At 37.9% G+C, this 144,179-nt stretch overlaps 4 protein-coding genes and 3 long non-coding RNA genes across 15 annotated transcripts in view; 3 read left to right on the top strand and 4 right to left on the bottom strand.

Annotated features, from left to right (window-relative positions):
* The first annotated feature begins 24,932 nt into the window (after positions 1-24,932).
* On the top strand, positions 24,933-91,763 carry LOC126814718 (uncharacterized). 3 transcript variants are annotated; one of them, XM_056099637.1, is made up of 6 exons: positions 24,933-25,893; positions 26,688-26,817; positions 78,894-78,964; positions 79,204-79,257; positions 79,483-79,578; positions 91,561-91,763. In XM_056099637.1, the coding sequence occupies exons 1-3, from the start codon at positions 25,103-25,105 to the stop codon at positions 78,930-78,932; spliced, it is 960 nt and encodes a 319-aa protein (XP_055955612.1). In that variant the 5' UTR covers positions 24,933-25,102; the 3' UTR covers positions 78,933-78,964; positions 79,204-79,257; positions 79,483-79,578; positions 91,561-91,763. The 3 variants fall into 3 exon arrangements, with proteins under 3 accessions (XP_055955612.1, XP_055955610.1, XP_055955611.1); XM_056099635.1 differs by lacking the exons at positions 78,894-78,964; positions 79,204-79,257; positions 79,483-79,578; positions 91,561-91,763 and adding an exon at positions 29,177-29,859 and having other exon boundaries at positions 25,233-25,893; XM_056099636.1 differs by lacking the exons at positions 78,894-78,964; positions 79,204-79,257; positions 79,483-79,578; positions 91,561-91,763 and adding an exon at positions 29,262-29,859 and having other exon boundaries at positions 25,233-25,893; positions 26,688-26,821.
* On the bottom strand, positions 30,745-33,417 carry LOC126814715 (uncharacterized). Of its 5 annotated transcripts, none has more exons than XR_007677714.2 (4): positions 33,164-33,417; positions 32,089-32,249; positions 31,272-31,311; positions 30,745-31,090 (listed from the first exon to the last, which is right to left on the bottom strand). It is a non-coding gene; the product is annotated as an uncharacterized LOC126814715 (long non-coding RNA). The 5 variants fall into 5 exon arrangements; XR_007677715.2 differs by having other exon boundaries at positions 33,169-33,417; XR_007677716.2 differs by lacking the exon at positions 33,164-33,417 and adding an exon at positions 33,037-33,060.
* On the top strand, positions 34,291-38,479 carry LOC130012233 (uncharacterized). 2 transcript variants are annotated; one of them, XR_008787620.1, is made up of 4 exons: positions 34,293-34,430; positions 34,604-34,806; positions 35,028-35,150; positions 36,399-38,479. It is a non-coding gene; the product is annotated as an uncharacterized LOC130012233 (long non-coding RNA). The 2 variants fall into 2 exon arrangements; XR_008787619.1 differs by having other exon boundaries at positions 34,291-34,806.
* On the bottom strand, positions 38,620-40,591 carry LOC130010438 (uncharacterized). The gene is made up of 2 exons (XM_050540043.2): positions 39,795-40,591; positions 38,620-39,499 (listed from the first exon to the last, which is right to left on the bottom strand). Exons 1-2 carry the CDS (start codon positions 40,143-40,145, stop codon positions 38,627-38,629), a joined length of 1,224 nt encoding a protein of 407 aa, XP_050396000.2. The 5' UTR covers positions 40,146-40,591; the 3' UTR covers positions 38,620-38,626.
* Positions 42,101-55,957, bottom strand: LOC126814693 (putative zinc finger protein 840). Its single transcript, XM_056099638.1, has 7 exons — positions 55,842-55,957; positions 52,301-52,612; positions 48,837-49,558; positions 46,925-47,074; positions 45,575-45,630; positions 44,735-44,951; positions 42,101-43,290 (listed from the first exon to the last, which is right to left on the bottom strand). Exons 2-4 carry the CDS (start codon positions 52,568-52,570, stop codon positions 47,038-47,040), a joined length of 1,029 nt encoding a protein of 342 aa, XP_055955613.1. The 5' UTR covers positions 52,571-52,612; positions 55,842-55,957; the 3' UTR covers positions 42,101-43,290; positions 44,735-44,951; positions 45,575-45,630; positions 46,925-47,037.
* A 17,470-nt stretch (positions 91,764-109,233) lies between the features above and the next one.
* LOC130012315 (zinc finger protein 667-like) lies at positions 109,234-116,172 on the bottom strand. Its single transcript, XM_056099927.1, has 3 exons — positions 116,064-116,172; positions 112,548-112,889; positions 109,234-110,019 (listed from the first exon to the last, which is right to left on the bottom strand). Exons 2-3 carry the CDS (start codon positions 112,845-112,847, stop codon positions 109,234-109,236), a joined length of 1,086 nt encoding a protein of 361 aa, XP_055955902.1. The 5' UTR covers positions 112,848-112,889; positions 116,064-116,172.
* Positions 116,173-137,978: 21,806 nt separating this feature from the next.
* Positions 137,979-144,179, top strand: part of LOC130012234 (uncharacterized) — a 7,039-nt gene continuing 838 nt past the window's right edge. The window contains exons 1-4 of one of the 2 annotated variants that reach the window (XR_008787621.1): positions 137,979-138,145; positions 143,541-143,611; positions 143,851-143,904; positions 144,130-144,179. The exon at positions 144,130-144,179 is cut by the window's right edge and continues 838 nt beyond it. This is a non-coding gene — a long non-coding RNA (uncharacterized LOC130012234). Of the gene's footprint in view, positions 138,146-143,142; positions 143,287-143,540; positions 143,612-143,850; positions 143,905-144,129 lie in introns of those variants that run through there. The other variant, XR_008787622.1, reaches the window with a different exon arrangement.

The following is a 144,179-nucleotide window of genomic DNA, read 5'->3' as shown; positions in this document are numbered from 1 at the left end:
GTATGATGTACTATTAATATTATATGAACTATAATAGATGGCCAATTAATACTAAACACAGCATATCATTGGTTTATAGTGGAGAATAATTAACATCAAAGTTTACTGTATTACAAGATATGATGGGAATTATTAATGTCTATAATCAGTATATTTCAAGTGAAATGAAATGAAATGGATTTTAACGTCCTACTGTTCAGCTCCGACTGGGCTAATGCAGTGTGCTATGAGATAAATTTTGTTCGGACAGAGGCTCTACGGCCTACTCTTATTTCCAATTCCAACTCTCAAGGGTTCTTTTATGTGCATGCCAATATGTACAATGGACCTCACCTTGGTGTTTCATCCCATCCAAAGGACTATACGTTGTCCTACATCACTGACAGGTTAGCGAGTTAACGTCTTACTCACTGAGCCACCGTGGCTCCCATGTGGAATGAATCAGAATTGTAACAAAGGTTAACCTAAGCTATATTGTACAAGTGATGTAATTATTTATAATGGGTATAACGAACATCTATTCAAGTGAAATGAATCAACATTAAAACAACTGCTATCATTAGACGAGTAATATAGTATTTTATGACTAAACGAAGTATCATAACATATAATTGATTGATCAATAGTAGAGGTCTAATAATATTGTAATGATATCATTCAGGTATATAATACATGATATACTAATGATATTGTAATGATATCAGTCAGGTATATAATACATGATATACTAATGATATTTATTTTAGCTTGTAATATATTTATTCACAGAATATAATTATACATTATAATATTTACAGTATTTTATAATTTCCACACCTTTAATTTATTTTTTTACTTATTCCCTGTTACTATATAAGACACACACAGGCAAAGTATTCGCTGTTACTATATAAGACACACACGGGCAAAGTATTCCCTGTTACTACATGTATATATGACACACAGGCAAAGTAAAATACAATAATATACAATAATTAAAACAAATATTTTTGATTATTTATAATATGTATAGTCTAATAGTTGAGTAGATATAAAAGAGTGAACAGTAAAATTATTTATAATGTGTATAGTGTAAGAGTTGAGTATGTATAAAAGAGTAAAAAGTAAAATATGATATATATAAATAAAATCATTGCCTGTATTTTGCACACCTATATACAATAGAGCGATACAGATTTTAAGTACATTTAGTGTCAATGAGAAAACCTGGTTTTAAATACTAATTATAAATTTCCATGTTTCAATTATTGCAATATTTGATGACTTTATAATTCAGAGGTGGCTGAGAATATCTTGTGAAAAGGTTTACAATAACCAATTTCCATGGTAATTTTTTGAGATGACTGGATGAGCACGACTAATATGATTTGTATAGTTTAGAAAGAGCTGCATAGTAGGGGCTTGTATCACTGACAAACATTGGGTGTTTATGTTAGGGGTTAAAAGAATATCTTGTGAAAAGGTTTACAATAGCCAATTTCAATGTTAATTTTTTGAGATGACTTGATGAGCAAGACTAAAATGATTTGTATAGTTTAGATAGTGCTGGATAATAGGGACTTGTATCACTGGTGTTTATGTTGGGGGTTAAAAGATGGGTCGAATGCTGGCAGACGGCAATTCGTCTGCTATTCTAGAGAGATATTTTCATAAACGATTTAAGTTGTCAATTATATCATCATTAAGGGTATCTAATTTAGTAACTTTAGATGTTATATTTAGGATTGAGTTTGTTTATTGTGATTTCTAAGTATGACAATTATCTTTTAGGCTTATTTCAAATCTAAAGTTATTTCTTAAACAAAGTAGATTTGTTCTATATTTGATTGAAATAGATGAATGACTTCGAAGCTCTTCGAAGGGGATCACGGTGGCTAGGTGGGTAAGACGCTGGCTCGCTAGTCTGGAGGTCGGTTTTCGATCCCTGCATTGGTAGAGAAAGTTCATCCAGATTGTCCGGTGTGGTTCTCCTTTGAGAGTGATGCAGGACAGAGGGCCTGACAAGCACAGCTGTCTAGTCATTGGCGTGCACGTAAAAGATCCCTTGACAGTTGGAATTCTATATGAAAAAAGACCGTAGTGCCGCTGTCTGGGCAATATTTTCCTCATATCACACTGTATGGCGCATGCCCGTCTTCATTAGTCAAGTTCGGATTTATGTCCACTCGAAACAAACTTGGTCATTTCGGGACTAACATATGATTCAATTTTATTTCCATAATCTCCATAAAGGGGTCTTTAGCTGTGGGAGGAACGTATCTTACGATATGATAAATGAAATGGGGTTTAACGCCCTACTGCTTCGACTGAGCAAATGAAAACGGCCATACGCCATGCAGAGTGCTATGAGGGAAATGTAACCTGGACAGCAGCGCTACGGCCTATTCTAATATCGAATTCCAACTGCCAAGGGATCTTTAAAGAGCATGCCAATTTGTACATGGGACTCGTTTTTTTCGTCCCATCCGAACGACTATACGTTGATGTCCGTGATTTGTTAAGAGCTCTATCTAATATTTATCAATGGAAAGCCTCGTGTTTACCGAGAGTCTGATAAAAAAAATAAGCTTCCTATGGACAAGGAACTGAATCACCATATCCATGAAGCTACCTCGTTATTCGTTACTCAACTTTATATTCGGGATCCCAATATGCAACTAGCCGTGACTAGAATGGATGGGTGCCAAGTATCCCCCAGTAGTATAAAACTGGGCCTTAGGGTTCTTCGAAGAGCGCCACCCCAGTTACTGGTCCAAGTTCTCATAAAAACGTCCAGTCGTTCGCAAATTCTTGAAATTTGGACTTGATGAAGAGTCCGTGCAAAAATTCAATCATGGCTTATGCCCGTCGCCATTAAATCGATTACTGCCGAAAAGAAGGGAGCTAACTGTTCTATTTAATTTTTGCATTTGAAGGAAAGTGAACTAACTATATCATAAATTTACCACCCATACAGGGTTCGATATCACATTTGTACCTGACAAAGGTTTACCTGTTCAATCTTTTGGGTTTCATCCGGAAATGAAATCGGGTTTAAAGAGACCATCCCGATTTTAACAAAGTCTCCGAAATAAAAGTCTGTGTTTGTATGCAATGTATGTACCGTGTCTCGCGATATTGAGTCGTTTGGACGTGAACGTCAAAACCGCTTATCCGGACGCGTCCTACTGTTCTGCTACAACTGGACTAATGACGACGGGCATACGCCATTTGGTGCTACGGCCTACTCTAGTATCGATCGAATTCCAACTGCCAAGGGTCTTTTACGTGCACGCCAATGAGTTCACGGGACATTGGACAACACCGGGATCAAACCCGCTACATCCATGCGAGCCAGCGTCATTCTCACTTAGCCACTGTGGCTCCCCGGTTTTCATACGAATCTTCCGTTTCTAGTTTCCCCCCCCAAAAAATCCAAAACAAACTGGCAACTAAATTTTTGAATTAAATCAGACACATTACATGTTAGCTCTGTCTGTCTTTCTGTTGGCATTGCCAGGTTTAGATGAAGCCCCCCTCCCCACCCCCACCCTCACGACAACAGGAAGATCAAAGTGTCTGTTAAACACTATTGAGGATAGTGTCGAATGTTTAAGACTAGAGTTAAAATATTATACACCATGGCCCGATGCCCCGCCCCCCGTCCAACCTCTTGGCCCGATGACCCCCGACCCCTATCATGGCCCGATGAGCCTTCCCACCCTCCACTCACCCATATCGAGCCGATGACCCTCATATCTTGAGACCCTCGTAGGTTTCAGCCTGCCAAGCCCACATGTGAATCTAGCACTGTCTGTTTGTTAACGAGAGAGAGAGAGAGAGAGAGAGAGAGAGAGAGAGTATATTCCCATGCTCCTGTACACTATGTGTTGATGTGTTGATGCAATGTCGAGAGATTTACCACAATTTAATTTATATGACATTTTCAGCTCTTAAGAAACATTCCTTTCGGAGATAAAGCTCAAGTACCACACTTAACATTTAAAATAAAAAAATATAACAACTCTTCCAGATCCTAGTGTAGTAAAGACAAGTAAAACAAAATTTTGAACTATAAAAAATGAAACGAAATAGGATCTGTCTTTTAAGTGGATTGTGTGTGACACTTTCAGATATCCACCATTTTGTTTATTATCAAGTTTTCGGGAATCCAAATTATTTAAAATTGATCTATGGGTACAAATCTTAAATCAGTAAAATACACAGTGTTTAAAGCCATTGTAGACTTGTCACTCTGCTTTATGCGCCACATTTTATTGGGCATGAGCTTTGTTTCCCGGGATGTGAAATTTCTGGTGTCAGGTCAATGCCAACGTCTGATTGATTGGTTGATTGGAATTCAGGTGGAAATAACATGGGATTTCGGTTGCAAAACCAAAGGATTTTTTTTTTTCGGGTTCATCATTTCTGCCCCTCCCACTCATCCGGCTCATAAACCTACACAAAATGTCGCGTTTCGTTTTATTTTGGAATGAGTCATAAAGTAAGAGGGGACTGGTTGACTGAGGGTATAGTATAGTCTCGATTTACCGGTGGAAAAACTCAAAAAAAGTCGCGATCAAAATCTCCAGCTCAATATTTAGAAAAGAAATGAAATGAAATGGGGTTTAACGTCCTACTTTTCTTCTCCGACTGGGCTGATAAAGACGGGCATGCGCCATACAGTGTACTATGAGGGACATTTTGCAGTCTTCACGTTGTCGGGCACGTAAAAGAATCCATGGCAACTGGAATTCGAAATAAAAGTAGGCCCCTCATTGCAGTCGGTGGTGATAAGTAAGACGTTAAATTTCATTTCATTTCACTTTGTCAAGTTTCAAAAGGACACCACGGTTGTTCAGTTGGTAGGACGTTGTCTTGGTTACCTGGAGGTCTCATTATTGTTGACCGAGAAAGTTCATCGTTTTTTTCCGACGTATTTCCTCCTTGTCAGTGGTACAGACAAGTGGCAACGTATAGTCGTTCTGATTGGACGACTATCCGAGGACCCGTGTACACATTGGCGGGGACCTTAAAGAAACCTTGACAATTGGAATTCGAAATAAGTGTCAACTCCGCTGTACTGGCAAAATTTCACTTATAACACACTGTTTGTCGTATATCCCCATCTTCATTATCCCAGTCGGTGCAGAACAGTAGGACGTTAAACCTTATTTCATATCATTTCACTTGTCTACCTTCAACTTCACCACCCCTGCATTGGCCGAGAACATTCATCCAGATTTTCCGGTGTGGTTTCCCCTTGTCAGTGGCGCAGGACGGGGGGAGGGGGGGGGGAGTGCTGACAAGGACAGCTGTCTAGTCGTTCGGATGGGACGAAAAACCGAGGTGCCGTGTACAAATTGGCGTGCACGTAAAAGATCCCCTGGCAGTTGGAATTCGATATAAGAGTAGGCTGTAGCGCCGCTGTCTGGGCACAATTTCCCTCATATCACACTGTATGACGTATGCCCGTCTTCATTAGCTCAGTTAAGGAGCAAAACAGTAGCACGTTAAACCCCATTTCATTTCATTGTTTTTCCTGATCAAACTTGTTCAATTTGTTTTATCTGAAATAGAGAAAAAATATTTCTAAACGTTCGAAACGAAATCAAGATTAATGTCCTACTGTTCTGTTCCGACTGGGCTAATTAAAATGGGCATATGTCATACGGTGTGCTATGCAGGAAATTATGTCCGGACAGCGGCCTACTCTGATTTGGAATCAAACTGACAAGTGTTCTTTTATAGGCTCCCCCCGTCCCCATTCTGCACCAGTGACTAGGGGAAACCCTGTGGAAAATCCATGTGAACTTTCTCGGCCAGTGTAAATCGACTGGTCTTGTCCAATATCTGCTACTGCACCACACACAAGACACAGAAATCACAATTTACAACAAATGTACACAGGCCTGCCTGGAAATAACGGTTTTACGTGTACCTGACAAAATGTCTTGCACTAATGAAAGAGTATATGTACCTGACATTTTCAACTTACCGCCGGACATGTATTAATAATATCAATAAAAAAGACAAATCAGTGCCAGACAAAATGACAGGCATCAGAGGTTTAGTGTCTGACAAAGCCTGAATCGGTGCCTGATATTGTCAGTGACAGGTGCCTTATAGTCCAGGAGCTAATGACAAAATAATATGGTCATCAGTTACAAAAGGTTTGAACACCCAAATTCGTAGCAGGTGTCCGTACGAGTAAAAATCAGTTGGTCAGATCGGGCACTGGTGGGGCGTATAGCCGCAGCAGCACCTTAAAGTAGGCCTAAAATTAAGTCATAAGTTACATGGCTGAAACTTTGTAGGGACAATGGTATCCATAGTCGAAGTAAATATTTCACAAATCTAACCAAAATTTCCAGGGCTTTCCCCAAATCAGACCACACCCAATATCGCCTCGTGGGGCTAATAATATGGTCATCAGTTACATGGCTGAAACTTACCAGAAACAAAGATCCACACTTGGTAAATACAATTTTCAAAAATCTAACCAAAAATTTGGGGGCTTTCCCCAAGTCAGATCGCTCTAAAGTATGTCCGACCACACCCTAAAAATGGGGCTTTTTATATGGTCACAAGTTACATGGCTGAAACTTACTGGAAACAAAGATCCATACTTGGAAAACATATTTTTCAAAAATCTAACCAAAAATGTTGGGGCTTTCCTCAAGTCAGATGGTCCTAAAGCCCACCTGGCCACGCCCTAAAAATGTGACTTTTTATATGGTCATCAGTTAAATGGCTGCAACTTACCAGAAATATTGTTCCATGCATGGAAAATGTATTTTTCGAAAATCTAACCAATTATGTGGGGCTTTCCCCAAGTCAGAAGGGCCTTAAAATTGCAGCTCCACCCACCCCCTCTATATAAATCATCTAAACATATTTACATTTAAAATTAAAAAACAGTGTAGTTTTATGGTTTATAACTTGGATCTGGCAGTTCCCATGGTAATCATTAGAACAGTTTATCTCTGTGCCACCAACAATGAACTTTTTTATCTCATAATATAAATGAGAGAGAGACAGAAGAGAGAGAGAGAAATGAGGTTTAACATCCACTCGACACAAACTAGGTAATTTCGGGACAAACATATATGGTTTAATTTTATGTCAATAATTCGCTTGCGCGTAGGGGTCTTTAGTAGTGGGAGGAAATCTGAGGACCCGGAGAAAACCCACGAGGTTGGCGAGCGACCCTACTCCTTGTCACGTACAACTGGGGACTCGAAACCACGCCAGTTGACTCAATGACAGACCTTATGATACAACATGCACACGTTAACTGTTCGGCCATCCAGCTCCCCTGTACAGTCCCTGGACTGTAGTGATGCAGACAACAGATTTACTCAAAATGAAAAAGATAGGTTACCAGGCAACGAAAGATACGCCCACAGCAGCTAAATCATCCGGGCAGTCACATATTTTTACTTTTTTTAGTAATGAAACAATTATAATACACTAATATCCGATTAAGAGTAACAACTCATCAATTAATTATTAGAAAATCATTAAAATTTGTTTGGTTTGAATGAAGTTCTGCCCCATGCTAACGATTAGTATCCGAAACATTTAATATCATGGATTTAGCTGTTCAAGTTATCAAAATTCATTGAAAATCAATATACTTGTTCATCTCAAGACCTTAAACTGAAGCCAATCCGATGATAACTTTAGCCTCTAGAAAGTCACAAGATTTTTCAAAGTGATCAAGGGTCATAACTTTGGCAGTAATTATCAGAAATGTTGAAAATCAATAGGATTCTTCGTCTCATGACCTCAAATAATGCGCGTAAATTTGAAGTCAATCCGATATCATCTTTAGCTTCTAGAGCATCTACAAGATATTTTGAAGTGATCAAGGGCCATAACTCTGGCAATAATTATCAGAAATTGCTGAAAATCAATAGGCTTCTTTGTCTCATGACCTTAAACAATGTGTATAAATTTAATGTCAATCGGATATTTACTTTGGCCTCTAGAGCGTTCATAAGCAATTGTGGACGCCGGACCGACGAATGGGCGGACGGACGGGGTGACACAATTGAATATATGACCACATTTCAATGTAGGCGTTTAAAAAACAAACTAAGAATAAGGGGGAATATTTCCCAAAAGTTATATAAAGCCAGTACGAGTCATGATCGACTATATGCTACATGAAATATTTAGGCACATTGAAGGTATTAACGGCTCTTTATAAATCATATTTCGTTTCATGTTTTTTAATAGTACAAAATTTTGTTTTCTTTTCTTTACTACACTGGAAGAGTTGTTATGTAACAGGCGTTCTAGTTGATGTGAGAAATTAGCTAATGAAACGGTCTGTTACGGCGAGTTCTTGGCGTGATCTTCACGGAACTGTGGGTAAACCCCTAGAAAGGTTAAAGCTGATTGATTAATCAATGTCTTTCATAGGGTCAAAAGCCGTTTGTATGACACCTGACATGACCTCCCAGTACAACTGGTCAGATCTTCATGTAGTGTAAGCCGATTCCTCTGCCCCCTCTCCAAAAAATCCATACGCGCATGTGAATTATTGAAATATAATTGAACCAAGTGTTAGTCCCGAAATGAACAATTATGTGAAATTTACAAAGAGCCAAATTAAATCTAAAAGGCGTATGTAGTAGTCATTTTTGGTGTATTTAAGGAAATTCATTATTAATATTAATTATGCAAAATATATGTAAACAGGGAAGGGATTGCGGGCGAATTCTGATATTTTGAAAGTGAATTCCGGTGTTTATATGTTTTTAAAAGTAAATTCCGGTGATCATCGGTGTTTTTAAGTTATTTATTATTAATATTAATGCAAAATATATGTACAGAGGTAGGCCTTGGGGTCAAATTTTGATATTTGCAAAGTGAATTCCGGTGATTTAGTATCCGCTCAAAATCTAAACAAAACAACTCGACGCAGCCAAATGTTGACAACTGCTTTGCTTCTTTCAGCTGACGGCAAAATTCGTAATTTTCAGTTACCTGCACTAGTAACACGTTAAACTTACATATCATATTTATTTTTTTTTTCTCAAAATATTTTTTTACTGTTGATTTTTTATTAACGAAATTTCCAAAAACTATACTGCAAACTGATAAACAGAAATTGACCTTTTGAACTCTAGCAAATTCAAATTTGAAACACAGAATTTCACACGAAACGAAATTTATCTATTTTTCAGTTATTTTCAATATTAAGTCATTGTAGTTATCTAATGTTGGCCTACCATGCCCAAAAATATTCACATTTGGTTAAATGTGCCGGAAGGACATATTGCCGAAAACACTGCAACATTAAGTATATAAAATTATATTTCGTTTCGAGTAAAATTTATAGGAAGATAGGCACAAAGGGTTAAATCTAATTAATAAGGACAACTTCAAGTTTGGCCAAAGGTCACGAGATGTAAACAGGGTTAACGCTAATCTCAACCCTAACCCTTACCCTGGACCTAGCCCTAATACTTAATCTAACCCTAACCAACAATCACACGCTCTACTTATTACATCTCAGCGACATCGACGAGAATTGAGTTGACCTTAAGAATAAGATCTAGCCATGGCAAATCTAGTTTCATTTTGTTAGCACAGTTTTATTTATTTGGTCACAGACCACTAAAGATTTCCACATTCACAATGTTAATTCTTGTATCTTAGACAGATGGAGCAAAATGTGGAAACCCCTTGATTTACTTCATTCTCAGCCAAATTATCATTGTTTGTCCATAGGCCTACGACCTGGGGGGAGGGGGGGGCGCCCCCCCCCCCCCATTTTGGGCACCAAATGCTGGGAAAATTTGGGCACACAATTGTACTTTGTAAAAGTTGTATAAAAAATAGTGTGTTCTTGAATGTGTCCAATTTAACATCGAATTTAAATTCAGAGTGTCTATAGTTAGGCAATTAAATAGAAATCTGAAGACTCATACCCTCTATTGTTTGGAGTACAGTAAGCCACGAGTTACAGTTACATAAACAACTGTTTTTAGTTGTGTATATTACAAGTTAATAAAATTTAGTTCTCTTTTATTGATGATTTAGAAATTAAGAACTTATTCATCGCAAAAGAGATATTATTATTATTATGTAACATACTAAGAACCTAACTACATTTTGGGGGCACGCACCACCACCGCCCCCCCCCCCCAGTCAAAAATTTCCCCGTACGCCTATGGTTTTGACAAGATGTATGCACAGTGATAACCAGGGCACTGATATAATCGGGGCTTAGCCTCGCTTTCCCATTTTTAAATTAAATTGTTAAATGGCGAACCGTTTTAATCAAGTTAAAATCTCGAGTATCCGATGCCATCGAGAGTCGATTATGCTCTTGATTTGTTAATAATGTCTATTCAATAGTTTATATATAATATATAACATTTCAGGCCTATGACATCATTATTAATGTGACGTCATAATGTATGTTTAGTTTAACAAATGTACTGTTTTTAAAACAATGCGAACATTTATTCTACATTATTGCTATCTCAAAGCTGTTCAAAAATGAAATGAAATGAAATGGGGTTTAACGTCCTTCTGTTTTGCTCCGAACTGGGCTAATGAAGACGGGCATACGCCATACAGTGTGCTATGAGGGAAATTTTGCCCGGACAGCGGCACTACGGCCTACTCTTATATCGAATTCCAACTGTCAAGGGATCTTTTACGTGCACGCCAATGTGTACACGGGACCTCGGTTTTCCGTCCCATCCGAACGACTAGACAGCTGTCCTTGTCAGCCCCTCCGTCCTGCATCACTGACAAGGGAGAACCACGCCGGAAAATCTGGATGAACTTTCTCGGCCAATGCAGTGATCGAACACCCGACCTCCAGGCTAGCAAGCCAGCGCCTTACCCACTTAGCCACCGTGATCCTCTCAAAGCGGTCCAATATTTAATCAAAAAACATACATGGTTCGAATGTGTTAGACATTACGTTTATAGATTACAAACATCTCACCCCGATCCGATTAAAATACAGATCTATATTTCGTTTCGTTTTTTGTACTTTTGACGGCCTCTACCACACGAAGATCTGACTGTAGTGCGAGTTCGTTTCAGGAGTCATACGAGCGTCTTTTCACCCTATGACGTCAGGCATTGATTAATCAACCAGCGTTGACGTTTCTAGTGGTTTAACAACAGTTCCATGCACGGCGCGCCAAGAAGTCACCGTAACAGGCCGGTTCATTGACTAATTCCTCACATCAGACAGAACGCCTGTTATATAACAACTCTTCCAGATTCTAGTGCTGTGAAGACAAGTAAAACGAAATTTTGAACTATAAAAAAACGGAACGAATAGGATCTGTGTTTTATCAGATTTAAAAGTACGTGTCTGGGTCCTTTTACATCAAAGTCGTCCATGGAAACAATCCCATCTTAATGTTTATAAGCCCCACCATGTGTCATATTATTTGGGTTTGGACGACCCATCAAACATTGACGTATACATTTATTCATGAACTTTTCAATACTAATAACCAATTTGTTCGCCACCGCGATTAACCAAATAAAATGTTCTGCTCTGACTGGGCTAATGAAAACGGGCATACGTCATGCAATATGCTATAAGCAATTTTGCCCGGACAGCGGCGCTACGGTCTATTTTTATATCGAATTCAAACTGCCATGGGATCTTTTACGTCCTGCAATGACAAGGGGAAACCCCACCGGAAAATCTCGACGAACGTTCTCGACCAACACCGGGAGCGAGTCTTCTTTGTCACACTATCCATGCTACACCACTTATAAATCCTACATGGAAATTTCTCACCCAACACCGGGATCGAACCCGGACCTGCTGGTTAATGAGTCAGCGACTTAATCACCGAGCCCCTGTGGCCCCGGTTTATAAATGGTCTGTACAAAATATAATTTCGATGATTTCCATTTTTAAATACTTACTACAAGCAGACTCCTCTCGTTTAGATTCCTCTTCCGATTCGTCCGATTCAACTGAAATCTCATCGCGGAAAGGTGCACACTTCATTATCAGCCGGAATGCTTAAAAATCAGAGGAACATTAGATCATCAATTGTATTTTCTGTAGAAAGTTACTTCAATGATTTCAAATTAAATGTGAAATTTATGTTAAATTTAGATGATTTAGACCATACCTCCATTTAATTCAGGTGCTATATTGCCGTTTCTTTAAGCAACAGGTTTAATTATGTTACGCTACCTAAAATAGATAATCCAGATTCATTACCAGTGTGCTATGAGGGACATTTAGACCGGACAGTGGCGCTACGGCTTACTATCATGGGATCGTTAACGTATACGCCACATACACGGGACCTCGGTTTTTCGTCCCACCCGAGCCAGTATACGTTGTCCCTTGTCAGGTCTGCAGTCCTGCACCACTGACAAGGAGGAACTACATTGGGGTACTTTCTCTGTCAACACAGAGATAGAACACGGGACCACTAGGTCAGTGAGTCAACGTCTTACCCACTCAGCCACCGTGGCTCGCTGGTGGAAGACAAATATCTAATTGTAATATCAGTTATAAGTTGGTTCAATTTTGCCCAGTATTTATAAAGATATATACAATATAGAAACCCCATCGATCTATGTTACTCGCTATGAAGTACGCCTGCGGCCATTTTGTTGTCGCGACAATTTAATGACAAACCCGTTTTAAATCCGACTGAATCCAGTCAGGGAGATTATCCAGCGTTTGTATTATGATTTTGTTTTCTTAATTATGTGTCAAATAACGAATCTGGGTATATATCAACGTGGCTTAAACAGACATTATACAAGAGCTAAATCGGATTATTGCTGGTCTTTCTTTAGGCCTGAAATGTTATATAAATTATTAATTAGACATTAATTAACTTGTCCAGACCATAATCAACTCTCGATATCATCGCTAGCCTGCGATATTTAGCGGATTGGGATACAATTTTTGAAAACTAATTAAATGCAAAAATGAATAACCGAGACTCTAATTTCAAATCAGTTATGTTCGGGGAAGTCTCAATTGAATGGCAATCTCTAGTGTCTGGTTCTTCCAGTCTACATAGTATTTATGGCGCATGCTCTCCAGATAAGAATATGGGTCCCCGTTTGATATGACTTGTGGAATATGTCTAGCCTCGTTCGTCGAGTCCTTTGTCAATCTGGGGAATAGTTAAAGATACATTAGTTAAGAGTTTAATAAAGAGTTGGTCATTCTTGCTATAATAATTCAAAATTAGATGATGAAAAAAGAAAAAATTGAAAATTTCATTCAAATTATTTCATTCTCAGCCAAATTATCATTGGTCCTATGAAGACGGGCATACGCCATACAGTGTAGTAGGGAGGGAGAGAGATAGAGAGAGGGAGGGGAGATAGAGAGTGTGTTTAACACCACTCGACACAAACCAAGTTTTTCGGGACTAACATGGTTCAATCTTCAATCGTCTTTACTTGACGTGTTTACATGTAATGACCAATATTTAAAATAGGAGCGAGAGAGAGAGAGAGGGAGAGAGGGAGAGAGAGAGATAGAGAGGGGGAGAGAGAGAGAGAGAGGGAGGGAGAGAGAGAAAGAGAGAGAGAGAGGGAGAGAGAGAGATAGAGAGAGAGAGGGAGAGAGATAGAGAGAGAGAGAGGGAGATATGGAGGGAGAGAGAGAGAGAGATGGAGAGAGATAGAGAGAGGGGGGAGATAGAGAGTGTGTTTAACGACCACTCGACACAAACCAAGTTATTCGGGACTAACATGGTTCAATCTTATTTCAATAATTCGCTTGCGCGTAGGGCTCTTTAGCAGTGGGAGGAAACCGGAGGACCCGTAGAAAATCAACGAGGTTGGACAGGCGATCCTATTCCTTGTCACGAACAGCCGGGGAATCGAAACTACACTAGTTGACCTTATGATACAACGCACACGCGCTAACAATTCGGCCACCCAAGACCATCGATGTGTGCTATGGGGGGGGGGGGCAGCTTTGTCAGACAGGCCGCGATACCATCTGCTCTTAACCAATTCCAATAGTGGTGGATTCTTTTACGTGCACAATGTCCTCGTTTTTTAGACCTATCCGATCGACTATACACTGTTCTGGAGCCACGTTGGCTTATTGAGTAGGACTTTGGAAGACGTTGGAAACGTACATTCTTATTTGCCAGTGGTGTATCCGACGGACCCTATTCATTGTCACGTCCGTTAAAAGATACAGATTTGAGGTTTTTTTATCTTTTTTTCAAAGTAAGGAGCCAGGGTAGCTAAGTGGGCGAGACGCTGGCTCGCTATCCTGTATGTCGCGTGTTCGATCCCTGCACTGGCCGAGAAAGTATGTCGGGATTTTCCTTCGTGCTTTCGCCTTGTCAGTGGTTGCAGGACCAGGGCTTGACAAGGAAAACTGTCTAATCATTCGGGTGTACACATTGTCGTGTACGTAAAAGGTCCTTTTGCAGTTGGAATTCGATATAAGAGTAGGCCATAGTGCCGCAGCCCGGGCAAACATTCTCTTTTAGCACACTGTATGCCCGTCTTCATTATCCCGGTCGGACTGGAACAGTAGGACCTTAAACACCATTTCATTTCATTTTTTCAAAGTATGTAAATATAAATGTGCCAGAAAATTATTTAAATATTTGAAAATAGAAATGAACGTGCGTTTCAGTGATACCTAACATGATATCTAGAATTCGTATTAAGATCATACGAGACGAAGGATCGAGACTTATCGAGTAGAGCCTAGCATTACGACGGCTGTATTAACATATTCTATATCTATCTTAACACATCACTGGTTTGAACGAATCAAATAAATAGTCAGACCTTTAATTTAAAGCTATATGTAAATTTCGAAATCCAAAATGGCAGCATTATAAAACGGTCGATTTTAAGTTAATCAACATTTTTAGGCCGATTGTCAAATGAATATGAATTGCACGATATGTTAATCCCAAAATGACATATTGTTAACGCGCTTTAAAAATCTGGATGCAGTAGACTAGATGAATCATTTACATAAAATTAAACAATATGTTAGTCAGTCTCTCTCTCTCTCTCTCTAATTATACTAATGAACCGTTACATTTAACGATTGACTATAATCATTTATTTTATGATCAGTAGTGGAATACCGCGTTTTATCAGTAAAATAAAAGTGTTATTCCACTGGCTAGCAGTAGTCCATGTTGTTTTTACCTAAAATGATTGTAAAATCATAAAATAAATAGAACATTTGTCGTTTTGTCGTGAATAACATATTTTATTTCATCTCTAAGCAAGAAAACATTTATATTTTCACTCATGCTACGCATTCGTGAAAATATAAGTTTTCTTGCTTCTCGATGAAATAAAATATGTTATTCACGACAAAACGACAAATATCCTCTATGTATTATTGATATTTGAACTTTATTAAAGTCAATAATTACTGTACATGTTAACTATTACCTACATCCTATATTATTAATATTATATGAACTATAATAGATGGCCAATTAATACTAAACCAAGCATATCATAGTATAATGTACTATTAATGTTATATGAACTATAATAGATAACCAATTAATACTAAACCAAGCATATCATAGTATGATGTACTATTAATATTATATGAACTATAATAGATGGCCAATTAATACTAAACCCAGCATATCATAGTATGATGTACTATTAATATTATATTAACTATGATAGATGGCCAATTAATACTAAACCCAGCATATCATAGTATGATGTACTATTAATATTATATTAACTATAATAGATGGCCAATTAATACTAAACCAAGCATGTCATAGTATAATGTACTATTAATGTTATATGAACTATAATAGATAACCAATTAATACTAAACCAAGCATATCATAGTATGATGTACTATTAATATTATATGAACTATAATAGATAACCACGCTAGCCTGGAGGTCGGGTGTTCGATCCCTGCATTGGCCGAGAAAGTTCATCCAGATTTTCCGGCGTGGTTCTACCTTGTCAGTGATGCATGACGGAGTGGCTGACAAGGAAAGCTGTCTAGTCATTCGGATGGGCTAATGAAGACGGACATACGCCATACAGTGTGCTATGAGGGACATTTTGCACGGACAGTGACTCTACGGCCTACTCTTATTTCCAATTCCAACTGTCAAGGGTTCTTTTACGTACACGCCACTGTGTTCGCGGAACCTCACCTCGGTTTTTCGTCCCATCCATAAGACTTTACGGTGTCCATTGCTAGGCCCTCCGTCTTACACCACTGACATGGGCGGACTTTCTCGATCAACGCATTGGTTAAACACAGGACCTCCAGGTTAGCGAGTTAATGTCTTACTCACTGATCCAACGTGGCTCCCATGTGGAATGAATCAGAATTGTAACAAATGTTAATCTAAGCTATAATGTACTAGTGATGTAATTATTTATAATGGGTATAATGAACTTCTATTCAAGTGAAATGAATCAACATTAAAACACCTGCTATCATAAGACGAGTAATATAGTATTTTATGACTAAACGAGGTATCATAACATATAATTTGATTGATTAGTAGTAGAGGTCTAATGATATTGTAATGATATCAGTCAGGTATATAATACATGATTTATTAATATTTATTTTAGCTTGTAATATATTTATTCACAGAATATAATTATACATTATAATATTTATAGTATTTTATAATTTCCACACCTTTAATTTATTTTTTACTTATTCAATGTTACTATATAAGACACACAGGCAAAGTAAAATACAGTAATATACAATAATAAAAACAGGTATTTTTGATTATTTATAATATGTATAGGATAAGAGTTGAGTATGTATAAAAGATTAAAAAGTAAAATATAATATATACAAATAAAATCATTGCCTGTATCTTGCACACCTATATACAATAAAGCGATACAGATTTTAAGTACATTAAGTGTCAATAAGAAAATCTGATTTTAAATACTAATTATAAATTTCAATGTTTCAATTATTGCAATATTTGATGACTTTACGTCTAAATGAAGATTATATAGAGAAAAAGAATTACATTAAATAAATAATTTGCAGATATTTTCTAATTAAACAGGTTGGCAGTGGGATTTTGGAGTGTAGAGGTTTTTGGCTGTTGAGTACATAGTGTCTATCTGAAAATATGCTTCAAATTTTAAAATATGGCTCTTAATGTTTCAAAAGTTACTATATTTGGTGACTTCAATAGCAAATAAAGATAATGTAAGCAAGAAAATTGTATATAATTCAGAGTTGGCTGAGAATATCTTGTGAAAAGGTTTACAATAACCAATTTCCATGGTAATTTTTTGAGATGACTTGATGAGCAAGACTAATATGATTTGTATAGTTTAGATAGAGCTGGATAATAGGGACTTGTATCACTGGTGTTTATGTTAGGGTAAGAAGATGGGTCGAATGCTGGCAGACGTCAATTCGTCTGCTATTCTAGAGAGATATTTTCATAAAGGATTTAAGTTGTCAGTTATATCATCTATAAGGGTATCTAATTTAGTAACTTTAGATGTTATATTTAGGATTGAGTTTTTTTATTGTGATTTCTAAGTATGACAATTACCCTTTAGGCTTATTTCATATCTAAAGTTATTTCTTAAACAAAGTAGATTTGTTCTATATTTGATTGAAATAGATGAAAGACTTCGAAGCTCTTCGAAGGGGATTACGGTGGCTAGGTGGGTAAGACCCTGGCTCGCTAGCCTGGAGGTCGGTTTTCGATCCCTGCATTGGTAGAGAAAGTTCATCCAGATTGTCCGGCGTGGTTCTCCCTTGAGAGTGATGCAGGACGGAGGGCCTGACAAGCACAGCTGTCTAGTCATTGGCGTGCATGTAAAAGATCCCTTGACAGTTGGAATTCTATATGAAAAAAAGGCCGTAGTGCCGCTGTCTGGGCAATATTTTCCTCATATCACACTGTATGGCGCATGCCCGTCTTCATTAGTCGAGTTCGGAGCAGAACAGTAGGACCATTTCTTTTCATTTCATTTCATTTCGAAGCTCTTCGGAGAAGGTGTTAGAAGGAATAATTAGGGATGTTCTGGAATATTCGAGCATTCTCAACAATAAATTTTTCAACCTTAAAGAAATCAAATACGGATGTTTGAAGCTTTTGACCTTGTTATATAATATTTAACAATATAACATTTAATTAAAAGTTCTTCGGAAGAAGTGTTCAAGAATCATTGAATAGTTATTTCGGGACTAACATATGGTTCAATTTTATTTCCATAATTTCCATAAAGGGGTCTTTAGCTGTGGGAGGAACGTATCTTACGATATGATAAATGAAATGGAGTTAAACGCCCTACTTCTTTGACTGGGCAAATGAAAACGGACATACGCCAAGCAGAGTGCTATGAGGGAAATGTAACCTGGACAGCAGCGCTACTGCCTATTCTAATATCGAATTCCAACTGCCAAGGGATCTTTAAAGAGCATGCCAATTTGAACATGGGACTCGTTTTTTCGTCGTTGATGTCCGTGATTTGTTAAGAGCTCTATCTAATATTTATCAATGGAAAGCCTCGTGTTTACCGAGAGTCTGATAAAAAAAATAAGCTTCCTATGGACAAGGAACTGAATCACCATATCCATGAAGCTACCTCGTTATTCGTTATTCAACTTTATATCCGGGATCCCAATATGCAGCTAGCCGTGACTAGAATGGATGGGTACCAAGTATCCCCCAGTAGTATAAAACTGGGCCTTAGGGTTCTTCGAAGAGCGCCACCCCAGTTACTGGTCCAAGTTCTCGTAAAATACCCGTCGCCATTAAATCGATTACTGCCGAAAAGAAGGGAGCTAACTGTTCTATTTAATTTTTGAATTTGAAGGAAAGTGAACATACTATATCATAACTTTACCACCGATATAGGGTTCGATATCACATTTGTACCTGACAAAGGTTTAATAAGGTTACCTGTTCAATCTGTTGGGTTTCATCCGGAAATGAAATCGGGTTTAAAGAGACCATCCCGATTTTAACAAAGTCTCCGAAATAAAAGTCCGTGTTTGTATGCAATGTATGTACCGTGTCTCGCGATATTTAGTCGTTTGGACGTGAACGTCAAAACCGCTTATCCGGACGCGTCCTACTGTTCTGCTACAACTGGACTAATGACGACGGGCATACGCCATTTGGTGCTACGGTCTACTCTAGTATCGATCGAATTCCAACTGCCAAGGGTCTTTTACGTCCACGCCAATGTGTTCACGGAACATTGGACAACACCGGGATCAAACCCGCTACATCCATGCGAGCCAGCGTCTTTCTCACTTAGCCACTGTGGCTCCCCAGTTTTCATACGAATCTTCCGTTTCTAGTTCCCCCCCCCCCAAAAAAAAATCCAAAACAAACTGGCAACTAATTTTTAAATTAAATCAGACACATTGCATGTTAGCTCTGTCTGTCTTTCTGTTGGCATTGCTGGATTTAGATGAAGCCCCTCCCCACCCCACCGTCACGACAACAGGAAGATCAAAATGTCCGTTAAACACTGTCGAGGATAGTGACGAATGTTTAAGACTACAGTCAAAATATTATACACCATGGTCCGATGACCCCCCACCCCCGTCTTGGCCGGATGACCCCCCCACCCCTATCATGGCCCGATGAGCCTCCCCACCCTCCACTCACCCATATCTTGGCCCGATGACCCTCATATCTTGAGACCCTCCTAGGTTTCGGCCTGCCAAGCCCACATGTGAATCTAGCACTGTCTGTTTGTTATATGATGAATGAATATAAGAGAGAGAGAGAGAGAGAGGGTGAGAGAGTGAGGGAGAGAGAGAGAGAGAGAGAGAGAGGGAGTGTACATTGTGTATATTCCCATGCTCCTGTACAGGATGTGTTGATGCAATGTCGAGATTTACGACAATTTAATTTATATGTCATTTTCAGCTCTTAAGAAACATTCCTTTCGGAGATAAAGCTCAAGTACCACACTTAACATTTAACATAAAAAAATATAACAACTCTTCCAGATCCTAGTGTAATAAAGACAAGTAAAACGAAATTTTGAACTATAAAAAACGAAACGAAATAGGATCTGTCTTTTAATTGGATTGTGTGTGATACTTTTCAGATATCCACCATTTTGTTTATTATCAAGTTTTCGGGAATCCAAATTATTTAAAATTGATCTGTGGGTACAAATCTTAAATCAGTAAAATACACAGTGTTTAAAGCCATTGTAGACTTGTCACTCTGCTTTATGCGCCACATTTTATTGGGCATGAGCTTTGTTTCCCGGGATGTGAAATTTCTGGTGTCAGGTCAATGCCAACGTCTGATTGATTGGTTGATTGGAATTCGGGTGGAAATAACATGGGATTTCGGTTGCAAAACCAAAGGATTTTTTTTTCTGGCTCATCATTTCTGCCCCTCCCACTCATCCGGCTCATAAACCTACACAAAATGTCGCGTTTCGTTTTATTTTGGAATGAGTCATAAAGTAAGAGGGGACTGGTTGACTGAGGGTATAGTATAGTCTCGATTTACCGGTGGAAAAACTCAAAAAAAGTTGCGATCAAAATCTCCAGCTCAATATTTAGAAAAGAAATGAAATGAAATGGGGTTTAACGTCCTACTGTTCTGCTCCGACTGGGCTAATGAAGACGGACATGCGCCATACAGTGTACTATGAGGGCAATTGTACAGTCTTCACGTTGTCGGGCACGTAAAAGAAGCCATGACAACTGGAATTCGAAATAAAAGTAGGCCCCTCATTGCAGTCGGTGGTGATAAGTAAGACGTTAAATTTCATTTCATTTCACTTTGTCAAGTTTCAAAAGGACACCACGGTTGTTCAGTTGGTAGGACGTTGTCTTGCTCACCTGGAGGTCTCATTATCGTTGACCGAGAAAGTTCATCGTTTTTTTCCGACGTATTTCCCCCTTGTCAGTGGTACAGACAAGTGGCAACATATAGTCGTTCTGATTGGACGACTATCCGAGGACCCTTGTACACATTGGCGGGGACCTTAAAGAAACCTTGACAATTGGAATTCGAAATAAGTGTCAACTCCGCTGTACGGGCAAAATTTCACTTATAACACACTGTTTGTCGTATATCCCCATCTTCATTAGCCCAGTCGGTGCAGAACAGTAGGACGTTAAACCTTATTTCATATCATTTCACTTGTCTACCTTGAACTTCACCACCCCTGCATTGGCCGAGAACGTTCATCCAGATTTTCCGGCGTGGTTTCCCCTTGTCAGTGGCACAGGACGGGGGGGGGGGGGTGCTGACAAGGACAGCTGTCTAGTCGTTCGGATGGGACGAAAAACCGAGGTGCCGTGTACAAATTGGCGTGCACGTAAAAGATCCCCTGGCAGTTGGAATTCGATATAAGAGTAGGCTGTAGCGCCGCTGTCTGGGCACAATTTCCCTCATATCACACTGTATGACGTATGCCCGTCTTCATTAGCTCAGTTAAGGAGCAAAACAGTAGCACGTTAAACCCCATTTCATTTCATTGTTTTTCCTGATCAAACTTGTTCAATTTGTTTTATCTGAAATAGAGAAAAAATATTTCTAAATGTTTGAAACGAAATCAAGATTAATGTCCTACTGTTCTGTTCTGTCTGGGCTAATTAAAATGGGCATATGTCATACGGTGTGCTATGTAGGAAATTATGTCCGGACAGCGGCCTACTCTGATTTGGAATCAAACTGACAAGTGTTCTTTTATAGGCTAATGAAACGGTCTGTTACGGCGAGTTCTTGGCGTGATCTTCACGGAACTGTGGGTAAACCCCTAGAAAGGTTAAAGCTGATTGATTAATCAATGTCTTTCATAGGGTCAAAAGCCGTTTGTATGACACCTGACATGACCTCCCAGTACAACTGGTCAGATCTTCATGTAGTGTAAGCCGATTCCTCTGCCCCCTCTCCAAAAAATCCATACGCGCATGTGAATTATTGAAATATAATTGAACCAAGTGTTAGTCCCGAAATGAACAATTATGTGAAATTTACAAAGAGCCAAATTAAATCTAAAAGGCGTATGTAGTAGTCATTTTTGGTGTATTTAAGGATATTCATTATTAATATTAATTATGCAAAATATATGTAAACAGGGAAGGGATTGCGGGCGAATTCTGATATTTTGAAAGTGAATTCCGGTGTTTATATGTTTTTAAAAGTAAATTCCGGTGATCATCGGTGTTTTTAAGTTATTTATTATTAATATTAATGCAATATATATGTACAGAGGTAGGCCTTGGGGTCAAATTTTGATATTTGCAAAGTGAATTCCGGTGATTTAGTATCCGCTCAAAATCTAAACAAAACAACTCGACGCAGCCAAATGTTGACAACTGGTTTGCTTCTTCCAGCTGCACAATACTGGATCTTCAATGAGTTACTTTCTATTTTTCACTCGGCAACCGGCTGCAGATTTCACTCGGCCAACTTCGGTTACTCCTCTACACCAAACCATGTTTCCAAACAGAGTTATCTTTCCGTGACCCGCAAATTATATTTTTAACAATGAGTTGAATTCTATAGGAGGTGTTGGAACTCCCGCAAACAGTGCCGGTGGTGCAAGTAAGTTATAAAAATAAATACAACTGACAAAAGGTTAAGGACCACCTTAAAGTAAAACAAGACAGGAATATTTGGTCATTTAAGTAATAGATATTTTTTAATTGAGGATTTCGAAAAATATAGGAGTCCATTAGATGATCTGGTCAGGAAAAGGATGAGGATTACAGACAAGAGTAGTGATAAACATCGTCATGTGTATCCCTCTCTCACTTGGAGAGAGAGAGAGAAATGGGGTTTAACGTCCACTCGACTAACATATGGTTCAATTTTATTTCCATAATTCGCTTGCGCGTAGGGATCTTTAGCTGTGGGAGGAAACCGGAGGACCCGGAGGAAACCCACGAGGTTGGACAGGTGACCCTACTCCTTGTCACGTACAACCGGGGATTCGAAACCACGCCAGTTGACTCAATGACAGACTTTATGATACAGCGCGCGCACGCTAACCATTCAGCCATCCAACCCCCCCCCCTCTCTCACTTGGATCACGTCCTCAACACCTCTTGTTTGATTAGTACCATGGTACCAAAGGAACCTGACACTATTCTTCTTGGAGTGGCAAGACTTATGCTGGAAGTATTTTGTGATGGATATTACATGGTTCCAAATAAAAACCATCTGAATTTATTGTTGATGGTTAAATATCAAACAGACCTCATTTTAAACGGTGGTGCTTATCTTTTTGACACACATAATTTTTACCGTACTACTGCTCAAAAGCTTTTAATTTTGTTTTAAAATTCTGTTAATTCGTTGATAAATCACGTTATTCTATTCTCTAGTCATGGTAGTCAGTTAAACTTGAAACCTGTATGTTTAAGTTGTAACCACTGTAAAAAGGATGGCTGTAGAAGAATCATGTTCGTTCTGAATCTAAATGTAAAACCTATTCCCCCCCCCCCCCTCCCCAGCCGCTGATCAACAGAAATAAGCAAAGTGAACCTGGGCACTAAACAATATTCAGAATACAAGTTATTTAGAAGTTTATTTTGTTTGTGGCTTGATAAATACAAGAGAACACTTTTCAAGACGTCGTCAGAAATGAACTGTGAAAAAACTTGTATTTAATACACCGGTATATTAGTCATGGTTTATTCAATACAGTTACTAAATGAAGCTTTAACAAACTACATTTTTTAATGGTTTATTTACAGAGAAGAAATGGGAAACATTACCAGGCTGCCAGACACGCCCCATTGATAACAAAGGTCTGCCTGCTGCCGCTGTACACAAAACACCCAACCCAGAACCAATCGATGCCACAAAATTGCCGCTAGCAGAAAAAATTCGACGACTTTCAATGTTTTTACAAAGTGAAAAAAAAGTAATCAATGAAATTATGGTGAGGTTTTATTTATTAAAGATACATTATGGGAGATGGAGATAAGATAACGAGTTAGCAGTTCTCACTATAATAGTTAAAAACTACATAATGTAAAGGGAATTTGCTGAAAATGTCAGTCAAATTGGTCCACTATGAACCGAAAACTAAGCGGATGAAAGTTTCGCCTAGCCTCGAAACTAATAGTCTCGATTGTCTATTGTTGTGATTTAATTATCAATGAGCGATAGCAGCATATAGAATTGTAATCCAGTCGACATCGAAGGCTAGCCTTGACATCGGGAGTTTATTATGGTCTGGATAAGTTAATTAATGTCTAATTAATAATTTAGATAAGATTTCAGGCCTAAAGAAAGACCTGAAATTGACAGGTTTAGCTCTTGCATAATGCATGTTTAATATTTTTCACAATAATCTCATTAAAAACACAGATTCTGCTTTATTTTTATTTTTATTCAAGCATGTATTACGTATAAAATTCTTTTATTTGCCCATCTACATAAGACCAGTGGGGCGAGTTTGGGTGGTCGAAGCGTTAATGCGTCATTACCCGCTTGTACGTGACAAGGAGTAGGGTCGTCTGTTCAACCTCGTGCGTTTTCTCCATGTCCTCAGGGTTTCCTTCCACTGCTAAAGACCCCTAATGAAATAAAATGAACTATATGTTAGTCCCGAAATGACCTAGTGTCGAGTGAACAATAAAGCCCATTTTCCTCTCTTTCCCATTAAACCCTATTTTATTTCATTTTAGTTGTTTGAGAATTCTCTGATGAGTTGTAAAGTTGGAATTAGACCAGATTTTTTGATCGATGGCATGGTACAAGGAAAGAACGGATCCTTTTTCACTGGCCGACTTAATATGGGTGGTGTGTTCCTAGCCAGAGCTATCGGCATCAACAAGAAAGAAATCAAACTGTCATGTTTCAAGAAGGCGGTGGAACTTTATCGTACCCTTCCTGTCACCTAAATTTTGAACCAGGATGATATGACCCTAAAAGTTATCAAGGAGAAACTGGAGAATTTTAACTCGACCGTTGCTAAGATGGAGAAAGAAACAATTGCAAAGTTACCCCCACCATCTATTTTGAAACAGATCCAAGATATTCTAACCAATCCTAAATATGCTTCAACCAATTCAATCAGCAAAATGGAGTTGGCGGCCTCTGTGGCTAAATGTCGAGTCCGTTGTCGATATGATGTAGAGAGTTGTAAAGCTGAATCAGGGAAAGTTTATCATTAGGGCATGTACTTTATTGACAACATACTACAAGGTGCAGGTGTTTCAGTTTCCAAAAAAACTGCTAAGTCATTGTGTTATAATATGGTGGTTGAACGACTGACCACCATGAATGTTGAACATGGCAACATCTTAGATGGTGTCGAAAAGTCTGTCATAACAGAAGCAGAAGCACAGGTTCAGAGCACTTTGGTAAAGGCAGCACCAAATCCTAGGGCATTTGATCTCCGTGAACAGTTTGTCAAAATGAACGAACTTAGCAGTGCCACGCATCCTGCATCCATCATTACTGTCTTGGATGGAATTTTCAACGATGTAAAATTGACGCCCATTTGTCTGTACCGTCGTAGCATGAACACAGAAATAGAAAAGGAGAAAATTTTCTGTAACCTCTATCTAGCTGGTCATCTCATCATGATTGGTGAAGCAGAGAACCGAACAGATGCCCAAGCAGACGCTTACTCTAAAGCCCGAGAGGTTTTGACGAACTGTGACCCCGAGTTCATCCTCCCCCAACACAGTAAACTTCAACCACACGACCAAGCAGCAACAGATGTTATCGACTTTCGTGTCAAGGGCAACTGCATTTTGGAAGATAACTGTTCGAATCTTCATCGCTTACAATGGACCCGAAAACCTATATCAACACTACCAGCCAAGGATATCGTTGTCTTTGAGGACGTCAGTTGGATAGTAGATCGTAAAGTTCAAGGTTTCTATATTTTACAACATTCATGTTTTGTCAACAATATGTTGTTGGAATGGGAGTTTTTTGACAATGATGATCGTGTATTCAGGTAAGTTGCCTTAAGGCCTAGTCTGGTCTCCCGGCCATAATCTTAAGGCCTAGTCTTGTGTCTTCCGGTCTCAACTGTAAGGCTTAGTCTTGTATCTTCTGGCCTCAACTGTAAGGCCTAGTCTTGTGTCTCTTAAGACCTAGTCTTGAATCTCTTAAGACCTACTGTAGTCTTGCGTCTTCCGGCCTTAACTGTAAGACCTAGGCTGTGTTTCCTGGCCTTAGCCTTCAAGCCAGAATTTCATATTTTCTATGAAAGTCAAAACATAATTATTTCTATGTCTTTTGCTCAATAGGTTATCAACTCACTATTATACGACTATGGGCATTATTTCCCACCCTTAAAAATCATTGACACAGGAAATAATAACACAATTACCTCCCTTGTTTTCCTATTGCCTCCATGCATTAGCTATCTTCAAATGTTGGAATTCGAAAATGATAATTTTGCCAATTTCGCAGCTGGCAATAGTGAATTATAGGATTAATAGGATTATTCTTTAACAAGGTAGGACTGTGTATGGATACCATCTATTTTAAGGCTTTATTTTAATAAATTTTAAAAATATAACTTAACAAATATGAAATTGTAGCTTTAAGATCTAGTCTTGTCCCATTGATCAAAATTTTGAAATGTTCAGTTTGCTTGTTACTCTTCTTTTGTTTTTAGGGGTGGTTGAGTGGTCCAAGCTCATAAGGTCTTTCATTGAGTCAAACCTCCTGGGTGTCAGTCCAAAAATGTTGGTTTGTTTTGTGTGAGTGTTAATCCCGATTTCTCTCTTTTTTTACTTTAAGATGTCAGATGAAGATACAGAAGGAAGATGTTGGAACCGAACCTGCAGTGTCTCTTAGTAAGATAGGCTCTAGAAATTTTGCAGCAGCTGATATCTTGTTTAAGCTCTACGAAACACAACCAGTCATAGAGGTAAGTTATTCTATTGAATACTTGAATTAGCTTTAGGGCTATGTATTCCTGAGCTAAATAGGGCCTACATTATATAAAGATAGGTTGCCAGGCAACTAAACATACGCCCACAGCAGCTAAATCGTCCGAGCGGTCGACAAGAGTTGTCGTATATTTGTTCTTTTGTAGGTAATTAGGGGGCATTTAATAGACAACTTCATACAGATGACATTATAATTTTCGTCGTTTGAGGGTTCACAAGGTTCTAAAAACTAAAACAAGGGCTGTAACTCAGGAAGTAATCTACAGAAATTATTGAAATTCGACAGACTTTTTCGTTTTACTAATTCAAATAATACATATCAATTTCATACAGATCGGATGATAACTTTTGTCGTTCGAACGTTCACAAGATTCAACAAAGTAGAACAAGGGCGATAACTCTAGAAGTAATTGACAGAAATTGCTGACATTCAATAGGCTTCTTCATTTCACTAATTTAAATGATGCATATGAATTTCATACAGATTGGGTGATAACTTTTGTCGTTCAAGCGTTCACAAGATTCAACAATGTGAAACAAGGGCCATAACTCTAGATGTAATTAACGGAAATTTGCTGAAACTCAATAGGCTTGTTCGTTTTACTAATTTAAACGATACCTTTAAATTTCATACAGATCGTATAATAACTTTTGTCGTTAAAGCAACCACAAGGTACAACAAAGTGAAACAAGGGCCATAACTCATGGCGTAATTAAAGGAAATTGCTGAACTTCAATAGGATTCTTCGTTTCATTAATTTAAATCATGCATATCAATTTCAAACAGATCGGATGATAACTGTTGTCATTAGAGCATTCACAAGATTCAACAAAGTGAAACAAGGGCCATAACTCTAGATGATTAACGGAAATTGCTGAAATTCAATAGGCTTCTTTGTTTTACTAATTTAAATGATGCATATAAATTTCATACAGATCGGTTGATAACTTTTGTCGTTTGAGCGTTCACAAGGTTCAATAACATGAAACAAGGGCCATTTACTCTAGACGTAATAAACGGAAATTGCTAAAATTCAATAGGCTTCTTCGTTTCACTAATTTAAATAATGCATGTAAATTTCAGAAAGATCGGATGATAACTGTTGGAGTTAGAGCGTTCACAAGGTTCAATAAAGTGAAACAAGAGCCATAACTCTAGACGTAAAAAAACGGAAATCGCCGAAATTCAATAGGCTTCTTTGTTTCACTAATTTAAATAATGCATGTAAATTTCAGAAAGATCGGATGATAACTTTTGGAGTTAGAGCGTTCACAAGGTTCAATAAAGTGAAACAAGGGCCATAACTCTAGACGTAATAAACAGAAATTGTTGAAATTCAATAGGCTTCTTCGTTTCACTAACATAAATATTGCATATAAATTTCACAAAGATCGTATGTTAACTTTTGGCATTAGAGCGTTCACAAGGTTCAACAAAGTGAAACAAGGGCCATAACTCTAGACGTAATAAACGGAAGTTATTGAAATTAAATAGGCTTCTTCATCTCACTAATGAAAACAACATATATCAATTTTAAAACAATTGGATGATAACTTTTGGCGTTAGAGCGTTCATAAGAAATTGTGGACGATGGACGGACGGACCGACAGACGGACGGACGGGGGCGACGGCAATATACGTCCACATTTCAGTGTGGGCGTATAAAAACCAATTTAGCCAAGCATTGCATTTCTACACCCTTTCACTGAAGCAACGTTCCTGTCCCTTGAGCAGGGTTATCCTGTGACAACACCAGAAGATTGATATATGGGTGGGCTGGTCTAGTGGTCTAATGCATGCCCTTTAGATCATAAGATATGTCCTTGAATCAATTTGAGCCAAGCTTGTATGTGACAAGGAGTAGAATCTCATGTCCAGTATCGTGCATTTTTTTCCCGTTCCGTCAACATGCTGCCAATGGCTATACAAGGGACCTTTTTTCTTGTCCAGTCCATCTTGCCCTTGCAACAAGACGAAAAAAGGCTGGAAAAACCTGAGGAACTTCATTGGCCAGATTAAAAATAGATTCTTATCAATGAGCCAGTGTCCTACACACCGAGTCAGAACCCACCGAGCCAGCGGTTTACCCACAGAGGTGGGTCTTTACCCACTGAGACATTGTCTTACCAACTGAGCTGGTGGCTTAACCCCTGAGCCGATGGCTTATCCACAGAGCTGGCACCTCATGTACTGAGCCACCTTGGTTTTCGTTCTGCTCTTGTATTGCACATAAAAATGCCTTCCTGGCTAGGCACAGATTTGACCTTTAATTGATGAATGCCATTATTTAAAGTTAACCTAGATATCATGTCTTAGTAAATCGTTTTTCATTCCAGGTTTCTGCTTACACTAAACCTGATCAAGTGATAGAATCTGTCAGTTTTGATACGTTGCTTAAAGAAGCGGAGGTGTTGAAGAAAGCTGCCGAGGATGCAGGAGAAAACGTTACAGCTACTACAGCTGAGGGAACTGATTCAGAAACTGAGACCAGTGACACGGATGTTGAAATGAAGGAAGAAGTAACAGATTCACAGGCTAAGAAGAAATATCCTAGAAAACCACATTACCGTCATGCTGATAGATTTATTTTAAAAGCTGCCCAGGCACGACTAGACGAATTCATAAAAGTTAAAATGCTAAAAGATCTACTGTTTGGACCTGCTTTCCCTCATCATATCACACGCCAGATTAACGGCTTACTGTATAACCTCCCCGTTCCAGTTCGCTTTATAAATCATTCCACTAGAAATCAGATGTACACCATTGTAACGCAAAGTATGTCACCGATCAAAATTGTCGCATTTCTCAAAGCCAACGGTGGACAGTCTGGTCGCTTTCGTTTAGTCGACAAATCAGAACTTCCGACACATAAGGACATTTTACCAGAACTTAAAAGTAGGGAAATTTTAACTAAGATCAAATCCAAATTTTAGTAGAAATTTCAATTTTGATTGGCTAAGCACTAAAACCAATCAAATTGTTGGCTTTTTTTTGCTAATAAATATAAGTGCTAGTCTAATGTCTTGTCTCAATTACATCTTCAACAGTATGGTTTTGTTTCTAATTTAAAATCCAAATATTTGTCTAAAGTCTTTACCAGTTGTGTGGTTGAGTGGTCTGATGTATGCTTTAGATCATAAGGTCTGTCATTGATTCAAGTGCCATGGTTTGTTTTGAAGGTACTTCCAACCTTATTTGTCTTATTTTCGCCAGTCATGTTTGGCCGTTTTGACTGACTTGCAGTGAAATTGACCAACTGGAGAATACTAGTAGATCATAAGGTCTGTCTAAAGTTTAGACAAATATTTGGATTTTAAACTAGATTTATAAGGGGCATTTTAAAGGGGCATTGGCGCCATTGGGTAAGATTAGATAAGAGCTGACAGTTCTCGCTATAATAGTTCAACAATAAATAATAGAAACAGAAAATGCTGAAATTTCAGTCAGATTGCTTTGCTCTGAACCGAGATATAGGCGATTCAGTTTTAGGCTACAGAGCCAATTTTCTGAAAGGTAACCTTTTCTGTGGTTCAAGTATCTGATGTGAGAATCTGGACCCTGTTTCTCGAAATCTTAACAGTGGGAATGCAGTCGACCCTACTCTTGGAAACGAAGCTAAGCCTCTTCACTAAATGACAGACCTTATTATCCAACACGAATGCATTATCATTTGACTCCACCCCCTCCCCTGCAGTGACACATGAATGTTGTGACCAATAACCACTTTCCTGTCTTAAGGCCTTTGAAAACAGTATTCCTCATTATTAATTTGTCCCAACTAATCATGGTTCATGAATGCGTGTTCTCGATATGTTGACACTTCTACGATGGTGGGTGACTACGAGTCATGAGTGAAATAATCTTATTTCGTTTAATCTGTTATACTAATATAGAGAAAATACAATTTACATTTTATGGATATAACTTTTATGGATATAACTGTTACAACAAATAACACATCTACACAAATTTTTAAGTTGACCTCATTTCAATCAAAGTAAATACATGTACCCGTAAGTATTGTTTATATTCGCGTTACGTTTGGTAGTGGAACCGTGACACTGACATATTGTACATCGTTGACTTCAGGGTTAGGCTTGTTGTCTACCAAAGTTAGGTTAACATCTTCCACTACACTGCAAAGTCAGTAACATCATCAAGCTAACCTTTGCTAAAAGGTTAATGTTAATAACATCCACCAATTAGTCTATACACTAAACACAAGACCTGCAGCATTCAATCTCTGTGATCTGTAAATAATTAATAAAAAAACATATGAACTTACTTCAAATTTACACACTATAACTTATTACATAAACTTTATGTAGATAAGGAAAGTGAATTTTGAGATGCACTCCAATGACAAGTAGTTGATTTACATAAAAATTTACAAAAATAAGAACTGTTAATGAAAATAATAAACTGATTTACCTCAAGATAGATAATTGGAAATATTTTCTATACTTTTCTTCTGAAAACTGAAAGGGCGTAGTTTTATTATAAAACAAGGAACATGTACTACAAAAACATATAATTATTAATGTACCCCCTCGCCAACACGTACATTTGGAATTCATTTAATATAGTTAACTAAAAAAAATGTTAAAATCACAATTAATTATGATACCACAATTACAGGCTGGTAAAATCAACACAAAGTTCATACATTAGATTATAATAACCAGAATCGACTTTAAACTGATGTCTCTCACATATCAATGCCATAACTCTTGCAGTAATCATCAGATCTCGCTGAAAATCAATAGGCGTCTTGTCTCATGACCTTAAACACTGTGTATAAATTTAAAGTCAATTGGATTTTAACTTTAGCCTCTAGAGTGTTCACAAGATTTTTCAAAGTGATCAAGGGCCATAACTCTGGTAGTAATTATCGGTTGCCAATTCAAAACATATTTGTTTTCATTTTCCAACTCTTGTCTTACTCTTTTTGCAATGTAAAAATCACGAAAACGTTTTATTTCTCCCAAAGTGAAATTGCCATATGGCAAATCTATATAAAAGTCTTTGTCATTTTTTATAGACCCAATAATCTGATCCAAATCTTTAATTGGAGGCATGTATTTTGACTCTTCACATCTAGAGAATTTAATATTTGTTATGTTTCGTTTAATAATATAGCTTCTACATATAACAACAGGCAGAATTTTGTTAGGCAATGAGAGATTAATTCTACTAGTACTATTAGTATTTTGTAAAGCCATATTTGAGTACAATGTAACTTGCTCACCTGTTTTAATTTCCTTAGATTATACTGAATACCGTGGCGTACTGGAAAGGTCTTTGAAACCAATTTACGCTGAACAATCTAACACAGTACAGTAGTATAGTATTGTATGGTACCTTCTTCCACCAATCCAAGTGAAAAATCAAAACCACTATTGATGAACACTGAAATAGAAACATAATGTAACTACCCTAAATTCACATATTAGATAGTAAAAGCTTAATTGATTCTATTAGTTAAGTATAATATTTGAAATTAGATCTATAATATATAATTATGATTTTAATAAATCTTAGCTGACAATAACGTGCGGATTTCATTCAGTTTTAAAATTGGTACTATAGGGCCTAGCCAGTATAGCGATTCTGAAGGGAAAATACCGCTTATGACTCATGACGTCACTCAAATATGACAGAAAAGCACTTATTTTGGTGCCATCCCACGCATTGACTGGTATATAGAGCGTTTTGATCATTTGAAACTTTGAGTTTGACCTGAAACCCTATTAATTAATAAATAGGTAATATTAATAAAACAATACTACTAGGCCTATTTATTAGTATTTAGAATATATATCATATGTAGGCCTACATACACTGTCATACAGTGCCTTTATTTACAAGTTACATCTGATTTATTAACTGATTATCAGACTTATCCATTTGTGTGTATCTCATTGATCATTCTCAGGCTCAAGTTATACTCCTGACAAGTCCACGAGTCACGATACTGTGACCCCCTGTTGGTTGCTGTTGTACTTACTTGTAGTTAAAACTGTCACTACTACAACTTAAGGGGTATAAATAAAATGCTTGAAATGAAGTCGGACTAGGTAGATATCTAGGCCTAATTATAATGTAGACTTGTTTTCATATCGATTACCCGACGCCAAGACCACTTCTACTGTACTAGCACTAATTTCAATGTAGGCTACTTAGTTAGTAGTCTTACCCCAAAAGTTAGAAAAGACTTCGTCAGCAAAAAAAATTATTTACAATCGGTACATCTATGATTAAGATTTGATTTATGCAGTTTTAGTAAAATACTAGCCTACTATAAAGTAACAAACTTCATTTACATTACCCAGGTCAGAAAATCTCCTCAGAAAATAAAAGACAACTGTTTAGTGTTTGTAGCCCAATAAATATAAGAAGCTGACGCCGTTAAAAACAGTGTTAGCCTAAACATCAGAATATTGCGCCAAAAGCAAACCAGTTAAAAATATAATTTGCGGGTCACGGAAAGATAACTCTGTTTGGAAACATGGTTTGGTGTAGAGGAGTAACCGAAGTTGGCCGAGTGAAATCTGCAGCCGGTTGACGAGTGAAAAATAGAAAGTAACTCATTGAAGATCCAGTATTGTGCCTTTCAGCTGACGGCAAAATTCGTAATTTTCAGTTACCTGCACTAGTAACACGTTAAACTTACATATCATATTAATTTTTTTTTTCTCAAAATATTTTTTTACTGTTGATTTTTTATTAATGAAATTTCCAAAAACTCTACTGCAAACTGATAAACAGAAATTGACCTTTTGAACTCTAGCAAATTCAAATTTGAAACACAGAATTTCACACGAAACGAAATTTATCTATTTTTCAGTTATTTTCAATATTAAGTCATTGTAGTTATCTAATGTTGGCCTACCATGCCCAAAAATATTCACATTTGGTTAAATGTGCCGGAAGGACATATTGCCGAAAACACTGCAACATTAAGTATATAAAATTATATTTCGTTTCGAGAAAAATTTATAGGAAGATAGGCACAAAGGGTTAAATCTAATTAATAAGGACAACTTCAAGTTTGGCAAAAGGTCACGAGATGTAAACAGGGTTAACGCTAATCTCAACCCTAACCCTTACCCTGGACCTAGCCCTAATACTTAATCTAACCCTAACCAACAATCACACGCTCTACTTATTACATCTCAGCGACATCGACGAGAATTGAGTTGACCTTAAGAATAAGATCTAGCCATGGCAAATCTAGTTTCATTTTGTTAGCACAGTTTTATTTTTTTGGTCACAGACCACTAAAGTTTTCCCCATTCACAATGTTAGACAGATGGAGCAAAATGTGGAAACCCCTTGATTTACTTCATTCTCAGCCAAGTTATCATTGTTTGTCCATAGGCGTACGACCTGGGGGGGGGGGGGCCCCCCCATTTTGGGCACCAAATGCTGGGAAAATTTTTGCACACAATTGTACTTTGTAAAAGTTGTATAAAAAATAGTGTGTTCTTGAATGTGTCCAATTTAACAGCGAATTTAAATTCAGAGTGTCTATAGTTAGGCAATTAAATAGAAATCTGAAGACTCATACCCTCTATTGTTTGGAGTACAGTAAGCCACGAGTTACAGTTACATAAACAACTGTTTTTAGTTGTGTATATTACAAGTTAATAAAATTTAGTTCTCTTTTAGTAATACTATTTATAACAGCGTAAGCATTTTTCATAAATCCCGGTTTTCTCATATTCTAGTAGTAAATTTATTTTATATTTTCTATCTATCAGGAAAATGGGTACAGAAAATCTGCAGACGCCTGCAAGAATCGCATAAAGAATATGAAGCATTCTTATAAAAAAAATAAAGGACCACAACAATAAAAGTGGGAGTGGCAAGAAAACTAGCAAGTTTTTTGACGCTATGGATAAAATATTAGGAACCAGACCCGCTACCCGTCCAACACATATTCTGGAGACAAGTATTAATTCAGGTAAGCGAACATGTTATTGTTATTATATTGTCAGGAGCAAGACTAAATCGATGCGATAGTTGGCAGGCAATATAAGCCTACAAACATGGGATCAAACTCACATATACACACAAAACAAATTAAATCAAATTTTTTTGCATAATAACCATTGGAGAATTAGTGTTTTAAAATCAAAACTTATGGAAATTATATAATGGTATTTTTTCTTTCTTTTTTTATAGAAACACAAGATTTGGATGATTTTGATGATGATGATAATGATGAGGAACCAACAAGAGTCAATTTGGAAAATGAAGAAAATGAGCCTACAGAAACCGTCCTCCGTAAACAGCCAGAAAAAAAAGGTTCAGTTGCTATTTATTCTAAATGGTTATCAATATTTGAAAAGAGTACAACACTGGAGCTGCTTTCTGTCTAAGAACGTGGTAAACCGGTCACTAATTCCTTCTGTGATTCAATATAAATTTTAAAAAATGCTAGAATAACATCCCACTGAAAACTAGCTGTACGTATAGATGAGTGTTGTGCAGGACAAATGGTATGTTTACTGGTTATAAAGTACACGGAACATTTGATTTTGTATCCCAATCAAATTAGAAAATGAAATGAAATGGGGTTTAACGTCCTACTCTTCTGCACCTAACCTGGGCTAATTGAAGACGGGCATACGCCATACAGTGTGCTATGAGGGAAATTTTGCCCGGGCAGCGGCGCTACGGCCTACTCTTATATCGAATTCCAACTGCCAAGGGATCTTTTAAGTGCACGCCAATGTGTACACTGGACCTCGGTTTTTCGTCCCATCCGAATGACTAGGCAGCTGTCCTTGTCAGGCCCTCCGTTCTGCATCACTGACAAAGGGAAACCACGCCGGAAAATCGAGATGAACTTTCTCGGCCAATGCAGGGATCGAACACCCGACCTCCAGGCTAGCGAGCCAGCGTCTTACCCACTTAGCCACGTGATCCCCCCAATCAAATTAGAAATTATAGGTGTTCAAAAAAGTCATACCTGTGACAACGCCTTTAACTACTTTATATAGCTATTATTTACCTAAAGAATTTTGTTTATGATTTTAATACATAATAAGATCGGATTCAAAATAGTGTAGCCATGAATAGGTAAAACAAAACAGAAGAGTGACTTAATAAGGTGTATACCTATATGGAAATGAAATGCAGGACTTGAAATGTTCTCTGACAGGTCTGACAGGTAGTAAGTAGGTGGACTAAATTTACTAATGTTCAGGAAATTGACTCCAGACCACAATAGGCCTACTCATTATGATGTCACATTTATTTAATTATTCCTTTACAATATGGTTTCTTTTGGTACATGCCTGACCTCCAGGGACAGAACCACGCCCAATTATTGTATAAGAACTTTAACACACCATCCACACAAGTTTTCATCTATAGCATTTTGAAGTATCTACACAGAAGTACATGTGTAACGGCACCATGGTAAATATTGTGGTTGTTTTTGGATAATTAAGAGTGACAGGTTAGTTACTGAAGGGATATTTCGAGGCCCGAATTGTCAATCATTGTTCATTTATTTAAACATTAAAGAGTTATTTTATTTACTTACAGGACCAGAAAAGAAAAAAAGAAACAGAGAGGATATAATTCAACGTGTTCTGAATGAGACAACAACCAGCTTTATAAATTATCAAAGAGAACAAGAAAGATCATATTTTGAATTCGAAGAAAAAAGAATGAGAATGGAGGCAGATTCATAGAGACTTAGAAAAGAGCAGAGACGGGAGGATCGACTTAGAGCTGAGGAACAACGACGCGAGGATAGGGAAAGAGATAGGCAACATGAATTAAAATTATGGAGTTTGTTTGCCAATCAGGGATTTCAGCAGCATCAATTTTCTCAACAACAAAATGGACATGTTCCGCAGCCACAATTTTTACAAGGAGCTAATGGACACACATATACAAATTTATAAAACCATATTATTTTCAAGACCTATCATTTTGTGCCAAAAGTTCTGCTATGTAGAGCATTTATTTTCATTGATAACAGTTAATTTTTGTTTGTAGAAATACATAGTTTTATTTATCATTCCATTGTGCCAAGGCTAGAGTTTTAATAAATTAATTTTCATGTTTTAATTATTAATATCCATATCATTTAACTTAATGTATCATGAAGCTGAATCATATTATTTTCAAGATATACCATTTTGTGCCAAAATATCTGACATGTAGCGCAATTATTGTCATTGATAACAGTTTATTTTTGTTTCTACAAATACATGAATTTTATTTGTCATTCCATTTTACCATGGCTCAAGTTTTAATAAATTTATTTCCATGTTTTAATTATTAATATCCATATCATTATCAAATGTGTCATGAAGCTGATATATGTACTTGGTTGTGAAAGTTAACTGTAGTTGTAACACGTTTTATGTGATTTCAGTTTTTATGAATTTAAATTACCAGTATGAGATTAATTGTTTCAATGGCATTTAGCAATTGAACTGGGAATACACAGGACAATCCTTGTTTATATCTAAAGCAAAGTTTTGACTTGGCTTCTTATCGTTATCAAATAATGCGAAACGGTATGAGGTGGGTGTTTTCTTCTTTGTAAGTCAATTGATAAGCCCCTAATAAGAACAAAACAGTCTGTTATGTTTTCAAAAATGGTAAATTCTCTTTTATTTAATACATTAATTGAAAGACATAAATTAAAAATTGATCAATAACTTTATAGTGTAGGCTTGTACAGTGGACTCGGAATATTCCGAATTATTAGACCAATCTGGGGACCCCCGTTAAACGATTTCTGTTGAATTAACATTGGATAATCCGGCCTTCAATCAGTGGGTGTTAACCGACAAGCAATCAATTATCGGTGAGCTTAAAGTATGTGTCAGTCTTTGTTAATAAAACCTTGATAATTTTATAATTTCTTGTAAGAGAGTGCTTGGTATTTCATTTGATTTTTTCACGTCAAATACAGCAACATTAAATATAAATTGCTGAGATGAAGAATCACTATCATTATAATATTTTGTTCATAACGACGCACAAGTGTTTTGTACGCACCCAAAGTAAAAACATAATAATTTTATATAATAAAGTTTCAAATGTACAGAAAGGTTTATCATATTTTTAAGTTCTGGGTATTCGAAGGTGCATTAAAATAATACTTTGGTATTCGAGGTACAATAATACTTGCAGTTTTGAGACAATTAAGTATTCCGTCATGGTGTATAATCCGGCATTGTATCGGTCCTGTACAATGTTGAAAGTGAAAGAGTCCACTGTATATTTTTAATTACATACACTTCTTCAGTGATGGACAACAAAGATGACAATTGGACCTCTTATTATATAATCCAACTCTGGCTTAATGAGATGCATGGATCAAAAATCAAGATGCCAAAAGGTGTCAATTTAAATTCTGTATCCAAATACCTTTAAATTAGTATGTGACTTAGAAATATGCTTGGAATATTTAAATTTGAATGTACCATAATATTACTTTTAAGAAAGAAGATATTGAAAATTTTGGAAACAAATTGAACTCCATAGCAACCATTTGGCCAGAGCTGATCACATATATAGTTATAATAGACCCACTGTGTTATAAGATTATCAGTTATTTTTCTGTTGTATGATTTTTATTATGAAAATAAACCAATTTAGTTTGACCATTTTTTAGTTTTCTGCAAACACACAAAATGAAACAATAAAAGTAAACAAAAGATGGCATATACACATAGAAATTCTTTGTAGTGAGTGTATGTAACAGTATGGCCAATTATTACTTTCTTAATTATTTGTTTTGTAAGGTTAAATTATTCCTGGAAGTATTCAGCCAGGATATTTCTAATGTTAGTGCAGTCTGCATTGATTGCCTCTTCGTTACTTTGATTTGGCTGAGGCATTTGGTTTTCTTCCTTTGCTACATCCTCTAGCCATTCAACCCTAAATGGGTCTTTTGCTTGTTCGCATATGTTATGAAGTATGCAACAGGTCATAATAATATTGGGGACCTTGTCAACATTCATATCCAATCGCTTTAATAAGCAGCGCCAGCGACCTTTTAGGCGACCAAAGGAATTTTCTACCGTCATGCGTGAACTACTTAGCTTATAATTAAATGTCTTTTGTTTTGGGGTCAGGTGTCCATTGTCTGTGTATGGTTCCATTAGAAAGTTGGATAATGGATAAGCCGGATCACCTAACAAGACGATAGGCAGGCGCACATTATTGACATCAATCATCTTGCCGGCAAATAATGTCCCAGACAGCCCTTTTGCATATATTTTGGAGTTTGCATAGACTCGTGCATCATGAACACTTCCTGGCCACCCGATATTTAGGTCTGTGAATTCATAACGATCATTCACAACTGCTTGAACAATGATGGAATACCACCCTTTTCTGTTATGGAAGTCAGCATGGTTCATGCTCGGTCCTAATATAGGAATATGACTGCCATCTATTGCTCCACCTGCATTTGGAAATCCCCATTTCGACCGGTACCCATTTACAACTCTATTCAGTTCTTCACCTGATGGAAATTTAATGAATTTGTCCTTGATCGAAATCAGGGACTCACAAAATATGTGTATAATTGAAGACACGGTTGACCGGCCAACCCCAAATAATGCAGCCACAGTTCTGTACTCAGCATTGGTCCCTAAAACCCATAAACTTATGCCAACCTAAAAAAAAAAGGGTTACCATACTTTAAATGGGAGGGGTAGAAGATTGTTCTCAATATTTCCAATCATTTTAGTTCAGTGATAAAATCTATTATTCAGTCTAGTATTAAATTGACAAAACTAGATTTGTTTTTTACTAAGGCCATCTACATGTACAAACAAATATCTACTTCCAATCCAAATCAGTAGGCGGCCAACATAGAAAATAATAGTATGTGTTGCATGTTCTTATATTCTCCAAGCAGAAGTGAATATCTCAACCAATACAGCGATCATAAAATGCAAAATAGCCTACCTGTCGCTCAACAGATATTGGTTCCCTCATACTTGTTACTTGTTTCTCAAGAAATGGTCTCAAAATTCTGCACAGATATTCAAATGTACATTTTGACATTCTGAAGTTTTCTAAATACTGTATATCATCATAAAAGCTGAAAATAAAATGTAAAGGAATTAGATTAGGTAAATAATTAAACTTAAAGTAGTCAATATCATCCAAAATCTGCGACATTGAAAACACAAAGTATTTGTCAATTTCAATCAACATTGATCTTGTGATCTTAACGGGGAAAAGATGGGTTTCTGATATCCAATATTTGAGACAAAACAAACATTTAACCATTGGTACACGAATTGTGTAATGCATTTCAGTGTCATTTGTAACAAGGGACTAGAAGAATGAGGCTAGACATATTCCCACAAGTCATATTCTTATCTGGAGAGCATGCACAATAAATACTATCAGTGTAGACTGGAATAACCAGTTGCTAGACATTGCCATTCGATTTAGACATCTAGAGTATTTCGACGAATATAACTAATTAGAAATTATGTGTTGCGACCCATTTAAGTGTATAAACTATCCGAGAGTAAGAGAAACAAATTTCGCGGATTTTTTTTTCACAGGATGTTTACATATTCTACCAGGAAATGGTATGTACGCATGCATAGTTAACTCTAACCTCCGACCGAAGAGGTCAGAACAGTTAAACAGGTTTGACTTATAGTACGTGTGAACGCAACACGACGCTGTCTTAAAAACCCCGGCGATTTTGAACTGGTTTAAAAATAAGCGTCTGAACGGGGTATTAGTCACGTACATGCGTGAACCGAATCCACGCCAATTGACTCTATGATAGACGTTACTCACTGAGCCACCGCGACTCCCTTGATATTATAATACTTGATATAATATCAAGGTTAATTTACGTCCGCTTCCATTGAGATGATACGGTAATCGAGTAGTTTCCTAGTAAGATTGGGCGTCTAAACTTTTCATATATCATGTCATACTGTTACTGGAAATAACCACCTGATAAATACATTTGTGACAATGTATCTTTAATATCCTTGTGGTTGAAGCGGATATTTAGTTGAGAGATTAATTCTCCAAATATTGCTTGGGGTTGCGTGACCGAATGGTTAACGCGAGCGCGTTAGATCATAAGGTCTGTCATTGAGTCAAATGGCATGGTTTCGATTACCCGCTTGTACGTGACAAGACGTAGTGTCCAACCTCATAAGTTTTCCCCGGGTTTTGCGGTTACCTCCCACTTCTAAAGATCCTTAAGCGAATCCTTTACATAAAATTAAACCATGTTAGTCCCGAAATCTCCCTCTCTCTCTCTCTCTCTCTCTCTCATAGGTGTACGAGCCAGGAAAACGGGTTTGCGGCAGTTAAAGTTTCAAAATTTTCTCCCGACTTTCCCCGTCTCCGTGGAATGTGAATGATTTGGTATTCGAGTCATCTACCTAAGTAAGGGTACATTAGATCACTTTGAAGTTGCTGCATTCATGGGCTGGAACAGCAAGAAAACGCATTTGCGGGAATGGCCTCCTTCGCCGCTCGCAGACGACCGGAACTACTTTCTGTAAACCGAAATGTTTTCGGGCATTTCAGATTCTGCCCTTCTAACATTCATCGACCCCCCACGCCTCTCGCTGACAGGGATCCCGGACAAGTGGGATGTGACCCTGGGCGTTCTAGTTGAGTTTTTTTTAACACCGTCGACATATGATATTTCTCTAATCCATCAATTCATTAGCCTGCACGTGTACAGGTCTTTAGCACGACGGTGGCCAGTAATAAGCCGGGATCAAACCCACACCACTTGATTCAATTAAAGCGGACGTTAACCTAATCGTCCCCCTATTGACTCATCCTGGGTTGGCACTGGTGTAGGCCTTCAGACCTGGCAAGAAAAAAGGTGTAGTCATTCGGATGGTACAGAAAACTGAGGTCCCGTGCAGAACCCTTGACATAAAAGTAGGCCGTAGCGTCGTTGACTGGTTAAATTTCCCCTCATAGCGCCTTGTGTGTGGCGTATGTCCGTCTTTGTTAACCCAATCGGGGCAGAAGAGAAGGGCGGGTATTATAGACTTGATGATACTTGATATATTTGATACTTTAAAAAATGGGAGCCGCTGTGGCTCAGTTATTCGTTGACTAGGGGCAAGTGGTCCAATCCCGTTGTTGATTTCGAAAGTTCTCCGTGATTTTCCGGTGAACACTTTGACGTACATTTGACAGTTGGAATTCGATATAAGAGGAGGGCGTAGTGGCGTATGTCCGTCTTCATTAGCCCAGTTGGAGCAAACTCGTAACAGGTTAAATCTCATTTTACTCCCTTTAATTTCATGTATGCAAACTGGTACATAGAAGAGGTTGATTTATGACATCATGAATCACATCGATATTAACTGAACAAAAACAAGCATATTTGCATTTCATTAAAACAGCGATTGATTATGTTTACTTTTATATTTACTTTTATATTTACGGTCACTTTTATCATGGTCTTCAAGTCAATGAAACACACCACACCGCCTGGTTAGGTTAGGGCGCCGCGATGGAAATGTTTCAGAGACAATAAAACAGAGGTCGGATTCAATTTGAAGATCAATTTATTTTCCTCAACAACCCAGTATTTTAACTAAACAGGCCCGGGATTTCCCCACCAACCCAATATTTTAACTAAACAAGCCCGGGGTTCCCCGCCAACCCAGTATATTTATTAAATAATCACGGGGTATCCCCCACCATCCAGCACTTTAACTAAACAATCCGGTGTTTCCCCCACAAACCCAGCAATAAAAGCACTATCAATAATCGGTATTTGGAACTTGTGGTATATTCTACTGATATCTTTCCGCTACTCTTGGCCTTAAATCTCTCCACCAACTCAGCATCTTGATTAAATAAGAACGGGTTTTCCCCACCAATCTAGTATTTGAATATAATAAGCAATCAACCCAGAAAGAGCTAAATCTCTATTCTGTGGCACCCAGTAATGGACACAAATAGGTCGCAACACATAATAATGTATTATGAATATATATAACCTGATTTACATTCAATCGTTTCTATTATACTGTAATTTATAATCAGTTATGTTTGGCAAAATACGCGAAGGGTCTGAATTTAAAAGGTGATAATCTTCTACGTGGGATATATTTAGTCTCCTTCATCGAGTCCCTTAATGCAAATGGAACCCGAAGCATTCTACACGCGATTCAAGTGCCAATGTTAATATTTTCATTTTGACTGAAACATCAATCGTTTCTGTTTGCATTGTCGAAGACTGGATGATATTGAGTTAGTTAGCGACTTGACTCCTTCAATAAGCACGGGGGTTTCGTCATCCATAATTTCATCTAGATAAGCACTGTCAATGATCAGTATTCAGGACTTGTTGCCCTACACCTCGCCTTATATCTGTACGTGGTTACTTTGTTGTGAAGAGCTTGATTAATGGCCACGTTCTTGTCCTTTGACATTGCTACACAGTAATCTGAAATGATTAACATACATTATAAAATGGCCATTGTTTCAGTCTAGTTGGCTAATATGTATTAGGTATGGGCTGGGTAACCCCACACTGTAAAAAATATCCATTTTTAATGTGAGCGAATTCAGTAGTTTAGCACCTTTTTTTGTCAATTGATGACTTTTTTGGAGAAATTGTGTTAATAGTATGAATTATTTCTTCAAATTACGTGTTTTATCTATTTCAGTGGAATATTCAATATTAAACAGGAAATTTCCGTGACATTTAGGGAACAATGTTTTATTCCCTTCTATAATGGACTTAATTCTGTTATTTTACGGAATAAATGGTGGAATGACCAGGAGGTTTCGTGAATATTAGGGATATAATGTTTTATTCCCTTCTGTAATTCTGTTATCGGTACCGATAAGTAATCGTATACATATATAATCATTCCTAATAATTATCATGTTAAAGTACTCATTTCAATATATTAACCATAATATGAAGAATCATATTTTGTACCGTTTGGTATATTAATTGACATGTATATCTAATTTCCATTATTTATAAGATCTATAAAGTTTATTGTTATTCATCATACGGTAATCAGATTGTAAGTATTTTCATAAATGTGTAAAAATATGTTTTAACGCTGCGTGTGTGAAAAGGTAGTATCTGGTAATCAAGCACGCTTGAATCTGGATAGTATAACCGGTTGGCCAGTGTAAGTCGGTTTGTCTCTATGACAGCGTCTACATACCTGCAAATTGATAATACCGCAAACTCACATCTGAAAGCCTCCAACCACCGTCGAGTAGCGGTTTGTGATACCTTGCTCTCGATTCTTATATTAGCGAACAGAGGTTACGTTTAAAGATTTCCTTCGATATCACTTCGGTGGAAGCGGACAGTAAATAAAGTCATTAATGCACACGTATAAAGTCAATGGTTCGTTCAATGAAATTTTTATCACCTTCATGCTCAGGAAACAAAATTTACCAAATGGAATTTATGTTAATTGAAGGAATTTCTGTAAATTAAAGGATAAATAAATACGGATAAAATTTTCATGGTAATTTTTGTTTCCGTAATTTTTTTACGTTTTTACATGGATATGTTTGTTACAGTGCAGGGTCTGAACCAACTGTCAAGCGCCTTTTTTAGCACAACACGGATAAATCCCGATTTTCTGTTAACCATTTGAGCTAGAGGCGTGTCCTTGTCAGACATCCCGGCTAACACCATTAACAAGAGCTAGATTATGACCTTGTCAGACACCCCGCCCATAGCACCATTGACAAGAGCTAGATCTTGTCCTTGTCAGACACACCGCCCAGCACCATTGACAAGAAGAAACCGGAATGGAAAATTTCGAAAAATATTCTCGGCCTACACCGAGATCGAACGTGGTGTTAATATGCTGGCACCATAGTAACCATGCCACACTGTGAAAACAAAATTTTACCTCTTATGGCTTGAACTACGGTTGCATCCAATGACGCCAGACCAGGTTTAGGATCTTTTGATACTGAACCGAAACATAGCTCTTCTTTTGTAAACATGACGCTCAGAAGGTGACGAGTCACGGATTGTCCACTCTTTGTTTTCTCGAATAATTTCTTGACGTGGACGAGATCTGATGGATATATGAACACACCATACCCATGACTGAGTTCAATCATCTGAAACAAAATAATATAGCTATGTATACAAATAGATGTGTGGGCGGTGGGCGGGGAGAGAGAGAGAGAGAGGGGGGGGGTGTCAAACCTAGGTCATTTCGTGACTAACATATGATTCAGTACTACTTCAATAATTCGCTCGCGATCCTACCCCTTGTCACGTACAGGCGGGGATTCAAAACCACTCGACAACCAAATCAAAGTATGACGTCACATCTTTATAAGTGAATGGGTTCGGGGTTCTAACCCAACCGTAACCTCCAACTGTGTTGTACAGTCCTGGGATTGTTATGATACAGACTTCACTCCAAATGAAACAACAAAACTAACAATGAATCTGAAATAGGCCAGGGGGGGAGGGGACTTTACTCAAACTGAAACAACAAAATAACAATGAAATGAATGAATTATAAATAGACTGCGGGTGTTGCTCGTAGGGGTCTTTAGCAGTGGGAGGAAACCGCAGGACCCGGAAAAAACCCACGAGGTTGGACAGGCGACCATACTCCTTGTATTTGAAACCACGCCAGTTGACTCAATGACAGGTCTTATGATACAACGCGCACATGCTAACCATTCAGTCATCCACCCCCCACCCTTGAATTATAAATAGGCCTGCTTACTTTATATTTCTCTGATGTTCTTTTATTAAATCTACCGGCTCAGGGCAATACGGTGTCTGTAAAAAATATAATAACGACTCGTTCATCAGAATTTACATGTTTTAACGATAGTTTCATATTTTCTGAATAATGGTTTATATTTCCTACACAATAATACTTAGAAATTGTATTATATTTCGCTTGAAAATAAAAGCTACATAATGGAAGTGGGGAGGTCTACTTGGTCGAGGCATATTACTTTCCTTGTTTTGAGGTGCCTCTACCTGTCCCAGCAAACATTCAAAATTTAAACATTTTAGTTTTGAAAACTGACTTAGAGGATTATAGGATTGTAAGGACTGTCTCCAAATGAAACGTGGTTTAACGTCCTACTGTTCTGCTACGATTGGTCTTATGAAGACGGGCATACGCCATACAGTGTAGTATGAGGGGATTTTTGCCTGACAGTCGCTCTACAGCCTACTCTTGTATCGAATTCCAACTGTCAAGGGATCTTTTATGTACACACCAATGTGTACACGGGACCGCTGCGTTTCGTCAAAATCCGACCGGCCATACGTTGTTCTGTTGTCCTGCACTACTGACAAGGAGAAACCACGCCGGAAAGACGCGATGAACTTTCTCGGCCAACACAGGGATCGAACATGGGACCCCAGATTAGCGAGCCAACGTCTTACTAAGGCACCATTGCTCCCTAAATGGTCAACAAGATTTACATCAGTGGAGCAAACCATCAGTATTGCTTTCATTCGAGACAAATCTAGCTTTAGCCAGACCATGGCTTAACAAGCTATCGGACTTGTTTCTTCATGATCGTAATAACACTACAGAATCAATGATTTTACAACTTTATTGCTAAGCTGTAATGGCTTTAAATGTTCCTCGTCCTCAATAATAATAGCTGCTAGGAATATCTGAATGAGCTTTGATCCATTTCGCTCTACACCCTAATTTATACCCCCTATTTCTGTACGTCTTAGATAGCCTTGACGTTAATTTCCATCCCAAATATGGAATAAATCTCTTTATTTCACAGGACTAAAGGAGGAGACATTATATTATTTAGCCTACCAACCATAGGTCAATTAACAGACAGAACTTGATGGGTATCTTGACAATGGTTATGATTTTACCAAAATATCACTGGGTTTTTTTATGTATAACTATCTATTCACGTTCATTAAGTACGTGTGATTTGACTCTATAGACAGAGTAAAGTAACAATTTTTCAAAGAACCAAAATTGTCTTAAGGACCAAAGTGTTACACATGTTCAAGGGCGTTTTTTTAAAATTTGAGTGAAAAATCTGAATTTTGATAAAACACTGTAGGTATATATAAATGTACATACCTGTGTAGGTATTGACAGGTATATCAACATATCGACTATCTTCCAATTTATTGTTGGCTTTATCCAGCTTCGCTTCTAATTCTCTTATCTGCTTCTGAAGAACCCCACAGTGTTCACAGAAAACTGTTTTGGATGTATTTTCTTTTGAATCTGGGGAATAGTTAAAGATACATTAGTTAAGAGTTTAATAAAGAGTTGGCCATTCTTGCTATAATAATTCAAAATTAGATGATAAAAAAAGAAATATTGAAATCGGGACTTAGCCTCGCTTTCCCAATTTTACATCAAATTTTTAAATGGCGAACCGTTCTAATCTAGTTAAAATCTCGAGTATCCGATGCCATCGAGAGTCGATTATGGTCTTGTTTTGTTAATAAATGTGTAATTAATAATTTAGATAACATTTTAGGCCTAAAGAAAAACCTGCAATAGACAGATTTAGCTCTTGCATAATCTATGTTTAATATGATTATTACAATGATATCATTATTAATGTGACGTCATAATGTATGTTTAGTTTAACAAATGTAGTTTAAACAATGCAAGCATTTATTCTACATTATTGCTATCTCAAAGCTGTCCAATATTTAATCAAAAAACATACATGGTTCAAATAATGTGTTAGACATTACGTTTATAGAATACAAACATTTCACTCCAATCCGATTAAAATACAGATCTATATTTCGTTTCGTTTTTGATACTTTCGACGGCCTCTACTATTCGAAGATCTGACGGTAGTGGGAGGTCGCTTTAGGGGTTATATGAGTGTCTTTTCACCCTTTACGTCAGACATTGATTAATCAATCAGCGTTGACGTTTCTATAGTGTTCCATTCACAACACGCCAAGAAGTCGCTGTAACAGGCCGGTTCATTGGCTAATTCCTCACATCAAGCAGACCACCTGTTATATAACAACTCTTCCAGATCGTAGTGTTGTGAAGACAAGTAGAACGAAATTTTGAACTATAAAAAACGAAACGAAACGGACCGTGTTTTAATCAGATTTAAAAGTATGTGTCTGGGACCTTTTACATCAAAGTCGTACAAGGAAGCAATCCCATCTTAATTTTTATAACCCCTGCCCTTAATGTGTCATATTATTTGGGTTTAGACTTGTATTTTTGCGACGACCCATCAAGCAAATACATTTATTTGTGAACTTTTCAATACTAAGAACCATTTTCTAAACTTGTCATGGAAATGAAATGAGTAAGTTCGCCACCGCGGTTAACCAAATAAAATGTTCTGCTCTGACAGGGCTAATGAAAACGGGTTTACGTCATGCAATGTGCTATGAAGGCAATTTTACCCGGACAGCGGCGCTACGGTCTACTCTTATATCGAACTCCAATTGCCATGGAATCTTTTACGTCCTCCAATGACAAGAGAACATTTCTCGGCCAACGCCTGGATCGAACCCGGACCTGCTTGTTAATGCTTCAACGACTTAAATCACCGAGCCCCCGTGGCCCCTATTTATAAATGACCTGTACAAAATACAAATGAAATGAAATGGGGTTTAACGTCCTACTGTCCCGCTCCGAACTGGGCTAATGAAGACGGGCATTCGCCATACAGTGTGCTATGAGGGAAATATTGCCCGGACAGCGGGGTTACGGCCTACTCTTATATCGAATACCAACTGTCATGGGATCTTGTACGTGCACGCCAATGTGAACACGGGACCTCAGTTTTCCGTACCATCCGAACGACTAGACGGCTGTCCTTGTCAGACACTCTGTCCTGCACCACTGACAAAGGGAAACCACACGCAACCTCCAGCGGCTTACCCACTTAGCCACCGCAGCTCCTAAAAGGTTTGTCTAAAGGTAGAAACAATACACTGATGGAAAGGTTTAACATCGTTAGTTTCCTATAACATAGAATATACATTAAATATACATGTACCTAATGGAAGACCTAACTCTGCCTGTACATTGATATCCATGAAGTTTACAATGTTCTTCCAGGTCAAAATATTGCTCAAAGCAAATTTGACATAATGTACATTGATATAAAGTACTTGCAATAGATTCGCCTTCTTTAACATTTTGTCCTATGATAGGAGATTCTTCATATTCCATATGTATTTTACAATGTTCTTTTAAATCAGGGTATAAATCAAATTTTCTTTCACACAAGTTACACTGAAAATAATTCAAGTTATCAATTTCCTCTTCTTTAACATGTTTCTTGTGAAGTTTTTCCACATCAATTTTTTCTTCTTGAACATGTCTTTTGTGGAGTTTTACCGCATTATCAATATCGTCTTTTTTAACATGTCTTTTGCGGAGTTTTACAGCATTATCAATATCGTCTTTTTTAACATGTCTTTTGCTGTGTTTTACAACATTAGCAATTTGCCCCTTTTTAACATGTCTTTTGCGGAGTTTTACAACATTAGCAATTTGCCCCGTTTTAACATGTCTTTTGCGGAGTTTTACAACATTAGCAATTTGCCCCGTTTTAACATGTCTTTTGCGGTGTTTTACGATACTGTCAATTTTTTCTCCTTCAACATGGATCTTCTTGTTCACGTGTAGTTCATAGTGAAGATCTAGATCACTGTACTCTTTAAAAATCTCATCACAAAAAACACAATGATGGAATGTTTTAACATTATTAGTTTCCTGAAATATACGAAGGTTATAATATCAGTAGTTTCCTGAAATATGTAAGTTATAACATCATTAGTTTCCTGTAATATATAAAAGCTATAACATCATTAGTTTCCTGTAATATATAAAAGTTATAACATCATTAGTTTCCTGTAATATATAAAAGTTATAACATCATTAGTTTCCTGTAATATATAAAAGCTATAACATCATTAGTTTACTGTAATACATAAAAGTTATATTATTAGCTTCCTGTAATGTATAAAAGTTATAACATCATTAGTTTCCTGTGATAAGTTATATTATTAGTATCCTGTAATATATAAAAGTTATAACATCATTAGTTTCCTGTGATAAGTTATATTATTAGTATCCTGTAATATATAAAAGTTATAACATCATTAGTTTCCTGTGATAAGTTATATTATTAGTTTCCTGTAATATATAAAAGTTATAACAATGTTATGTATTGAGAGAAAGTGGTTTTAACATCCACTCAAAACAAACTAGGTCATTCCTTGAGCAGTAGGAGCGAACTGGCTGAATGGTTCATTGAGTCATGATGTGGTTTTGAATCCCTGCTTGTACGTGAAAAGGAGTAAAGTCCCCTGTGGGTCATTCCATGTCAAGTGCTAAACCCTATTTCTCTCTCTTCAGGGATCACGTGGCTAAGTGGGTAAGACGCTGGCTTGCTAGCCTGGAGGTCGGGTGTTCGATCCCTGCATTGGCCGAGAAAGTTCATCCATATTTTCCAGCGTGGTTTCCCCTTGTCAGTGATGCAGGACGGAAGGCCTGACAAGGACAGCTGTCTAGTCGTTCGGATGGGACTAAAAACCGAGGTCCCGTGTACACATTGGCATGCACATAAAAGATCCCTTGGCAGTTGGAATTCGATATAAGAGTAGGCTGTAGGGCAAAATTTCCCCTCATAGCTCACTGTATGGCGTATGCCCGTCTTCATTAGCCCAGTTTAGGAGCAGAACAGTAGGACGTTAAACCCCATTTCATTTCATTTCTCTCTCTTCGATTCTTCTACAACCTTTGTCAGTAGGATGCACTATTCCTGTACAATAATGGAAACAAGACTTTAGAGAGAGAGGGAAACTGGGTTTAATGCCAACTCGACAAAAACATATGGTTTAATTTTATTTCAATAATTCGATTCCCCGTAGGGGTCTTTAGCAGTGGGAGGAAACTGGAGGACCCGGAGAAAACCCACGAGGTTGGACAGGCGACCCTACTCCTTGTCACGTACAACTGGCCTTTCGAAACCACGCCAGTTGACTCAATGACAGGCATTATGATACAGCGCCCACGAGCTTACCAGGGACGTAAAAAAATTTTGGAATCCACTAGATGGGCTACTAGTCTACTGTCAGACACTAGCCCGGCATTAATTTCCACTAGTCCATAGTTCGACAAGGTACAAGCTTTGATCTTCAATATTTGGGCGCCTGTTTTGTTTTGTTACCTGCCAACCTATGTTTTTGAATAAAGATCGTAGACTTCATTGCGTAACAATTAAGGATGTAAACGGCTACTCAGTTTTTTGTAATATATCACGGGAAATTGACGTCTATAAATTCCCACTTGAAGTTTTGTTGTATAAGGAATACGGTGCGTTATGTTATTGTAAGTACTCACTGCAAAGCATGAGACAGTCTCGACTGATTGACAAGTTAATTGTTTTACAGTATTTATTAACTTGGTCACTCTATAAACAGTCTCAAAAGGAAATCAGTTTGATGTGATGACATAATATTAAAATAGACAGGATAGTAAAATTGTTTACATTATCACTCGAGCACGATGCTGTGTGTCGATAGGGTCAAAGTTGACGACACATTAGTTACTGGTACCATTGAGCATGCCATGTGCAACGAACACGAAATACCGATTATGTTAAATAATCAAAATTATTTTGTATTTGAAAATCCAATGGCATGCTTTCAAATATTTATGTCAAAACCAATCTTATAAAATATTATGTAGGCTTTTTTTTAAAAAAATCAACCTGATTTCAACTGGTGAATACGTGACTTGTCAAAGAGTGCAAGGTGGAGAAAAATGTCAAGAATGAATGAATCGACGAGGTACTAAAAATGTCCATACTGCCCTAAGTTTTATACAGAAAATCTATTGTTATAATAGAGTTTTGTGTGGAATTGGAGAAATAAATGTAGGATGTTTTTACAGTTTATTTATCTATATCTCTAGATTAATTTACAAACCAGTAAAAGGGCACTAGCCCAGGACTAGTACGGTTAAATAGATCACTAGCCTGTAAGTTAATTTTGGTAGGCCCGGGCGTCGGGGTATAGATTGTTACAAGCCTGCTTCAACTGGGCTTATGAAGACGGGCATAAGCCATACAATCTTCTATAAGGGAAGGATTGTCTGAAAAAATACTGATGAAATAAAATGGGGTTTAACGTCCTACTTTTCTGCTTCGACTGGGCTAACGATGATGGGCATATGTCATACAGTGTGCCATGAGGGCAATTTTGCCCGGACAGCAGCGCAAAAGCCTACTCTTATATCAAATTCCAACTGCCAAGGGATCTTTTATGCGTGCACCAATGTGTACACAGGACCTCAGTCTTTTGTCCCCATCCTGCACCACTCACAAGGCGAAACCACGTCGGAAACAGCTGATGAAATTTCTCAGCCAAAAAAAAAAATATACAACAAAAAAAAACCATGAACTGCTTTTCTTTTTTTGTAGATAAGCTTACATGTAGATATCAAACATACCAGTTGATCTCTTGAAGCAGGACGGGGTTGATCCGGTGATCCCGGAAGGGGTTCATCTCGTGATCCAGGAAAGGGTTCATCTATTGATCCCGGAAGGGGTTCAACTCGTGATCCAGGTTGATCTTGTGATCCAGGAAGGGGTTCATTTGTTGAATCAGGAAGGGGTTCATTTGGTGAATCAAGTAGGGACTTATCTGCAATGCTATCACGCCATTTACGCCAATGTTGTTGTAAATTTTTAATCCATTTGCTCCTTTTTCTTCTAGGCATTGTGGTAGTCTTTCCTGATCCAACTTGTTCAGTTTGTTTTATCTAAAATAGAGAAAAAAATATTTCTAAATGTTTGAAATGAAATCAAGATTAATGTCCTACTGTTCTGTTCCGACTGGGCTAATTAAAATGGGCATATGTCATACGGTGTGCTATGTAGGAAATTATGTCCGGACAGCGGCCTACTCTGATTTGGAATCAGACTGACAAGTGTCCCATTCTGCACCAGTGACTAGGGGGAACCCTGTGGAAAATCCATGTTAACTGTCTTGGCCAGTGCAAATCGACTGACCTGTCCAATATCTGCTACTGCACCACACAACAACTGTACATGTCAGATCGAGTGAATGGATCCAGGAGGTCGACCGTAAAAGTCCAGAGAAATGAAATGAAATGGGGTTTAACGTCCTACTGTTTTGCTCCTATGCTGGGCTAATGAAGACGGGCATACACTATACAGTGTGCTATGAGGGAAATTTTGCCCGGGCAGTGGCACTATCGCCTACTTTTATATCGAATTCCAACTGCCAAGGGATCTTTTACGTGCATTCCAATGTATACACAGGACCTCGGTTTTTCGTCCCATCCGCATGACTAGACAGCCGTCTTTGTCAGGCCCTCCGTCCTGCATCACTGACAAGGGGGAACTTTCTCGGCCAATGCAGGGATTGAACACCCGACCTCCAGGCTAACGAGACAGCGTCTTACCCACGTGATCCCCGAAAGTCCAGAGAGGAGAGAGAGACAGAGAGAGAGAGAATTGGGGTTTAACTACTACTCGACACAAACTAGGTCATTTCGGGACTAACATATGGTTTAATTTTATGTCAATAATTGGCTTGCGCGTAGGGGTATTTAGCAGTGGGAGGAAATAGGAGAACACGGAGAAAACCCACGAGGTTGGCGGGCGACCCTACTCCTTGTCACGTACAACTGGGGACTCGAAACCACGCCAGCTGACTCAATGACAGACCTTATGATACAGCACGCGCACGCTAACCATTCAGCGATCCAACCCCCTAGGCAACCCACAGCAGCTAAATCATCCGGGCAGTCAACAATTGTTGTCGCATATTTTTACATTTTTTAGTAATGAAACAATTATAATACACTAATAACCAATTAAGAGTAACAACAACTCATCAATTCATGTAATTATCAGAAAATCATTAGAATTTGATTTGTTTGTATAAAGTTCTGCCCCATGCTAACGTTTAGTATACGAAACATTTAATATCATGGATTTAGCTGTTCAAGTTATCAAAATTCATTGAAAATCAATATACTTGTTCATCTCAAGACCTTAAACTGAAGCCAATCCGATGATAACTTTAGCCTCTAGAAAGTCACAAGATTTTTCAAAGTGATCAAGGGTCATAACTTTGGCAGTAATTATCAGAAATGTTGAAAATCAATATGATTCTTCGTCGCATGACCTCGAACACTGAGTGTAAATTTGAAGTCAATCGGATATCATCTTTAGCTTCTAGAGCATCCACAAGATATTTTGAAGTGATCAAAGGCCATAACTCTGGCAGTAATTATCAGAAATTGCTGAAAATCAATAGGCTTCTTCGTCTCATGACCTTAAACACTGTGTATAAATTTAATGTCAATCAGATATTCACTTTGGCCTCTAGAGTGTCCACAAACAATTGTGGACGCCGGACCAACAAATTGACGAATGGGGGTGACACAATTGAATATATGACTACATTTCAATGTAGGCGTATAAAAAACAAACTAAAAATAAGGGGGAATATTTCCCAAAAGTTATATAAAGCCAGTACGAGTCATGATCGACTATATGCTACAAGAAATATGTAGGCACATTGAAGGTAACGGCTCTTTATAAATCATATTTTGTTTCATGTTTTTTAATAGTACAAAATTTTGTTTTCTTTTCTTTACTACACTGGAAGAGTTGTTATGTAACAGGCGTTCTAGTTGATGTGAGAAATTAGCTAATGAAACGGTCTGTTACGGCGAGTTCTTGGCGTGATCTTCACGGAACTGTGGGTAAACCCCTAGAAACGTTAAAGCTGATTGATTAATCAATATCTTTCATAGGGTCAAAAGCCGCCCGTATGACACCTGACATGACCTCCCAGTACAACTGGTCAGATCTTTATGTAGTGTAAGCCGATTCCTCTGCCCCCTCCCAAAAAAACCCATACGCGCATGTGAATTATTGAAATATAATTGAACCATGTGTAAGTCTCGAATTGACCATTCATGTGAAATTTACAAAGAGACAAGTTAAATCTAAAAGGCGTATGTAGTAGTCATTTTTGGTGTATTTAAGGAAATTCATTATTAATATTAATGCAAAATATATGTAAGCAGGAAGGGCTTGTGGGCGAATTCTCATATTTTGAAAGTGAGAGTGAGAGAGAGAGAGAGAGAGAGAGAGAATGGGGTTTAAACATCCACTCGACACAAACTAGGTCATTTCGGGCCTAACACATGATTCAATTTTATTTCCATAATTCGCTTGCGCGTAGGGGTCATTAGCAGTGGGAGGAAACCAGAGGACCCGGACAAAACCCATGAGGTTGGACAGGCGACCCTACTCCTTGTCACGTACAACCGGGGATTCGAAACCACGCCAGATGACTCAATGACAGACTTAATGATACAGCGCGCACGTGCTAACCACTAAGCCATCCAACCCCCCTGAAAGTGAGAGAGAGAGAGAGAGAGAGAGAGAGAGAAATGGGGTTTAACCTCAACTCGACACAAACTAGGTCATTTCGGGACTAACACATGGTTCAATTTTATTTCAATAATTCACTTGCACGTAGGGGTCTTTAGCAGTGGGAGGAAACCGGAGGACCCGGAGAAAACCCACGAGGTAGGACAGCAACCCTACTCCTTGTCACGTACAACCGGGGAATCGAAATCCCACCAGTTGACTCAATGACAGACCGTATGATACAGCGCAGCGCGCACGTGCTAACCATTCGGCCATCCAACCCCCCATTTTTTTAAAGTGAATTCCGGTGTTTATATGTTTTTAAAAGTGAATTCCGGTGATCATCGGTGTTTTTCAATTATTTATTATTAATATTAATGCAAAATATATGTACAGAGGTAGGCCTTGGGGTCAAATTTTGATATTTGCAAAGTGAATTCCGGTGATTTGGTATCCGCTCAAAATCTAAACAAAACAACTCGACGCAGCCAAATGTTGACAACTGGTTTGCTTCTTTCAGCTGACAGTAAAATTCATAATTTTCAGTTACCTACTCTGCTAACACGTTAAACTTACATATCATATCCATTTTTGTTCTTCAAAATATTTTTTTACTGTTGATTTATTAACGAGATTTCCAAAAACTCCACGGCAAACCGATCAGGAAATGACCTTGTTGAACTCTAGCAAATTCAAATTTGAATCACAGAATTTCACACGAAACGAAATTTATCTACTTTTCAGTCATTTTCAATATTAAGTCATTGAATTTATCTAATGTTGGCCTACCATGTCCAAAAATATTCACATTTGGTTAAATGTACCGGAAGGATATAGTGCCGAAAACACTGCAACATTAATTATATAAAAGTATGTTTCGTTTCGAGTAAAATTTATAGGAAGATAGGCACAGAGAGTTAAATCTAATTGATAAGGCCAACTTCAAGTTTGGTCAAAGGTCACGAGATGTAAACAGGGTTAACGCTAAACCCAACCCTAACCCGAACCCTGGACATAGCCCTAATACTTAATCTAACCCTAACCTACAATCTCACGCGCTCTACTTATTACATCTCCGCGACCTCGACGAGAATTGAGTTGGCCTTAAGAAAAAGATCTAGCCGTGGCAAATCTAGTTTCATTTTGTTAGTACAATTTTATTTACTTAAATTATAGTCTGTAGGCGCCTAAACTGTCGGAGCTTATAACAGCTATAATTAGATTTAGGTCACTGTAGTTAAACAGCCACAGATCACCAATGATTCACCCACTGACTTTAATTTTAATTCTCGTCTCTTAGACCGGTACAGTGTGAGTTAGTTCCTGGGGCCTGTTTCACGAAATTTTAACTAAGCTAAAATCCAAATTTTAGTAATTTGATTGGATAATATTAGATCGATTTGAGTACTTAGCCAATCAAAATTGAAGTATCTACTAATATTTGGACTTTATCTTTAGTTAAGATTTCGAGAAACAGGGCATTGGTGTAGGCTATGATCACCGTTTAGCACATGCGCAGTTGAAGGAGTCAGCTCACACCGTTATCGACACGGTGTGCATTGACTCCCCGTGATTGGATTTCCCCAAAGATTTTCTTACCTGTAATTAAATATAAAACCTTCATAATTAAGTTTCTCAAGTGATACATCAGGGGAGCAAAACATCAGTATTGCTTTCATTCGGGACAAAACTAGCTTAAGCAGGACCATAGCTTAACTAGCAACAAACAGTTGATCCTGTTCAAGGTCTTAGCGTTCAAGGGTGTGTTTTAAATTTTGAGTGAAAAATCTGAATTTTGATAAAACACTGTAGGTATATCTACATACCTGTGTAGGTATTGACGTGTATATCAATGTTTCGGTTAGCTTCCAGTTTATGGTTGGCTTTATCCAGCTTCTCTTCTAATTCTCGTATCTGCTTCTGAAGAACCCCACAGTGTTAACAGAAAACTGTTTTGGATGTATTTTCTTTTGAATCTGGGGAATAGTTAACAAATGTACTGTTTAAACCATGACATCATTATTAATGTGACGTCATGATGTATGTTTAGTTTAACAAATGTACTGTTTACACAATGCAAATACTTATTCTGCATTATTGATATCTCAAATCTGTCCAATATTTTAAAACAATGCAAGCATTTATTCTTCTTTATTGATATCTCAAAACTGTCCAATATTTAATCAAAAAACATACGGTTCGAATGTGTTAGACATTCCGATTAAAATAGAGATTAAATATAACAACTCATCCAGATCCTAGTGTTGTGAAGACAAGTAAAAGGAAATTTTGAACTATAAAAAACGAAACGAAATAGGATTTGTGTTTGAATCAGACTGAAAAGTACGTGTCTGGGTCCTTTTACATCAAAGTCGTCCATGGAATGTTTATAAGCCACGCCCTTAATGTGTCATATTATTTGGGTTTGGACTTGTATTTTTGCGACGACCCATCAAACATTGACGTATATATTTATTCATGAACTTTTCAATAATAAGAACCATTTTCCAAACTTATCAAGGAAATTAAATGGGTTTGTTCGCCACCGCGGTTAACCAAGTAAAATGTTCTGCTCTGACAGGGCTAATAAAACGAGTATACGTCATGCAATGTCCTATGAAGCAATTTTGCCCGGACAGCGGCGCTACGGTCTAGTTTTATATCGAATTCCAACTGTCATGGGATCTTTTACGTCCTGCAATGACAAGGGGAAAGGAAACCACATCGGAAAATCTCGATGAACGTTCTCGACCAACACCGGGAGCGAGTCGTGTTTGTCACACTATCCGTGCTACACCACTTATAAATCCTATATGGACATTTCTCACCCAACACCGAGATCGAACCCGGACCTGCTGGTTAATGAGTCAGCGACTTAAGAACTCGTGGACCCGGTTTATAAATGACCTGTACAAAATATAAATGAAATGAAATGGGGTTTAACGTCCTACTGTTCTGCTCCGAACTGGGCTAATGAAGACGGACATACGCCATACAGTGTGCTATGAGGGAAATTTTGCCCGGACAGCGGCACTACGCCATACTCGTATATGGGACCTTGGTTTTTCGTCCAATCCGAACGACTAGACTGCTGTCCTGCATCACAGACAAGGGAGAATCACGCCGGAAAATCTGGATGAACTTTCTCGGCCAATGCAGGGATCGAACACCCGACCTCCATGCTAGCGAGCCAGGGTCTTTTTTTTTTCTTGTAAATATGTTTATTCAATAAAAATATAATCATAATACACTGTACATACATTTTAATGATGGAAAAGCACAAAATATTCTTAATTAATTAAAAGCATTATTTTTTTATTTTATTTTTTAAAATCCAAATACAAAACCATTGACACATTAACACATTGATGAAATAATAAATCAATAATTCAATGGATCCATACATTAATTCATAAATATATTTATATTAGGTTAATTAAAATATGTATTAAAAGAAGGTGCCATTCAATTTGAAACTTCAATCGAGATATAATTACACAAAGTTACATAGTATGTACATAATGTTAAAGATGTTTTGGCTATTTTGATATTCAGTAATGGTAATTTAAGTCAATACGAATAGTATAATGTATAGTTTAAAATCAAATATTAATTACTTCATCGTTTTCTAATCATTTATATTAATTAGTGTATTTAAGGTGTCACGACAATTACAAATCTTAGCTTATATTTACGAGCTGATAAGATTTTACACAGTATCTAGCAGACGAGATTTCTGCCGCCTGCGCGGCGCGTCCCAATTACTGACCTACTATACACACTCAATCTGTGTCAGCTATACAAGACTCTACTTTCCAGTTCTTTTTTAACACTATACATCATATAAGTCCAGTTCTTCCAGTGCTCTTAAAATTTAACATTGAAAAGGGCTATTGTAAACCTGTTAAGGCAGCGTCTTACCCACTTAGCCACAGCGAGCCCCTGTAGAAAATATAATTTCGATGATTTCCATTTTTAAATACTAACTACAGGCAGGCTCCTCTCGTTTAGGTCCCTCTTCCGATTCGTCCGATTCAAGTGGAATCTCATCACGTGTAGTGCCCTGTTCAAATTCCGGAAAGGTGGACACTTCGTTATCAGCCAGGATTGCTCAAAAATCAGAGGAACATTGGATCATCAATTGTATTTTGTGTAGAAAGTTACTTCAATGATTTAAAATTAAAAACTACTTTATATTATTTTTTTATATGTGAAATTTAGATGATTAAGACCATACCTCCATTTAATTCAGGTGCCACTGCCGTTTCTTTCAGCTACCGGTTTAATTCTGTTTACGCTACCTAAACTAGATAATCCAGATTCATTACCAGTGTGCTATGAGCGACATTTAGACTGGACAGTGGCTCTACAGCCTACTCTCATGGGATCTTTAACGTACACGCCACATACATGGGACCTCGGTTTTTCGTCCCACCCGAGCCAGTATACGTTGTCCCTTGTCAGGTCTGCAGTCCTGTACCACTGACAAGGAGGAACTACATTGGGGTACTTTCTCTGTCAACACAGAGATAGAACACGGGACCACTAGGTCAGTGAGTCAACGTCTTACCCACTCAGCCACCGTGGCTCGCTGGTGGAAGACAAATATCTAATTGTAATATCAGTTATAAGTTGGTTCAATTTTGCCCAGTATTTATAAAGATATATACAATATAGAAATTCCATCGTTGTCGCGACAATTTAATGACAAACCCGTTTTAAATCCGACTGAATCCAGTCAGGGAGATTATCCAGCGTTTGTATTATGATTTTGTTTTCTTAATTATGTGTCAAATAACGAATCTGGGTATATATCAACATGGCTTAAACAGACATTATACAAGAGCTAAATCGGATTATTGCATGTCTTTCTTTAGGCCTGAAATGTTATATAAATTATTAATTAGACATTAATTAACTTGTCCAGACCATAATCAACTCTCGATATCATCGCTAGCCTGCGATATTTAGCGGATTGGGATACAATTTTTGAAAACTAATTAAATGCAAAAATGAATAACCGAGACTCTAATTTCAAATCAGTTCTGTTCGGGGAAGTCTCAATTGAATGGCAATCTCTAGTGTCTGGTTATTCCAGTCTACATAGTATTTATGGCGCATGCTCTCCAGATAAGTATATGGGTCGCCGTTTGATATGACTTGTGGAATATGTCTAGCCTCGTTCGTGGAGTCCTTTGTTAATCTGGGGAATAGTTAAAGATACATTAGAGGGAGAGAGAGAGAGAGAGAGAGAGATAGAGGGAGAGAGAGATAGAGGGAGAGAGAGATAGAGAGGGGGAGATAGAGAGAGAGAGGGAGAGAGATAGAAAGAGAGAGGGAGAGAGAGAGAGAGAGGGAGATATGGAGGGAGAGAGAGAGAGATGGAGAGAGATAGAGAGAGGGGGAAGATAGAGAGTGTGTTTAACGACCACTCGACACAAACCAAGTTATTCGGGACTAACATGGTTCAATCTTATTTCAATAATTCGCTTGCGCGTAGAGCTCTTTAGCAGTGGGAGGAAACCGGAGGAACCATAGAAAATCAACGAGGTTGGACAGGCGATCCTATTCCTTGTCACGAACAGCCGGGGAATCGAAACTACACTAGTTGACCTTATGATACAACGCACACGCGCTAACAATTCGGCCACCCAAGACCATCGATGTGTGCTATGTGGGGGGGGGGGGGGCAGCTTTGTCAGACAGGCGGCGATACCATCTGCTCTTAACCAATTCCAATAGTGGTGGATTCTTTTACATGCACAATGTCCTCGTTTTTTAGACTATACACTGTTCTGGAGCCACGTTGGCTCATTGAGTAGGACTTTGGAAGACGTTGGAAACGTACATTCTTATTTGCCAGTGGTGTATCCGACGGACCCTATTCATTGTCACGTCCGTTGTTAAAAGATACAGATTAGATTTTTTTTTATCTTTTTTTCAAAGTAAGGAGCCAGGGCAGCTAAGTGGGCGAGACGCTGGCTCGCTATCCTGTATGTCGCGTGTTCGATCCCTACACTGGCCGAGAAAGTATGTCGGTGATTTTCCTTCGTGCTTTCGCCTTGTCAGTGGTTGCAGGACCAGGGCCTGACAAGGAAAACTGTCTAATCATTCGGGTGTACACATTGTCGTGTACGTAAAAGATCCTTTTGCAGTTGGAATTCGATATAAGAGTAGGCCATAGTGTCGCAGCCCGGGCAAACATTCCCTTTTAGCACACTGTATGCCCGTCTTCATTATCCCGGTCGGACTGGAACAGTAGGACCTTAAACACCATTTCATTTCATTTTTTCAAAGTATGTAAATATAAATGTGCCAGAAAATTATTTAAATATTTGAAATAGAAATGAACGTGCGTTTCAGTGATACCTAACATGATATCTAGAATTCGTATTAAGATCATACGAGACGAAGGATCGAGACTTATCGAGTAGAGCCTAGCATTACGACGGCTGTATTAACATATTCTATATCTATCTTAACACATCACTGGTTTGAACGAATCAAATAAATAGTCAGACCTTTAATTTAAAGCTATATGTAAATTTCGAAACCCAAAATGACAGCATTATAAAACGGTCGATTTTAAGTTAATCAACATTTTTAGTCCGATTGTCAAATGAATATGAATTGCACGATATGTTAATCCCAAAATGACATATTGTTAACGCGCTTTAAAAATCTGGATGCAGTAGACTAGATGTAGAAAATTCTAGATACATTAAAATGTTGGCACTAGAAGGTATTTCGTGCTATGGCTTGTTTGTGGTTTAGAATATGATTTATTGTCTTGAATATAATCACAGTATTAAACAATAGATTATAATCTCCCCTACTGATTATTGTAATTCCAGAATGTTACGTTATTGATTTTAGGGTTTATTGTGCTACTTGGAGGGTATGTGCAACCGTTTGTCACCTTAAATAAATTAATATAATTATAGTTTTTAATTAGACACTGTTAACCACACAATGATTTGTTAATGACAATAAATCATATAGTTTATTCAGCTTGACGTAAGACTTAACAATAAATAGATACAGTTGGTTTAACTTGAATGAAGATTATTATCTATGTTGCATATATATCATCTGTCAGTTAAATCACTTTATATATCTTATGTATTGATGTTCATATCGTCTTACCTATTTGTCAAGTAGGAGCCGGATCTCTCAACACACTTCACTAAAGTAACAGTTTGTAGACTTTTCTAGATTGAACGTGTTTGCGGAGATGAAGTTTAGGTAGAAAAAAAAGATATACCCTTAATATCACGGTGCTTACTACCACACTACTTTTCAATTCATACATCGGCGTGCACGTAAAATACATTCGATGAACGCCGCTGTCCGGGCAAAATTGTTCTCATTAGTATACTAAATATATTACAAGCTAAAATAAATATTAATAAATCATGTATTATATATCTGACATACGCCATACAGTGTGCTATGAGGGAAATTTAGCACGGACAGTGACTCTACAGCCTACTCTTATTTCCAATTCCAAATGTCAAGGGTTCTTTTACGTGCACGCCACTGTGTTCGCGGAACCTCACCTCGGTTTTTCGTCCCATCCATAAGACTTTACGGTGTCCATTGCTAGGCCCTCCGTCTTACACCACTGACATGGGCGGACTTTCTCGATCAACGCATTGGTTAAACACGGGGCCTCCAGGTTAGCGAGTTAATGTCTTACTCACTGATCCAATGTGGCTCCCATGTGGAATGAATCAGAATTGTAACAAATGTTAATCTAAGCTATAATGTACTAGTGATGTAATTATTTATAATGGGTATAATGAACTTCTATTCAAGTGAAATGAATCAACATTAAAACACCTGCTATCATAAGACGAGTAATATAGTATTTTATGACTAAACGAGGTATCATAACATATAATTTGATTGATTAGTAGTAGAGGTCTAATGATATTGTAATGATATCAGTCAGGTATATAATACATGATTTATTAATATTTATTTTAGCTTGTAATATATTTATTCACAGAATATAATTATACATTATAATATTTATAGTATTTTATAATTTCCACACCTTTAATTTATTTTTTACTTATTCACTGTTACTATATAAGACACACAGGCAAAGTAAAATACAGTAATATACAATAATAAAAACAGGTATTTTTGATTATTTATAATATGTATAGGATAAGAGTTGAGTATGTATAAAAGATTAAAAAGTAAAATATAATATATACAAATAAAATCATTGCCTGTATCTTGCACACCTATATACAATAGAGCATACAGATTTTAAGTACATTTAGTGTCAATAAGAAAATCTGGTTTTAAATACTAATTATAAATTTCAATGTTTCAATTATTGCAATATTTGATGACTTTACGTCTAAATGAAGATTATATAGAGAAAAAGAATTACATTAAATAAATAATTTGCAGATATTTTCTAATTAAACAGGTTGGCAGTGGGATTTTGGAGTGTAGAGGTTTTTGGCTGTTGAGTACATAGTGTCTATCTGAAAATATGCTTCAAATTTTAAAATATGGCTCTTAATGTTTCAAAAGTTACTATATTTGGTGACTTCAATAGCAAATAAAGATAATGTAAGCAAGAAAATTGTTTATAATTCAGAGGTGGCTGAGAATATCTTGTGAAAAGGTTTACAATAACCAATTTCCATGGTAATTTTTTGAGATGACTGGATGAGCAAGACTAATATGATTTGTATAGTTTAGAAAGAGCTGGATAGTAGGGGCTTGTATCACTGACAAACATTGGGTGTTTATGTTAGGGGTTAAAAGATGGGTCTGCTATTCTAGAGAGATATTTTCATAAAGGATTTAAGTTGTCAGTTATATCAACTTTAAGGGTATTTAATTTAGTAACTTTAGATGTTATATTTAGGATTGAGTTTTTTTTATTGTGATTTCTAAGTATGACAATTACCCTTTAGGCTTATTTCATATCTAAAGTTATTTCTTAAACAAAGTAGATTTGTTCTATATTAGATTGAAATAGATGAAAGACTTCGAAGCTCTTCGGAGGGGATCACGGTGGCTAGGTGGGTAAGACGCTGGCTCGCTATCCTGGAAGTCGGTTTTCGATCCCTGCATTGGCCGAGAATATTCATCCAGATTTTCCGGCGTGGTTTCCCCTTGTCAGTAATGCAGGACAGAGGGCCTGACAAGCACAGCTGTCTAGTCATTCGGATGGGACGAAAAAACGAGGTCCCGTGTACACATTGGCGTGCACGTAAAAGATCCCTTGACAGTTGGAATTCTATATGAAAGTAGGTCGTAGTGCCGCTATCCGGGATAAATTTCCCCCATAGCACACTGTATGGCGTATGCCCGTCTTCATTAGTCGAGTTCGGAGCATTTCATTTCATTTCGAAGCTCTTCGGGGAAGGTGTTAGAAGGAATATTTAGGGATGTTCTGGAATATTCAAGCATTCTCATCAATAAATTTTTCTAACTTAAAGAAATCTAATAGGGATGTTTGAAGGTTTTGATCTTATTATATTATATTTAACAATATAATATTTAATTACAAGTTCTTCGGAAGAGGTGTTCGAGGGAATAATCATTGAATAGTTATCAAAGTGAGAGAGAAAGAGAGAGATGGGATTTAACGTCCACTCGACACAAACTAGGTCATTTCGGGACTAACATATGGTTGAATTTTATTTCTATAATTTCCATAACGGGGTCTTTAGCTGTGAGAGGAAACTGGAGGACCCGGAGAAAACCCACGAGGTTGGACAGGCGACCCTACCCCTTGTCACGTACAACCGGGGAATCGAAACCCCACCAGTTGACTCAATGACAGACCGTGTGATACAGCGCGCGCGTGCTAACAAGTGAGAAATAATATGAGATTCTAAATAAATTAGAAACCAAAAAGATTTCTCAGGTATGGAGATTTTGACTTTAATAGGTTCAACGATAGAAGAATTAGATGCTCTTCGGCAAAAGTGTAAAATATGAAGAGATTCAGAGTGAAATGAATTGTTTTGAAAAAATTATTAAGATTACGCAAAAGCTTTTGAATGTTTTGTCTATATTACATTCAGAGTTGAGAAATGGATTCCAAGCTCTTCAGACAGTATATCAACATACTTTTAAAAAGTAATTTTAAACTAAGTTCGGGAATACCCGACCTCGAAGTTCGAAAGATCTAAAAGTTTCGAGGTAATAAAGTGTCCCGAATAATATTTGTAATAAAAGTAAACTGAACTTCCACTTGATTGATTAAATTCAGACTGATTTAAGAATAATATACACATAAATTATTATATTCTAAAAATTAACAAAGATTTAACTCCCTTGCAATATTGACTAATGATTAGATTCCACTTAATTGATTAGATTCAGACTGCATTCAACAGAGAGAGAGAGAGAGAGAGAGAGAGAGAGAGAGGAATAGGGTATGGGAATTATTTATTTTTAGATATATTTTTAGGATTGAGCTTGTTCAATGTGTATTCTAAATATGACAAATATATTTAAGTATGGCAACTTTCATACCTAAATACGACAAATGTATTTTAGTGTGATAAAATCAACTTTCATACCCAAAGGTTATTTCTTAAACAAAGAGACATATCATTCATCAAATCACTTTTCTCACTTTTATTTTAATGGTACAAGTCAAATAGAATTCTGTGCTGGTTAGGAGAAGTCGAGTTCAATTTCTCCATTATAATTATATTTAACAAATAGGGATGAATATTTCTCTAAATGTTGTTTGGTTATTTTTATAATACTTGCTAATGTAATATAGGTTTTATTGAAGCATTCTATGAAAATATTTAATAATATCAATATTATAATGTACCGTATCTATCATTGTCTTGCACTGATTAAATAAACAGGTGGATTGTTACACATATAATAATAAAATAAAATAAAGGAATTTAATACAATATCATTTAAAGGTACAGGTAAAATATATGTTATGACATCTTGAATAAACGAAATCAAAATAAATAAATCAGTCGTGATATAATCATATTTATTTATAACTAAACGACGCAACATACCATATAATTGATATAGGATTGAAAAATAATGGAATTCATGGCTATCGAACTTCAAAGTGGGTGATGTCGGATGTGACCCTGGGTAGTTTAAATAATCGTCCCCCGTGGGCTCACAAACCAGTAAGTCCCTCATCCTCATCCGTATTATCCCGGGTTGGTGACAAACAGTAGAACGTTAAACCCCATTTTATTGCAATTGATATGTTTAAAACAGTAGACCCTTAAACCCCATTTTATTTCAATTTATATGTTTAAAATGAATGATATGTATTATTGCAACTGTTTGTGGGTTTCTTTTAGAACGTATCTTACGATATGATAAATGAAATGGAGTTTAACGCCCTACTTCTTTGACTGGGCAAATAAAAACGGACATACGCCAAGCAGAGTGCTATGAGGGAAATGTAACCTGGACAGCAGCACTACTGCCTATTCTAATATCGAATTCAAACTGCCAAGGGATCGTTAAAGAGCATGCCAATTTGTACATGTGACTCGTTTTTTCGTCCCATCCAAACGACTATTCGTTGATGTCCGTGATTTGTTAAGAGCTCTATCTAATATTTATCAATGGAAAGCCTCGTGTTTACCGAGAATCTGATAAAAAACAAACACGATATTACTATGGACAAGGAACTGACTATACTAATTTTATCATAACTTAACCACCGATACAGGGTTCGATATCACATTTGTACGTGATAAAGTTTTGATAATGTCATCTGTTCAATCTGTTGGGTTTCATCCGAAATGAAATCTGGTTGAAAGGGACCATTCCGATTTGAAAAAAAAGTCTCAGAAATAAATGTCCGTGTTTTTATGCAATGTATTTACCTTGTCTAAAGATATTGAATCGTTTGGACGTGAACGTTAAAACCGCTTATCCGGACGCGTCCTACTGTTCTGCTACAACTGGGCATACGCCATTTGGTGCTACGGCCTACTCTAATATCGAATTCCAACTGCCAAGGTTCTTTTACGTGCACGCCAATATGTTCATGTGAGCCAGCATCTTACTCACTTAGCCACTGTGGCTCCCAGGTTTTCATACGAAACTTCCGTTTCTAGTTTAAAAAACACAAAAACAAAAACAAACTGGCAACTAAATTTTTGAATTAAATCAGACACATTACATGTTTGCTCTGTCTGCCTTGCTGTTGGGATTGCCGGATTTAGATGAAGCCCCCTCCCCACCCACCCTCACGACAACAGGAAGATCAAAGTATCTGTTAAACACTATTGACGATGGTGACGAATGTTTAAGACTACAGTCAAAATATTATACACCATGGCCCGATGACCCCACCCCTATCTTGGTCCGATGAGCCCCCCCCCCCTCCCCTCACCACTATCTTGGCCCGATGACCCCCATATCTTGAGGCCCTCCTATGTTTCAGCATGCCAAGCCTATAGGTAAATCTAGCACTCTCTGTTAGTTAACGAGAGAGAGAGAGAGAGAGAGGGGGGGCGGTGGGGGAGAGAGAGAGGGAGAAATGAGGTTTGACGTCCAATCGACACAAATTAGGTCATTTCGGGACAGTGGTTCAATATTATTTCAATAATTCTCTGGTGTGTACGGGTCTTTTGCATTGGGAGGAAACCGGAGGCCCAGAGAAAATCCACAAGGTAAGACAGGCGACCCTACTCCTACAACCGGGATATCGAAACCACGCCAGTTTATTCAATTACAGTGCGCACTAACCATTTGGGAGAATGTCCAACAAATGTCGAATTACCGGTCTTAATACGAGGTTCCAGTTATTGTGTCATACATCACTGGAAAGTGTGTTTCTATGGCTCTTTGAATCTTTGAAATGAGGTCTAACGTCCACTCGACTCAAACTAGGTCATTTCGGGACTAACATAAATGGTTTGATTTTATTTCAATAATTCGCTTGAGCGAAGGGGTCTTTAGCAATAGTAGGAAAATGGAGGATCCGGTGAAAACCCACGATCTTGGCTAGACGACTCTACTTGATCAATGGCAGGCCATCTATTAAACGCGCACGCGTTAAGCATTCGGTCAACCAACCTCCGAATATCTTTATAGTGTTCGTACTGGCTTATAAATAGGAGAGGGAACCATGGTGGTCAAGTGGGTAAGACACTGGCTCGCTAGCCTAGAGGTCGCCTGGTTTCCCCTTGAAAGTGATACAGGACCGAGGGCCTTAAAACAACCCGCGTATACATTGGCCTACACGTAAAAGATCCCTTGGCAGTTGGATTTCTTCTACGTCAATCAGGTTTAATACGTTAAACGTCATTTTATTTCAATTTATATGTTTAAAATGAATGATATGTATTATTACAACTGTTTGTGGGTTTCTTTTAGAACGTATTTTACGATATGATAAATGACATGGAGTTTAACGCCCTACTGCTTCGACTGTGAAAATAAAAACGATCATACGTCATGCACTGTGCTATAAGGGAAATTTAGCCCGAAGAGCGGCGCTACTGCCTATTCTAATATCGAATTCTTACTATCTAGCGATCTTTAAAGATCATGCCAATTTGTACATAAGATTCGTTTTTTCGTCCCATCCGAACGATTATACCAAAAACAAACTGGCAACTAAATTTTTTAATTAAATCAGACACATTACATGTTAGCTCTGTCTGTCTTTCTGTTGGCATTGCCAGATTTAGTTGAAGCCCCTCCCCATCCTCACGACAACAGGAAGATCAAAGTGACTATTAAACACTATTGAAGATATTGACGAATGTTTAGTTGATGCCCCCCCCCCCTCCTCCCATACCTCATCTTGGCCCGATGACCCCCCCCCCCAATCATGGCCCGATGAGCCCCCACACCACCCTCCACTCACCCATATCTTGGCCCGATGACCCTCATATCTTGAGACCCTCCTAGGTTTCATCCTGTCAAGCCCACAGGTCAATCTAGCACTGTCTGTTTGTTAGCGAGAGAGAGAGAGAGGGTGAGAGAGGGGGAGACAGAGACAGAGTGTATATTCCCATGCTCCTGTACACTATGTGCCGATACAGTGTCCAGAGATGTACGACAATTTAATCTATATGACATTTTCAGCTCTTAAGAAACATTCCTATCGGAGATAAAGCTCAAGTACCACTCTTAACATTTACACATTTTAAATCAGTGTAATAAACAGTGTTTAGCGCAATAGTAGAGTTGTCACTCTGCTTTATGCGCCACATTTTACATGGCATGAGCCTTGTTTCCCGGGGTGTGAAATTTCAGGCATCGGGTCAATGCCGACGTCTGATTGATTGGTTGATTGGAATTCGGGTGGACATGATAAAGACGGGCATGCGCCATACAGTGTACTATGAGGGACATTTTGCAGTCTTCACGTTGTCGGGCACGTAAAAGAATCCATGGCAACTGGAATTCGAAATAAAAGAAGGCCCCTCATTGCAGTCGGTGGTGATTAGTAAGACGTTAAATGTTGTCGGACACGTAAAAGAACCCATGACAGCCACGGTTGCTCAGTGGGTAGGACGTCGGCTCGCTAACCTGGAGGTCTCATATCGTTGGCCAAGAAAGTTCATCGTTTTTTTTCCGGCATATTTCCTCCTTGTCAGTGGTACGGCCACGGGGCAACATGTGTAGGCGTTCGGATAGGACGACTATACGGGGACCCGTAGACACATTGGCGGGGACCTTAAAAAAACCTTAACAATTGGAATTCGAAATAAGAGTCAGCTCCGCTATCCGGGCAAAATTTCACTTATAACACACTGTTTGTCGTATATTCCCGTCTTCATTAGCCCAGTCGGTGCAGAACAGTAGGACGTTAAACCTTATTTCATATCATTTCACTTGTCTACCTTCAACTTCACCAACTCGAGTGGATGTGTTATCATAAACTAGTTTAGAATTATAAGCGGGTGTATTTGAGGGGGGGGGGGCTCTATACTAATTTTGGCTTTTTAACATGTTTTTTTATGTGTCAGAGTCTTATATAGCAGCTGTATAGTTTCTTACAGTTCATATCAGATATATATTGCTAGCTGTGTTATATAACGTGACATGACGACATCAGTACAACTTGTATGGTGGGTTATACAAGGATAGCTAGTAAGACAGAGCAATAATCTGTTAGTGATATCTACTAATTGGATAGACTAACATGCTATTACCCATGCTTAAGGTAAACAGCTACCATATTTTGGCTTGTTTTACTAATTGGATAGACTAAACCAGTATTAACCATGCTTATGGTTAATAGGTACCATATTTAGGCGACATTTCGAAGAATATTTTATATAAGAAGAACAATTCCTGATAATTACTTAACCCTTGGTACAATCTTGTAATCTCACCAATATATAGAGACTTTGCTTCACTTTTTTACATAACGATTCACAATGCAATGCACAGGGGAGAATTTAGTCCGTACAATGGCGTTTCTACCCAATTAAGTCAGCTATTAATTTAAAGTAGGTATTAATACAAATTTGTGATCAGATTTGTAACCCTCTATCCTATCTTCTAGTGAGAGGTGGTTGGGTTGCCTAATGGTTAATGCGTGCGCGTGGCATCATAAGGTCTCTCATTGAGTGAAGTGGCGTGGTTTCGATTCCCCGCTTGTTCATGACAATGAGTAGGATCGCCTGTCCAACCTCTTGGGTTTTCCCTGGGTCCACCGGTTTCCTCCCACTGGTGTACCTTTAACAGTAAACTGCTACCTCTATATTAACGGCGCACAGGTTTTTTTCTTATTGCATTAATGTAAGTTAACAGACTTCAAGATCAAGAACTGTTTTAAAAATGGTAACTACACGTTTTTCCTAACAAAGTGGAAAACAGGCTGGAAATTGTTCAACTTTCTCAGTCAAAGCCGGTGTCGAACAAGAATGGGTTGGAATGCCTGTGTTCAGTAACTTGTTTTGTTTCCCTTGACCTGTTGGTTACTACCAGTGCTTCATAATAAAACAACAATACAAAGAGTTTACAATTATTATTCTAATATGGAAAGATATTATACACGTATTTTAGCTCCATCTGGAATCATTTTTTATTATAATATGGAATGATATTATACATGTATTAAAGTTCCATCTGAAAAAAACTATCAACTACTTCTTCCAGCGATTGACCATAATTTATTCCATTTCGGATAGAAATAATGTTATCTCCCTTACACCGTAAACAAAACATTATTTAACAATAATTCAGCCATAACAGTAGTCTAATTATTAACGTCTTTTAATGTCAGTTATGTCATTAATTGTTGTTTGAATTGTAAAGTTTCTATGATCATCAATAAATCCACTGCCAGGATTACTGAGTCTTCTCTCCAAGTCAGTAAGATCAGTATAACAGTATATCCCACCAGGTCTAACAGTCTCATTACATTGTTTAACTACAGATTGTCTATCATCTGTTTTATTTATAAGTTTACATGTGACGTCAACTTTACATGACGTAATACTTTTATCTTCTACGTCATCCAGGTATAATCCAAAAGAGAATAAAGATGATCCTTTACACACACCAATACTCCATGTAAAACCTGAAACTACATGTCGTTTACCATTATACCCCACAGTATCCACATTAAAAACATCTTCAAACATATTCTGATGACAACTTACAACTTTACCAATCATATTCTGATGACAACTTACAATTTTACCAAGTTGATTAGTTAACAAAGTTTTATCTATCTCTGCTACTTGAAATGTTGAATATCTTACATCAGGTATTTCCAATTTTCTACAACAACTTTCATCTTTTTCCTGTCTAACTTTAGGTATTCTTTGTAAAACTTGAACAACGGATGAATCTTCTAAAACATTCACTGAATATTTAACACTAGCTTTTAAATCTTCCGTTAGTCTTTTAATGTCCTCCATTAATTTCCTGAATTTGTATTCTTCCTCTTCACTAGTTTCTTGCATTTCCTTTTTAATATTTTCTCCGATTTTATGAAATTTTGAGCAGATTTTCTCAACTTGTGCATCTACTTTGTCACATTCAGTTTTTGTGCAGTTTTTGACTTCAGTTAATTTGCTATTTAAATTATCATAATGTTTCTGAAAATTAGTGATTTGTTTTTTTAATTCATCATTCAGTGATTGTAAGTCGTGTCTGATACTTTGTCTGACTTCATCCTCCTGTAAATCTAAATAATTGTGTCCATTATGATCGACCAAGAAACATTTCCAACAAACGGCTACAGTACAATCTTTACAGTATACTTTTACGGGCTCCTTTTCATGGCGCAGACAGAAATCTTTAGGATTTGTGATAGACGAAGCCGAAGCTTTTTCCTTTATTGTTTCGTGTGAAGTAGGCGCTTGATAGATCTGTGTTTCATCATATCGAGACACAACGTGGTCTTTACAAATTTTCATCTTATCATGCATGATTTTACATGATTTACATAAATATTGATCACAGTCTCGACAGAAATATTGACATGTATCTTCCGTACATACATCACATTGAGGAATATTAATTGGTTTAGGTTTAAATCGATCCAGACCTCCGTCACTAAGATTTATAAAGCTACGGCATAATGGACATTGGAACTGATCTTTAGTGGAGGTTTTGTTCACATAATCTTCTAAACAGATAAAACAAAAGGGGTGTTTACAATCGAGTACCACGCGTTGTTGAAAATCGTTCAAACAAATATTACACACTTCCTTCTCCGCCATTTTGAATAGCTGTATGTTGCACTGGTTGTATAAAATACGAGTTGAAACTGGACAAAACAACAACAAACAATTAGGCTAATATAATATACGATATCCTAGAAATCAAAAGTATTAAATTTAGCCAAATCGTCTAAATCCCATAGCAAACCACGCCTGCCATCTTCTCGCACAGTTTATCTTCCTTGGACTGTACACTGAACCTGCATAAACTTGCTATAGTTTCTTATAAATGCTCACCAAAACGTCTAAGTCACATATCTGTAGACAATACGAGTTCAAACTGGATGAAAATACAAAATCAAACAATTAGCCCAATATGGTACTTGATATCGAGACAGATGAACTAAAAATCAAAAGTATTTAATTCAACCAAAACGTCTAAATCCCATAGAAATCCACGTCTTTCATCGTCTTGCAAAGTTTGTCTTTCTTATACTGTAGACTGAACATGGGTAAACTTGCTACAGTTTCTCGGAAATTCTATTTTTATTTTCGTTTTGATATAATGACCTTCGACATTAGCCTTTGTCACCCAGACTATCACTGTGTGTATCAACTACCACGGATATTGTTAGTGTGGGTAACAGAGTCTACCACTAGCACGCCATGTCATGTTGACACTATATTTAGCGGTGTACGTCTATAATACCATCGTCTTACACAATTTATCTTCCTCGGACTGTAGACTGTACAAGTGAAAATTTGCTACAGTTTCTCGGAAATTCTATCGAAAACGTCTAAATCACATAAAAATCCACGTCTTTCATCGTCTTGCACAGTTTGTCTTCCTTATGCCGTAGACTGAACATGCGTAAACTTGCTGCAGTTTCTCGGAAATTCTATTTTTATTTTCGTTTTGATATAATGACCTTCGGCATTTGCCTTTGTCACCCAGACGATAACGGTGTACGTCAACCACCACTGATATAATATTATGAATGTATGTTATGTATGCATGTCAAGTACAACTGATATTGTTAGCGTGGGTAACAGAGTCTACCACTATCACGCTATATCATATTGACACTATATCTAGCGGTGTACGTCTATAATTATAATATTATGAATGTATGTAGTATGAAAGTAGGTCAACTTATAGTGAGATATAATATAATGTATAATGTTTATACGTTTACACAGCTATAATTCCACGTGTTCCTCTGTATGTCTCCAACTTGGTATATTCAACAATGTAGTAATATATCAACTTGGTATCTTTAACAATGTAGTAATATATCAACTAGTTAATAAACCTCTAGATATAATATACACGGCTGGGTCCACATGGCGCTATATCCTTACTTAGAAAGTTCATCGGGACTCTCCGATTTTAGTCCCATGCTCCATCCGAACGACTAGACGGTGTTCCTGCAGGACTGACAGAGGGACACCAAGCCGGAAAATCCCGAATAGCTTTCTCAACCGACACTGGCATCAAACCCATAACCCCCTGGTTAACGAACGAGTGTCTTACTCACTGAGCCACCGCGACTCGCTTGATAATATAATACTTGACGTAATATCAAGGTTAATTTACGTCCGCTTCCATTGAGATGATACCGTAGACAATAAATCAATGTCTAAGTATTCTGATATTAACATATTGATGGTCGTGGTAGTCAACGAGTCAGGGGATTGAGTTCGAATCTCGAGGCTGGCTCGCTACCCTGGAGGTTGGGTGTTCGATCTCTGTATTGGTCGAGAAAGTTAAATTCATCCAGATTTTCCGTCGTGATTCCCCCTTGTCAGTGATTGAGGACGGAGGGCCTGACAAGGACCGCTGTCTAGTCGTTCGGAGGGTCCGAAAATCCGAGGTTCCGTGTACACATTGGCGTGTACGTAAAAGATCCCTTGACAGTTGGAATTCGATATAAGAGTAGGCCGTAGTGTCGCTGCCCGGACAGTGTATACTAGGCGGACATTTTTTTTATATTCTTACGGTGGAAACGGACGTTTAGTTGAGAGATTACTTCCTAATGTCAAAATAAATTATTATTTCCATAATTATGTGCTGTGGTTTATTGTTTAAAATAAACTTATTTTATTACAACTGTTGATGCGGGGGGGGGGGGGGATTTGAGAACAAACAAATAATCAGTATTTTACAATGGAGAGGGAGAAGATAGGGTTAAACGTTCACTCGAAACAAACTAGGTAATTTCGGGACTAACATATACAGTGTATTTCAATTTTTTCAATAATACGCTTGCACGTAGGGCTGGGACCGGGGGACAAGGAGATAACCCAAGAGGCTGGACAGGCGACCCTACACCTTGTCACATACAACCGGGGAATCGAAACCACGCCAGTTGACTCAATGACAGATCTTATGAAACACCCAGGGCTGGATTGGGCCATCGGCCGGTCAGACAAAAAATGAAAAAAATAATTTGGTGCAATTCGTCTAATAAAACCTTTTTCTTCTGAACATTATATGGGGGGGGGGGGTGTATTGAACCGGTCATGCAGCGATGATGATCATGTTGTATGTGGCCGGTAGCTTTAACGGGCCACCACGCCATCACTGGAGTTTGGAATGGGCTGGTATAATAGACTTTCTGGGCCGGGTGTGCTGGGTGTGGGCCGGAATTCGGAATCCGAAAATTTCACCGGATTCACCAGACACTTTCACCGGCAAATTTACTAATTATTAAGTCCCCTGTACCCTGTTTCTGGGGATACGTCAGAAACGTCTGCCGATCGTTTGTAACTCAAAAAAAATTTTCAATTTTAAGGCCTCAGCAAAATTTGATGATAGCCAGTCTGCTTGCTGAATATGAGTGCTAGACGATTTCCTGAGACTGGTGTTAAACATTCCTTAACATTTTTTTTAACTCGTTATTTACAGAGATGAAATTACAGAATTGGGATGTCGGGAATGGTCTCAAATTGCGGGAAATGGCCTCCTATTTTTCAAAATTTTCCCTGGGGAGAGCACCCGGACTCCCCCATCCGGGCTCCGCGATCAGTAAAAGGGGCCGCTCCGACACGGGACCTCGGGCCGTTTCCCGGCCCCAATCCGCCCCTGGATACAACACGCACGCGCTAACCATTCGGCCATCCAACACCCTATTTTACAGTGGGTAGCGACTAATAAAACATAATTAAGGTGAAAGAGAGAAATGGGGTTTAACGTCCACTCGACACAAAGTAGGTCATTTCGTGACTAACACATGGTTCAATTTTATTTTAATCATTCGCTTGTGCGTAGGGGTCTTTAGCAGTGGGAGAAAACCGGGGGACCCGGAGTAAAGCCACGAGGTTGGACAGGCGACCCTACTCCTTGTCACGTACAACCGGGGAATCGAAACCCCGCCAGTTCACTCAATGACAGGCCGTATGGTACAGCGCGCGTGCTAACCATTCCGCCATCCAACCCCCCATAATTAAGGTAGAGAAAATTAAAAGAAGGTTTTGATGTAACATCATTTACAGTTAAATATTACTTTAAATTGCGTTTTAGAGTTCGAATCACGCCATGGGCCCGAGAAGAACTCGTTCTCGCTTTTCAGGGTGGCCCCGGCGGAATTGACAAAGGAAATGTGCCTAATCCATCGGATAGGGTAAAAAGCGGCATTCCAGGCAAAGTTCACCATCGTATTGCACGCCTGGCGATTGAAAAGAAAAATACATTAATTAGTCTTAAATTGAGGAGACGTTAAACCCCATTCTAGTATTATATATATTGGGTGTGACTGTGATAAATACGGGGTTAAATGTACTGTCATGAACTGGCGTGGTTCCCCCGTTTTCCATTGTGCAGGACTTTGGGCCTGGCAATAGATAACACCTAGTTGTTCCGACAGTTCTTGTCTACTCAGGCGTGCAGGTATTGGAATTCCGTGTAAGAGTTAGCTGTCGCGCCGCTCTCCAAGACAAGATTATTTATATATAATTATATATCAATAGGTGATGTATTTTTATTATATATTCTCACCTGGTACAATAATTGATTGTTTTATAAACTTGGACGACATTAGTCACCCTATCTATTTTACTATAAAACTGCAACAATGCAGGATAAATGGATATGGATCATCCTGTCAAGGTTTGTAAATTTGTGTAACGAAACAGCTGACCGACAGCCGACAACTCTATACGCCTATATTACGCGTGGGTGTATATAGAAAAATTGCAAATAGAAAAAAAAGTGAGGAGTCCTTCCGTATTCGTGACTGAGACATTCTCCTATTGAACACCAAAACCAAATTTAAATAAAAGAAAGATGGTCAAATTCACGCTGATATGGATTTTAGCAAATTTCATGAAATTCGGGCAATAACTCAGCCCTGTATATAGCTTTGATACGTTTTATGTGAAATCAAGGGCTATAACTCTAAGCATGTTCATAATTATGATGTCAGTAATTAGTAATTCTTTCCCCAGGTGATTTTAATGTTAAATCTATGACATGCCTTGGCCTATAACATTTTTTCTAATATGCCCCGACCGGGCGTATTGAATTACCCAATAACACCCAATTAATAATACCCAATAATTCCAACTGCCAAGGCATACGTGCATGCCAATGTATACACGAGACCTCGGTTTTTCGTCCCATCCGAACGACTAGATAGCTGTCCTTGGCAGGCCCTCCGTCCTGCACCACTGACAAAGGTAAACCACATCGGAAAATCCAGATGAACCGCGACCTCCATGCTTACAAGCCAACGTCTTACTCACTTAGTACGCTAGCACCCTTTGGCTCCCTTTTTAGAACGGAATTAGGTTAATGTCTCGATCTGCCACTTTAAGCGATTGGAATCACTTGTAAACTACAGCAAACTACTGTTCTGCTCCCACTGTGCTAACGAAAACGGGCATACGCCATACAGTGTGCTATGAGGGACACTTAGAGCGGACAGCGGCGCTGCGGCCTACTCTCAAGGAATCTTCAACGTGCACGCCACATACACGAGACTTCGGTTTTTTGTCCCATCCGAGCCATTTCGTCCCTGGTTAATTAGTATTTTGTATTATTTGATTTTTTAGGTTAATAGATGATCCAGTGCCCGCAGATGATACGTGTACAACAAAATTTACAATAAAATTCAATATAAAGTGTACAATAAAATTTCAATACATAACAATTTCACAAATATAACAAATTCAATGATTCTCTGTGGCAACAATTCCATGGCGATTCTTCCCCACACGGATATCCCGCCTGAAAAATCCTTCGTTAATGCTTTTTTGTTGTAACTGAAAAAATAAATATTTGATTGTTAATATATTTTAGTGTACAATTTACTTTGTTGTTTATTAATAAACGGGCCCGCTCTAGCGTGGAGATGTTCCGAAATGATAAAGCGAATGTGTCCCGAAAGTAAACTATGTCGTGTGGACGACTTAACCAACGTATTTGGGCACACAATTGTACTTTGTAAAAATTGTATAAAAAAAATATTGTGTTCTTGAATGTGTCCAATTTAACAGCGAATTTATTATTATTATGTAACATACTAAGAACCTAACTACATTTTTTTGGCACCAACCACCACCGCCCGCCCCCCGCCCCCCAGTCAAAAATTTCCCCGTACGCCTATGTGGACGACTGCACCAACGAGTGTGGACGACTTCACCAGATTTTTCGTGTGGACGACTTTGCTCGTGGACGACTTAACTGATATTCCTCTTGCCATGCCTTCGAACCTGCACCTTCTTCTTTTTTTTCTTTTGAACATACAATTATTTCGGTGGGTGCATGGGTATTTTGTTTATACGACACAGTATGAAAGTGCCATTTAACGAAAACGAAAGATGATTAAGATGCCAAGTTATGGCAACTTAAAAGTAAATAGCACGATCTGCTTAGTCACATAATAGAGTAATTAATTTAGAAGCTTCACACAGAACGATAATTTGCCTTACACCAGAGAATTTAGTAAGGCAGAGTAGGGTGAAGCTTGGTGATTTTATTTATATTTTCTTTTCTTTTCTTTTTGTATAGAATTGGTATATCAGATGGTTGGAGATGTTGTTGATATAGGGATGCATTCTGTTGGACCATATGATCCAGAGGTAGAGATACATGATATGGAAGTATTTTGTGGAATGTATATTGTTTATATGTGTAGTATCAAAGGATTTAAAGTGCTGTAATTTAGGGCAGTGTAGAAATAAGTGACTGTAGGTTTCATTATTTTTCTTGCAGTATTGACATATATAGTCATCTACGTAAATATTTCGAGTGTGGAGAATATCTTTTGTGGGAAATGCATTGTGTATTATTTTGTGCATAAATTCTTTTTCTATTTCAGATAGTGTTGGACATTTATATAAATTATGTCAAACTTTTTCAAAATTTATATGAGGTAGGTGTTTGTTTATTTTTGGTTGTACGTTCTTACTATCAATGAGTGACCAGTACAAGTACAGACTTTTTCTTTAATCGATAGGTTGTAAGTAGACCAGTGACTAATAGTTGATTTAATCGTCATGATGAGGGGTAACCAGATTTTTTTCCATTTTATTGATCTCAGAACAAAAGCCCAGTAATTTAATTGTGTCTGTTTTAATGTTTATGTTTATATTTTCAGGAAATGAGTCATGGGATGGTTTACGAACACCAACATGGTGGATTTCGGTTTTATCTTAATTTAGTTGAGAGCTATATACGGAGCCAACATTTATACGTAAGGAATAAAGAATCGTGGACAACCTTGACGGATCGAACGATTATTTTTGATATTTTGAGAGAAGGATCCATTTACTTGAACATTACTTTTCAAATTTTTAAACAGTATTGTAACCCAATTTACAATGTCATTTGGAAAATTCATATGTTTTAGTAGGGTTTTTATATAATTGTGTTCAATACGGTCAAAGGCTTTTTTCCTAATCAAACGATAAGATATAGGCATTAGTTTCATGTGTGTCTAAATAATTTAGGATTGAATCAATTAAATACAGGTTATCGAAGGTGCTTTTATTTGGTCCGGCTCCCGTTTGTGTTTTAGAGATCAATTTGTTAATAACTGTGTTCATTCATATACTTAATATTTTTGTGATGATTTTATAGTCGACACATAACAGGCTTATTGGTCTATAGTTCTTAAATAATCGGTGGTCGCCTCTATTCTTATAGACAAACAATTTATTCTTATAATTAATTATTATTATACCGGTTCTCATTGGGTTAGATAATTCACCCTGTAGATAGATGTTGTTTATTACTTCTGTCAGGTCGGTTCCTATTGTGTCAAAGAATTTGATATAGAAATCTCCTGGAATACCGTCGATGCCTGGGCTACGGTTTGATCTGAAACTTTGTAACGCCTTCAGATCTTCATCTTTAGATATGAAATGAGACAGGGAATCTCTTTCCGTGTTAGTTAGGGTATTTATGTTACTGTTTTCAATATAGGAGTTTATTAGGTTTTCGACAATGTTTTGGGTAGTATATAGTTGTTGGTAATATTGGTGAATTGTGTCTAGAATATCTTGTTCATTATCAAATACTGTATTATTTTGATTGATTAATTGTTTAATTTGCTTTTTAGCACTGTTTTTGACCTCAGCTAATTTATATATTTTAGAATATCGTAACCTTGTATTGTATTTTGTTCTATTATTTCGATTTTTGTTTGAATTTCATGCATTGAGTTAGTATTCATAGGTAGTATGGAAGTAGATCAACTTATAGTGTGATATATATTGAGACTATATTTATGTTATATATATGAATGCATATCTAGCGGTGTATTATGAATGTATGTTATATTAAAGGACGACGGATATTGTTAGTGTTGGTGACACGGGCTACTCCTAGATCTATCTTTATAATAGTATTAACATGTCACGTTTAGATTATATTTAGAGAGAAAGATAGATAGATATGGGGTTAAGTGGAGGGAAACCGCAGTTCAGGACCCGGAAAAACCCACGAGATTCGTTGACACGTATATGCGGGGAACCTACTCCATGCAGATTGACTCTATGTATATGATAGACCAGGAAAAACCCCACGAGGGTGGACAGGCTACCCTATTCTGTGTCACGTACATGCGGGGAACCGAGTCCACGCCAATTGACTCTATGATAGACGTTACTCACTGAGCCATCGCGACTCCCTTGATAATATAATACTTGACATAATACCAAGGTTAATTTACGTCCGCTTCCATTGAGTTGATACCGTAGACAATAAATCAATGTCTAAGTATTGTGATAATAACATATTGATGTCAGGGAATTAAGTTCGATTCTCGAGAAGAACCTTGAGGATTGTCGAGTCTGAGTTTCACCTGTCAGGGGTATAACGTCTATTGGGCTGACTAGTCCTTCGGATGGTTCCTACGTGTATACATTGGCGTGCACGTAAAATACATTCGATGAAACGCCGCTGTCAGGGCAAAATTCTTCTCATTAGCATAACATCCCTTAATAACAGAATAAAAAGCCGGTAGTATTGTGTTGTGTTAACGAAATGTTAAATTACATTCCTATTTTATTTTGTGGTTATATGACTAAAACGTCAGTTATATCAAGATAAGCCAGAATATTTTAAAGATACTTCACCGAAAACAAACCGTTCGATCAAGAAATAACAACCTCTCCCTCAGTTAAACTAGCATACAATAAGCCGTCGTGTTGGCTCCCTCAGTTAAACTAGCATACAATGAGCCGTCGGGTTGGCAGTTAGTGATACCCTGACATTTTTGCTCAGTTCCTGTTTTTCGCGTAATCCAGTATTTTTCTAATAAGATTGGGCGTCTAAACTTTTCATATATATCATGTCATACTGTTACTGGGAATAACCACCTGATAAATACATATATATCATGTCATACTGTTACTGGGAATAACCACCTGATAAATATATTTGTGACAATGTATCTTTAATATCCTTATGGTTGAAGCCGATGTTTAGTTGAGAGATTAATCTTCCAAATATTGCGGGAGGTTGCGTGACCGAAAGGTTAACGCAGGTGCGTTGGATCATAAGGTCTGCAATGAGTCAAGTGGTGTGGTTTCGATTCCCCGCTTGTACGGGACAAGAAGTAGGGCCCATCCTCTTAATTTTGCTCCCACTTCTAAAGACCCATACGCATAAGCGAATCATTTACATAAAATTGAAAAATATGTTAATAACGAAACTCTCTCTCTCTCTCTCTCTCTCTCTCTTATTAAGGTGAATAATTTCTATACATGTTAACTATTACCTACATCCTATATTATTTATATTATATGAACTATTATAGATGGCCAATTACTACTAAACCAAGCATATCATAGTATGATGTACTATTAATATTATATGAACTATAATAGATAACCAATTACTACTAAACCAAGCATATCATAGTATGATGTACTATTAATATTATATGAACTATAATAGATGGCCAGTTAATACTAAACACAGCATATCATTGGTTTATAGTGGAGAATAATTAACATCAAAGTTTACTGTATTACAAGATATGATGGGAATTATTAATGTCTATAATCAGTATATTTCAAGTGAAATGAAATGAAATGGATTTTAACGTCCTACTGTTCAGCTCCGACTGGGCTAATGCAGTGTGCTATGAGATAAATTTTGTTCGGACAGAGGCTCTACGGCCTACTCTTATTTCCAATTCCAACTCTCAAGGGTTCTTTTATGTGCATGCCAATATGTACAATGGACCTCACCTTGGTGTTTCATCCCATCCAAAGGACTATACGTTGTCCTACATCACTGACAGGTTAGCGAGTTAACGTCTTACTCACTGAGCCACCGTGGCTCCCATGTGGAATGAATCAGAATTGTAACAAAGGTTAACCTAAGCTATATTGTACAAGTGATGTAATTATTTATAATGGGTATAACGAACATCTATTCAAGTGAAATGAATCAACATTAAAACAACTGCTATCATTAGACGAGTAATATAGTATTTTATGACTAAACGAAGTATCATAACATATAATTGATTGATCAATAGTAGAGGTCTAATAATATTGTAATGATATCATTCAGGTATATAATACATGATATACTAATGATATTGTAATTATATCAGTCAGCTATATAATACATGATATACTAATGATATTTATTTTAGCTTGTAATATATTTATTCACAGAATATAATTATACATTATAATATTTACAGTATTTTATAATTTCCACACCTTTAATTTATTTTTTTACTTATTCCCTGTTACTATATAAGACACACACAGGCAAAGTATTCGCTGTTACTATATAAGACACACACGGGCAAAGTATTCCCTGTTACTACATGTATATATGACACACAGGCAAAGTAAAATACAATAATATATAATAATTAAAACAAATATTTTTGATTATTTATAATATGTATAGTCTAATAGTTGAGTAGATATAAAAGAGTGAACAGTAAAATTATTTATAATGTGTATAGTGTAAGAGTTGAGTATGTATAAAAGAGTAAAAAGTAAAATATGATATATATAAATAAAATCATTGCCTGTATCTTACACACCTATATACAATAGAGCGATACAGATTTTAAGTACATTTAGTGTCAATGAGAAAACCTGGTTTTAAATACTAATTATAAATTTCCATGTTTCAATTATTGCAATATTTGATGACTTTACGTCTAAGAGAAAATGAATTGCATTAAATAAATAATTTGCAGATATTTTCTAATAAACAGGTTGGCAGTGGGATTTTGGAGTGTAGAGGTTTTTGGCTGTTGAGTACATAGTGTCTATCTGAAAATATGCTTCAAATTTTAAAATATGGCTATTAATGTTTCAAAAGTTACTATATTTGGTGACTTCAATAGCAAATAAAGATAATGTAAGCAAGAAAATTGGTTATAATTCAGAGTTGGCTGAGAATATCTTGTGAAAAGGTTTACAATAGCCAATTTCAATGTTAATTTTTTGAGATGACTTGATGAGCAAGACTAAAATGATTTGTATAGTTTAGATAGAGCTGGATAATAGGGACTTGTATCACTGGTGTTTATGTTGGGGGTTAAAAGATGGGTCGAATGCTGGCAGACGGCAATTCGTCTGCTATTCTAGAGAGATATTTTCATAAACGATTTAAGTTATCAATTATATCATCATTAAGGGTATCTAATTTAGTAACTTTAGATGTTATATTTAGGATTGAGTTTGTTTATTGTGATTTCTAAGTATGACAATTATCTTTTACACTGTATGGCGCATGCCCGTCTTCATTAGTCGAGTTCGGAGCAGAACAGTAGGACCATTTCTTTTCATTTCATTTCATTTCGAAGCTCTTCGGAGAAGGTGTTAGAAGGAATATTTAGGGATGTTCTGGAATATTCAAGCATTCTCATCAATAAATTTTTCTAACTTAAAGAAATCTAATAGGGATGTTTGAAGGTTTTGATGTTATTATATTATATTTAACAATATAATATTTAATTAGAAGTTCTTCGGAAGAGGTGTTCGAGGGAATAATTATTGAATGGTTATCAAAGTGAGAAAGAGAGAGAGAGAGAGAGAGAGAGAGAGAGAGAGAAATGGGATTTAACGTCCACTCATATGGTTCAATTTTATTTCCATAATTTCCATAAAGGGGTCTTTAGCTGTGGGAGGAACGTATCTTACGATATGATAAATGATATGAGGTTTAATGCCCTACTGCTTCGACTGAGCAAATAAAAACGGCCATACGCCAAGCAGAGTGCTATGAGGGAAATGTAACCTGGACAGCAGCGCTACGGCCTATTCTAATATCGAATTCCAACTGCCAAGGGATCTTTAAAGAGCATGCCAATTTGTACATGGGACTCGTTTTATCGTCCCATCCGAACGACTATACGTTGATGTCCGTGATTTGTTAAGAGCTCTATCTAATATTTATCAATGGAAAGCCTCGTGTTTACCGAGAGTCTGATAAAAAAAATAAGCTTCCTATGGACAAGGAACTGAATCACCATATCCATGAAGCTACCTCGTTATTCGTTATTCAACTTTATATTCGGGATCCCAATATGCAGCTAGCCGTGACTAGAATGGATGGGTGCCAAGTATCCCCCAGTAGTATAAAACTGGGCCTTAGGGTTCTTCGAAGAGCGCCACCCCAGTTACTGGTCCAAGTTCTCGTAAAAACGTCCAGTCGTTCGCAAATTCTTGAAATCTGGACTTGATGAAGAGTCCGTGCAAAAATTCAATAATGGCTTATGCCCGTCGCCATTAAATCGATTACTGCCGAAAAGAAGGGAGCTAACTGTTCTATTTAATTTTTGAATACAGGGTTCGATATCACATTTGTACCTGACAAAGGTTTAATAAGGTTACCTGTTCAATCTGTTGGGTTTCATCCGGAAATGAAATCGGGTTTAAAGAGAGCATCCCGATTTTAACAAAGTCTCCGAAATAGAAGTCCATGTTTGTATGCAATGTATGTACTGTGTCTCGCGATATTTAGTCGTTTGGACGTGAACGTCAAAACCGCTTATCCAGACGCGTCCTACTGTTCTGCTACAACTGGACTAATGACGACGGGCATACGCCATTTGGTGCTACGGCCTACTCTAGTATCGATCGAATTCCAACTGCCAAGGGTCTTTTACGTGCACGCCAATGTGTTCACGGAACATTGGACAACACCGGGATCAAACCCGCTACATCCATGCGAGCCAGCGTCTTTCTCACTTAGCCACTGTGGCTCCCCGGTTTTCATACGAATCTTCCGTTTCTAGTTTCCCCCCCCCCCCAAAAAAAATCCAAAACAAACTGGCAACTAATTTTTAAATTAAATCAGACACATTGCATGTTAGCTCTGTCTGTCTTTCTGTTGGCATTGCTGGATTTAGAGGAAGCCCCTCCCCACCCCACCCTCACGACAACAGGAAGATCAAAATGTCCGTTAAACACTGTCGAGGATAGTGACAAATGTTTAAGACTACAGTCAAAATATTATACACCATGGTCCGATGACCCCCCACCCCCCGTCTTGGCCGGATGACCCCCCCCACCCCTATCATGGCCCGATGAGCCTCCCCACCCTCCACTCACCCATATCTTGGCCCGATGACCCTCATATCTTGAGACCCTCCTAGGTTTCAGCCTGCCAAGCCCACATGTGAATCTAGCACTGTCTGTTTGTTATATGATGAATGAATATAAGAGAGAGAGAGAGAGAGAGAGAGAGGGAGAGAGAGAGAGAGAGAGAGAGGGAGTGTACATTGTGTATATTCCCATGCTCCTGTACACGATGTGTTGATGCAATGTCGTGTTGATGCAATGTCGAGAGATTTACCACAATTTAATTTATATGACATTTTCAGCTCTTAAGAAACATTCCTTTCGGAGATAAAGCTCAAGTACCACACTTAACATTTAAAATAAAAAAATATAACAACTCTTCCAGATCCTAGTGTAGTAAAGACAAGTAAAACGAAATTTTGAACTATAAAAAAACGAAACGAAATAGGATCTGTCTTTTAATTGGATTGTGTGTGACACTTTCAGATATCCACCATTTTGTTTATTATCAAGTTTTCGGGAATCCAAATTATTTACAATTGATCTATGGGTACAAATCTTAAATCAGTAAAATACACAGTGTTTAAAGCCATTGTAGACTTGTCACTCTGCTTTATGCGCCACATTTTATTGGGCATGAGCTTTGTTTCCCGGGATGTGAAATTTCTGGTGTCAGGTCAATGCCAAAGTCTGATTGATTGGTTGATTGGAATTCGGGTGGACATAACATGGGATTTCGGTTGCAAAACCAAAAGATTTTTTTCTTCGGGCTCATCATTTCTGCCCCTCCCACTCATCCGGCTCATAAACCTACACAAAATGTCGCGTTTCGTTTTATTTTCCAATGAGTCATAAAGTAAGAGGGGACTGGTTGACTGAGGGTATAGTATAGTCTCGTTTTACCGGTGGAAAAACTCAAAAAAAGTTGCGATCAAAATCTCCAGCTCAATATTTAGAAAAGAAATGAAATGAAATGGGGTTTAACGTCCTACTGTTCTGCTCCGACTGGGCTAATGAAGACGGACATGCGCCATACAGTGTACTATGAGGGCAATTGTACAGTCTTCACGTTGTCGGGCACGTAAAAGAAGCCATGACAACTGGAATTCGAAATAAAAGTAGGCCCCTCATTGCAGTCGGTGGTGATAAGTAAGACGTTAAATTTCATTTCATTTCACTTTGTCAAGTTTCAAAAGGACACCACGGTTGTTCAGTTGGTAGGACGTTGTCTTGCTCACCTGGAGGTCTCATTATCGTTGACCGAGAAAGTTCATCGTTTTTTTCCGACGTATTTCCTCCTTGTCAGTGGTACAGACAAGTGGCAACGTACAGTCGTTCTGATTGGATGACTATCCGAGGACCCTTGTACACATTGGCGGGGACCTTAAAGAAACCTTGACAATTGGAATTCGAAATAAGTGTCAACTCCGCTGTACGGGCAAAATTTCACTTATAACACACTGTTTGTCGTATATTCCCATCTTCATTAGCCCAGTCGGTGCAGAACAGTAGGACGTTAAACCTTATTTCATATCATTTCACTTGTCTACCTTGAACTTCACCACCCCTGCATTGGCCGAGAACGTTCATCCAGATTTTCCGGCGTGGTTTCCCCTTGTCAGTGGCGCAGGACGGGGGGGGGGGGGGGGGAGTGCTGACAAGGACAGCTGTCTAGTCGTTCGGATGGGACGAAAAACCGAGGTGCCGTGTACAAATTGGCGTGCACGTAAAAGATCCCCTGGCAGTTGGAATTCGATATAAGAGTAGGCTGTAGCGCCGCAGTCTGGGCACAATTTCCCTCATATCACACTTTATGACGTATGCCCGTCTTCATTAGCTCAGTTAAGGAGCAAAACAGTAGCACGTTAAACCCCATTTCATTTCATTGTTTTTCCTGATCAGTTTGTTTTATCTGAAATAGAGAAAAAATATTTCTAAATGTTTGAAATGAAATCAAGATTAATGTCCTACTGTTCTGTTCTGACTGGGCTAATTAAAATGGGCATATGTCATACGGTGTGCTATGCAGGAAATTATGTCCGGACAGCGGCCTACTCTGATTTGGAATCAAACTGACAAGTGTTCTTTTATAGGCTCCCCCCGTCCCCATTCTGCACCAGTGACTAGGGGGAACCCTGTGGAAAATCCATGTGAACTTTCTCGGCCAGTGTAAATCGACTGGTCTTGTCCAATATCTGCTACTGCACCACACACAAGACACAGAAATCACAATTTACAACAAATGTACACAGGCCTGCCTGGAAATAACGGTTTTACGTGTACCTGACAAAATGTCAGGCACTAATGAAAGAGTACATGTACCTGACATTTTCAACTTAGCGCCGGACATGTATTAATAATATCAATAAAAAAGACAAATCAGTGCCAGACAAAATGACAGGCATCAGAGGTTTAGTGTCTGACAAAGCCTGAATCGGTGCCTGATATTGTCAGTGACAGGTGCCTTATAGTCCAGGAGCTAATGACAAAATAATATGGTCATCAGTTACAAAAGGTTTGAACACCCAAATTCGTAGCAGGTGTCCGTACGAGTAAAAATCAGTTGGTCGGATCGGGCACTGGTGGGGCGTATAGCCGCAGCAGCACCTTAAAGTAGGCCTAAAATTAAGTCATAAGTTACATGGCTGAAACTTTGTAGGGACAATGGTATCCATAGTCGGAGTAAATATTTCACAAATCTAACCCAAATTTCCGGGGCTTTCCCCAAGTCAGACCACACCCAATATCGCCTCGTGGGGCTAATAATATGGTCATCAGTTACATGGCTGAAACTTACCAGAAACAAAGATCCACACTTGGTAAATACAATTTTCAAAAATCTAACCAAAAATTTGGGGGCTTTCCCCAAGTCAGATCGCTCTAAAGTATGTCCGACCACACCCTAAAAATGGGGCTTTTTATATGGTCACAAGTTACATGGCTGAAACTTACTGGAAACAAAGATCCATACTTGGAAAACATATTTTTCAAAAATCTAACCAAAAATGTTGGGGCTTTCCTCAAGTCAGATGGTCCTAAAGCCCACCTGGCCACGCCCTAAAAATGGGACTTTTTATATGGTCATTAGTTAAATGGCTGCAACTTACCAGAAATATTGTTCCATGCATGGAAAATGTATTTTTCGAAAATCTAACCAATTATGTGGGGCTTTCCCCAAGTCAGAAGGGCCTTAAAATTGCAGCTCCACCCACCCCCTCTATATAAATCATCTAAAAATATTTACATTTAAAATTAAAAAACAGTGTAGTTTTATGGTTTATAACTTGGATCTGGCAGTTCCCATGGTAATCATTAGAACAGTTTATCTCTGTGCCACCAACAATGAACTTTTTTATCTCATAATATAAATGAGAGAGAGACAGAGAGAGAGAGAAATGAGGTTTAACATCCACTCGACACAAACTAGGTAATTTCGGGACAAACATATATGGTTTAATTTTATGTCAATAATTCGCTTGCGCGTAGGGGTCTTTAGTAGTGGGAGGAAATCTGAGGACCCGGAGAAAACCCACGAGGTTGGCGAGCGACCCTACTCCTTGTCACGTACAACTGGGGACTCGAAACCACGCCAGTTGACTCAATGACAGACCTTATGATACAACACGCACACGTTAACTGTTCGGCCATCCAGCTCCCCTGTACAGTCCCTGGACTGTAGTGATGCAGACAACAGATTTCCTCAAAATGAAAAAGATAGGTTACCAGGCAACGAAAGATACGCCCACAGCAGCTAAATCATCCGGGCAGTCACATATTTTTACTTTTTTTAGTAATGAAACAATTATAATACACTAATATCCGATTAAGAGTAACAACTCATCAATTAATTATTAGAAAATCATTAAAATTTGTTTGGTTTGAATGAAGTTCTGCCCCATGCTAACGTTTAGTATACGAAACATTTAATATCATGGATTTAGCTGTTCAAGTTATCAAAATTCATTGAAAATCAATATACTTGTTCATCTCAAGGCCTTAAACTGAAGCCAATCCGATGATAACTTTAGCCTCTAGAAAGTCACAAGATGTTTCAAAGTGATCAAGGGTCATAACTTTGGCAGTAATTATCAGAAATGTTGAAAATCAATAGGATTCTTCGTCTCATGACCTCAAATAATGCGCGTAAATTTGAAGTCAATCCGATATCATCTTTAGCTTCTAGAGCATCTACAAGATATTTTGAAGTGATAAAGGGCCATAACTCTGGCAATAATTATCAGAAATTGCTGAAAATCAATAGGCTTCTTTGTCTCATGACCTTAAACAATGTGTATAAATTTAATGTCAATCGGATATTTACTTTGGCCTCTAGAGCGTCCATAAGCAATTGTGGACGCCGGACCGACGAATGGGCGGACGGACGGGGTGACACAATTGAATATATGACCAAAAGTTATATAAAGCCAGTACGAGTCATGATCGACTATATGCTACATGAAATATTTAGGCACATTGAAGGTATTAACGGCTCTTTATAAATCATATTTCGTTTCATGTTTTTTAATAGTACAAAATTTTGTTTTCTTTTCTTTACTACACTGGAAGAGTTGTTATGTAACAGGCGTTCTAGTTGATGTGAGAAATTAGCTAATGAAGCGGTCTGTTACGGCGAGTTCTTGGCGTGATCTTCACGGAACTGTGGGTAAACCCCTAGAAAGGTTAAAGCTGATTGATTAATCAATGTCTTTCATAGGGTCAAAAGCCGTTTGTATGACACCTGACATGACCTCCCAGTACAACTGGTCAGATCTTCATGTAGTGTAAGCCGATTCCTCTGCCCCCTCTCCAAAAAATCCATCCGCGCATGTGAATTATTGAAATATAATTGAACCAAGTGTTAGTCCCGAAATGAACAATTATGTGAAATTTACAAGGAGCCAAATTAAATCTAAAAGGCGTATGTAGTAGTCATTTTTGGTGTATTTAAGGAAATTCATTTTTAATATTAATTATGCAAAATATATGTAAACAGGGAAGGGATTGCGGGCGAATTCTGATATTTTGAAAGTGAATTCTGGTGTTTATATGTTTTTAAAAGTAAATTCCGGTGATCATCGGTGTTTTTAAGTTATTTATTATTATTATTACCATGGCAAATCTAGTTTCATTTTGTTAGCACAGTTTTATTTATTTGGTCACAGACCACTAAAGATTTCCACATTCACAATGTTAATTCTTGTATCTTAGACAGATGGAGCAAAATGTGGAAACCCCTTGATTTACTTCATTCTCAGCCAAGTTATCATTGTTTGTCCATAGGCGTACGACCTGGGGGGGGGGGGGCGCCCCCCCCCCCATTTTGGGCACCAAATGCTGGGAAAATTTGGGCACACAATTGTACTTTGTAAAAGTTGTATAAAAAATAGTGTGTTCTTGAATGTGTCCAATTTAACAGCGAATTTAAATTCAGAGTGTCTATAGTTAGGCAATTAAATAGAAATCTGAAGACTCATACCCTCTATTGTTTGGAGTACAGTAAGCCACGAGTTACAGTTACATAAACAACTGTTTTTAGTTGTGTATATTACAAGTTAATAAAATTTAGTTCTCTTTTAGTAATACTATTTATAACAGCGTAAGCATTTTTCATAAATCCCGGTTTTCTCATATTCTAGTAGTAAATTTATTTTATATTTTCTATCTATCAGGAAAATGGGTACAGAAAATCTGCAGACGCCTGCAAGAATCGCATAAAGAATATGAAGCATTCTTATAAAAAAAATAAAGGACCACAACAATAAAAGTGGGAGTGGCAAGAAAACTAGCAAGTTTTTTGACGCTATGGATAAAATATTAGGAACCAGACCCGCTACCCGTCCAACACATATTCTGGAGACAAGTATTAATTCAGGTAAGCGAACATGTTATTGTTATTATATTGTCAGGAGCAAGACTAAATCGATGCGATAGTTGGCAGGCAATATAAGCCTACAAACATGGGATCAAACTCACATATACACACAAAACAAATTAAATCAAATTTTTTTGCATAATAGCCATTGGAGAATTAGTGTTTTAAAATCAAAACTTATGGAAATTATATAATGGTATTTTTTTTTATTTTTATAGAAACACAAGATTTGGATGATTTTGATGATGATGATAATGATGAGGAACCAACAAGAGTCAATTTGGAAAATGAAGAAAATGAGCCTACAGAAACCGTCCTCCGTAAACAGCCAGAAAAAAAAGGTTCAGTTGCTATTTATTCTAAATGGTTATCAATATTTGAAAAGAGTACAACACTGGAGCTGCTTTCTGTCTAAGAACGTGGTAAACCGGTCACTAATTCCTTCTGTGATTCAATATAAATTTTAAAAAATGCTAGAATAACATCCCACTGAAAACTAGCTGTACGTATAGATGAGTGTTGTGCAGGACAAATGGTATGTTTACTGGTTATAAAGTACACGGAACATTTGATTTTGTATCCCAATCAAATTAGAAAATGAAATGAAATGGGGTTTAATGTCCTACTCTTCTGCACCTAACCTGGGCTAATTGAAGACGGGCATACGCCATACAGTGTGCTATGAGGGAAATTTTGCCCGGGCAGCGGCGCTACGGCCTACTCTTATATCGAATTCCAACTGCCAAGGGATCTTTTAAGTGCACGCCAATGTGTACACTGGACCTCGGTTTTTCGTCCCATCCGAATGACTAGGCAGCTGTCCTTGTCAGGCCCTCCGTTCTGCATCACTGACAAAGGGAAACCACGCCGGAAAATCGAGATGAACTTTCTCGGCCAATGCAGGGATCGAACACCCGACCTCCAGGCTAGCGAGCCAGCGTCTTACCCACTTAGCCACGTGATCCCCCCAATCAAATTAGAAATTATAGGTGTTCAAAAAAGTCATACCTGTGACAACGCCCTTAACTACTTTATATAGCTATTATTTACCTAAAGAATTTTGTTTATGATTTTAATACATAATAAGATCGGATTCAAAATAGTGTAGCCATGAATAGGTAAAACAAAACAGAAGAGTGACTTAATAAGGTGTATACCTATATGGAAATAAAATGCAGGACTTGAAATGTTCTCTGACAGGTCTGACAGGTAGTAAGTAGGTGGACTAAATTTACTAATGTTCAGGAAATTGACTCCAGACCACAATAGGCCTACTCATTATGATGTCACATTTATTTAATTATTCCTTTACAATATGGTTTCTTTTGGTACATGCCTGACCTCCAGGGACAGAACCACGCCCAATTATTGTATAAGAACTTTAACACACCATCCACACAAGTTTTCATCTATAGCATTTTGAAGTATCTACACAGAAGTACATGTGTAACGGCACCATGGTAAATATTGTGGTTGTTTTTGGATAATTAAGAGTGACAGGTTAGTTACTGAAGGGATATTTCGAGGCCCGAATTGTCAATCATTGTTCATTTATTTAAACATTAAAGAGTTATTTTATTTACTTACAGGACCAGAAAAGAAAAAAAGAAACAGAGAGGATATAATTCAACGTGTTCTGAATGAGACAACAACCAGCTTTATAAATTATCAAAGAGAACAAGAAAGATCATATTTTGAATTCGAAGAAAAAAGAATGAGAATGGAGGCAGATTCATAGAGACTTAGAAAAGAGCAGAGACGGGAGGATCGACTTAGAGCTGAGGAACAACGACGCGAGGATAGGGAAAGAGATAGGCAACATGAATTAAAATTATGGAGTTTGTTTGCCAATCAGGGATTTCAGCAGCATCAATTTTCTCAACAACAAAATGGACATGTTCCGCAGCCACAATTTTTACAAGGAGCTAATGGACACACATATACAAATTTATAAAACCATATTATTTTCAAGACCTATCATTTTGTGCCAAAAGTTCTGCTATGTAGAGCATTTATTTTCATTGATAACAGTTAATTTTTGTTTGTAGAAATACATAGTTTTATTTATCATTCCATTGTGCCAAGGCTAGAGTTTTAATAAATTAATTTCCATGTTTTAATTATTAATATCCATATCATTTAACTTAATGTATCATGAAGCTGAATCATATTATTTTCAAGATATACCATTTTGTGCCAAAATATCTGACATGTAGCGCAATTATTGTCATTGATAACAGTTTATTTTTGTTTCTACAAATACATGAATTTTATTTGTCATTCCATTTTACCATGGCTCAAGTTTTAATAAATTTATTTCCATGTTTTAATTATTAATATCCATATCATTATCAAATGTGTCATGAAGCTGATATATGTACTTGGTTGTGAAAGTTAACTGTAGTTGTAACACGTTTTATGTGATTTCAGTTTTTATGAATTTAAATTACCAGTATGAGATTAATTGTTTCAATGGCATTTAGCAATTGAACTGGGAATACACAGGACAATCCTTGTTTATATCTAAAGCAAAGTTTTGACTTGGCTTCTTATCGTTATCAAATAATGCGAAACGGTATGAGGTGGGTGTTTTCTTCTTTGTAAGTCAATTGATAAGCCCCTAATAAGAACAAAACAGTCTGTTATGTTTTCAAAAATGGTAAATTCTCTTTTATTTAATACATTAATTGAAAGACATAAATTAAAAATTGATCAATAACTTTATAGTGTAGGCTTGTACAGTGGACTCGGAATATTCCGAATTATTAGACCAATCTGGGGACCCCCGTTAAATGATTTCTGTTGAATTAACATTGGATAATCCGGCCTTCAATCAGTGGGTGTTAGCCGACAAGCAATCAATTATCGGTGAGCTTAAAGTATGTGTCAGTCTTTGTTAATAAAACCTTGATAATTTTATAATTTCTTGTAAGAGAGTGCTTGGTATTTCATTTGATTTTTTCACGTCAAATACAGCAACATTAAATATAAATTGCTGAGATGAAGAATCACTATCATTATAATATTTTGTTCATAACGACGCACAAGTGTTTTGTACGCACCCAAAGTAAAAACATAATAATTTTATATAATAAAGTTTCAAATGTACAGAAAGGTTTATCATATTTTTAAGTTCTGGGTATTCGAAGGTGCATTAAAATAATACTTTGGTATTCGAGGTACAATAATACTTGCGGTTTTGAGACAATTAAGTATTCCGTCATGGTGTATAATCCGGCATTGTATCGGTCCTGTACAATGTTGAAAGTGAAAGAGTCCACTGTATATTTTTAATTACATACACTTCTTCAATGATGGACAACAAAGATGACAATTGGACCTCTTATTATATAATCCAACTCTGGCTTAATGAGATGCATGGATCAAAAATCAAGATGCCAAAAGGTGTCAATTTAAATTCTGTATCCAAATACCTTTAAATTAGTATGTGACTTAGAAATATGCTTGGAATATTTAAATTTGAATGTACCATAATATTACTTTTAAGAAAGAAGATATTGAAAATTTTGGAAACAAATTGAACTCCATAGCAACCATTTGGCCAGAGCTGATCACATATACTATTCAAAAAAAGTAGGGGATATTTGATTTTTAAGTGTTATTAAAGTCACCTAATGAAACTGACGAAGAAACAAATGACAAAATGAAATGAAGTTCACATTCATCGATTTATTCCAAATGATCGTTAGACTAAGTAAGGCACAGACTGACCATTATAAGGGTAAAATGATACCCGGGGTCAAACAGCAAAGTTACCACAGCATCACAACCAAGTCAGTAACGGGTAAATCCTCCTCTGTTTGCCAAACAAGCATTGATCCGACGTGGCATACTCCTAATGAGACGTCTAAGGTCATTTTGGTCCAGATTGTCCCATTCCTGTTGCAACGCAGCAGCAAGTTCTTGGACATTGGCAGGACGTTGTTGACGTTGACGTAACCTCTGTCCAAGCATGTCCCAGACATGCTCGATGGGGGAGAGGTCGGGACTCAGTGCTGGCCAAGGTAATGTGGTGATGTTCTGTTGTTGGAGGTAACCTGTAACGATCCTGGCCCTGTGACATCTTGCGTTGTCATCCTGGAAGATGAAACGGCGGCCATGACGTCGTGCGAACGGCACAACATGGACTGCCAAGATGTTGTCCCGGTAGTACTGGCCTGTAACACGCCCTGCAACAACATGTAAAGCCGTTCTTCCAGCAACAGTGATGCCTCCCCACACCATAACAGAACCACCCCCAAATCAATCATGTCTGATGACGTTAACGTCTTGGAAGCGCTCGTTTCGACGACGCCACACCCTCCTACGTCTGTCCAAAAAATCAACAGTGAACCTTGACTCTATCTGAAAACATCACATTGCTCCAGCGTCGATTATCCCAGTGTTGACGATCCCTACACCAACGACGTCTTGCCTGAATGTGATGATCTCTCAAACAAGGGATCACGCGAGGACGTCGGGCGCGAAGGTGACCCCTGTGCAGTCGATTCCGAATCGTCTGGCCACTCACTCTCACACCAGTGTCTGTTTGAAGACGAGCGCTGATCTGATTTGCTGTGATGACACGATTTCTCAAGGCCAAGGTACGGATAAATCGATCCTGGGCTTGAGTTGTCGCCCTTAGTCGACCTGAGCGTGGTCTGTCCTGTACAGATTGTGTATCACGGTATCTGGACCATAGCCTGCTTATGACAGACTGAGAAACATTCATCGTCCGCGCCACAACCGCCTGTGTTGTGCCGATCTGTAGCATGCCAAGGGCACGTAACCTTTCATTTTGGGTAAGCCGACGCATATCAAAATTTGTTTTCTGGTCACTAAAACAATTAAACTGATGTTTCCACCCTGGAATTCAATGCCACAATGACTGTAATATTCAAAGTCAGAGTCGTGCAAATCTTGGGTTGGACCCCCATGATGATCCCAAGCATCACCTGCATTCCATGCGGTAGCTATTGGTGCGTTTGGGCGTCACATGTAACTGGAAATGTTTCTTCTGTTAGGTTCTATAGTGACTTTTTTCGTAGTCATTTGCATATTTTAGTATTATGCCCCCAAAATCAAATATCCCCTACTTTTTTTGAATAGTATATATAGTTATAATAGACCCACTGTGTTATAAGATTATCAGTTATTTTTCTGTTGTATGATTTTTATTATGAAAATAAACCAATTTAGTTTGACCATTTTTTAGTTTTCTGCAAACACACAAAATGAAACAATAAAAGTAAACAAAAGATGGCATATACACATAGAAATTCTTTGTAGTGAGTGTATGTAACAGTATGGTCAATTATTACTTTCTTAATTATTTGTTTTGTAAGGTTAAATTATTCCTGGAAGTATTCAGCCAGGATATTTCTAATGTTAGTGCAGTCTGCATTGATTGCCTCTTCGTTTCTTTGATTTGGCTGAGGCATTTAGTTTTCTCCCTTTGCTACATCCTCTAGCCATTCAACCCTAAATGGGTCTTTTGCTTGTTCGCATATGTTATGAAGTATGCAACAGGTCATAATAATATTGGGGACCTTGTCAACATTCATATCCAATCGCTTTAATAAGCAGCGCCAGCGACCTTTTAGGCGACCAAAGGAATTTTCTACCGTCATGCGTGAACTACTTAGCTTATAATTAAATGTCTTTTGTTTTGGGGTCAGGTGTCCATTGTCTGTGTATGGTTCCATTAGAAAGTTGGATAATGGATAAGCCGGATCACCTAACAAGACGATAGGCAGGCGCACATTATTGACATCAATCATCTTGCCGGCAAATAATGTCCCAGACAGCCCTTTTGCATATATTTTGGAGTTTGCATAGACTCGTGCATCATGAACACTTCCTGGCCACCCGATATTTAGGTCTGTGAATTCATAACGATCATTCACAACTGCTTGAACAATGATGGAATACCACCCTTTTCTGTTATGGAAGTCAGCATGGTTCATGCTCGGTCCTAATATAGGAATATGACTGCCATCTATTGCTCCACCTGCATTTGGAAATCCCCATTTCGACCGATACCCATTTACAACTCTATTCAGTTCTTCACCTGATGGAAATTTAATGAATTTGTCCTTGATCGAAATCAGGGACTCACAAAATATGTGTATAATTGAAGACACGGTTGACCGGCCAACCCCAAATAATGCAGCCACAGTTCTGTACTCAGCATTGGTCCCTAAAACCCATAAACTTATGCCAACCTAAAAAAAAAGGGTTACCATACTTTAAATGGGAGGGGTAGAAGATTGTTCTCAATATTTCCAATCATTTTAGTTCAGTGATAAAATCTATTATTCAGTCTAGTATTAAATTGACAAAACTAGATTTGTTTTTTACTAAGGCCATCGATCTACATGTACAAACAAATATCTACTTCCAATCCAAATCAGTAGGCGGCCAACATAGAAAATAATAGTATGTGTTGCATGTTCTTATATTCTCCAAGCAGAAGTGAATATCTCAACCAATACAGCGATCATAAAATGCAAAATAGCCTACCTGTCGCTCAACAGATATTGGTTCCCTCATACTTGTTACTTGTTTCTCAAGAAATGGTCTCAAAATTCTGCACAGATATTCAAATGTACATTTTGACATTCTGAAGTTTTCCAAATACTGTATATCATCATAAAAGCTGAAAATAAAATGTAAAGGAATAAGATTAGGTAAATAATTAAACTTAAAGTAGTCAATATCATCCAAAATCTGCGACATTGAAAACACAAAGTATTTGTCAATTTCAATCAACATTGATCTTGTGATCTTAACGGGGAAAAGATGTGTTTCTGATATCCAATATTTGAGACAAAACAAACATTTAACCATTGGTACACGAATTGTGTAATGCATTTCATTGTCATTTGTAACAAGGGACTAGAAGAACGAGGCTAGACATATTCCCACAAGTCATATTCTTATCTGGAGAGCATGCACAATAAATACTATCAGTGTAGACTGGAATAACCAGTTGCTAGACATTGCCATTCGATTTAGACATCTAGAGTATTTCGACGAATATAACTAATTAGAAATTATGTGTTGCGACCCATTTGTGTCAATTTCTAGATCCCAAATATTAACAATTTAGCTCTTTTAAGCATGCAACTATTATTATTCGAAATTAAAAATTGTCTATATGGCACATATAATAGCACAGGCCTATTTGTGTGAAGATTGTTTTGTTTTTTTAGGTTGTTTTTTGGGGGGTGGGGGGACGTTATATTTTCTATAAATATTTAATTGATGACCCCTTGGTTAATATTTGTTTTATACACCTTGTCCGTGTACATATTTGACTACATTATAATGATTATAAATTTTAAAACAATATATATGAATATATCAAACCAAACCTGTATGCGTGATTCCACCAATTGCCACTGTGATACCGTGACCATATTCTCCTGTTGGTTGGCATGAATATCACAGAAGTGACACTCATTAGCATCAGAAAGAAGTACCTTTGTTGACTCTGTCGTTGTCTAAACTGTTTAATTCTATGTCTCAAAGCATTAGTATTCATTTCTAGGAAATGTGTATAAACTATCCGAGAGTAAGAGAAACAAATTTCGCGGATTTTTTTTTCACAGGATGTTTACATATTCTACCAGGAAATGGTATGTACGCATGCATAGTTAACTCTAACCTCCGACCGAAGAGGTCAGAATAGTTAAACAGGTTTGACTTATAGTACGTGTGAACGCAACACGACGCTGTCTTAAAAACCCCGGCGATTTTGAACTGGTTTAAAAATAAGCGTCTGAACGGGGTATTAGTCACGTACATGCGTGAACCGAATCCACGCCAATTGACTCTATGGTAGACGTTACTCACTGAGCCACCGCGACTCCCTTGATATTATAATACTTGATATAATATCAAGGTTAATTTACGTCCGCTTCCATTGAGATGATACGGTAATCGAGTAGTTTCCTAGTAAGATTGGGCGTCTAAACTTTTCATATATATCATGTCATACTTTTACTGGAAATAACCACCTGATAAATACATTTGTGACAATGTATCTTTAATATCCTTGTGGTTGAAGCGAATATTTAGTTGAGAGATTAATTCTCCAAATATTGCTTGGGGTTGCGTGACCGAATGGTTAACGCGAGCGCGTTAGATCATAAGGTCTGTCATTGAGTCAAATGGCATGGTTTCGATTCCCCACTTGTACGTGACAAGACGTAGTGTCCAACCTCATAAGTTTTCACCGGGTTTTGCGGTTACCTCCCACTTCTAAAGATCCTTAAGCGAATCCTTTACATAAAACAAACCATGTTAGTCCCGAAATCTCCCTTTCTGTAAACCGAAATGTTTTCGGGTATTTCAGATTCTGCCCTTCTAACATTCATCGACCCCCCACGCCTCTCGCTGACAGGGATCCCGGACAAGTGGGATGTGACCCTGGGCGTTCTAGTTGAGTTTTTTTTAACACCGTCGACATATGATATTTCTCTAATCCATCAATTAATTAGCCTGCACGTGTACAGGTCTTTAGCACGACGGTGGCCAGTAATCAGCCGGGATCGAACCCACACCAATTGATTCAATTAAAGCGGACGTTAACCTAATCGTCCCCCTATTGACTCATCCTGGGTTGGCAGTGGTGTAGGCCTTCAGACCTGGCAAGAAAAAAGGTGTAGTCATTCGGATGGTACAGAAAACTGAGGTCCCGTGCAGAAACCTTGACATAAAAGTAGGCCGTAGCATCGTTGACTGGTTAAATTTCCCCTCATAGCGCCTTGTGTGTGGCGTATGTCCGTCTTTGTTAACCCAATCGGGGCAGAAGAGAAGGGCGGGTATTATAGACTTGATGATACTTGATATATTTGATACTTTAAAAAATGGGAGCCGCCGTGGCTCAGTTATTCGTTGACTAGGGGCAAGTGGTCCAATCCCGTTGTTGATTTCGAAAGTTCTCTGTGATTTTCCGGTGAACACTTTGACGTACATTTGACAGTTGGAATTCGATATAAGAGGAGGGCGTAGCGGCGTATGTCCGTCTTCATTAGCCCAGTTGGAGCAAACTCGTAACAGGTTAAATCTCATTTTACTCCCTTTTATTTCATGTATGCAAACTGGTACATAGAAGAGGTTGATTTATGACATCATGAATCACATCGATATTAACTGAACAAAAACAAGCATATTTGCATTTCATTAAAACAGCGATTGATTATATTTACTTTTATATTTACGGTCACTTTCATCATGGTCTTCAAGTCAATGAAACACGCCACACCGCCTGGTTAGGTTAGGGCGCCGCGGTGGAAATGTTTCAGAGACAATAAAACAGAGGTCGGATTCAATTTAAAGATAAATTTATTTTCCTCAACAACCCAGTATTTTAACTAAACAGGCCCGGGATTTCCCCACCAACCCAATATTTTAACTAAACAAGCCCGGGGTTCCCCGCCAACCCAGTATATTTATTAAATAATCACAGGGTATCCCCCACCATCCAGCACTTTAACTAAACAATCCGGTGTTTCCCCCACAAACCCAGCAATAAAAGCACTATCAATAATCGGTATTTGGAACTTGTGGTATATTCTACTAATATCTTTCTGCTACTCTTGGCCTTAAATCTCTCCACCAACTCAGCATCTTGATTAAATAAGAACGGGTTTTCCCCACCAATCTAGTATTTGAATATAATAAGCAATCAACCCAGAAAGAGCTAAATCTCTATTCTGTGGCACCCAGTAATGGACACAAATAGGTCGCAACACATAATAATGTATTATGAATATATATAACCTGATTTACATTCAATCGTTTCTATTATACTGTAATTTATAATCAGTTATGTTTGGCAAAATACGCGAAGGGTCTGAATTTAAAAGGTGATAATCTTCTACGTGGGATATATTTAGTCTCCTTCATCGAGTCCCTTAATGCAAATGGTACCCGAAGCATTCTACACGCAATTCAAGTGCCAATGTTAATATTTTCATTTTGACTGAAACATCAATCGTTTCTGTTTGCATTGTCGAAGACTGGATGATATTGAGTTAGTTAGCGACTTGACTCCTTCAATAAGCACGGGGGTTTCGTCATCCATAATTTCATCTAGATAAGCACTGTCAATGATCAGTATTCAGGACTTGTTGCCCTACACCTCGCCTTATATCTGTACGTGGTTAATTTGTTGTGAAGAGCTTGATTAATGGCCACGTTCTTGTCCTTTGACATTGCTACACAGTAATCTGAAATGATTAACATACATTATAAAATGGCCATTGTTTCAGTCTAGTTGGCTAATATGTATTAGGTATGGGCTGGGTAACCCCACACTGTAAAAAATATCCATTTTTAATGTGAGCGAATTCAGTAGTTTAGCACCTTTTTTTGTCAATTGATGACTTTTTTGGAGAAATTGTGTTAATAGTATGAATTATTTCTTCAAATTACGTGTTTTATCTATACTATTCAAAAAAAGTAGGGGATATTTGATTTTTAAGTGTTATTAAAGTCACCTAATGAAACTGACGAAGAAACAAATGACAAAATGAAATGAAGTTCACATTCATCGATTTATTCCAAATGATCGTTAGACTAAGTAAGGCACAGACTGACCATTATAAGGGTAAAATGATACCCGGGGTCAAACAGCAAAGTTACCACAGCATCACAACCAAGTCAGTAACGGGTAAATCCTCCTCTGTTTGCCAAACAAGCATTGATCCGACGTGGCATACTCCTAATGAGACGTCTAAGGTCATTTTGGTCCAGATTGTCCCATTCCTGTTGCAACGCAGCAGCAAGTTCTTGGACATTGGCAGGACGTTGTTGACGTTGACGTAACCTCTGTCCAAGCATGTCCCAGACATGCTCAATGGGGGAGAGGTCGGGACTCAGTGCTGGCCAAGGTAATGTGGTGATGTTCTGTTGTTGGAGGTAACCTGTAACAATCCTGGCCCTGTGACATCTTGCGTTGTCATCCTGGAAGATGAAACGGCGGCCATGACGTCGTGCGAACGGCACAACATGGACTGCCAAGATGTTGTCCCGGTAGTACTGGCCTGTAACACGCCCTGCAACAACATGTAAAGCCGTTCTTCCAGCAACAGTGATGCCTCCCCACACCATAACAGAACCACCCCCAAATCGATCATGTCTGATGACGTTAACGTCTTGGAAGCGCTCGTTTCGACGACGCCACACCCTCCTACGTCTGTCCAAAAAATCAACAGTGAACCTTGACTCATCTGAAAACATCACATTGCTCCAGCGTCGATTATCCAAGTGTTGACGATCCCTACACCAACGACGTCTTGCCTGAATGTGATGATCTCTCAAACAAGGGATCACGCGAGGACGTCGGGCGCGAAGGTGACCCCTATGCAGTCGATTCCGAATCGTCTGGCCACTCACTCTCACACCAGTGTCTGTTTGAAGACGAGCGCTGATCTGATTTGCTGTGATGACACGATTTCTCAAGGCCAAGGTACGGATAAATCGATCCTGGGCTTGAGTTGTCGCCCTTGGTCGACCTGAGCGTGGTCTGTTCTGTACAGATTGTGTATCACGGTATCTGGACCATAGCCTGCTTATGACAGACTGAGAAACATTCATCGTCCGCGCCACAACCGCCTGTGTTGTGCCGATCTGTAGCATGCCAAGGGCACGTAACCTTTCATTTTGGGTAAGCCGACGCATATCAAAATTTGTTTTCTGGTCACTAAAACAATTAAACTGATGTTTCCACCCTGGAATTCAATGCCACAATGACTGTAACATTCAAAGTCAGAGTCGTGCAAATCTTGGGTTGGACCCCCATGATGATCCCAAGCATCACCTGCATTCCATGCGGTAGCTATTGGTGCGTTTGGGCGTCACATGTAACTGGAAATGTTTCTTCTGTTAGGTTCTATAGTGACTTTTTTCGTAGTCATTTGCATATTTTAGTATTATGCCCCCAAAATCAAATATCCCCTACTTTTTTTGAATAGTATATTTCAGTGGAATATTCAATATTAAACAGGAAATTTCCGTGACATTTAGGGAACAATGTTTTATTCCCTTCTATAATGGACTTAATTCTGTTATTTTACGGAATAAATGGTGGAATGACCAGGAGGTTTCGTGAATATTAGGGATATAATGTTTTATTCCCTTCTGTAATTCTGTTATCGGTACCGATAAGTAATCGTATACATATATAATCATTCCTAATAATTATCATGTTAAAGTACTCATTTCAATATATTAACCATAATATGAAGAATCATATTTTGTACCGTTTGGTATATTAATTGACATGTATATCTAATTTCCATTATTTATAAGATCTATAAAGTTTATTGTTATTCATCATACGGTAATCAGATTGTAAGTATTTTCATAAATGTGTAAAAATATGTTTTAACGCTGCGTGTGTGAAAAGGTAGTATCTGGTAATCAAGCACGCTTGAATCTGGATAGTATAACCGGTTGGCCAGTGTAAGTCGGTTTGTCTCTATGACAGCGTCTACATACCTGCAAATTGATAATACCGCAAACTCACATCTGAAAGCCTCCAACCACCGTCGAGTAGCGGTTTGTGATACCTTGCTCTCGATTCTTATATTAGCGAACAGAGGTTACGTTTAAAGATTTCCTTCGATATGACTTTGGTGGAAGCGGACAGTAAATAAAGTCATTAATGCACACGTATAAAGTCAATGGTTCGTTCAATGAAATTTTTATCACCTTCATGCTCAGGAAACAAAATTTACCAAATGGAATTTATGTTAATTGAAGGAATTTCTGTAAATTAAAGGATAAATAAATACGGATAAAATTTTCATGGTAATTTTTGTTTCCGTAATTTTTTTACGTTTTTACATGGATATGTTTGTTACAGTGCAGGGTCTAAACCAACTGTCAAGCGCCTTTTTTAGCACGACACGGATAAATCCTGATTTTCTGTTAACCATTTGAGCTAGAGGCGTGTCCTTGTCAGACATCCCGGCTAGCACCATTAACAAGAGCTAGATTATGACCTTGTCAGACACCCCGGCTAGCACCATTAACAAGAGCTAGATTATGACCTTGTCAGACACCCCGCCCATAGCACCATTGACAAGAGCTAGATCTTGTCCTTGTCAGACACACCGCCCAGCACCATTGACAAGAAGAAACCGGAATGGAAAATTTCGAAAAATATTCTCGGCCTACACCGAGATCGAACGTGGTGTTAATATGCTGGCACCATAGTAACCATGCCACACTGTGAAAACAAAATTTTACCTCTAATGGCTTGAACTACGGTTGCATCCAATGACGCCAGACCAGGTTTAGGATCTTTTGATACTGAACCGAAACATAGCTCTTCTTTTGTAAACATGACGCTCAGAAGGTGACGAGTCACGGATTGTCCACTCGAATAATTTCTTGACGTGGACGAGATCTGATGGATATATGAACACACCATACCCATGACAGAGTTCAATCATCTGAAACAAAATAATATAGCTATGTATACAAATAGATGTGGGGGCGGTGGGCGGGGAGAGAGAGAGAGAGAGAGGGGGGGGGGTGTCAAACCTAGGTCACTTCGTAACTAACATATGATTCAGTACTACTTCAATAATTCGCTCGCGATCCCACTCCTTGTCACGTACAGGCGGGGATTCAAAACCGCGCCACGTGACTTAATGGCAGACATTATGATCCAACGCGCATGCTTTAAACCATTCGACAACCCAATCAAAGGATGACGTCACATCTGTATAAGTGAATGGGTTCGGGGTTCCAACCCAATCGTAAACTCCAACTGTGTTGTATAGTCCTGGGATTGTAATGATACAGGCATCACTCAAAATGAAACAAAAGTGGGGGGGGGGGGGAACTAGGGGGCGTTACTACAAATGAATTATAAATAGGCCTGCTTATTGGGGTGGGGGTGGGGGACTTTACTCAAACTGAAACAACAAATTAACAATGAATGAATTATAAATAGACTGAGGGGTGTTGCTCGTAGGGGTCTTTAGCAGTGGGAGGAAACCAGAGGACTCGGCAAAAACCCACGAGGTTGGACAGGCGACCATACTCCTTGTATTCGAAACCACGCCAGTTGACTCAATGACAGGCCTTATGATACAGCGCGCACGTGCTAACCATTCGGCCATCCAACCCCCCGATTTATAAATAGGCCTGCTTACTTTATATTTCTCTGCTGCTCTTTTATTAACTCTACAGGCTCAGGGCAATACAGTGTCTGTAAAAAATATAATAACGACTCGTTCATCAGAATTTACATGTTTTAACGATAGTTTCATATTTTCTGAATAATGGTTTATATTTTCTACACAATAATACTTAGAAATTGTATTATATTTCACTTGAAAATAAAAGCTACATAATGGAAGTGTGGAGGTCTACTTGGTCGAGGCATATTACTTTCCTTGTTTTGAGGTGCCTCTACCTGTCCCTGCAAACATTCAAAATTAAAACATTTTAGTTTTGAAAACTGACTTAGAGGATTATAGGATTGTAAGGATTGTCTCCAAATGAAACGTGGTTTAACGTCCTACTGTTCTGCTACGATTGGTCTTATGAAGACTGGCATACGCCATACAGTGTAGTATGAGGGGATTTTTGCCATGACAGTGGCTCTACAGCCTACTCTTGTATCGAATTCCAACTGTCAAGGGATCTTTTATGTACACACCAATGTGTACACGGGACCGCGGCGTTTCGTCAAAATCCGACCGGCCATACGTTGTTCCGTTGTCCTGCACTACTGACGAGGAGGAACCACGCCGGAAAGACGCGATGAACTTTCTCGGCCAACACAGGGATCGAACATGGGACCCCAGATTAGCGAGCCAACGTCTTACTAAGGCACCATTGCTCCCTAAATGGTCAACAAGATTTACATCAGTGGAGCAAACCATCAGTATTGCTTTCATTCGAGACAAATCTAGCTTTAGCCAGACCATGGCTTAACAAGCTATCGGACTTGTTTCTTCATGATCGTAATAACACTACAGAATCAATGATTTTACAACTTTATTGCTAAGCTGTAATGGCTTTAAATGTTCCTCGTCCTCAATAATAATAGCTGCTAGGAATATCTGAATGAGCTTTGATCCATTTCACTCTACACCCTAATTTATACCCTCTAATTTCTGTACGTCTTAGATAGCCTTGACGTTAATTTCCATCCCAAATATGGAATAAATCTCTTTATTTCACAGGACTAAAGGAGGAGACATTACATTATTTAGCCTACCAACCATAGGTCAATTAACAGACAGAACTTGATGGATATCTTGACAATGGTTATGATTTTACCAAAATATCACTGGGTTTTTTTATGTATAACTATCTATTCACGTTCATTAAGTACGTGTGATTTGACTCTATAGACAGAGTAAAGTAACAATTTTTCAAAGAACCAAAATTGTCTTAAGGACCAAAGTGTTACACATGTTCCAGTGCGTTTTTTAAAATTTGAGTGAAAAATCTGAATTTTGATAAAACACTGTAGGTATATATAAATGTACATACCTGTGTAGGTATTGACAGGTATATCAACATATCGACTATCTTCCAATTTATTGTTGGCTTTATCCAGCTTCGCTTCTAATTCTCTTATCTGCTTCTGAAGAACCCCACAGTGTTCACAGAAAACTGTTTTGGATGTATTTTCTTTTGAATCTGGGGAATAGTTAAAGATACATTAGTTAAGAGTTTAATAAAGAGTTGGCCATTCTTGCTATAATAATTCAAAATTAGATGATAAAAAAAGAAATATTGAAATCGGGACTTAGCCTCGCTTTCCCAATTTTACATTAAATTTTTAAATGGCGAACCGTTCTAATCTAGTTAAAATCTTGAGTATCCGATGCCATCGAGAGTCGATTATGGTCTTGTTTTGTTAATAAATGTGTAATTAATAATTTAGATAACATTTTAGGCCTAAAGAAAAACCTGCAATAGACAGATTTAGCTCTTGCATAATCTATGTTTAATATGATTATTACAATGACATCATTATTAATGTGACGTCATAATGTATGTTTAGTTTAACAAATGTAGTTTAAACAATGCAAGCATTTATTCTACATTATTGCTATCTCAAAGCTGTCCAATATTTAATCAAAAAACATACATGGTTCAAATAAAGTGTTAGACATTACGTTTATAGAATACAAACATTTCACTCCAATCCGATTAAAATACAGATCTATATTTCGTTTCGTTTTTGATACTTTCGACGGCCTCTACTATTCGAAGATCTGACGGTAGTGGGAGGTCGCTTTAGGGGTTATATGAGTGTCTTTTCACCCTTTACGTCAGACATTGATTAATCAATCAGCGTTGACGTTTCTATAGTGTTCCATTCACAACATGCCAAGAAGTCGCTGTAACAGGCCGGTTCATTGGCTAATTCCTCACATCAAGCAGACCACCTGTTATATAACAACTCTTCCAGATCGTAGTGTTGTGAAGACAAGTAGAACGAAATTTTGAACTATAAAAAACGAAACGAATAGGACCGTGTTTTAATCAGATTTAAAAGTATGTGTCTGGGTCCTTTTACATCAAAGTCGTACAAGGAAGCAATCCCATCTTAATTTTTATAACCCCTACCCTTAATGTGTCATATTATTTGGGTTTAGACTTGTATTTTTGCGACGACCCATCAAGCAAATACATTTATTTGTGAACTTTTCAATACTAAGAACCATTTTCTAAACTTGTCAAGGAAATGAAATGAGTTAGTTCGCCACCGCGGTTAACCAAATAAAATGTTCTGCTCTGACAGGGCTAATGAAAACGGGTTTACGTCATGCAATGTGCTATGAAGGCAATTTTACCCGGACAGCGGCGCTACGGTCTACTCTTATATCGAATTCCAACTGCCATGGAATCTTTTACGTCCTCCAATGACAAGAGAACATTTCTCGGCCAACGCCTGGATCGAACCCGGACCTGCTTGTTAATGCTTCAGCGACTTAAATCACCGAGCCCCCGTGGCCCCGATTTATAAATGACCTGTACAAAATACAAATGAAATGAAATGGGGTTTAACGTCCTACTGTCCCGCTCCGAACTGGGCTAATGAAGACGGGCATTCGCCATACAGTGTGCTATGAGGGAAATATTGCCCGGACAGCGGGGTTACGGCCTACTCTTATATCGAATACCAACTGTCATGGGATCTTGTACGTGCACGCCAATGTGTACACGGGACCTCAGTTTTCCGTACCATCCGAACCACTAGACGGCTGTCCTTGTCAGACCCTCATTCCTGCACCACTGACAACGGGAAACCACATCAGAACATCCTGATGAACTTTCTCGGCCACTGCAGGGATCGAACTCGCGACCTCCAGCGGCTTACCCACTTAGCCACCGCAGCTCCTAAAAGGTTTGTCTAAAGGTACAAACAATACACTGATGGAAAGGTTTAACATCGTTAGTTTCCTCTAACATAGAATATACATTAAATATACATGTACCTAATGGAAGACCTAACTCTGCCTGTACATTGATATCCATGAAGTTTACAATGTTCTTCCAGGTCAAAATATTGCTCAAAGCAAATTTGACATAATGTACATTGATATAAAGTACTTGCAATAGATTCGCTTTCTTTAACATTTTGTCCTATGATAGGAGATTCTTCATATTCCATATGTATTTTACAATGTTCTTCTAAATCAGTGTATAAATCAAATTTTCTTTCACACAAGTTACACTGAAAATAATTCAAGTTATCAATTTCCTCTTCTTTAACATGTTTCTTGTGAAGTTTTTCCACATCAATTTTTTCTTCTTGAACATGTCTTTTGCGGAGTTTTACCGCATTATCAATATCGTCTTTTTTAACATGTCTTTTGCAGAGTTTTACAGCATTATCAATATCGTCTTTTTTAACATGTCTTTTGCAGAGTTTTACAGCATTAGCAATTTGCCCCTTTTTAACATGTCTTTTGCGGTGTTTTACAACATTAGCAATTTGCCCCGTTTTAACATGTCTTTTGCGGTGTTTTACAACATTAGCAATTTGCCCCGTTTTAACATGTCTTTTGCGGAGTTTTACAACATTAGCAATTTGCCCCGTTTTAACATGTCTTTTGCGGTGTTTTACGATACTGTCAATTTTTTCTCCTTCAACATGGATCTTCTTGTTCACGTGTAGTTCATAGTGAAGATCTAGATCACTGTACTCTTTAAAAATCTCATCACAAAAAACACAATGATGGAATGTTTTAACATTATTAGTTTCCTGAAATATACGAAGGTTATAACATCATTAGTTTCCTGTAATATATAATAGCTATAACATCATTAGTTTACTGTAATATATAAAAGTTATATTATTAGCTTCCTGTAATGTATAAAAGTTATAACATCATTAGTTTCCTGTGATAAGTTATATTATTAGTATCCTGTAATATATAAAAGTTATAACATCATTAGTTTCCTGTGATAAGTTATATTATTAGTATCCTGTAATATATAAAAGTTATAACATCATTAGTTTCCTAGGTCATTTCTTGAGCAGTAGGAGCGAACTGGCTGAATGGTTCATTGAGTCATGATGTGGTTTTGAATCCCTGCTTGTACGTGAAAAGGAGTAAAGTCCCCTATGGGTCATTCCATGTCAAGTGCTAAACCCTATTTCTCTCTCTTCAGGGATCATGTGGCTAAGTGGGTAAGACGCTGGCTCTCTAGCCTGGAGGTCGGGTGTTCGATCCCTGCATTGGCCGAGAAAGTTCATCCATATTTTCCAGCGTGGTTTCCCCTTGTCAGTGATGCAGGACGGAGGGCCTGACAAGGACAGCTGTCTAGTCGTTCGGATGGGACTAAAAACCGAGGTCCCGTGTACACATTGGCATGCACATAAAAGATCCCTTGGCAGTTGGAATTCGATACAAGAGTAGGCTGTAGGGCAAAATTTCCCCTCATAGTACACTGTATGGCGTATGCCCGTCTTCATTAGCCCAGTTTAGGAGCAGAACAGTAGGACGTTAAACCCCATTTCATTTCATTTCTCTCTCTTCGATTCTTCTACAACCTTTGTCAGTAGGATGCACTATTCCTGTATAAAAATGGAAACAAGACTTTAGAGAGAGAGGGAAACTGGGTTTAATGCCCACTCGACAAAAACATATGGTTTAATTTTATTTCAATAATTCGATTCCCCGTAGGGGTCTTTAGCAGTGGGAGGAAACTGGAGGACCTGGAGAAAACCCACGAGGTTGGACAGGAGACCCTACTCCTTGTCACGTACAACTGGCCTTTCGAAACCACGCCAGTTGACTCAATGACAGGCATTATCAGATACAGCGCCCACGTGCTTACCAGGGGCGTAAAAAAATTTTTGAATCCACTAGATGGGCTACTAGTCTACTGTCAGACACTAGCCCGGCATTAATTTCCACTAGTCCGTAGTTCGACAAGGTACAAGCTTTGATCTTCAATATTTGGGCGCCTGTTTTGTTTTGTTACCTGCCAACCTATGTTTTTGAATAAAGATCGTAGACTTCATTGCCTAACAATTAAGGATGTAAACGGCTACTCAGTTTTTTTGTAATATATCACGGGAAATTGATGTCTATAAATTCCCACTTGAAGTTTTGTTGTATACGGAATACGGTGCGTTATGTTATTGTAAGTACTCACTGCAAAGCATGAGACAGTCTCGACTGATTAACAAGTTAATTGTTTTACAGTATTTATTAACTTGGTCACTCTATAAACAGTCTCAAAAGGAAATCAGTTTGATGTGCTGATATAATATTAAAATAGACAGGATAGTAAAACTGTTTACATTATCACTCGAGCACTATGCTGTGTGTCGATAGGGTCAAAGTTGACGACACATGAGTTACTGGTACCATTGAGCATGCCATGTGCAACGAACACGTGTAGTAAATTCTTTGGAAATACCGGACATGTTAAATAATCAAAATTATTTTGTATTTGAAAATCCAATGGCATGCTTTCAAATATTTATGTCAAAACCAATCTTATAAAATATTATGTAGGCTTTTTTTTTTAAAAATCAACCTGATTTCAACTGGTGAATACGTGACTTGTCAAAGAGTGCAAGGTGGAGAAAAATGTCAAGAATGAATGAATCGACGAGGTACTAAAAATGTCCATACTGCCCTAAGTTTTATACAGAAAATCTATTGTTATAATAGAGTTTTGTGTGGAATTGGAGAAATAAATGTAGGATGTTTTTACAGTTTATTTATCTATATCTCTAGATTAATTTACAAACCAGTAAAAGGGCACTAGCCCAGGATTAGTACGGTTAAATAGATCACTAGCCTGTAAGTTAATTTTGGTAGGCCCGGGCGTCGGGGTATAGATTGTTACAAGCCTGCTTCAACTGGGCTTATGAAGACGGGCATAAGCCATACAATCTTCTATAAGGGAAGGATTGTCTGAAAAAATACTGATGAAATAAAATGGGGTTTAACTATCTACTTTTCTGCTTCGACTGGGCTAACGATGATGGGCATATGTCATACAGTGTGCCATGAGGGCAATTTTGCCCGGACAGCAGCGCAAAAGCCTACTCTTATATCAAATTCCAACTGCCAAGGGATCTTTTATGTGTGCACCAATGTGTACACAGGACCTCAGTCTTTTATCCCCATCCTGCACCACTCACAAGGCGAAACCACGTCGGAAACAGCTGATGAAATTTCTCAGCCAAAAAAAAAAAATATACAACAAAAAAAAAACATGAACTGCTTTTCTTTTTTTGTAGATAAGCTTACATGTAGATATCAAACATACCAGTTGATCTCTTGAAGCAAGAGGGGGTTGATCTGGTGATCCCGGAAGGGGTTCATCTCGTGATCCAGGAAAGGGTTCATCTATTGATCCCGGAAGGGGTTCATCTTGTGATCCAGGAAAGTGTTCATCTTGTGATCCAGGAAGAGGTTGATCTTGTGACCCAGGAAGAGGTTCATTTGTTGAATCAGGAAGGGGTTCATTTGTTGAATCCGGAAGGGGCTTATCTGCAATGCTATCACGCCATTTACGCCAATGTTGTTGTAAATTTTTAATCAATTTGCTCCTTTTTCTTCTAGGCATTGTGATAGTCTTTCCTGATCCAACTTGTTCAGTTTGTTTTATCTAAAATAGAGAAAAAAATATTTCTAAATGTTTGAAATGAAATCAAGATTAATGTCCTACTGTTCTGTTCCGACTGGGCTAATTAAAATGGGCATATGTCATACGGTGTGCTATGCAGGAAATTATGTCCGGACAGCGGCCTACTCTGATTTGGAATCAGACTGACAAGTGTCCCATTCTGCACCAGTGACTAGGGGGAACCCTGTGGAAAATCCATGTTAACTGTCTTGGCCAGTGCAAATCGACTGACCTGTCCAATATCTGCTACTGCACCACACAACAACTGTACATGTCAGATCGAGTGAATGGATCCAGGAGGTCGACCGTAAAAGTCCAGAGAAATGAAATGAAATGGGGTTTAACGTCCTACTGTTTTGCTCCTATGCTGGGCTAATGAAGACGGGCATACACTATGCAGTGTGCTATGAGGGAAATTTTGCCCGGGCAGCGGCACTATCGCCTACTTTTATATCGAATTCCAACTGCCAAGGGATCTTTTACGTGCATTCCAATGTATACACAGGACCTCGGTTTTTCGTCCCATCCGCATGACTAGACAGCCGTCCTTGTCAGGCCCTCCGTCCTGCATCACTGACAAGGGGGAACTTTCTCGGCCAATGCAGGGATTGAACACCCGACCTCCAGGCTAACGAGACAGCGTCTTACCCACGTGATCCCCGAAAGTCCAGAGAGGAGAGAGAGACACAGAGAGAGAGAATTGGGGTTTAACTTCTACTCGACACAAACTAGGTCATTTCGGGACTAACATATGGTTTAATTTTATGTCAATAATTGGCTTGCGCGTAGGGGTATTTAGCAGTGGGAGGAAATAGGAGAACACGGAGAAAACCCACGAGGTTGGCGGGCGACCCTACTCCTTGTCACGTACAACTGGGGACTCGAAACCACGCCAGCTGACTCAATGACAGACCTTATGATACAGCACGCGCACGCTAACCATTCAGCGATCCAACCCCCTAGGCAACCCACAGCAGCTAAATCATCCGGGCAGTCAACAAGTGTTGTCGCATATTTTTACATTTTTTAGTAATGAAACAATTATAATACACTAATAACCAATTAAGAGTAACAACAACTCATCAATTCATGTAATTATCAGAAAATCATTAGAATTTGATTTGTTTGTGTAAAGTTCTGCCCCATGCTAACGTTTAGTATACGAAACATTTAGCTGTTCAAGTTATCAAAATTCATTGAAAATCAATATACTTGTTCATCTCAAGACCTTAAACTGAAGCCAATCCGATGATAACTTTAGCCTCTAGACGTCACAAGATTTTTCAAAGTGATCAAGGGTCATAACTTTGGCAGTAATTATCAGAAATGTTGAAAATCAATATGATTCTTCGTCGCATGACCTCGAACACTGAGTGTAAATTTGAAGTCAATCGGATATCATCTTTAGCTTCTAGAGCATCCACAAGATATTTTGAAGTGATCAAAGGCCATAACTCTGGCAGTAATTATCAGAAATTGCTGAAAATCAATAGGCTTCTTCGTCTCATGACCTTAAACACTGTGTATAAATTTAATGTCAATCGGATATTCACTTTGGCCTCTAGAATGTCCACAAACAATTGTGGACGCCGGACCAACGAATTGACGAATGGGGGTGACACAATTGAATATATGACTACATTTCAATGTAGGCGTATAAAAAACAAACTAAAAATAAGGGGGAATATTTCCCAAAAGTTATATAAAGCCAGTACGAGTCATGATCGACTATATGCTACAAGAAATATGTAGGCACATTGAAGGTAACGGCTCTTTATAAATCCTATTTCGTTTCATGTTTTTTAATAGTACAAAATTTTGTTTTCTTTTCTTTACTACACTGGAAGAGTTGTTATGTAACCGGCGTTCTAGTTGATGTGAGAAATTAGCTAATGAAACGGTCTGTTACGGCGAGTTCTTGCCGTGATCTTCACGGAACTGTGGGTAAACCCCTAGAAACGTTAAAGCTGATTGATTAATCAATATCTTTCATAGGGTCAAAAGCCGCCCGTATGACACCTGACATGACCTCCCAGTACAACTGGTCAGATTTTCATGTAGTGTAAGCCGATTCCTCTGCCCCCTCCCCAAAAAACCCATACGCGCATGTGAATTATTGAAAGATAATTGAACCATGTGTAAGTCTCGAAATGACCATTTATGTGAAATTTACAAAGAGACAAGTTAAATCTAAAAGGCGTATGTAGTAGTCATTTTTGGTGTATTTAAGGAAATTCATTATTAATATTAATGCAAAATATATGTAAGCAGGAAGGGCTTGTGGGCGAATTCTCATATTTTGAAAGTGAGAGAGAGAGAGAGAGAGAGAGAGAGAGAATGGGGTTTAAACGTCCACTCGACACAAACTAGGTCATTTCGGGCCTAACACATGATTCAATTTTATTTCCATAATTCGCTTGCGCGTAGGGGTCTTTAGCAGTGGGAGGAAACCGGAGGACCCGGACAAAACCCATGAGGTTGGACAGGCGACCCTACTCCTTGTCACGTACAACCGGGGATTCGAAACCACGCCAGATGACTCAATGACAGACTTAATGATACAGAAAGTGAGAGAGAGAGAGAGAGAGAGAGAGAGAGAAATGGGGTTTAACCTCAACTCGACACAAACTAGGTCATTTCGGGACTAACACATGGTTCAATTTTATTTCAATAATTCACTTGCACGTAGGGGTCTTTAGCAGTGGGAGGAAACCGGAGGACCCGGAGAAAACCCACGAGGTAGGACAGCAACCCTACTCCTTGTCACGTACAACCGGGGAATCGAAATCCCACCAGTTGACTCAATGACAGACCGTATGATACAGCGCAGCGCGCACGTGCTAACCATTCGGCCATCCAACCCCCCATTTTTTTAAAGTGAATTCCGGTGTTTATATGTTTTTAAAAGTGAATTCCGGTGATCATCGGTGTTTTTCAATTATTTATTATTAATATTAATGCAAAATATATGTACAGAGGAAGGCCTTGGGGTCAAATTTTGATATTTGCAAAGTGAATTCCGGTGATTTGGTATCCGCTCAAAATCTAAACAAAACAACTCGACGCAGCCAAATGTTGACAACTGGTTTGCTTCTTTCAGCTGACAGTAAAATTCATAATTTTCAGTTACCTACTCTGCTAACACGTTAAACTTACATATCATATCCATTTTTGTTCTTCAAAATATTTTTTTACTGTTGATTTATTAACGAGATTTCCAAAAACTCCACGGCAAACCGATCAGGAAATGACCTTGTTGAACTCTAGCAAATTCAAATTTGAATCACAGAATTTCACACGAAACGAAATTTATCTACTTTTCAGTTATTTTCAATATTAAGTCATTGAATTTATCTAATGTTGGCCTACCATGTCCAAAAATATTCACATTTGGTTAAATGTACCGGAAGGATATAGTGCCGAAAACACTGCAACATTAATTATATAAAAGTATGTTTCGTTTCGAGTAAAATTTATAGGAAGATAGGCACAGAGAGTTAAATCTAATTGATAAGGCCAACTTCAAGTTTGGTCAAAGGTCACGAGATGTAAACAGGGTTAACGCTAAACCCAACCCTAACCCGAACCCTGGACATAGCCCTAATACTTAATCTAACCCTAACCTACAATCTCACGCGCTCTACTTATTACATCTCCGCGACCTCGACGAGAATTGAGTTGGCCTTAAGAAAAAGATCTAGCCGTGGCAAATCTAGTTTCATTTTGTTAATTCAATTTTATTTACTTAAATTATAGTCTGTAGGCGCCTAAACTGTCGTAATTGAATTTAATTTAGATCTAAATTGTATGATTTATTTTGTTAACAAAAAAAAAGTGTGAGAATTATTTTCATTGACGTCAGAAATATGTGACGTCATTGATTAAACGCGTCATAAAAATATTTCCATGACTATGAGTCGCGTAATCTAGTCCGACATGGCTGAACCTGTAAATTGTATACAAAGGGTTTTTTTATGATTGATTTTAGAGGGGGGGGGGGGGGGGCTTACTGCAAATGAAACAAGCTAACCATTCGGCCGAATTATAAATAGGCCTGCTTACTTTATATTTCTCTGCTGTTCTTTTATTAACTCTACCGGCTCGTGGCAATACCTTGTCTAAAAAATCAAAACATGTTTGTTTATATATAGGATTATAGGACTCTCTCCAGATTTCAACATGTTAAACATTTGACAAGTATCGCTTTAACTGGAGAACGAAAATGAAATGGGGTTTAACGTCCTACTGTTCTGCTACGATTGGATTTATGAAGACGGGCATACGCCACATGTAGTATGAGGGAAATTTTACCCGGACAGTGGCTCTACAGCCTACTCTTATATCGAATTCCAACTGCCAAGAGATCTTTCATTTACACATCAATGTGTACACGGGACCGCGGCGTTTCGTCAAAATCCGACCGACCATATGTTGTCCCTTTGTCCTGCACCACTGGCAAGGAGGAACCACGCCGGAAAGTCGCGATAAACATTCTCGGACAACGCAGGGATCGAACATGGGACCCACAGGTTAGCGAGCCAATGTTTTACTGGGGCACCATTGCTCCCTAAATGGGGAACAAGATTTACATCAGGGGAGCAAAACATCAGTATTGCTTTCATTCGGGACAAAACTAGCTTAAGCAGGACCATAGCTTAACTAGCAACAAACAGTTGATCCTGTTCAAGGTCTTAGCGTTCAAGGGTGTGTTTTAAATTTTGAGTGAAAAATCTGAATTTTGATAAAACACTGTAGGTATATCTACATACCTGTGTAGGTATTGACGTGTATATCAATGTTTCGGTTAGCTTCCAGTTTTTGGTTGGCTTTATCCAGCTTCTCTTCTAATTCTCGTATCTGCTTCTGAAGAACCCCACAGTGTTAACAGAAAACTGTTTTGGATGTATTTTCTTTTGAATCTGGGGAATAGTTAACAAATGTACTGTTTAAACCATGACATCATTATTAATGTGACGTCATGGTGTATGTTTAGTTTAACAAATGTACTGTTTACACAATGCAAATACTTATTCTGCATTATTGATATCTCAAATCTGTCCAATATTTTAAAACAATGCAAGCATTTATTCTTCTTTATTGATATCTCAAAACTGTCCAATATTTAATCAAAAAACATACATGGTTCGAATGTGTTAGACACTCCGATTAAAATAGAGATTAAATATAACAACTCATCCAGATCCTAGTGTTGTGAAGACAAGTAAAAGGAAATTTTGAACTATAAAAAACGAAACGAAATAGGATTTGTGTTTGAATCAGACTGAAAAGTACGTGTCTGGGTCCTTTTACATCAAAGTAGTCCATGGAATGTTTATAAGCCACGCCCTTATATCATGTCATACTTTTACTGGGAATAACCACCTGATAAATATATTTGTGACAATGTATCTTTAATATCCATGTGGTTGAAGCGGATATTTAGTTGAGAGATTAATTCTCCAAATATTGCGGGAGGTTGCGTGACCGAAAGGTTAACGCATGCGCGTTGGATCATAAGGTCTGCAATGAGTCAAGTGGTGTGGTTTCGATTCCCCGCTTGTACGGGACAAGAAGTAGGGCCCATCCTCTTAATTTTGCTCCCACTTCTAAAGACCCATACGCATAAGCGAATCATTTACATAAAATTGAAACATATGTTAATAACGAAACTCTCTCTCTCTCTCTCTCTCTCTCTTATTAAGGTCAATAATTTCTGTACATGTTAACTATTACCTACATCCTATATTATTTATATTATATGAACTATTATAGATGGCCAATTACTACTAAACCAAGCATATCATAGTATGATGTACTATTAATATTATATGAACTATAATAGATAACCAATTACTACTAAACCAAGCATATCATAGTATGATGTACTATTAATATTATATGAACTATAATAGATGGCCAATTAATACTAAACCCAGCATATCATTGGTTTATAGTGGAGAATAATTAACATCAAAGTTTACTGTATTACAAGATATGATGGGAATTATTAATGTCTATAATCAGTATATTTCAAGTGAAATGAAATGAAATGGATTTTAACGTCCTACTGTTCAGCTCCGACTGGGCTAATGCAGTGTGCTATGAGATAAATTTTGTTCGGACAGAGGCTCTACGGCCTACTCTTATTTCCAATTCCAACTCTCAAGGGTTCTTTTATGTGCATGCCAATATGTACAATGGACCTCACCTTGGTGTTTCATCCCATCCAAAGGACTATACGTTGTCCTACATCACTGACAGGTTAGCGAGTTAACGTCTTACTCACTGAGACACCGTGGCTCCCATGTGGAATGAATCAGAATTGTAACAAAGGTTAACCTAAGCTATATTGTACAAGTGATGTAATTATTTATAATGGGTATAACGAACATCTATTCAAGTGAACTGAATCAACATTAAATCAACTGCTATCATTAGACGAGTAATATAGTATTTTATGACTAAACGAAGTATCATAACATATAATTGATTGATCAATAGTAGAGGTCTAATGATATTGTAATGATATCAGTCATATATATAATACATGATATACTAATGATATTTATTTTAGCTTGTAATATATACTATTCAAAAAAAGTAGGGGATATTTGATTTTGGGGGCATAATACTAAAATATGCAAATGACTACGAAAAAAGTCACTATAGAACCTAACAGAAGAAACATTTCCAGTTACATGTGACGCCCAAACGCACCAATAGCTACCGCATGGAATGCAGGTGATGCTTGGGATCATCATGGGGGTCCAACCCAAGATTTGCACGACTCTGACTTTGAATGTTACAGTCATTGTGGCATTGAATTCCAGGGTGGAAACATCAGTTTAATTGTTTTAGTGACCAGAAAACAAATTTTGATATGCGTCGGCTTACCCAAAATGAAAGGTTACGTGCCCTTGGCATGCTACAGATCAGCACAACACAGGCGGTTGTGGCGCGGACGATGAATGTTTCTCAGTCTGTCATAAGCAGGCTATGGTCCAGATACCGTGATACACAATCTGTACAGGACAGACCACGCTCAGGTCGACCAAGGGCGACAACTCAAGCCCAGGATCGATTTATCCGTACCTTGGCCTTGAGAAATCGTGTCATCACAGCAAATCAGATCAGCGCTCGTCTTCAAACAGACACTGGTGTGAGAGTGAGTGGCCAGACGATTCGGAATCGACTGCATAGGGGTCACCTTCGCGCCCGACGTCCTTGTTTGAGAGATCATCACATTCAGGCAAGACGTCGTTGGTGTAGGGATCGTCAACACTGGGATAATCGACGCTGGAGCAATGTGATGTTTTCAGATGAGTCAAGGTTCACTGTTGATTTTTAGGACAGACGTAGGAGGGTGTGGCGTCGTCGAAACGAGCGCTTCCAAGACGTTAACGTCATCAGACATGATCGATTTGGGGGTGGTTCTGTTATGATGTGGGGAGGCATCACTGTTGCTGGAAGAACGGCTTTACATGTTGTTGCAGGGCGTGTTACAGGCCAGTACTACCGGGACAACATCTTGGCAGTCCATGTTGTGCCGTTCGCACGACGTCATGGCCGCCGTTTCATCTTCCAGGACGACAACGCAAGATGTCACAGGGCCAGGATCGTTACAGGTTACCTCAAACAACAGAACATCACCACATTACCTTGGCCAGCACTGAGTCCCGACCTCTCCCCCATCGAGCATGTCTGGGACATGCTTGGACAGAGGTTAAGTCAACGTCAACAACGTCCTGCCAATGTCCAAGAACTTGCTGCTGCGTTGCAACAGGAATGGGACAATCTGGACCAAAATGACCTTAGACGTCTCATTAGGAGTATGCCACGTCGGATCAATGCTTGTTTGGCAAACAGAGGAGGATTTACCCGTTACTGACTTGGTTGTGATGCTGTGGTAACTTTGCTGTTTGACCCCGGGTATCATTTTACCCTTATAATGGTCAGTCTGTGCCTTACTTAGTCTAACGATCATTTGGAATAAATCGATGAATGTGAACTTCATTTCATTTTGTCATTTGTTTCTTCGTCAGTTTCATTAGGTGACTTTAATAACACTTAAAAATCAAATATCCCCTACTTTTTTTGAATAGTATATTTATTCACAGAATATAATTATACATCATAATATTTTATCTTGTAATATATTTATTCATAGAATATAATTATACATTATAATATTTATAGTATTTTATAATTTCCACACCTTTAATTTATTTTTTACTTATTCACTGTTACTATATAAGACACACAGGCAAAGTAAAATACAGTAATATACAATAATAAAAACAGGTATTTTTGATTATTTATAATATGTATAGGATAAGAGTTGAGTATGTATAAAAGAGTAAAAAGTAAAATATAATATATACAAATAAAATCATTGCCTGTATTTTGCACACCTATAATACAATAGAGCCATACAGATTTTAAGTACATTTAGTGTCAATGAGAAAACCTGGTTTTAAATACTAATTATAAAATTTCAATGTTTCAATTATTGCAATATTTGATGACTTTACGACTAAATGAAGATTATATAGAGAAAAAGAATTGCATTAAATAAATAATTTGCAGATATTTTCTAATAAACAGGTTTGCAGTAGCATTTTGGAGTGTAGAGGTTTTTGGCTGTTGAGTACATAGTGTCTATCTGAAAATATGCTTCAAATTTTAAAATATGGCTCTTAATGTATCAAAAGTTAATATATTTGGTGGCTTCAATAGCAAATAAAGATAATGTAAGCAAGAAAATTGGTTATAATTCAGAGTTGGCTGAGAATATCTTGTGAAAAGGTTTACAATAGCCAATTTCAATGTTAATTTTTTGAGATGACTTGATGAGCAAGACTAATATGATTTGTATAGTTTAGATACAGCTGGATAATAGGGACTTGTATCACTGGTGTTTATGTTAGGGGTTAAAAGATGGGTCCAATGCTGGCAGACGGCAATTCGTCTGCTATTCTAGAGAGATATTTTCATAAAGGATTTAAGTTGTCAGTTATATCAACTTTAAGGGTATTTAATTTAGTAAGTTTAGATGTTATATTTAGGATTGAGTTTGTTTATTGTGATTTCTAAGTATGACAATTATCTTTTAGGCTTATTTCAAATCGAAAGTTATTTCTTAAACAAAGTAGATTTGTTCTATATTTGATTGAAATAGATGAATCACTTCGAAGCTCTTCGAAGGGGATCATGGTGGCTAGGTGGGTAAGACGCTGGCTCGCTAGTCTGGAGGTCGGTTTTCAATCCCTGCATTGGTAGAGAAAGTTCATCCAGATTGTCCGGCGTGGTTCTCCCTTGAGAGTGATGCAGGACAGAGGGCCTGACAAGCACAGCTGTCTAGTCATTGGCGTGCATGTAAAAGATCCCTTGACAGTTGGAATTCTATATGAAAAAAGGCCGTAGTGCCGCTGTCTGGGCAATATTTTCCTCATATCACACTGTATGGCGCATGCCCGTCTTCATTAGTCGAGTTCGGAGCAGAACAGTAGGACCATTTCTTTTCATTTCATTTCATTTCGAAGCTCTTCGGAGAAGGTGTTAAAAGGAATATTTAGGGATGTTCTGGAATATTCGAGCATTCACAACAATAAATTTTTCAACCTTAAAGAAATCAAATACGGATGTTTGAAGCTTTTGACCTTGTTATATAATATTTAACAATATAATATTTAATTACAAGTTCTTCGGAAGAGGTGTTCGAGGGAATAATCATTGAATAGTTATCAAAGTGTGAGAGAGAGAAATGGGATTTAACGTCCACTCGAAACAAACTTGGTCATTTCGGGACTAACATATGGTTCAATTTTATTTCCATAATCTCCATAAAGGGGTCTTTAGCTGTGGGAGGAACGTATCTTACGATATGATAAATGAAATGGGGTTTAACGCCTTACTGCTTCGACTGAGCAAATAAAAACGGACATACGCCAAGCAGAGTGCTATGAGGGAAATGTAACCTGGACAGCAGCGCTACTGCCTATTCTAATATCGAATTCCAACTGCCAAGGGATCTTTAAAGAGCATGCCAATTTGTACATGGGACTCGTTTTTTCGTCCCATCTAAACGACTATACGTTTATGTCCGTGATTTGTTAAGAGCTCTATCTAATATTTATCAATGGAAAGCCTCGTGTTTATTCGTTACTCAACTTTATATTCGGGATCCCAATATGCAACTAGCCGTGACTAGAATGGATGAGTGCCAAGTATCCCCCAGTAGTATAAAACTGGGCCTTAGGGTTCTTCGAAGAGCGCCACCCCAGTTACTGGTCCAAGTTCTCATAAAAACGTCCAGTCGTTCGCAAATTCTTGAAATTTGGACTTGATGAAGAGTCCGTGCAAAAATTCAATCATGGCTTATGCCCGTCGCCATTAAATCGATTACTGCCGAAAAGAAGGGAGCTAACTGTTCTATTTAATTTTTGCATTTGAAGGAAAGTGAACTAACTATATCATAAATTTACCACCGATACAGGGTTCGATATCACATTTGTACCTGACAAAGGTTTAATAAGGTTACCTGTTCAATCTTTTGGGTTTCATCCGGAAATGAAATCGGGTTTAAAGAGACCATCCCGATTTTAACAAAGTCTCCGAAATAAAAGTCTGTGTTTGTATGCAATGTATGTACCGTGTCTCGCGATATTGAGTCGTTTGGACGTGAACGTCAAAACTGCTTATCCGGACGCGTCCTACTGTTCTGCTACAACTGGACTAATGACGACGGGCATACGCCATTTGGTGCTACGGCCTACTCTAGTATCGATCGAATTCCAACTGCCAAGGGTCTTTTACGTGCACGCCAATGTGTTCACAGGACATTGGACAACACCGGGATCAAACCCGCTACATCCTACGAGCCAGCGTCTTTCTCACTTAGCCACTGTGGCTCCCCGGTTTTCATACGAATCTTCCGTTTCTAGTTTTCACCCCCAAAAAATCCAAAACAAACTGGCAACTAAATTTTTGAATTAAATCAGACACATTACATGTTAGCTCTGTCTGTCTTTCTGTTGGCATTGCCAGGTTTAGATGAAGCCCCCCTCCCCACCCCCACCCTCACGACAACAGGAAGATCAAAGTGTCTGTTAAACACTATTGAGGATAGTGTCGAATGTTTAAGACTAGAGTTAAAATATTATACACCATGGCCCGATGGCCCCCCCCCCCCCGTCCAACCTCTTGGCCCGATGACCCCCGACCCCTATCATGGCCCGATGCCCCCCCTCCTCCCATACCTCATCTTGGCTCGATGCCCCCCCCCCAATCATGGCCTGATGAGCCTTCCCACCCTCCACTCACCCATATCGAGCCGATGACCCTCATATCTTGAGACCCTCCTAGGTTTCAGCCTGCCAAGCCCACATGTGAATCTAGCACTGTCTGTTTGTTAACGAGAGAGAGAGAGAGAGAGAGAGAGAGAGTGTATATTACCATGCTACTGTACACGATGTGTTGATGCAATGTCGAGAGATTTACCACAATTTAATTTATATGACATTTTCAGCTCTTAAGAAACATTCCTTTCGGAGATAAAGCTCAAGTACCACACTTTACATTTAAAATAAAAAAATATAACAACTCTTCCAGATCCTAGTGTAGTAAAGACAAGTAAAACGAAATTTTGAACTATAAAAAATGAAACGAAATAGGATCTGTCTTTTAATTGGATTGTGTGTGACACTTTCAGATATCCACCATTTTGTTTATTATCAAGTTTTCAGGAATCCAAATTATTTACAATTGATCTATGGGTACAAATCTTAAATCAGTAAAATACACAGTGTTTAAAGCCATTGTAGACTTGTCACTCTGCTTTATGCGCCACATTTTATTGGGCATGAGCTTTGTTTCCCGGGATGTGAAATTTCTGGTGTCAGGTCAATGCCAACGTCTGATTGATTGGTTGATTGGAATTCGGGTGGAAATAACATGGGATTTCGGTTGCAAAACCAAAGAATTTTTTTTTTTCGGGCTCATCATTTCTGCCCCTCCCACTCATCCGGCTCATAAACCTACACAAAATGTCGCGTTTCGTTTTATTTTGGAATGAGTCATAAAGTAAGAGGGGACTGGTTGACTGAGGGTATAGTATAGTCTCGATTTACCGGTGGAAAAACTCAAAAAAAGTCGCGATCAAAATCTCCAGCTCAATATTTAGAAAAGAAATGAAATGAATTGGGGTTTAACGTCCTACTGTTCTGCCCCGACTGGGCTAATGAAGACGGACATGCGCCATACAGTGTACTATGAGGGCAATTGTACAGTCTTCACGTTGTCGGGCACGTAAAAGAAGCCATGACAACTGGAATTCGAAATAAAAGTAGGCCCCTCATTGCAGTCGGTGGTGATAAGTAAGACGTTAAATTTCATTTCACTTTGTCAAGTTTCAAAAGGACACCACGGTTGCTCAGTTGGTAGGACGTTGGCTCGCTCACCTGGAGGTCTCATTATCGTTGGCCAAGAAAGTTCATCGGTTTTTTCCGGCGTATTTCCTCCTGGTAATGACAAGGACAGCTGTCTAGTCGTTCGGATGGGACGAAAAACCGAGGTGCCGTGTACAAATTGGCGTGCACGTAAAAGATCCCCTGGCAGTTGGAATTCGATATAAGAGTAGGCTGTAGCGCCGCTGTCTGGGCACAATTTCCCTCATATCACACTGTATGACGTATGCCCGTCTTCATTAGCTCAGTTAAGGAGCAAAACAGTAGCACGTTAAACCCCATTTCATTTCATTGTTTTTCCTGATCCAACTTGTTCAGTTTGTTTTATCTGAAATAGAGAAAAAAATATTTCTAAATGTTTGAAATGAAATCAAGATTAATGTCCTACTGTTCTGTTCCGACTGGGCTAATTAAAATGGGCATATGTCATACGGTGTGCTATGTAGGAAATTATGTCCGGACAGCGGCCTACTCTGATTTGGAATCAAACTGACAAGTGTTCTTTTATAGGCTCCCCGTCCCCATTCTGCACCAGTGACTAGGGGGAACCCTGCGGAAAATCCATGTGAAGTTTCTCGGCCAGTGCAAATCGACTGGCCTGTCGAGAGAGAGAGAAATGAGGTTTAACATCCACTCGACACAAACTAGGTAATTTTGGGACAAACATATATGGTTTAATTTTATGTCAATAATTCGCTTGCGCGTAGGGGTCTTTAGCAGTGGGAGTAAATCAGAGGACTCGGAGAAAACCAACGATGGTTGGCGGGCGACCCTACTCCTTGTCACGTACAACTGGGGACTCGAAACCACACCACTTGACTCAATGACAAACCTTATGATACAGCACGCATGCGCTAACCATTCGGCGATCCAACCCCCTAGGCAACCCACAGCAGCTAAATCATCCGGGCAGTCAACAAGCGTTGTCACATATTTTTACTTTTTTCGGTAATACACTAAAATCTGATTAAAGGGACAATAACACTCTTGCTGGCTTGAAAGCTCCAGAAAATAAATAATATCTCTATCTAAGTACTAGATGTTTAAGTTTCCTACCTGTTGTGTAAATTATCCATTACATCCTATTTTACTTGTCCAGAGGGTTCGAAAATATTTTTAAATCAAAGTTTCATTTGAAAAGGTTTACGTTAGACGTTTCAAACCATTATGTTGAAATTTTTCAAAATTTTTAAATAAGGTGTGTTAAGATGAAATTTGTATCATCAATTAATTGAAATATTCTAAAATAGTACAATTTGTTGACCAGAATAAAGATTGGGACATATTATTCAGTTACAACAAGAGTGGTATTGAGCCTTTAAGAGTAACAACTCATCAAGTAATTATCAGAAAATCATTAGAATTTGTTTGGTTTGTATGAAGTTCTGCAAAACATTTAATATCATGAATTTAGCTGTTCAAGTTATCAAAATTCATTGAAAATCAATATACATGTTCATCTCAAGACCTTAAACTGAAGCCAATCCGATGATAACTTTAGCCTCTAGAAAGTCACAAGATTTTTCAAAGTGATCAAGGGTCATAACTTTGGTTGTATTTGTCAGAAATCATTGAAAATTAATAGGATTCTTTGTCTCATGACCTCAAACACTGTATAAATTTGAAGTCAATCGGATATCATCTTTAGCTTCTAGAGCATCCACAAGATATTTTGAAGTGATCAAGGGCCATAACTCTGGCAATAATTATCAGAAATTGCTGGACCGACAAATGGACGGACGGGGGCGACACAATTGAATATAATGTATTAATGATCACATTTCAATGTAGGCGGATATAAAAAACAAACTAAAAACAAGGGGGAATATTTCCAAAAAGTTATATAAAGCCAGTACGAGTCATGATCGACTATATGCTACATGAAATATGTGGGCACATTGAAGGTAACGTCTCTTTATAAATCCTATTTCGTTTCATGTTTTTTAATAGTTCAAAATTTTGTTTTCTTTTCTTTACTACACTGGAAGAGTTGTTAATGTAACAGGCGTTCTAGTTCTATGACCACATTTCAATGTAGGCGTATAAAAAAGAAACTAAAAACAAGGGGGAATATTTCCAAAAAGTTATGTAAAGCCAATACAAGTCATGATCGACTATATGCTACATGAAATATGTAGGCACATTGAAGAGAACGGCTCTTTATAAATCCTATTTCGTTTCATGTTTTTTAATAGTTCAAAATTTTGTTTTGTTTTCTTTACTACACTGGAAGAGTTGTTATGTAACAGGCGTTCTAGTTGATGTGAGGAATTAGGTCTCTTGCGGCAAGTTCTTGGCGTGATCTTCACGGAACTGTGGGTAATCCCCTAGAAACGTTAAAGCTGACTGATTAATCAATATCTTTCATAGGGTCAAAAGCCGCTCGTATGACCCCTGACATGACCCCCCAGTACAACTGGTCAGATCTTCATGTAGTGTAAGCCGATTCCTCTGCCCCCTCCCCAAAAAAACCATACACGTATGTGAATTATTGAAATATAATTGAACAATGTGTTCGTCCCGAAATGACCATTTATGTGAAATTTACAAAGAGACAAGTTAAATCTAAAAGGCGTATGTAGTAGTCATTTTTGGTGTATTTAAGGAAATTCATTATTAATATTAATGCAAAATATATGTAAGCAGGAAGGGCTTGTGGGCGAATTCTGATATTTTGAAAGTGAGAGAGAGAGAGAGAAATGGGGTTTAACGTCCACTCGATACAAACTAGGTCATTTCGGGACTAACACATGGTTCAATTTTATTTCCATAATTCCCTTGCGCGTAGGGGTCTTTAGCAGTGGGAGGAAACCGGAGGACCCGGAGAAAACCCACGAGGTTGGACAGGCGACCCTACTCCTTGTTACGTACAACCGTGGATTCGAAACCACGCCAGTTTACTCAATGACAGACCGTATGATACAGCGCAGCTCGCACACGCTAACCATTCGGCCATCCAAGCCCCCATTTTTTGAAAGTGAATTCCAGTTTTATATGTTTTTAAAAGTGAATTCCAGTGATCATCGGTGTTTTTAAGTTATTTATTATTAATATTAATGCAAAATATATGTACAGAGGTAGGCCTTGGGGTCAAATTTTGATATTTGTAAAGTGAATTCTGGTGAATTAGTATCCGCTCAAAATCTAAACAAAACAACTCGACGTAGCCAAATGTGACTGGTCGCATCTAAATGAGTCGAAATGCGCAAGAATCAATAATGAGATAAAGACAAAATAAGTGAAAATATTGATTTTGAACGAAATTGAGATTTTCACAAAAATGAGTCTATAAATATACTATCTATCGACACAGGACGACCGGTCATTGCTTTTGCATAACAATTGGCATCGTTGTAAAGCGGGGCATCTCTAGTTTATAAATATGATCAAAATATTGTCGGTGAATTGATTTTGGAAGGATACAATCAAGTTTTAAACCCCTCCAAAAATATAAATAAACTCTGTCTGTTGCCATGCTGTCCACACGTAACTCCTTTGCTGATTGGCCCAGACACCGCGTGCAAGACATTATCGATAAATATTTGGTTTTGGCAATGTTTTTGGGTACCTTCATGCGATTCACTCTGATAAGTGGCAGAAAAAAAAATTAATTCTGATCGTATAATGATATCAGTCAGATATATTATACATGATATACTAATGATATTTATTTTAGCTTGTAATATATTTATTCACAGAATATAATTATACATTATAATATTTATAGTATTTTATAATTTCCACACCTTTAATTTATTTTTTACTTATTCACTGTTACTATATAAGACACACAGGCAAAGTAAAATACAGTAATATACAATAATAAAAACAGGTATTTTTGATTATTTATAATATGTATAGGATAAGAGTTGAGTATGTATAAAAGATTAAAAAGTAAAATATAATATATACAAATAAAATCATTGCCTGTATCTTGCACACCTATATACAATAGAGCATACAGATTTTAAGTACATTTAGTGTCAATAAGAAAATCTGGTTTTAAATACTAATTATAAATTTCAATGTTTCAATTATTGCAATATTTGATGACTTTACGTCTAAATGAAGATTATATAGAGAAAAAGAATTACATTAAATAAATAATTTGCAGATATTTTCTAATTAAACAGGTTGGCAGTGGGATTTTGGAGTGTAGAGTTTTTTGGCTGTTGAGTACATAGTGTCTATCTGAAAATATGCTTCAAATTTTAAAATATGGCTCTTAATGTTTCAAAAGTTACTATATTTGGTGACTTCAATAGCAAATAAAGATAATGTAAGCAAGAAAATTGTTTATAATTCAGAGTTGGCTGAGAATATCTTGTGAAAAGGTTTACAATAACCAATTTCCATGTTAATTTTTTGAGATGACTGGATGAGCAAGACTAATATGATTTGTATAGTTTAGAAAGAGCTGGATAGTAGGGGCTTGTATCACTGACAAACATTGGGTGTTTATGTTAGGGGTTAAAAGATGGGTCGAATGCTTGCAGACGGCAATTCGTCTGCTATTCTAGAGAGATATTTTCATAAAGGATTTAAGTTGTCAGTTATATCAACTTTAAGGGTATCTAATTTAGTAACTTTAGATGTTATATTTAGGATTGAGTTTGTTTATTGTGATTTCTAAGTATGACAATTACCCTTTAGGCTTATTTCATATCTAAAGTTATTTCTTAAACAAAGTAGATTTGTTCTATATTAGATTGAAATAGATGAAAGACGCTGGCTCGCTATCCTGGAAGTCGGTTTTCGATCCCTGCATTGGCCGAGAATGTTCATCCAGATTTTCCGGCGTGGTTTCCCCATGTCAGTAATGCAGGACAGAGGGCCTGACAAGCACACATTGGCGTGCACGTAAAAGATCCCTTGACAGTTGGAATTCTATATGAAAGTAGGCCGTAGTGCCGCTATCCGGGATAAATTTCCCCCATAGCACACTGTATGGCGTATGCCCGTCTTCATTAGTCGAGTTCGGAGCATTTCATTTCATTTCGAAGCTCTTCGGAAAATGTGTTAGAAGGAATATTTAGGGATGTTCTGGAATATTCAAGCATTCTCATCAATAAATTTTTCTACCTTAAAGAAATCTAATAGGGATGTTTGAAGGTTTTGATCTTATTATATTATATTTAACAATATAATATTTAATTACAAGTTCTTCGGAAGAGGTGTTCGAGGGAATAATCATTGAATAGTTATCAAAGTGAGAGAGAGATGGGATTTAACGTCAACTCGACACAAACTAGGTCATTTCGGGACTAACATATGGTTGAATTTTATTTCCATAACAGGGTCTTTAGCTGTGAGAGGAAACCGGAGGACCCGGAGAAAACCCACGAGGTTGGACAGGCGACCCTACCCCTTGTCACGTACAAACGGGGAATCAAAACCCCACCAGATGACTCAATGACAGACCGTGTGATACAGCGCGCGCGTGCTAACAAGTGAGAAATAATATGAAATTCTAAATAAATTAGAAACCAAAAAGATTTCTCAGGTATGGAGATTTTGACTTTAATAGGTTCAACGATAGAAGAATTAGATGCTCTTCGGCAAAAGTGTAAAATATGAAGAGATTCAGAGTGAAATGAATTGTTTTGAAAAAATTATTAAGATTACGCAAAAGCTTTTGAATGTTTTGTCTATATTACATTCAGAGTTGAGAAATGGATTCCAAGCTCTTCAGACAGTATATCAACATACTTTTAAAAAGTAATTTTAAACTAAGTTCGGGAATACCCGACCTCGAAGTTCGAAAGATCTAAAAGTTTCGAGGTAATAAAGTGTCCCGAATAATATTTGTAATAAAAGTAAACTGAACTTCCACTTGATTGATTAAATTCAGACTGATTTAAGAATAATATACACATAAATTATTATATTCTAAAAATTAACAAAGATTTAACTCCCTTGCAATATTGACTAATGATTAGATTCCACTTAATTGATTAGATTCAGACTGCATTCAACAGAGAGAGAGAGAGGGAGAGAGAGAGAGAGAGGAATAGGGTATGGGAATTATTTATTTTTAGATATATTTTTAGGATTGAGCTTGTTCAATGTGTATTCTAAATATGACAAATATATTTAAGTATGGCAACTTTCATACCTAAATACGACAAATGTATTTTAGTGTGATAAAATCAACTTTCATACCCAAAGGTTATTTCTTAAACAAAGAGACATATCATTCATCCAATCACTTTTCTCACTTTTATTTTAATGGTACAAGTCAAATAGAATTCTGTGCTGGTTAGGAGAAGTCGAGTTCAATTTCTCCATTATAATTATATTTAACAAATAGGGATGAATATTTCTCTAAATGTTGTTTGGTTATTTTTATAATACTTGCTAATGTAATATAGGTTTTATTGAAGCATTCTATGAAAATATTTAATAATATCAATATTATAATGTACCGTATCTATCATTGTCTTGCACTGATTAAATAAACAGGTGGATTGTTACACATATAATAATAAAATAAAATAAAGGAATTTAATACAATATCATTTAAAGGTACAGGTAAAATATATGTTATGACATCTTGAATAAATGAAATCAAAATATCTGATGTTATATATATAACTAAACGACGCACCATACCATATAATTGATATACGGTTAAAGAAAGATATGAAATTCAAAGTGGGTGATGTCGGATGTGACCCTGGGCAGTCTAGATGAGTTGTTTTTAACCGTCCACATATGATATGTTTTTAATATATCATTTAGCTTGCACGTGTACGGGTTTTTAGCACGATGGTAGCCACTAATAAGCCGGGATCGAACCCACGCCATTTGATTCAATTAAAGTGGACGTTTACATAATCGTCCCCCTTTTGACTAATCTCGGGCTTAGCCACAGTGTCTCGAGAGTAAGACGCTGGCTCACAAACCAGTAAGTCCCTCATCTTCATCTGTATTATTCTGGTTGGTGACAAACAGTAGAACGTTAAACCCCATTTTAATTCAATTTATATGTTTAAAACAGTAGAACGTTAAACGTCATTTTATTTCAATTTATATGTTTAAAATGAATGATATGTATTATTACAACTGTTTGTGGGTTTCTTTTAGAACGTATTTTACGATATGATAAATGACATGGAGTTTAACGCCCTACTGCTTCGACTGTGAAAATGAAAACGATCATACGTCATGCACTGTGCTATAAGGGAAATTTAGCCCGAAGAGCGGCGCTACTGCCTATTCTAATATCGAATTCTAACTATCTAGGGATCTTTAAAGAGCATGCCAATTTGTACATGGGACTCGTTTTTTCGTCCCATCCGAACGATTATACCAAAAACAAACTGGCAACTAAATTTTTTAATTAAATCAGACACATTACATGTTAACTCTGTCTGTTTTTCTGTTGGCATTGCCAGATTTAGTTGAAGCCCCTCCCCACCCTCACGACAACAGGAAGATCAAAGTGACTATTAAACACTATTGAAGATATTGACGAATGTTTAGTTGATGCCCCCCCCCCCCCCCCTCCTACCATACCTCATCTTGGCCCGTTGACCCCCCCCCCCCAATCATGGCCCGATAAGCCCCCACACCACCCTCCACTCACCCATATCTTGGCCCGATGACCCCCCCCCAATCATGGCCCGATAAGCCCCCACACCACCCTCCACTCACCCATATCTTGGCCCGATGACCCTCATATCTTGAGACCCTCCTAGGTTTCATCCTGTCAAGCCCACAGGTCAATCTAGCACTGTCTGTTTGTTAGCGAGAGAGAGAGGGGGAGACAGAGACAGAGTGTATATTCCCATGCTCCTGTACATCATGTGCCGATACAGTGTCCAGAGATGTACGACAATTTAATCTATATGACATTTTCAGCTCTTAAGAAACATTCCTATCGGAGATAAAGCTCAAGTACCACTCTTAACATTTACACATTTTAAATCAGTGTAATAAACAGTGTTTAGCGCAATAGTAGAGTTGTCACTCTGCTTTATGCGCCACATTTTACATGGCATGAGCCTTGTTTCCCGGGGTGTGAAATTTCAGGCATCGGGTCAATGCCGACGTCTGATTGATTGGTTGATTGGAATTCGGGTGGACATAGCATGGGATTTCGGTTGCAAAACCAAAGGATTTTTTTTTCGGGCTCATCATTTCTGCCCCTCCCACTCATCCGGCTCATAAACCTACGCAAAATGTCGCGTTTCGTTTAATTTTCCAATGAGTCATAAAGTAAGAGGGGACTGGTTGACTGAGCGTATAGTATAGTCTCGAATTACCGGTGGAAAAACTCCAAAAAAGTCGCGATCAAAATCTCCAGCTCAATATTTAGAAAAGAAAAGAAATGAAATGGGGTTTAACGTCCTACTTTTCTTCTCCGACTGGGCTGATAAAGACGGGCATGCGCCATACAGTGTACTATGAGGGACATTAAATGCAGTCTTCACGTTGTCGGGCACGTAAAAGAATCCATGGCAACTGGAATTCGAAATAAAAGAAGGCCCCTCATTGCAGTCGGTGGTGATTAGTAAGACGTTAAATGTTGTCGGACACGTAAAAGAACCCATGACAGTTGGAATTCGAAATAAGAGTAGACCCCTCATAGCACACTGTATGGCGTATGTCCCCATTCATTAGCCCAGTCGGTGTTGATAGGACGTTAAATTTCATTTCATTTCACTTTGTCAAGTTTCAAAAGGAAGCCACGGTTGCTCAGTGGGTAGGACGTCGGCTCGCTAACCTGGAGGTCTCATATCGTTGGCCGAGAAAGTTCATCGTTTTTTTTCCGGCATATTTCCTCCTTGTCAGTGGTACGGGCACGGGGCAACGTGTGTAGGCGTTCGGATAGGACGACTATCCGGGGACCCGTAGACACATTGGCGGGGACCTTAAAAAAACCTTAACAATTGGAATTCGAAATAAGAGTCAGCTCCGCTATCCGGGCAAAATTTCACTTATAACACACAGTTTGTCGTATATTCCCGTCTTCATTAGCCCAGTCGGTGCAGAACAGTAGGACGTTAAACCTTATTTCATATCATTTCACTTGTCTACCTTCAACTTCACCAACTCGAGTGGATGTGTTATCATAAACTAGTTTAGAATTATAAGCGGGTGTATTTGACGGGGGGGGGGGGGGGGGGCTCTATACTAATTTTGGCTTTTTAACATGTTTTTTTTATGTGTCAGAGTCTTATATAGCAGCTGTATAGTTTCTTACAGTTCATATCAGATATATATTGCTAGCTGTGTTATATAACGTGACATGACGACATCAGTACAACTTGTATGGTGGGTTATACAAGGATAGCTAGTAAGACAGAGCAATAATCTGTTAGTGATATCTACTAATTGGATAGACTAACATGCTATTACCCATGCTTAAGGTAAACAGCTACCATATTTTGGCTTGTTTTACTAATTGGATAGACTAAACCAGTATTAACCATGCTTATGGTTAATAGGTACCATATTTAGGCGACATTTCGAAGAATATTTTATATAAGAAGAACAATTCCTGATAATTACTTAACCCTTGGTACAATCTTGTAATCTCACCAATATATAGAGACTTTGCTTCACTTTTTTACATAACGATTCACAATGCAATGCACAGGGGAGAATTTAGTCCGTACAATGGCGTTTCTACCCAATTAAGTCAGCTATTAATTTAAAGTAGGTATTAATACAAATTTGTGATCAGATTTGTAACCCTCTATCCTATCTTCTAGTGAGAGGTGGTTGGGTTGCCTAATGGTTAATGCGTGCGCGTGGCATCATCAGGTCTCTCATTGAGTGAAGTGGCGTGGTTTCGATTCCCTGCTTGTTCATGACAATGAGTAGGATCGCCTGTCCAACCTCTTGGGTTTTCCCTGGGTCCACCGGTTTCCTCCCACTGGTGTACCTTTAACAGTAAACTGCTACCTCTATATTAACGGCGCACAGGTTTTTTTCTTATTGCATTAATGTAAGTTAACAGACTTCAAGATCAAGAACTGTTTTAAAAATGGTAACTACACGTTTTTCCTAACAAAGTGGAAAACAGGCTGGAAATTGTTCAACTTTCTCAGTCAAAGCCGGTGTCGAACAAGAATGGGTTGGAATGCCTGTGTTCAGTAACTTGTTTTGTTTCCCTTGACCTGTTGGTTACTACCAGTGCTTCATAATAAAACAACAATACAAAGAGTTTACAATTATTATTCTAATATGGAAAGATATTATACACGTATTTTAGCTCCATCTGGAATCATTTTTTATTATAATATGGAATGATATTATACATGTATTAAAGTTCCATCTGAAAAAAACTATCAACTACTTCTTCCAGCGATTGACCATAATTTATTCCATTTCGGATAGAAATAATGTTATCTCCCTTACACCGTAAACAAAACATTATTTAACAATCATTCAGCCATAACAGTAGTCTAATTATTAACATCTTTTAATGTCAGTTATGTCATTAATTGTTACTTGAATTGTAAAGTTTCTATGATCATCAATAAATCCACTGCCAGGATTAATGAGTCTCTTCCAGTTAATAATATCAGTACGACAGTATGTCCTACCACGAGGTTCAACAGTCCTATTACATTGTTTAACTACAGATTGTCTATCATCTGTTTTATTTATAACTTTATATGTGACGTCAACTTTACATGACGTAATATTTTTATCTTCTACGTCATTCAGGTTTAATCCAAAACAGAATAAAGATGATTCTAGTTTACCCACATCAATACTCCATGTAAAACCTGAAACTACATGTTGTTTACCATAATACCAACCATCATAACCTTCTCTCACAGTATCCACATTAAAAACATCTTCAAACATATTCTGATGACAACTTACAACTTTACCAATCATATTCTGATGACAACTTACAATTTTACCAAGTTGATTAGTTAACAAAGTTTTATCTATATCTGCTACTTGAAATGTTGAATATCTTACATCAGGTATATCCAATTTTCTACAACAACTTTCATCTTTTTCCTGTCTAACTTTAGGTATTCTTTGTAAAACTTGAACAACGGATGAATCTTCTAAAACATTCACTGAATATTTAACACTAGCTTTTAAATCTTCTGTTAGTTTTTTTAATGTCCTCCATCAATTTCCTGAATTTGGATTCTTCCTCTTCACTAGCTTTCTGCATTTCCTTTTTAATATTTTCTCCGATATTGTGAAATTCTGAGCAGATTTTCTCAACCTGTGCATCTATTTTGTCACATTCAGTTTTTGTACATTGTTTGACTTCAATTAATTTACTATTTAAATTATCATAATGTTTCTGAAAATTAGTGATTTGTTTTTCTAATTCATCATTCAGTGATTTTAAATCGTGTCTGATACTTTGTCTGCCTTCATCCTCCTGTAAATCTAAAAAATGATGTCCATTATGATCGGCCACGAAACATTTCCAACAAACGGCTACAGTACAATCTTTACAGTAGACTTTTACGGTCTCCTTTTCATGGCGCAGACAGAAATCTTTAGGATTTGTGATAGACGAAGCCGAAGCTTTTTCCTTTATTGTTTCGTGTGAAGTAGGCGCTTGATAGATCTGTGTTTCATCATATCGAGACACAACGTGGTCTTTGCAAGATTTTAACTTATCATGCGTGGTTTTACATGATTTACATAAATATTGATCACAGTCTCGACAGAAATATTGACATGTATCTTCCGTACATACATCACATTGAGGAATATTAATTGGTTTAGGTTTAAATCGATCCAGACCTCCGTCACTGAGATTTATAAAACTACGGCATAATGGGCATTGGAACTGATCTTTAGTGGAGGTTTTGTTCACATAATCTTCTAAACAGATAAAACAAAAGGGGTGTGCACAATCGAGTACCACGCGTTGTTGAAATTCGTTCAAACAAATACTACACACTTCCTTCTCTGCCATTTTAAATAACTGTTTGTTGCACTGGTTGTATAAACTAGACAAAACAACAACAAACAATTAGGCTAAATATAATATATACGATATCCTAGAAATCAAAACTGCTAAATTTAGCCAAATCGTCTAACCTCGCCTGACATCTTCTCGAGCAGTTTATCTTCCTTGGACTGTACACTGAACATGCATAAACTTGATATAGTTTCTTAGAAACGTCTAAGTCACATAATTGTGGACAATACGAGTTCAAACTGGATGAAAATACAAAATCAAACAATATAATACTTGATATCGAGATAGATGAACTAAAAATCAAAAGTATTAAATTCAAACAAAACATGTAAATCACATAGAAATTCACGTCTTTCTTCGTCTTTCGCAGTTTGTTCTTCTTATGCTGTAGACTGAACATACGTAAACTTGCTACAGTTTCTTGGAAATTCTATTTTTATTTTCGTTTTGATATAACGATCTTCGACATTAGGCTTTGTCACCCAGACTATAACCGTGTACGTAAACTACCATTGATATTGTTAGCGTGTGGATAACAGAGGCTAAAAATATCACGCTATATGCTGTAGACTGAGCATGCGTAAGTTTGCTCGGGTTTCTCTGAAATTCTATTTTCGTTTTAATATAATGAACTTCGACATTAGCCTTTGTCACCCAGACTATAACTGTGTATATCAACTACAACTGATATTGTTTGAGTGGGTAACAGAGGCTACCACTATCGCGCTACATCATATTGACACTATATCTGTCGGTGTACGTCTATAATTATAATATTATGACTATATGTAGTATGAAAATAGGTCACCTTATAGGGAGATATACTATAATGCTTATACGTTTAATTTTATACACAGGTATGTCTCCAACTTGGTATCTTCAACAATGTAGTAATATATCAACTAGTTAATAAACCTCTAGATATAATATACACGGCTGGGTCCACATGGCGCTATATCCTTACTTAGAAAGTTCATCGGGACTCTCCGATTTTAGTATCATGCTCCATCCGAACGACTAGACGGTGTTCCTGCAGGACTGAGAGAGGGGAACCAAGCCGGAAAATCCCGAATAGCTTTCTCAACCAACACTGGGATCAAACCCATAACCCTCTGGTTAACGAACGAGTGTCTTACTCACTGAGCCACCGCGACTCGTCTGATAATATAATACTTGACATAATATCTAGGTTAATTTACGTCCGCTTCCATTGAGATGATACCGTAGACAATAAATCAATGTCTAAGTATTCTGATATTAACATATTGATGGTCGTGGTAGTCAACGAGTCAGGGGATTGAGTTCGAATCTCGAGGCTGGCTCGCTACCCTGGAGGTTGGGTGTTCGATCTCTGTATTGGTCGAGAAAGTTAAATTCATCCAGATTTTCCGTCGTGATTCCCCCTTGTCAGTGATTGAGGACGGAGGGCCTGACAAGGACCGCTGTCTATTCGTTCGGAGGGTCCGAAAATCCGAGGTTCCGTGTACACATTGGCGTGTACGTAAAAGATCCCTTGACAGTTGGAATTCGATATAAGAGTAGGCCGTAGTGTCGCTGCCCGGACAGAATTTCCCTGAAAGTACACTGTGTGGATATCCGTCTTCATTAGCCCATTTCGGGGCAGAACAGTAGGACGATAAACTTCATTTCATTTTATTTCATTTCGAATCTTGAGAAGGACCTTGAGATTTGTCGATCCTGATTTTCGTCTGCCAGGGACAGCGTCCGTTAAGCTGACTAGTCCTTCGGATGTGACGATAAACAGAGGTCCACCCGTGTATACATTGGCGTGCTCTTAAAAGAAATTCGATGAAATGCCCATGACCCGACAAGATTCTTCTCTTTAGTATCACATCCTTGACAACAGAAAAAGCGGGCGTGGTTCTCCCTTGTCAGTGATGCAGGACGGAGGGGCTGACAAGGAAAGCTGTCTAGTCGTTCGGATGGGACGAAAAACCGAGGTCCCGTGTACACATTGGCGTGCACGTAAAAGATCCCTTGGCAGTTGGAATTCGATATAAGAGTAGGCCGTAGTGCCGCTGTCCGGGCAAAATTTCCCTCATAGCACACTGTATGGCGTATGCCCGTCTTCATTAGCCCAGGTTAGGAGCAGAACAGTAGGACGTTAAACCCCATTTCATTTCATTTCATTTCAGAAAAAAGCGGGAGTAGTGTGTTGTGTTTTTTGTGGTTATCAGTAATATCAAGATAGGCCAAAATTGATACCGGATACTAGGCGGACATTTTTTTTTATATTCTTACGGTGGAAAGAGCGATTACTTCCTAATGTCAAAATAAATTATTATTTCCATAATTATGTGCTGTGGTTTATTGTTTAAAATAAACTTATTTTATTACAACTGTTGGTGCGGGGGGGGGGGGGGGATTTGAGAACAAACAAATAATCAGTATTTTACAATGGAGAGGGAGAAGATAGGGTTAAACGTTCACTCGAAACAAACTAGGTAATTTCGGGACTAACATATACAGTGTATTTCAATTTTTTCAATAATACGCTTGCGCGTAGGGCTGGGACCGGGGGACAAGGAGATAACCCAAGAGGCTGGACAGGCGACCCTACTCCTTGTCACATCCAACCGGGGATGACAGACCTTATGAAACACCCAGGGCTGGATTGGGCCATCGGCCGGTCAGACAAAAAATGAAAAAAATAATTTTGTGCAATTCGTCTAATAAAACCTTTTTCTTCTGAACATTATATGGGGGGGGGTATTGAACCGGTCATGCAGCGATGATGATCATGTTGTATGTGGCCGGTAGCTTTAACGGGCTGCCACGCCATCACTGGAGTTTGGAATGGGCTGGTATAATAGACTTTCTGGGCCGGGTGTGCTGGGTGTGGGCCGGAATTCGGAATCCGAAAATTTCACCGGATTCACCAGACACTTTCACCGGCAAATTTACTAATTATTAAGTCCCCTGCACCCTGTTTCTGGGGATACGTCAGAAACGTCTGCCGATCGTTTGTAACTCAAAAAAAAATTTCAATTTTAAGGCCTCAGCAAAATTTGATGATAGCTAGTCTGCTTGCTGAATATGAGTGCGAGACGATTTCCTGAGACTGGTGTTAAACATTCCTTAACATTTTTATTAACTCGTTATTTACAGAGATGAAATTACAGAATTGGGATGTCGGGAATGGTCTCAAATTGCGGGAAATGGCCTCCCATTTTTCAAAATTTTCCCGGGGGAGAGCACCCGGACTCCCCCATCCGGGCTCCGCGATCAGTAAAAGGGGCCGCTCCGACACGGGACCTCGGGCCGTTTCCCGGCCCCAATCCGCCCCTGGATACAACACGCACGCGCTAACCATTCGGCCATCCAACACCCTATTTTACAGTGGGTAGCGACTAATAAAACATAATTAAGGTGAAAGAGAGAAATGGGGTTTAACGTCCACTCGACACAAAGTAGGTCATTTCGTGACTAACACATGGTTCAATTTTATTTTAATCATTCGCTTGTGCGTAGGGGTCTTTAGCAGTGGGAGAAAACCGGGGGACCCGGAGTAAAGCCACGAGGTTGGACAGGCGACCCTACTCCTTGTCACGTACAACCGGGGAATCGAAACCCCGCCAGTTCACTCAATGACAGGCCGTATGGTACAGCGCGCGTGCTAACCATTCCGCCATCCAACCCCCCATAATTAAGGTAGAGAAAATTAAAAGAAGGTTTTGATGTAACATCATTTACAGTTAAATATTACTTTAAATTGCGTTTTAGAGTTCGAATCACGCCATGGGCCCGAGAAGAACTCGTTCTCGCTTTTCAGGGTGGCCCCGGCGGAATTGACAAAGGAAATGTGCCTAATCCATCGGATAGGGTAAAAAGCGGCATTCCAGGCAAAGTTCACCATCGTATTGCACGCCTGGCGATTGAAAAGAAAAATACATTAATTAGTCTTAAATTGAGGAGACGTTAAACCCCATTCTAGTATTATATATATTGGGTGTGACTGTGATAAATACGGGGTTAAATGTACTGTCATGAACTGGCGTGGTTCCCCCGTTTTCCATTGTGCAGGACTTTGGGCCTGGCAATAGATAACACCTAGTTGTTCCGACAGTTCTTGTCTACTCAGGCGTGCAGGTATTGGAATTCCGTGTAAGAGTAAGCTGTCGCGCCGCTCTCCAAGACAAGATTATTTATATATAATTATATATCAATAGGTGATGTATTTTTATTATATATTCTCACCTGGTACAATAATTGATTGTTTTATAAACTTGGACGACATTAGTCACCCTATCTATTTTACTATAAAACTACAACAATGCAGGATAAATGGATATGGATCATCCTGTCAAGGTTTGTAAATTTGTGTAACGAAACAGCTGACCGACAGCCGACAACTCTATACGCCTATATTACGCGTGGGTGTATATAGAAAAATTGCAAATAGAAAAAAAAGTGAGGAGTCCTTCCGTATTCGTGACTGAGACATTCTCCTATTGAACACCAAAACCAAATTTAAATAAAAGAAAGATGGTCAAATTCACGCTGATATGGATTTTAGCAAATTTCATGAAATTCGGGCAATAACTCAGCCCTGTATATAGCTTTGATACGTTTTATGTGAAATCAAGGGCTATAACTCTAAGCATGTTCATAATTATGATGTCAGTAATTAGTAATTAGTAATTCTTTCCCCAGGTGATTTTAATGTTAAATCTATGACATGCCTTGGCCTATAACATTTTTTCTAATATGCCCCGACCGGGCGTATTGAATTACACAATAACACCCAATTAATAATACCCAATAATTCCAACTGCCAAGGCATACGTGCATGCCAATGTATACACGAGACCTCGGTTTTTCGTCCCATCCGAACGACTAGATAGCTGTCCTTGGCAGGCCCTCCGTCCTGCACCACTGACAAAGGTAAACCACATCGGAAAATCCAGATGAACCGCGACCTCCATGCTTACAAGCCAACGTCTTACTCACTTAGTAAGCTAGCACCCTTTGGCTCCCTGTTTAGAACGGAATTAGGTTAATGTCTCGATCTGCCACTTTAAGCGATTGGAATCACTTGTAAACTACAGCAAACTACTGTTCTGATCCCACTGTGCTAACGAAAACGGGCATACGCCATACAGTGTGCTATGAGGGACACTTAGAGCGGACAGCGGCGCTGCGGCCTACTCTCAAGGAATCTTCAACGTGCACGCCACATACACGAGACTTCGGTTTTTTGTCCCATCCGAGCCATTTCGTCCCTGGTTAATTAGTATTTTGTATTATTTGATTTTTTAGGTTAATAGATGATCCAGTGCCCGCAGATGATACGTGTACAATATAAAGTGTACAATAAAATTTACAATAAAATTTAATATAAAGTGTACAATAAAATTTCAATACATAACAATTTCACAAATATAACAAATTCAATGATTCTCTGTGGCAACAATTCCATGGCGATTCTTCCCCACACGGATATCCCGCCTGAAAAATCCTTCGTTAATGCTTTTTTGTTGTAACTGAAAAAATAAATATTTGATTGTTAATATATTTTAGTGTACAATTTACTTTGTTGTTTATTAATAAACGGGCCCGCTCTAGCGTGGAGATGTTCCGAAATGATAAAGCGAATGTGTCCCGAAAGTAAACTATGTCGTGTGGACGACTTAACCAACGTATTTGGGCACACAATTGTACTTTGTAAAAATTGTATAAAAAAAATATTGTGTTCTTGAATGTGTCCAATTTAACAGCGAATTTATTATTATTATGTAACATACTAAGAACCTAACTACATTTTTTTGGCACCAACCACCACCGCCCGCCCCCCGCCCCCCAGTCAAAAATTTCCCCCTACGCCTATGTGGACGACTGCACCAACGAGTGTGGACGACTTCACCAGATTTTTCGTGTGGACGACTTTGCTCGTGGACGACTTAACTGATATTCCTCTTGCCATGCCTTCGAACCTGCACCTGCTTCTTTTTTTTCTTTTGAACATACAATTATTTCGGTGGGTGCATGGGTATTTTGTTTATACGACACAGTATGAAAGTGCCATTTAACGAAAACGAAAGATGATTAAGATGCCAAGTTATGGCAACTTAAAAGTAAATAGCACGATCTGCTTAGTCACATAATAGAGTAATTAATTTAGAAGCTTCACACAGAACGATAATTTGCCTTACACCAGAGAATTTAGTAAGGCAGAGTAGGGTGAAGCTTGGTGATTTTATTTATATTTTCTTTTCTTTTCTTTTTGTATAGAATTGGTATATCAGATGGTTGGAGATGTTGTTGATATAGGGATGCATTCTGTTGGACCATATGATCCAGAGGTAGAGATACATGATATGGAAGTATTTTGTGGAATGTATATTGTTTATATGTGTAGTATCAAAGGATTTAAAGTGCTGTAATTTAGGGCAGTGTAGAAATAAGTGACTGTAGGTTTCATTATTTTTCTTGCAGTATTGACATTTATAGTCATCTACGTAAATATTTCGAGTGTGGAGAATATCTTTTGTGGGAAATGCATTGTGTATTATTTTGTGCATAAATTCTTTTTCTATTTCAGATAGTGTTGGACATTTATATAAATTATGCCAAACTTTTTCAAAATTTATATGAGGTAGGTGTTTGTTTATTTTTGGTTGTACGTTCTTACTATCAATGAGTGACCAGTACAAGTACAGACTTTTTCTTTAATCGATAGGTTGTAAGTAGACCAGTGACTAATAGTTGATTTAATCGTCATGATGAGGGGTAACCATATTTTTTTCCATTTTATTGATCTCAAAACAAAAGCCAAGTAATTTAATTGTGTCTGTTTTAATGTTTATGTTTATATTTTCAGGAAATGAGTCATGGGATGGTTTACGAACACCAACATGGTGGATTTCGGTT

The sequence above is a fragment of the Patella vulgata genome, chromosome 3, assembly GCF_932274485.2.
Source record: "Patella vulgata chromosome 3, xgPatVulg1.2, whole genome shotgun sequence".
Classification (NCBI taxonomy): Eukaryota; Metazoa; Mollusca; class Gastropoda; family Patellidae; genus Patella; species Patella vulgata.
This window is presented reverse-complemented; position numbering and strand designations above follow the sequence as displayed.

Coding starts and splice junctions, on each gene's coding strand:
- LOC126814718 (XM_056099635.1), top strand. CDS start 25,343: ATGAACGAACTTAGCAGTGCCACGCATCCTGCATCCATCATTACTGTC. Junction 25,894..26,687: donor AATGATGATCGTGTATTCAG/GTAAGTTGCCTT, acceptor TTTTACTTTAAG/ATGTCAGATGAAGATACAGA. Junction 26,818..29,176: donor AAACACAACCAGTCATAGAG/GTAAGTTATTCT, acceptor TTTTCATTCCAG/GTTTCTGCTTACACTAAACC.
- LOC130010438 (XM_050540043.2), bottom strand. CDS start 40,145: ATGCATTACACAATTCGTGTACCAATGGTTAAATGTTTGTTTTGTCTC. Junction 39,500..39,794: donor CAATATCTGTTGAGCGACAG/GTAGGCTATTTT, acceptor TTTTTTTTTTAG/GTTGGCATAAGTTTATGGGT.
- LOC126814693 (XM_056099638.1), bottom strand. CDS start 52,570: ATGCCTAGAAGAAAAAGGAGCAAATGGATTAAAAATTTACAACAACAT. Junction 49,559..52,300: donor CTGCTTCAAGAGATCAACTG/GTATGTTTGATA, acceptor CGTATATTTCAG/GAAACTAATAATGTTAAAAC. Junction 47,075..48,836: donor AGAGTTAGGTCTTCCATTAG/GTACATGTATAT, acceptor ACTATTCCCCAG/ATTCAAAAGAAAATACATCC.
- LOC130012315 (XM_056099927.1), bottom strand. CDS start 112,847: ATGCCTAGAAGAAAAAGGAGCAAATTGATTAAAAATTTACAACAACAT. Junction 110,020..112,547: donor TTGCTTCAAGAGATCAACTG/GTATGTTTGATA, acceptor CGTATATTTCAG/GAAACTAATAATGTTAAAAC.